Here is a 141320-nt window from a genome sequence, read left to right on the forward strand (position 1 = left end):
ATATTAATGTTGAAGTGAAGTTGGCTCTTATTTTTGACTCATCAGTTGTAAGTATGATCCAGAAAGTGCCATATTTGATGATATATCAGATGATCTCCACCCCACAAAAAAAAAAAGGCTCAAAAGTTAGCAATTTAAAGTCGCCATATCTGGCTCAAATAGTCAACCTGTTTTACACTCAGACCAGTCAGATCCAGTGTCTCACACCTACCCTACCATGTTGTTCTAGGAATAGTAATCACATTGTCAAAATTTTGTAGCTACAACACAATGCATGATTAATTCAAAGCAATGTCAATGAATAAGCAGTACATTTGATAGAATAAACCCTTTTCTCTGTTAGAGAGACACAAGCACACCGAATGTTAAAGGCTTAATGCACTATAAACTACTTTTGCCTTGAATATGCAGTGCTGAAAATGGGGTGCATCTAATATGCCATGAAATACAGTAAATAAAATTTAACTGTCTGTCTGTCTTCAGCAAAGAATGGTCAAAAGTAAATTTTGAAATATTTAGACCTATTTGTTTTCATTTGGCCTTGACTTGTATCTAGTTCCTTTACCGAATGACTTCTAGAGATGTTTACAGTCTATTTGTTTGGCAATGTACTAAAATTTGTTTTGAGCTGTTGATTGACCCTAAGTAATTTCTTCATGATGCTGACCACATGGCCTTGGGTTCAGTCCTGCAGTGCAGCACTTGGGTCAAGTGTCTTCTACTATAGCCCCAGGCCAACCAAAGTCTTGTGAGTGGATTTGATAGATGGAAACTGTGTGAAAGTATGTTATATACATATATATGTGAATGAGTATGATGTTTGTGTGTACCCTTGTCTTGATATGGTTGTAAATGAGCATCACTGTCATTTCCAGTCTTCCGTGAAAAACATGTCTGACCAGTGGTAAGTATTACTTGGCTTGGAAGCAGGTGAAGGTTGGTGACGTGAGGAGCAACCATCTGTAAAAATATCTGCCTCAGTGTATATTCCACTCAACCCTTGCAAGCATGGAAAAGTAGATGTTAAATAACGATGGCAATAAGAGCTACTACTGACCATGTTGATAGGATGTTGACACATAGGAATGAACTAGCTGATGTACTTTATTTTAGGCCAAGACACTCTTCAAAATGGCTCATATGTAAATGAGGAGATAGCAGCGGTGGTAGCTCTGTATAAATGGTGAAGTGTCCACAGATTTACAGAACTGAGTTCAAATTTTGCTATATATGTGTTGCTGTGAGAATGATGGGATCTACCAGTCTGACTTACCCTAAAGCAGTGGTTCTCAACTGGTTTTTACCTAGTGACCCTTTGATTCCCATTTTATTTGGATGGACCTTCATAGCCATTCAGTGTTTAAAAAATTCTTTTTATAATTAAATATCATAAGAAATTGTATAAAAAAAAGTTTAAATATTTTTGTGTATTGTAAGAGTATAACCAATTTATTACACACATATTTTAAGAATTGGAATCTTCTGTAGATTCCCAAGGGTTGTATGGACCCGAGTTGATAGCCACTGCTAAAGGCACTTCATGGAGATGAGGTGTTTCTTTCTTCAGTGCTACCTATCCTCCTTACTACAACTCTGTGGTCTATGACACTTATATTTATTTTATCTATTTTTCAGTACAAACCCCTTAACCTTACCAGACCTGATATGCTGCGCTATGCCCTAGGAACAACTAATATCCTTGATGCAGTAAGTGTGTCTATTTTGATGTTTCATTTGATACTCTTGTCCATACTGCAATTATGTTACCATGTCTTATGTTATTTTTGACTCCTATGTCAATCCTATTCAAGACCTATGATCTAAGTTATTCAGCCCATAATTACCTTGTGTGTTTAAAGCTATCTAGGACTACATTATCTATTGTGTTTTTGTCTTTTTAAAGTAAGATTGTAATTTGAAAGAGATTTGGCTGAAATTTTTATCCATGAAAATAATAAGGCATGTTGAGCCAATGAGAGAGCTTGTACATGGTCAGGTGACTATTTAGAGTCTCTCTTGTTTACTCAATATTATTATTTTCAAGATTAATGGATGAATAGTAGACTCAATAAATTACTGTATTCAGTTATGTCTTATGTTCTCTTTCAAATCATTTGTACTGACATTGAGTCTTTTTTCCATCCTTCCAGTGTTCAATAAACTAAATCCCAGTTATTTATTAAACTCAATGTAACTAACTATAACCTCTCTATGGCTTTGCACATATATTATGCCTATATTACAGTTCTTTATTTTAATGAGCTCTAGTTTTACTTGTATTATTTTCGTTTTTCTTCTTTGTATGCTTCTAACTTTATTTATATTTGTATTAAATGAGTTGTTTAAGTTTCTGACGTTATTAATAATTATGAAAAATGTTAAGTTTGTGAGACAAGTTATTTTAGTAATTTGAAATTTACTAAGCTATTAAACTCATCATGTTTTGTTTTCTTTTTAACTTTTTATCCTTTGTAGTATACTTACTATGTACTGAAGCTCTTCATTCTCTATGGAGCACAAGCCATCGAGGACTTTTCTCTGCTGTTCTCAACTCTAGGCTGTCTTTTCTGTTTCTTCTCCCTAGTCTTGTTGGTCCTACACAAACCCATTTTAACTCTGGGAAGAAATGGTGCATATTAGATTAGTCTGACTTCTGTCCTTTGACCTGTCCAGCATGGGAGGCCTTACCAAGAGCTTACACTCCAGTATAACTTTCGGGATCATTGAGGCACACAAGCCACCACACTGCAACAAGGATATGAACTTGTGGTGGTCTTTGTAGTGTATTTTAATTGATCTAATCTCTGATTACCTTCAGTTGCACCTCCACTGCATGCACATACACACATGTATGATTGTATAACATGTGATCTATTATTTAAGTATCTAATGACAAACAAGTGTAGAGTGGTCAGAGACTATTTGAACCAGATGTTGTATATCAGAGGGTTTTCTCCTCAACTTTTCCAATAGAAATATTACTTACTAGTCAAGAGAGGTTTGTTTTTGAAGCTTTCCTTTCTCCACTTACAGACAAAAGCTCCACTGATGGAACTTTCATCTCTGAAAAATACACATAGAAATTAGTGGAAAGGCTAAAAATAGGGAGAAGAAAAGATTGGTTTAGGAGAGGTGATGAGGACATGTTCAGGTGTTGTGTTCCCTATGATCTAAGCTGTGGATTTCTATCTTTGATAGGGGCATGCATATTTGTTGTTTGTTTGTATATTTGTTATAATGTTTGTTTCTTTCTTACAGTATTACAAAGAAGTGTCTGTACGGTTGTCTTTGGTGTACATGGAACTGTGGAACAGTGAGAACCAGATTGAGGTTAGTTCTAATGTCAGGGAAACTTTGACGAACCTTCTGGAATTCAAAAGGAATAACATGCCACAGGCTCTCAACAACACCCTGGTACATCTCGTCACGTAAGTGTGCTCGGCTACCTCATCCTCCTCCCTTCCCCTCTCTGTATCTAGTTATCTACCTATCTCCATCCCCCTCTCTCTCTCTCTCCATTCCTTTTCTCTCTCTAATTATCCCACATTATGTAGTAGATTAGTTGTTTTGTAGCTGATTATGGAGCTCTGTTGGTATTAAAATGTCCCTGATAGTATCTATGTGTGTATAAAAAAGAAAAAAAGACAATCTCTTTAAAAATACAATTTTTTTATTCTTCTTGTTTTATGCAGGAGTCAGGAACTGGACCACAAGGTATCTGGGATGTCGATTCCAGATTCTCTCTGCACAGATAGAGCAGTTGGTGTTTCCAGGGTATGTATGACCTTTGTACTGCTTAGAGAAGGCTTTCATACTGTCTCAATTTTCTTCATTGTTTCTAACAGCTATCAGGAATGGAGGATTATTTTTTAAATAGTTATTTAACCAGAAGGAATCCTTGATGGCAGTGTTAAACAGTTGAGGTTTTAAATTTCAGCAATCATAATATACAGGTCTAAATAACTCAAATTCTTATTTCTATCAATGTCGTCATTAAAAACAATTATTATTATTATTATATTTACAAAGCAGAAAGGTGGTGAGCACATTGGACAAAATGCTTAGCAGCATTTCTCCTGGTTCTTTACATTCTGAGTTCAAATTCTGCCATGGTCATTTTGCCTTTCATCCATTCGGTGTCAATTGAATTCATGGTCTGATCAATAAGTATCTGGACTGTTGCTATAGTAACGAAGCTAAAGCACGCAGAGTGAAGCTGCTTGGCACAGATTGACTTTGAACTCTACTGTGCATGCGCACTAAGTTTTAACGTTCTAGCTCACTTCACTACAGCAGTGCTTAGAAGGAAGGTGTGTAGTGTGTGATTGTTGCATTGACCATGACAGAGAAAGTTGAGCAAGGAATCTGCATCTAATTCTGCCAAAAGCTTGGCAATACCTGTTCAAAGGCTTATGCAAAGTTTTCAAAAAAATTTTCAGCATTCTTGACACAGTCAAAGAAATCTTGTGCAACTGCAACCCAAGTGTCTTTTTGGTCAATTGAAAGCAGTTTTGGCACAAACTTGGCAGACATGTGTCTCATACCCAAATCTTCAATGATATTAGACTGAACTGAACCATAACTAATCTGCACATCTTTTGATAACTCATGGATTGTGATTCAATGATTTTCTCTCACAGCAGCACACACATCTACGATGTTTTTCTCAGCTCTGCTGGTTGCAGGTCTCCCAGAACATTTGTCATTATCGTTAATTTTTTGGCCATCTTAGAAACGTCTGAACCACTCATACACTTGTGTGCAGCTCATACATTCCTCTCCATACACTTTCTGCAACTTTGTGCAGTTCTCTGAACAGGTATCGCCATGACAACTTTCTCTCTCGTGGTCAAATGCAATGATCACATGCTGCACACCTTCCTTGCAAGCACTGCTGTAAGCAGTGGAAGTAAGCCAGAACGTTAAAACTTAGTGCACATGTACACTTCCATTCCAAGTTCAAATCCTGCTGAGTTCAAATTTCATCCTACCAGGTTCAATAAAATCAATCAAGTACTGGATATCAATTAAATAGTCTATTTTCTCTTCCAAAATATGTGGTCAAAATGTAAGATGGTAAATATTAGTTGATGTTTATGCAATGAAAGGGTCAGGGGCTACCAACAAAACTAATATATCAGCAAAGCAAATATGGTATGCTGGATGAAATAACATTGTTTATTTAGTTATTTTCAGTGATCAGATCCACTTAGTTCTAAGGGATTGTTGTTTAAACACATTGATTGAGCAAAACTAGGCTTGAAGATAATCCAACCATAACTATCTCACCTCATCTTTTTAGAGATGTCTTGGGCTACATTATCCAATTCCTTCCTTCCTATATGAGGAAGATTTCACCACAATTTCTAATAGGTCAAATGAACATATAAAGGCTCCTATGTCGGCTTAACCAAACTCTAAAGAAGTGTGGATTAATTCACTATTGCAAGCAGTGGAAGTGTTATGAAATTCATTTCTACTTTAGGCACAAGGCCTGAAATTTGGGTGGAGAGGACCAGTTGATTAGATTGACCCCAGTACGCAACTGGTACTTAATCTATCGACCCTGAAAGGCCAGAATGTAAAGCCAGACAAAATACAGCTAAGCATTTCACCCAGTGTGCTAACGTTTCTGCCAGCTTGCCATTTTGGAAGTGTTATGAAATTGACATGTGTTCTGTTCACTTGCAGTGCTGAATTCAAATCCTCCAGTGGGAAGAAGGTCATTAATTAGTTGAATAGATAAAACAATTTACCTTGTAATTTGGTAAACAATTTTGTTGGTAACCTAAATTAACTTGCTTTACATACTGAAAAATATAAAGAAATAACATGATATTTACTCATGTATGAGTCACACTATTTTATGCTTGATTTTAGCTGAAAAACTGGAGTGTGACTTATACATGGGGCAAAGCTAAAACTATGTATGAAAGGAAAACATTTTGTACCAAGATTTAACACTAAATTAAGGTTGTGACTTGTACTCAAGTAAATATAGTAAATTATGATTTCCTGGGTATGTTAAATGTTTTTAATTACATTACAGTTCAACTGGATTTTTTTTTATCTTTTGAAATATAAAAAAAATTGGTTTCTTTCAGAGTGACCGCCCATTCGAACCTCAGCAAGCTGCTTCTGTTCTGGCTCACATGATTGGACACAATTTAGGCATAAAACATGATGAAGACAGTAAGGCTTATTTTCTCCTCAATCCCATTTCTAATATTTTGATTATTTCTGTATGAAATACAACAAAACAAACTGATCTAACTCTAATCTTATCTGTGAGATTAACATGCTAAGACAGTGACTACTTAACATATCTATGGGCTCAAGCACTCTACTATTTCTACAGCCATTGATTGTAAAATTCATATTGTACTATTGTTTTTTTTTTTAAATCTAAGCATCTTTTCTTAAGAGTTACAATTCAGGAGCTCCATGGTTATGGAAGTTCAGAAATTGACTTCACAACTATGTGGTTCTGTGTTCAATCCCAGTTCATGCCATCTTAGTTGTGTAGTTCCTAATGCATGAGATGTAGTTGATAAATTGTGTGAAAGCTTACCAGGTGGACTTGAGGGTTGAGGGCTTAATGAATAAGGTGGCTGGCAGGTTGGCAGTTTGTGTCCTATCTGCACAATAGCATTGTCTCAGCTGCTGTAACACTTAAACTTACAAATAACTTAGTTCGTTTAGCATCAAATAAGTGCTGAGTTCAATTACCCTATAAAAAAAAACAAAAGAGCAATTGACAGCCCAAGGAAGACAATGGCAAACCATATTTGTTGGTGCCAGAAACACTTTATTGATATAGATGTTCCAAAGGACCACCAGAAGTCAGATTTGACTTCACTAAACCATCCATTTATTCTGAGATACAATTCGGTAAGCACCAGTAGTGTGAGAAGTAAACTACCTGAAAGTAAAACCTAACCCAGTTGATTTTGATTCCCAATAGAAACCAGTTCTCTTTACTTTACATCCATTAAAGCCTTTTCAGAAAGACATGAATATCACACAAACCCATGTTGCTTTTCTTTATTAACCTGTAGATTGATGTTTCAGTGTTTATTTTTATCAATTTTATCTAACACTTTACTAACACTTTAGGTTTTTTCTTGTTTTTTTCCCCCACTCTTTCTCTTTATTCGGGGTTTGAAACAGATAAATGGAGAGAACTGTACCATGAAGGTAGTTATGCCTTTAACATTCTGTGAGATAATTTTGTTGTCTTGTATTGATGTTGTTACTGTCACTCTTGTTGTTTAGCTCATGATCATTCATGATCCAACAGACCATATGATGAATGATGTTCCTGCAATAACCAACCTATGTTTTTTTTCTTTTTTGTGTGTGTATGTTTGTGTTTCCTACATAATATATCAAGAACTACAATATCCATTATGCCCCTCCATTTTTAAACAGTAAGATGGGAAATAAGGAAGGTTTGGGTTGCTGTTTCTAACAGTTGATCAGCCACATAGAGACTCTCTCTCTCATTAAATCATTGTTGATGACTGGATCCCAAGCTATGCATCAGAACTAGGTATCAGACTAGACATTACATTTCTTTTCATCTTTAAACAATTATCTAAGTCAAACTAAAGAATCATTACCATCAACATTATCAAGACAGTAGAGTGACAAGAATTAGTTGACTACAGATTAAAATACCTTGTGGTATTTAGATACACGCTTTTGTTTTGAATTCAAATTTCACCAAGATCAGCTCCAAGGCCTTTTGTGCTTCTGGAATTAATAAAGTAAATTCCAGCCATTCACTGAGGCTTATCTAATTAATTAGTACACTCCTTTAATTATTCGAAATAGTATACTTGGTGAACCCCTACTTCTACCCGGACTTCTTTACTAGTATACTACTTAATTGGTGTACGTCTTCAATTAAGCATACTCCTGGATTTTTTTTATAGCTGCATGCCCTTCCTGTCACCAACCTTCACCTGTTTCTAAGTCAGGCAATATTTCATGGAAGATGGTAAACAAACACTGCTTGCATGAGAGTGATACTTATGTACAACTTTAACATGATGTCGAGACAAAAAAGACAGTAGCATGCACATTGTTATATATATATATATATATATATACACACACACACATCATTATCATCATTTAACATCTATGTTCCATGCTAGCATGGGTTGGACGTGTGTGTCAGACAGGGTTCTTTCAGTTTCTATCTACCAAATCCATTGTGGTCTGTTTGAGGTTATAGTAGAAGACACTTGGCCAAAGTACCATGCAATGGGGCTGAACCCAAAACCATGTGTTTGGATAGTAAATTTCTTGCCGCATGGTCAAGCACTGAGTCCAATTTGACAAATAATTCTTTCCTCCAAATTTGAGGCCTTCCACCTCTGTTAGTAATCATAAATATATGGTATGACAGAAACTATAGATTAATTGGCTTAATATTGCATGTTACATCCTTTTATATTCAGTGTTCAAATTGAACAAGGGGTGATTTTTGCCTTTGATCCATCAGGGGGTCAATAGAATAAGTTGCAATGAAGTAGTGGGACAGATGAATTTGCCTACACCTATCTCGTTAAATAAGTGGACTTGTGACTAACTCTGAAATAATTTTAGAAAATAACCTTCATTACTGATGTGTTTTCATTGTTATTGATATGTTGAAATTGATACATAATGAAGGGTATTTGTTCCAACTCATTATATTTTGATTTCAAATCCACCCCTCCACGGTCGATATTACTTTTCATTCTCTTAGGATCTACAAAATATATATATTACTTGAGTAATATGTTTGGTTTAATTGATATGTCTCTGAACCCTACAATATTTTTTGGCTTTGTGCTAAACATACGTAACTTTACTCTTCTCTAAAAATTCATGACCTGATTCTTAACATCTGTTGTGTTGTGTGTCTGGAGCCTTCATGTCTAATGAAGAAGTAATTATTATTATCATTATTATAGGATGATAGTAACACAAACTGTGTTGGATGAAATTCCTTGCACTATTTAAAGACATCCCTTTATTTTATATTATGAGTTCAAATCCCATCAAAGTTGACTTTGCTTTTCATCCTTCTGAGTTCACATAAGTACAGGCCAGTTACAGTAACTGTCCCTCTTTTAAGATTTCTGACCTTTTGCCTAGTTTAGAAATCATTATTATGTATTATGAGCTATTATTTTCAGCTGGATTTTCAGTCAAAATTCATCATTAATAGAAGACTTAGTTACATATTTTTTGATACTTCTACATTTATGTTCGAAATGTAAACAAACCTCCTCATTTTGTAAGACTAAAGCCTCTAATTTAGAGAGATGAAATTTATAGAATTACTTTGGTGTAATGCTCTCTTGGCTGTCTAGGTTACAGTAGATGCATGGTTCAAGTCCTGCAGGTGGTTTTCTGGATGGGTCATTTTTTTTTTCCATCCAAGGTTTCTTTTTTAACCCTGCATATTTTTTATTTCCCAAAGCAATGGTAATCTCATTGCTTGGCTTAGTTTTCTTTCTTTCTCCTTATCTTTTCTCCCACACCTTATTTCTACCTCATTTCCTTTCTCTTATCCTCTTCTACTCTTTATCCCTTTCACTTCAATTTCACACTGTCTTTCCCTTCCTTATCATTTTGTCATTCAAATAAATTTGAAATATGCACTTAATAATGTTGATAATAGTAGTTTTCTTTTTATAGTTGTTGCTTTTGGTGTTGTTGTTTTATGATTTCCTTGTTGTTGTTGTCTGTACGTTTTATATGAACTATTTTATTGAATGATACAAAATGAAAGAACCTTTTTTTCAGGACTTGAGATGTACCAGATGCATTTGGTTAGTTAATTATGTGAGCAATGAGCAAATGAAATTCCTGAACTGACCCAATATGCTTGCTAAGAAGTAAAAGATCATTTGTTAGATCTCGGGAAGGGACATTATATCAAAAATCAAGACACACACACACTGGATCTATTCCACTCCTTTTACTATTATTACTCAATTCATTTACATTTAATTAGTTAATTAATCATTTGTTTGATTAATCCTTCAGCCAATCAATCAATCACCTAGATTTGCCAAACCTAAAGCAGACCTGTAGTAGACAGGGCAAGCCATTGACGAGGCTACCAATGGCAAGAAAAGGACTTTGACAAGCCTAGCTGAGTGAAGGGTTTTATATATATATATATATATATTTACTCACACCCCACTCAGCAGTGGGATGTACTCCACACCTTGAGAAACCCTAATGTAGAGGTTCCCCTATAGGCATGGTACATACATACTTGATATAAATGCTGAGTTTTTTTTAAAGATAAACTTTCCATCAAACTGTAATGTAGTTCACTTCTCTATTTATATGTATACTGCAATAAAACTAGATTATGTAGCATTTAATTAAAGGGCTTTATCATATCTCACATCCTTAATTCACTTGTATTATCTTCTTTTTCAACATTTTACTGATTTCACTTTCCCTTTTGTCTTTAGGTGGCTGTTCTTGTAAAGATCAGTTTGGATGTTTGATGTCCACAACAGTTCTGTACGTATCAATTACTTCACAGAATTCTTCCACAACTTAAACCTGTTACAACCTTTAATTTAAATGTATGACAAATGTTGGTGTTAATAAGGGGATAATTTTTCTGATATTTTATTTCTTTTCTAATAATGAATATTTTTTCAATATTGATTCCTACACTACACTTAAATTTGTTTGATCTCTGATCATCATTACATGTCTTATTCGTGGGTGAATGCATTGTACAAGATCAATTTTGAAGGAAGAACCTTTCTAACACAGCTGGTTATTGTGTGCATCAACTTTTCATCAGAAACATTATCAGCATCACTCCCACCAGTCTTGATTGGTCTGTGAAGGTTATGGGCAGAGCTACTTCCTCCAGACTGAACGAACCAATTTTTTAAAGAAAACAAACATCCAGGAATAAGTCACCTAGTGACAATCAGGGATCAAACTGATCAAAACATTCAGATTTGTTAGTGGAGTCTGAGCTTGGTCAGACAGCAGAAGAATAATCTTCTCCCCTGAAGATTACTTTTTATAGATATAGGACTAGCTTTAATTATCTTCTCCCTGCCTTTTTATGATTATTATAATCATTATCATCAAAACGTTGTGGATTTGCAGGATCATTAGTGCACTGGGCAAAATGATATTGTTATAGGAGAATCTTGAATACCCCCATGTGACTGAAGGTGTATTACCAATTACAATAAAGAGCTGAGTGAACTGTCAAAGGGACAGCTGACAGTGTTAGTTTGACTGTGTTGGTTTAACGGTCAGTAGTTCAACAGTAAATACTGAGTACCATACCTATGTTTGAGTAGTACGGAGTGCATTCTGTGTTAATATATTTCTGCAATAGGTTATTTTTAGATAACCACAACCAACTATTTATTTGTGTAATACCATTTTACACCAGACATATGTATACCCACATCATAACAGCTGTGTGATATTTCTAACGTCTCTCTTTATGGTGTGAGTTGAAACGTAGCCAAGGTCAACATTGCCTTTCATCCTACTGGAGCTGATGATATTAACATACTCCCTCCTTTTGAAATCTCTGACTTGTGCTTAAATTAGAAACCATTATTTCTGGCCCTTTATATTTTGAGTTCAAATCCCACCAAGGTCAACTTTACTTTTCATTGCTTCAGGGTTGATAAAAGAGAGCACTAATCAAGTACTGGCATTGATGCTATCAACCAACCTCTTCTCCCTGAAAGTGCTGGCCTTGTGCATAAATTAGAAAACATTATTATTAACACCACCATCAACAGCAATGTGAAGGCAAGTGGCATAGTGGTTAGGGTGTTTCACTAACGATTGTAAGAGTGTGATTTCAGTTCCTGGACTGGGTGGTTGGTGCATTGTTCTTGAGCAAAACCCTCCATTTCTTGTTGATCCAGCCACTCAACTGTAAACGAGTTAACTCCACAATGGACCAGCATCCTGTCCAAGGAGAATATTAAGATCTCAATCTCTTGTACATCATGGGAACAGGGTAACTGGCCTTATGAGTTCAAGGACTGGAAACAGCACTTGTGTACTTACATCATTGACAACAGCAGCCTAGCACAGATTGTATATATTTTAAAAGCTTCACAGTCCTGAATGCAAAAACCTAAAGTTGATAAAATTACTGTTAGTGATGATAAATGCATTGAATGAATGAAATGAAATACAATATTATATTATTCAGAACTCCTTCTTGAGATATCTTGTCATTTTACTTTCAGACGCTCAACTGCTCTTCACTCACGATTATTTTCTGACTGCAGTCGAAAAGATCTGGACACAGGGCTCAGCATGGGGATGGCATCTTGTATGATTCACCCACAAAAGGTATGACCATATACATACTCATTATATATATATATATACACATACATAAATATTTCATAAGCACAGTTTTTTTTTACTCACTGAAATAACATGAAAACGGGGTTTATTTTTGTTAGGTACAATGATTGCAGTTTATAGTTTATAAGTCTATGATCAAAAATGTTCCAGCTGTGACCACCCCATCTTTTATGAGCCCTAATATATTACAGAAAACATTGTGTTCTTTTTGCTGTTGTTGTAAGCTAGTAGGTTTGATTTAAGGAAGATTAGGTTACTATTTTTAGCAAAACAAACATTGATCCATTTTGTCTTAGAAGCACGATAGTTATAAGGATAAAGTAGTCATCATATAGCATAAAGATTTCTATAATATATTTTATAATATCATAGATGCAGACATGGCTGTGTGGTTTAGAAATTCACTTAGCAACTGCTTACTTTCAAGTTCAGTCACACTCTTTATATAACCCCAGGCCAACAGGTACCTTGTTGAGTGAATTTTGTAGATGGAAACTGTATGGAAGCTCTTTTATGTGTATGAGTGTATACATACATGAGTGCTAGTATTGACATTCTACAGCTTTGCCTCTCATCAGCTGAGCAAAACAGTGTTATGGTGTTAAACATTTGTTGTTCACATTACAAGTTACTGTGTTCCTACAAAGGCTTATGGAAAAGAAAAAAAAATCCATCTCTTCTGTGAAAAACTAATGAGGGTTCACAATAAGAAGAGTATCCAACCACAAAATCCTTCCTCAGACAATCCCTCACTCAAAACTCTGGCCAGCATTGGAAAAGGGGACATGAAATACACTAATAAACTATGTCCACTGGCTACTGAAATACTCATGAGAGACAGGTGGAAGTAAATAGAACACAGCAAGGTTTCTTTAAGAGATGAAGCTGATCAGAGCAATAGACTATCACCGACACGGACATCTGATATGCAACAGGTTTGCGGCTTAACTCCATTAAGCTGTTCTGTTCATTTTCTCTGACATTGTAATTGTATAATTTTAAGCTTTATAATTCCCTCGCAGTAGTTTTAAGGGAAGTAATTCTCCAAGGGAGTTTACTCTTGTTAAACTTTTTTTTTTGAGAAAGTGTGTCCATCTGTAGTTTGTTTGTTAGAAATAAATATGTCAAAATATAGAATAAATTTTGTACGTCCCGTTGGCGTATATCTAGATTGTATATAGAGTAAGGAGTGTCTTAACCATTATTCTGGGAGGCTAGGAGTGTCTGCAAAGGTCATGGTCCCTGTCCCTGTACTGGTTACTCATACATGCATCAAATAAACATCAGCTTAGCATTAATTTTTCTACTCACACACAATATTCGACTGTACACTACATATTCAAATATATTGCATTGTATCCAGTGTAAGTATGTAACTTGTATTTCATATTTATAACTAGCTAGTCAAATATATGTACATTATGATATCATATAAATTACTAAAATAGTAAATAATCAACTGTAGCTAATATCGCCATTGATATCTTAGTTTGATTGCTTATTTTATCTTTTCTGTTCTTTTTTTTTTTTTTTAGAGTATATTTGTGGAGACATGTGGAAATAACCGGATAGAACGAGGTGAAGAGTGTGACTGCGGTACTCCAGAGGTATGGTTAATGTTTTCCATTTATGTTTCTATATGCGTATTATAAGTTTGTAGAAACCAGGAAATGTGGGTATATTTTCTATTTGCAACTTATAATTTTTTTCCACTGTAGGCACAAGGTCCAAAATTTTTGGGGAGGGGGTCAGTCGATTAGAAACTGTGTGGAAGCTTGTATGTGTCTCTCTGTCTTTGAGTTTGTCCCTCACCACTACCACTTGACAGCTGGTGTTGGTTTGTTTGCAGCCCCATAACTTAGCAGTTCAGCAAAAGAATCTGATAGAATACATACCAGCCTTAGAAATGGATATTTGGGTCAATTTGTCTGACTAAACCTTTCAAGGCAGTTCTCCAGAATGGCTGCTATCCAAAGACTAAAATAAGTAGCCGGTCAACTTTGCTTTTCATCCCTCCAGGGTTGATAAAAGAAAGCACTATTCAAGTACCGGGGTTCATACTATCAATCAACCTCTCCCCCTTTCTGAAATTGCTGGCCTTGTACCTAAATCAGAAACATTATTATAAACGCCACCATCAACAGCAATGTGAAGGCAGTGTTTCACTAACGATTGTAAGGCTATTTACCATTCATGCTATTTTGATCAAGTAAGCTTTTGATTAAAGCCCTTCCAATAATGGTAATCCCATCTTTTGTATCTTATGGATTACATTGTTTTCATATGTCTTTACGTTCTGAGTTCAAATTCTACCGAGGTCGACTACCGGGGTCAATAAATTAAGTACCAGTTGCATACTGGGGTCAACCTAATCGACTGGCCCCTTCTCCAAAAATTTTGGGCCTTGTGCCTAGAGCAGAAAAGGATTACATTGTTTGATGTATCCCTTTTTTTATGGAAAATGAGTAGGAATGATGTGAGGGATAGACTGAATGAGTATAGAAGTTCACTCATTTGATGGCTCATTATACTTTGAGTACTTGAATGTATGCTGTCTTTGACATTTGTGTGTCTGTTGGCATACTACCACACTTTCATTTTATATTGGTACGGAGACTAAATATGCATATCACAATGTTATCCCTATGAAGTTATGATTATGGTGATGTTGGCATCAGGGATGTCTAGGAATATAAAAGGTAAGTGATAATATTTAACTCATGGCTGCTTCTACTGAACTAACCCAGCAATATTTTCTGATATTTCAGGAGTGTGCACTCACCGACCCATGCTGTGATCCATCAACCTGTTTGCTGCATACATGGGCATCATGCAACAGTGGAGAATGCTGCTCAAACTGCACTGTAAGTGTCTTCAAGTGATTCACAATGCAAAATAAGATATGAAGATGCAAAACTTCTTCAGCTGTTTCTTAGAATAAGAAGTTGTCCCTTTGACTGTTTCAATATTCACATCACCCCACTATTGTTCTGTCTTTTGTTCCTCTCTGCTCATTCACCTTCCATTGTGACAGAATCAGTAGAGCAAGTATTTTGTCCCTTTATGTTTTCAGTTCAAATCAGACTTAAGCCAGTTTTAATTTTTGATCTTTCAGAGATGATAAAATAATTACCAGTCAAATACTAGACTCATTTTATTTCATTCTATCCTCCCATAAATCCTGTGGTGTGGTGGCCATGTTAGAAATCATTATTATTATTATTATTGTCTTTGCACAGCTCCTAATGCTGGAGATGTACTACGGTGTCAGCTGTTCACTACCAGTGAACTAAGGTAATACACCTTATTTTTTGAGCACCATCCGGATCTTTCAAGCGGTTCCAAGCAGTGCTGTTTTCTGCAAGTGTCCCACCCTTATTGCAGCCCCTATTTGTTCCATTATTATTATTATTATTATTAATTTATTTATTAAAGCTATTACATGCTCTTTTAGTTAGCAAGGTTGTATGTTATCTTGAGGTTTGGTGACAATGTGTTTCTTCAAATCTCAAGAATCTTTTTTAGCTTTGCAATTTTTGCAGAATACAAGATAACACTTTTCTACAGGTTGACACTGCATGTTTCAATTCCAATATCCTTCAACCGCTTAAGTAACAGTTTGAGTGTTGTGCCAAGTGCACCAATTACCACTAGAACAATTGTTGTCTTAGTCTTCCACAATCTTTTCATCTCTGGTTAGGTCCTGATAATTCTCAATTTAGGCACAGGAATGGCTGTGTGGTAAGTAGCTTGCTTACAAACCACATGGTTCCGGGTTCAGTCCCACTGCATGGCACCTTGGGCAAGTGTCTGCTACTATAAGCCTTGTGAGTGGATTTGGTAGATGGAAACTGAAAGAAGCCTGTCGTATATGTTATGTATGTCTGTGTCCTCCCCCCTCCAACATCACTTGACAACCGATACTAGTGTGTCTATGTCCCCTGTAACTTAGCTGTTCTCTATAGCGAAATCCCATAAAATTCTGTAATAGTTCATCATCACAGCCTCAGTTCGTAACACTTTTCTATCACACACTCAGCTAAAATCCATCTGTACTCATTTATGACACAGTTATGCCTAAGTTTATACTCTCTTTGTGCTTCTTTAAGAGATGGTCAATACTTCATTGCATTTTCCACAGATTCTGTGTTTGCTCTCTGACTGAGTTTTAGCTATCTTTGCCTTTATGAAATTCATCTAATTGACTTGTTCCTGAGTAGCTTTAATTAATGATTCAGTTTCTCATTTCTGGTTTACATTTTTCTGTCTGTTTATCAGTCTAACAACCTCTTTCTATTTATCAATATCTAGTTATGTGTATGTACTTCAATGTTTTCTGTAAGTATGTCTCCATCCATGTATGTGTACATCTGTCTATCTTCTTATCTGTCTCTCTCTTTTTCAGGTGTTGCCAAGAAACTATGTATGTCGTGCTAGCGTCACAGAATGTGATGTTCCAGAATACTGTACTGGAGAGACAGGAGTTGTAAGTCCCTATCTACAGCAATCTAAAAACAATAGACTAAGTATTTATTTCTCTGCCAAATGTCTGAGTTCAAATTTTACTTAGGTCAAATTTACCTTTCATCATTCTGGTTTACTAATGAATCAGATGACTCTCAATGGTGAGAAGTGAATCTGAAACGTCGTAGTGGTATTTGTACTAGTATTGACCCTTTCAATGTCAGCTTACTTAAGCCCTTCATTCCCTGTGGAGTATAGGCCATCAGTGACATCACTGCAGGGTTTTTGATTTTAGCCTGTACTAAGACCTCCTTTTTTTGGTAACTTCATATGTTTCCTTGAAGGAAGACCTTACTCTTGTTGGTTTTCAGTTCTTATCAAAATATAACTTTGCTTTTTTTTCTTGGTAGGTGTGTTGTCTCTATGCAAACCCATTTTTACCTCTGGTCCTTATTACTTTGGCCTCTATCTTTTGATCTAACATGAGAGGCCTTACAAGGAGTTTTCACTCTGCTAGTATAACTCTCAAGGTAATTGAAGCACACACACTATCACACCACAACAAGCACTGGTAACTTGTGGTGGTTTTGATATCAACTTGGCTAGCATTGGCTCTCAAAAACATTTATATAAAAACCAAAGAGAAATCGTTCTTTTCATTGTTCCTCATCTTTATTTTCTCTTTATTCTGTAGTGTCCTGCTGACAACAGCATCCGAGATGGTGAACCATGTGCTAATAACACTGGCTACTGCTACAAAGGAAAATGTCCAACAAAGGACAAACAGTGTCAAGCTATATGGGGACAAAGTAAGTAATTTATCAACATTCATGTAGAACTTTATTTTCTACTATTTGTTTATCTTGATATGGTGTATTTACATTTGCAACTAAATCATATCCAACTGTGGAACGGTTTATATTGCTCAGGACCAGGAGATTAACCCTTTCGTTACTGTATTTATTTTGAGATGCTCTGTGTTTCTTTCGATTACTTTAAATATAACAAAGAATTTAGTAAAATAACTTAATTATCATTCAGCTAGTGTTAGGAACATAAATTGTGACTGAGGTTTGGTGGAAGATTTTAATTCAAAACTTATGAAAACAAGACATTTGTACTTAGAGCCAGAGCCGGTTTCAGCCGGGTTGGTAACGAAAGAGTTAAGTAGCCTATAGTATTCATACATGCTGAGATCAGCACCACTTCTTCCTGTGTTTTCCTATTTCACAGCTTTTTTCCATTTGGATTTCCTGGCACTTCTTTACCTGAATATCATCATCCATATGTATGTATGCATTCACATACACACACACACCCACAAACAAACTAACAGATTCATTCATTGAATTTCATTTAAGTAACATGAGGAAAGTGCTCAATACATGTTGATCTCACCTGAATATCACAGTGGCCTGTATTCAAGTCATGAGTTAAACACTGTTTCAATAACTATATATATATATATACACACATATATATAGTTCTTATCTATGACTCACTTCCTGCACTCGTAATGCTTCATCAGCTAAGGGGAGGTGAAGGCTTCAGTGAAGGACAAGAACTGGTCTCAGTGTAGGATTAAAGAACTGACAGAAAGGTGGCTTCAGACGGTGCTACACGATGGCCCCTACTTTGAATGCGAGGCTGCTTCTGTTGTAAATTGATGAATAAAGCAAATCAGTTAGCAAAATTTTGCAAAACATTTGTCTCAACACAATAATGATAATAATAATCCCTTCTACTAAAGGCACAAGGCCTGAAATTTGGTGGGAGAGGGCCAGTCGATTAGATCGACCCCAGTATGCAACTGGTACTTAATTTATGAACCCCAAAGGAATGAAAGGTAGAGTCAACTTCAGCAGCATTTGAACTCAGAATGTGAAGCCAAAAGAAATACTGCTAAGCATTTTGTCTGGCACAGTGACAATTCTGCCAGTTCATTGCCTTACAGCAATGATTAATATACAGACAAATTTGTAGTTCATTACAAAACATCCATCTACATAACCAAAATCCCAGGATTTATGAATATATATCTAGGTACTGCACACAACTTGCATAGAGCACTTTCCATACAATAAAAATGACAACACCAAAACAAACTACTGCACATACCCAAGGCCTACAGAACTGCACTTGGTAGTGCAGTGAAAGCACACAATAATAAAACTATTGGTTAATAATTATAATCTACTAGCTGGTCCCTTGCTGTCAAAAATGACAGCTAATTGTAATATTTTATATATAAATAAAGTACTAAACCAAGTTTTTAGTTTACTAATACCTTTATGTAAAAAATCTATTCGCGACTAACATCCCTTGACTGCTTGTTTCCTTCAAAAGAATTTTTAAGTTTTCCTTCCTTCTTGTATGATTTGAACCCACATAAAACTGGCCGTGACTAAATACAGGAGCTGACAAGTAAATACCAAATACACAGAATTGAAATGCCATTTGATTTTTCTTTTCAGCATTGAATGTTCACCATCCCATTTCCATTGCATACACACACACAAACATTCACATGACTCCCTTTTACATACATACACATATACTCACACAGATGTGAAATGCTATTTGATTTTTTTACACTGTAGAATTTCCATCATCCCACTACCAGTTTGCCATCACCCCTTCCTTCTTTATTCATATGTTGTGATGGAGAAAAGCACAAGAGTATTGATTATAGTAGATATTTTCTTAAAATAATAAAAATTCGTATTCTCATTAATCATTTGACATGTATTTAACCAAATTACAACAGATGAAGAAATTCCATTCTGTTAAATGTTTCAGATGCTACTGGGGGTGATTATCGATGTTTTGACCAGTTCAATCCAACCGGCAACTTTAATGGACACTGTGGCAGAGACAGTCTCACAGGACGTTTTGCTAAGTGTGAACCAGAGTGAGCATTCATTTTTTTTTTTTTTATCTATTTTCCAATTTTTTTCTTCCTTTTTTAAAGTTGATATTTGGTACACGTGTATGTGTGTGTTGCGAGGAGGGCAGGGTACTTTTTAGCCCCAGTAATGGCAAAGAATAATTCAGTTGATAAATTTCGACATGTTGTTAGTTTTCTTGTAGTCTTATACATATGTGTGACTAATGTTTGTGCACTCTTCTGCAGGAATGTCCAATGTGGTTTGCTGCATTGTGCCGGAGGTTATCAACGCCCTGTACATAAACCAAAGAAAGCTTTCGCCCAGACAACTGTCGTCTCAGATAACATGCAGTTTGAATGCAAGTAAGTAACATCAATGCATTAATATATAATTAATATATACATAACATCATCATCTACATTAGTTTTCTTATTTAACCTTTTGATCATGTGTATTCATATATCCAGTCAACTATCTCTTTTTACTTATTTAACTTTCTATTTTCCTGTTTATATGTATATATATATTGATTTATCTTTGCATATCTCCAACCATCCAGTGATGCAACGAGTTTATATTTCACTGCATATTTAAGAGTGTGTATATTGTATGTTTATGTATAAGTGTGTGAAGGCACGTGACTTAGTGGTTAGGATATTTGGTTGCAAGTTCACTTCCTGGTGGCATGTTGTGTCCTTGAGCAAGGCACTTTATTTCACGTTGCTCCAGTCCACTCATCTGGCAAAAATTAGTTGCACTTGTATTTCAAAGAGCCAACCTTGTCACACTGAATCTCTCTGAGAAGTATGTATAGGGATACGTGTCTGTGTGGAGTGCTCAGCCACTTGCACATTAATCTCGCAAGCAAGCTGTTCCATTGATTGGATCAACCGGAACTCTCATCGTCGCAAGCAACAGAGTGCCAGTATAAGTGTAGTCAAAAATTTCCTTTATCTATGCATGAGTGTATATGTCCTAGAAACTTTCCTTTGCCTGTGCTATGGATGCTGAGCACCTTTGATTATTTTTTCCTACTCTAAGCACAAGGCCCTAAATTTGGGGGGAAGGGGCCAGTTGATTAGATCAACCCCAGTACACAATTGGTACTTAATTCATTGATCCCAAAAGGATAAAAGGCAAAGTCGATTTTGGTAGAATTTGAACTCAGAATGTAAAGACAGACGAAATACCACTAAGCATTTCGCCTGGTGTGCTAATGTTTCTGCCGGCTCGCCGCCTTTGATTATTGATCCACAATAGTATTTAGTTTTGGTGTGCTGGAGTTTCTCTTTTACCATTACACAAAGTTAAAATCTCTTCATGAGTAAACTCTTACTGTCACCTTAATACTCAACTTTGCCTGACACCACCTCCTTTGAAGTGTTGGCACAATACCTGTAATATGCCCTGATAATTATGTTAAAGGTACACGTCCATGGAGTATTCAGCCACATAAACATTAATACAAGAGTAGGTGATTCAATTTGACTAAACAGACAAATGCACATTTTCAAATGATGGGGAACCATTCATCCATACTGAACTAATGAGGTAGACCTTTATATGGTCTCTTGACCTGCTAGAAATATCAGCCAAATATCCTTCAAATCATACTCTACAATCTTTAAAAAAGGAGACATTGGCTGATACTAAAAACACTGTCCACGGAAATAAAGATGAACGTTGATCATAGGTCTCCTGAACGGAGACTGATCTTGACAATGTGCATTCAATTTGTTCAGTCAACTGAATAACCTACTGCTGTATCAATGTGTAAGTGCTTGAGTACTCCACAGACTTGTATGCACTTAGCAGAATTAGCATGGTACAGTCTTCTTTACAGTTTCCACCTCCCTAATTTCACTCGACCCAACCAAGGCTTATAGAAATTGACATTTGCCAACTGAGATCTTACTCAAGATTTCATGATTGACCTTCTTAACCATTTGGCTATATTGTGTGTATGGTTCAGTGTGTGTGTGTACGTGTGTGAAATATCTACCCTAACTCATGTAGTTCCATCCTCTGTGTAGTGTATCCAATGCTAGAGACAATGTTCTCTTCTCTCATTCTTTCAATTTTTAATTTCATTAATAATTTTTTTTCTTTTGTTAATCTCTTAATTTTCTGTTTGCATGTATTTTTCTTTTTTGTTTTTATTGAAAATCTTTTATTTTAGGGGTGGGGTATTCTTTTCTTTATTTTCAAACTTTCTTTATTTTCCATCTTCAGGATTTCATATTTTCTCTATGACTCTGACACTGACTCAGATGGGTAAATAATTTTCTGTGGCATGCATATATATATATATATCCACAATTTTTTTAATTTTTTGTTTCCATTTTCTTTCATTTTCTAGTTGCTGCTGTTTCACTCTAGTTGTCTCCCTTGTACAGAAAGGGGGCCACCCAACCCTCAGTTCTTTTTTTCACTTATCTCCTTTCCCATGCAATGGATCGCCTAAACAACACCTAATCCTGAGCTGTTCATCACAGTGTGCGAGTGACTGTGTGTGTGTGTTTGCAAGAGATTGTAGCACTGCTCTGATTCCACCTGGCTGGCCACATTCTCTCTCTCAAGCCTATCTACAGCACCTGAAAACAGTCACAAATCAGATACCATCTGTCAATAGGTATAAAAGATCACTTGGCAGCAGACATTCCAAGATGATCTGAAGACAGTCAACATTACATGGAATGAATGTGCAAGAGCAGCAGCCAACCAGTAGAGGAAGCCTGCTGCCCAATACGCTCAACAGTGCAGGAGGATCATCGCCATCATCATTTATCGTCCGTTGTCCATGCTGGCATGGGTTGGATGGTTTGACCAGGGGTGGCAAGCTGGAAGGCTGCACCAGACTCCAGTATGATTTGGCATAGTTTTCTGCAGCTAGGTGCCCTTCCTAATACCAACCACTCTGAGAATGTAATGGGTGCTTTTACATGCCACCGGCTTGGTTGCTAAAAGCTAAAGTCTGTTTGAATGTGCAAGTATATTTTTTGGCATGAAAGAGTGTGTATGAGAATATAGAATGTGTGCTTTGTATTAGGATACATTAGTTTATGGAGAAGGTCACAATGCCTATAACCTTTCTAGAGTCTTCTATAGCAGGGAGAGAAATAGAACTGGGTGGAGTTAGTGTAGTCATCGTTGATCAAGTAAAGTGATTGAAACAGCATTTAGATAAGTTGAGAGAGTGATTTCAGTAGGTAGAAATTCTAAAAGGAAGAATTTGTTAACATAGTCATGCCATTGAGAACATTGACCAGTTGTGGACTAGCAAGTGAGAGATAAGTGGTTCACACCCTGTCAACATCTGTATGTTGAGACATAGAAGTCTCAAATGGGCCAATCCACTTAACTGAAAATAGGTACTATGTTGGAACAACTCATTGCAACAACACAGATAATTTGCTTCCTTGCAAGGCTTAAAAAGTTAGGGATTCCACCCATCCGAGTTTCTCCAGATACACTACGGAAAGATTATGTACCAAGTCATATTCAATGGATTAAGGGATTCTTTAATGCATTGACCTTGAATCCAGGGTATAAATCTTTGCTTTCACTATTAAACTTATCAATGATATTCTGTATTTTTTATTGATTAACACTTCCAGAAAGAGGAGAGGGTTGCAGCTTAACTCTCGGTTAGTCCTGACTTAAAAGATCTGCATTCAAAGTTGTTCCGGCCATGACCACTCTTGGGCATTGCATATTAGGATTACAGTATCTAATGTGCCCCCCGCCCTACTTCAAGATGAAACAGTGTAATTTGAAGAAAATTTGTTTGCTATTACAAGATGGTAGTAGTAGTTGTTACTAGACCATCTTCAGTTGTGATAGAGTAAGTTCTGCAATCTGAGCAAACTGGTGATGATACGAGTCAGAAACTACTAGTCATCCATATGAGAATTTGTAGATTGCTTCTCTAAGTTTAATTTCTGAGGTGAATGAAAGTGCTGATGTCTTGGGCTCTTACCCATTCATCTCATACTGAGGAAGGCAAGAATAAATGTTGTCATCTGAGTAGAGGTTCAATAAAATTCCACAACACAACTTTTTCTGTCTTCCCTTCTCTCATATGAAAGGCAAGGGCTTTCACTTCATTCCTCATCACAAATTCATTGAACTCTCTTATCCATTACTATTGAAAGGTAGTTCATAATTTTACACAGATTATACTCAAATAGTCCAATAAAGAACAAGTTTGTTTACTAACACAATACATTTCAAACCATTATCCACAAGGCTTCTCTGTAGCTTTCACTACAAAACTGAACACTATTTTTCACTCCACTTTCATCCATTCTTTTTACCTTCATGCTTTGCATTTCACAGATGACGACAGGTCCCACTTTTAGCTATTCACCTATCAAAGAAGAGTAAATTCTGTGCTGCTCTGTCTTGTCTGTTTTGATTTTCACTTCAGCAAGGAGAATTATCAATTTCACACCACTCTGCACTAAATTCACATCTCTCCTGCTACCCTCTGTCAGGCTCTACACGCATGCACACACACACTTATCAAAAGAAAGGATCAAAAGTCCTTCACAAACCAGAAGTTCAAGGGGCCAGTTTCTCCACATTCTATGGCATATATATTCCCCCACTGGACAGGATGCCAGTCCATTGCACAATTACTCAATTTTGCAAGCTGAGTGGACTGGAGCAATATGAAATAAGCTAGTCCCCACCCCACCCCAAGAACATGGTACATTGGCTGGTCCAAGCATCAAAACCACAATCTTACAGTCATAAGTACAATATTCTAACCACTGAGCCACATTTCTCCTCCTCACACATTTTACATATGTCTATTATATGTTGCTCAAATGTATGTCCTGTATGACTTGGCTGCCATTTTGTGTTCTACAAATTGATAGTAAAAACAAAACCAAATTGAGAAATGTTCGATTACTAAGAGGTGAGATTAAGATATAATATTCTGGGCAAAACATTTCATTTCCTTATAGTAACCACAAAATAGATCTCTTGCTTCGATTCATATTGTATTGCCTCTTGTTGTCACAAACCACCACTAGTTATTGTTGTTGTCTTGATGTTTACTCTTCATCAGTCACTTATGATCAATTGTATTTAAACTGTAACAGTCCCATCTTATAAACTTAGGGCTACATTATTGAATTTACTCTTCTTTTTTAAGATAGCAATAGGTTAAAATTTGAGGGTGATTTGGTTACTATTTCTAGCAGGTTGACTAATCTCATTTTCCGTGGATTGTGACATTTTTATTTCACTAAAAATGAAATGACACTATATAAATTTCTCTTTAAAAAAAAAAAAAAATTAAAAAAAAACAGAACATATTTGGGCTCACATGTGACATAAACATACACAGACAATACAGGCAATTAGGGTTTAATTTTCATCTGCAAATATGAAAATTGAGAAGTAAAATAATCTAACTATAGACAATTTCATGATACAGCTATGTAATTTTGAAACAGTTTTTAAAAAGTCACTGGCACATAGGTTTGCTCATTGGCTCAACCTGATTCTCCTTCAAGTTATCATATTGTATAGATTTATTTACAACTGTACACAAGCTGCTGGAATGAATGTTTAGACAAAATGATGGCCTTTTAAATACCAAAATTACTCAGAGCCAGAAACAGATCTGCAACAAGTATCAAGATGAAGTTATTTAGCCCATACACAGACTATAGTTTTCTTTAAATATGCTTGTATATGTATGTGCATATACAGGGTGTGTGTAAACATGCGCCATAGACACATAGTCAAGTGGTTAAGAAATTTGTTTCCCAGTCAAACAGTTCCAGGTTTGATCCAACACAAGGATATTTTGGTCAAGTTTCATTTATCATAACCTCTGATTGACCCATGACTGTCCTAAATTTCCTGTCTGTTATTGATTAGGGCCATATGGATTAGAATAGACTTGCAAAGCTCAAATTTCAACACTGCATTAGTTGTTGTGTTGAGCAAACAACTGGGACCATCATTTGCAAGATCCATTGATATGCAAATATCTGTGTGCTTCTTTAAAGCGAAATGTATGTTGTCTGTCAACAGATGTTACTGCTCGTTCTGTATGGAAGACTGGTTCACAATACAAAAGGAACGTAAAATTGCAGTAAATATAAACTGCATTCAACACTTTGAAAATATTGAAATTTATCAATAACTATCATTTAACTATCATCACAATTGAAAAAAACAGGTGGTAAAAATAGGGAAAATAGCTAGTCATACATTTGACATGGACACACATCTTTCTCGTTTCTGTTACATAATCATAAAAAGTAAAATGTTAATGTCTGAAAAATAAAAGATAAATTTTTTTTCTTTATACATGTGATTAGCATTTATTTGAATGTATTTTGTTCACTCTTAACTATTGAACCGACCAATAACTAAAAGAAATTGGTTTGCTTTGTATATATATATATATGTGTGTGTGATCATTGTTCTATAACAATGTTTCTGTATAACTGATATACATTTTCGTATAAACTATAATCCACTTAGTGTTGAACTGAGTTAGGCTTTCTATTTCATATCCAAAACCACAGATTATTTTCAAAATTTTGTAAAATAAGAAGTATTTTGCTTAATCAGTGAGAACAAGTCTGAATATCCTAACTGCAGCAGTCTAGAACAGGCCATAAGCAATCAAACAAGAAATATTATTAAAATAGTGACACCTAATTCTTTGGTGGTTTGGAATGGAGAGGAATGACAGTAGAGAAGCAAAAAGGAAATTGAAGAACTGGAAAGGACTAAAGACCATGTTTCAAATATACAATCAGAAAGTTATTCTCTCAAGTTTTTCCCAAATATTTAGTATTGTTATTGAAAGTTTGCTCTCATTTCTTCCTTTTATTTCAGGATAATGCATGGGCCTACTAGTTTGGACCTTCCAAATAGGGGTCTTGTTCAAGATGGTGCAAAATGTGGGGAAGGCCGCATCTGTCTGAATAAACTATGCACTTCTTTCTCAGAACTTAAGAGTGTCCCTTGCCCTGGGGAAGACATAGGTCAACCCTGTTCAGGAAATGGGGTAAGTCATGGAAATTCTATTTAATTCAATATGTATATATATGTGTGTGTGTGTGCGCATGCATGCACATATTTTAGAGTTGATTTAATCAACTATATCCCTTCCAAAAACATGTAGCAGGTTTTCTTGAGTTGAAAAACTAATGGGTAGTGCTATCTTAAGGGCTAGTTCAGAGGCCCAATACTCATCTGTGTATGCTGTGAATTGCTGTCAATAAATAAATTCTACACGTCCCAATGCATTTCTTCATAATAAACTTCTCATATTATAATCAATGGAATTTAGTTCATTAACTGATCCATAAGTTAAAGCTGATACTACAAAAGTATTGATGGTACAGGTATTGTTGCTGCTGATGAGGAAACTTTTTAATATTTTTATTATGACTCTATTAAGGTATTTTTTCTCATTCTTGATGGGACACCTTTCACATATACTGTTTTATTCTTATCTATGCCTAACTATTTGCAGAATGTAGAATTGTCCAGCTCCTATATTACCTCCACTTATTGGAATTCCAAATCATTTAGTCTGCATCATTTTTTTGTCAGACTCTTAAACTTCTTAAAGTGAAATGTCTTTGCCAAACTGCAAGAAAATATCAAGGTATCTATGACACCAAGGGCCATTTGTCATACACAAGTTTAGGTCATCCATAAAGAGAAGATGGTGGGTGAACCTGGTCCTCTTTGTTCCTTTAGTTTTTCAAATTGGCTTTTTCATGAGCCAACTTAAGGGTAACAAACATAGGGTTAAAGACCAGAAATATTGTTCCCTTGAAATATTTTGAATATTCTTGTGAGGTTGGATCTTACAGTCATGTTGTTCTTGATTGCTGAAAAAACTGTCTGCAACTGCTTTTATAAAGTTTACCATATCATCAGCATCAAATTGAAGCAGTTCCAATATTTTGCTAAGTCAGTTATGAGGGACCAGATGAAAAACTTCCTTGTTTTCAATCCAAGTCTATGACAATTTTCCTTTTTCTTCACATCATCCAGTACCCATATTGTTACATACTGTAAAGTGGGTGGCACTAGGAAGGACATCCAACCTTAAAAATTATGTCAAAGCAGGCACTGGAGCACAATGCAATCCTTGGGGCCCCTCAGATCTTGTCAAACTGTCCAGCCCATGCCAGTATGGAATATGGACATTAAATGACAGTGATGATGATGACTTATTTTTCTTTTATTTTGCTTCTTTTTTTTATTTTCATTCCAGGTATGCACCACATTCTCAACTTGTTTCTGTGATGCTGGTTGGGGAGGGGAACTATGTGATGAGGTGGTCAACAAAACCACTTTCTTGCAAATCAGTGCAACAACTGTGTCCCAAAATTCCTCTTTTCAATCAAATCTACCCACTACACCTGCTTCCGCTTTGTCTACAGTTACAGGACCACTCCAAGCTGTAATTAAAGGTAAGTAGCCATGTCTCTAGTATTAACATCTTGGTCCCAACTGATATTTATCTTGCAGGTCTATTGTGATCAAATAGATCTATTATCAAAAGTAATCCAGATATGACCATCATGTCTTTTTGGGAATATGTAAGACTTCATTATTTAATACATTTCTTTCAAGACAGTACTGTGTCATTTATGGGAGATGTGGTTGTTATTTCTAGTGACCACATGGAGACTTCTGATCTCAACAGTATGTTGTTTAGCTTCAAATTAACCCTGTTTAGGCAGACTTATGATTGAAGGTATTCCAACTGTAACCATCCTGCCTTTTTAGAAGTATGTAGACTAATATCTAATGTGTGCCATTTTTTTTAAGGTGGTAGGATGTTATTTAAAAGATATGTGACTGTTATTTCTAACAGCCCAAGCATCAACATGGAGGCTTCTTTGTTGGCCTGAAAGCAGTTTGTAAACTGTTGGCAGGTAAAATAGATTTGTAGTCATTGCTGGGGATTATTTATATTATGGCCATGATTGTGTTGTAAGCCAATCTAAATTAATTAGCAACGGTACTAATGATAATAATAAACATCTTTAAACAACCCTTATTCAGGGACCTTTCGAGTGGGACAGGCTACTTGACCTGAAGAAAATTCTAACTGGGTCCCCACCTGCAAGGTCATGTGCTGTTTATCTGTGCCTGGTGTGCCTTATCAGACAGGTAGTCATGATGGATGTACTAGGTTTCATATATTTTACCCCAGTGTTACACAATAATAATAATAATAATAGTAATAATGGTTTCGAATTTTGGCATACAGGCAGCAACTTTAAGGGAGGAGAGGTAATTCAATTACATTGCCCCCCCCCTCCCTCCAAGTGCTCAACAGGTACTTATTTCATTGACTTTGAAAGGAAGGAATTTGAGGTTAGCCTCAGTGGAATTTGAACTCAGAACGAAAAGATGGAGGAAAAGCAGCTAAGCATGTTGTTTGGTATGCTAATGATTCTACCAGCTCCTCCTCTTTGTCCTCTATGTGTGTGTATTTATGCACATACACACACACACTTGAATTCTTTTGGGCTGCTGTACATAAAGTTTCTATTGCATGGACGTTAGAATAAATTTACGCTAAACGCAATGGAGTGCTTGTCTGAATCCCTACTTTCATAGTTTTGAAAATTAATACATGATGCTAGATTTATTCATATTTATATATTTTTAACTTTCACTTTCTTTTTTTGTTTTTCTTTTTAGCCGAATCAGCGGAATTTAACACAGTTTGGCTGATTATAATCCTGATATCCGTGGTTGGAGGGCTTGTTTTTCTCATGGCCATCACTATGTTCTGTTATCGGTAATTATTGATCTGTTGATTCATTTCTCAATTGGCATCATCTTTCTCTGTTGTTTCCTTCAGCCATTTCATGTCATGTGACTAACTAGATTCTGATTTTCATTGTCATACACTTCTACACATCTACGCACATTTCCATGTGTAGCTACCCTCCCATACATGAACACCCCATCCTACCTCCTTCTTTGCTTTCTTCCTAAGTCTTTCCCATTGAAATTCGCTCCCACCTGACCCCTAAATCCTTTTTTTTTTTCTCCTTTTCTTTCTCACCACCTTTCCTCTTATTTTCCTTATTTGTGATAAAGGACTAGTATCTGAAATGTTAGAGATTTTTTTCCTTGTCTCTCCCCCCCCCCACCATCACTTGACAATCGACACTGGTGTGTGTTTACATCCTCATAGCTTAGCGGTTTGGCCAAAGAGAACGATAGACTCAGTACTATGCTTACAAAGAATAAGTCCTGGGGTCAATTTGTTTGGCTAAAGGTGGTGCTCCAGCATGGCCAGTCAAATGATTGAAACAAATAAAGAATAACAGTACCTTTATTAAAACCTGCCCCTCTCATCTTGTCTTTTTCTTGTTTTTGCTCTTTACCTCATATATAAATTTTTTGCTTGTTTAGACGAAGAAGTCCTCAAAAGTTGCCAACTACCGGTAAGATGGGGTTCCTGGCCAATCACAGTGGGAAAAAATCGAACCTTTCAGGACCAAGTGTTGGTCCGAAACAGTCAAGAATTATCAGTTTTGGGTCCCTGCCATCTTACAGGTAATTATATACAATTATTTGAAATATGTTTAATCTCCTGCAGATCCAACATTGGAATCTTATCAGCTGTTGTTATCTAATCCCAAATCATCTTTAATCCCACAAACCAATGATCAAATACATTCTTGTCATGGTCATCCCATCATTCTCAACTCAGGACCACATTATCTTATGTGTTCCATTCTAGTAAGATAGGGAGAGGTGGAATGACTGCAAAAAGAGGGTTTTTTTTCCATTAGTCTACCAGTTTTGAAATTGTCAGTCTCATATGTACACAACAAAATGTCTGTAGTAGGTTTAAACTGACAATCTAAGAACACACAGACCTGCCTAATGCTTTCTCTGCTCAGGATTGAACTGACATGAAATGGCAATCTATAAGCTGCCTAGTCTTGGTTTGAACTGACATTGAACTGTTGATCTATGATCTGGTACTCCTGACTTGAACTAATGTTCAGCTCCCACATAAAACTCTTGGATGGCTTTTGCTGATAGTCCACACTGTTGCAAGCATTCTAACGATAACCTTCTTCCTTCGTCTTATTAGTCTCAAAGACCTTGTGAATGTTCATAAACACTCTACATCATTCTCTAAGCCATAAAACATAATTTAATAAGTACAGGCATGGTTATGTGGTTAAGAAGATTGGTTGGCAACTACATACTTTTGAGTTCAATTTCACTGTACTGCACTTTGGGAAAGTGTCTTCAATTACAACTTCAGGCCATCTAAAGCCTTGTGAGTAGATTTGTGAGACAGAAAAGCAAACAAGCTTGTCATACACACACACATACACGTTTATGTATGTTTGCATCTCCTTATCTTAATATAACGTGCTAATTGTAAATAAACGCCACCACCATATATGAGGTGTCATTCATTTGCTATCTCTCGTGTACATTTGTGCTGTACTTGTTGAAAATAAAGGACTAAGTGAAATCTAACTTGGAAACAGGGGAGTGTTGAAGACAGGAAGCTGTAGAAAATCTGCCTCAACAAATTCCATCTGACCCAAGCAAGCATGGAAAAGCAAATGTTAAAATGAAGATGATGAGATCTCTCTATTTATATATAACAACAGTCAGTATTTGTAAAGCTGCCATTATTAGTCACCTGTAAGACTAATGAATACGGTGAATAATGAATAAATAATGACCCTTGAGATATTTCTTCACAGAACTTACTTCAGTATCTACTGTACTGTTGACCTTTTCATTATTTATTAATTATTTATTTTTTGACTTTTCACATTTGACTAACAAGCTGTTAGAAATATGAAGAATTAATAAAGTAACAGTATTTTTTTTTATAAAGAATTTGTTAGGGTGTCTGTGTTGAGAGACTATGAAATATGAACTGCTGGAACACTAAAAGAGGAATTTTTAAAACAGAAAAAGAATTAAGGCAAGACATCATTGCCATAGTTGTGGTGGTGGTGATGTTGTTGTTTAGTTATAGATCAGTGCTGATCCAGTTGAACTATAATACAAAAGGTATTACCAGCTGTGTATGACCATGTCATCTTTTTCATTAATGTTGTATCTAGGACTACACTAACCAATGTGTCCTTCATTTTTTTCAAGGAAATAGAATGATATTTGAGGGAGATTTGGGTGCTATTTTTAGCAGGCCAGGTAGAAAATATGGAATAATGCATTTATAACTAACTGTTCTTTATCTTATCACCATCTGGAATAATTTTTTTCACCTTGTACCAACAAGGAAGCCTCTGTGTTGTTGTTTGACCTGCTAGAAATAGCAGCCAAATCAACCCCAAATTGCATCCAACCATCTTAAGGATATATTTGATAATGTAGTTCCTGTAATACAAAAAGACAAACTGGTCGTGGCTGAAATGCTTTTGATGGTAGGGACTATTGTATCAGATGTCCCCTGGAGCTAAACAACAACTCTCTCCACCTTTCACAACCTCATATCTGCTTGTTTCATTATGGTTTTGGAGTTATTTCTTAACTTTGTTGCTCACTCTTCATTATTGCTCACAATGATAATTCATGTCTGTTATTTCTATTTTCTATCAGGGCTGAGAAACTCTTTGGTAAGAAAAAGAAGAAACGCACATCCAGTGAAGAGGAAAGTGACATCGGTGAGTTGCCCCCGCCACCGATCATTATCATGTCTCCTGAGAGTGCTAAGCCACCTGAGAGGGGCATTCTAAAGCACTCCCGTCGCCTAGACAGCCGGCACCCACCTACAGACTACAGCACCTACGTCCGTACAACTGGTTACACTTGCGGAGAAGATGACGCCGATGATGTGGAAGGGCGGGAGGTGCAGGAGATCTTGGGTGAAGACGAGGAATCCCAAGTTGCTGCCCAGCATCATCACCACCACCACCACCACCACAACAGCAAAGAGGCGGTTGGTTCCGACCCTTCCAGTCGCCTGCTTGACCTTGCCAGCTTCCGTTTGAACCTTCCCCCACCGCCAAGCGAGCCGCCTGATAACAGTCCCCTCTCACCATTCTCACACTGGCAGGTCCATGACCCTTACCGCTACAAGACCAGTAGCCTAAACAGCCGTGGTTCACCTCGTTCAAAGATCATACGCATAAAAAATATTGATGAACTGATGCGTGAAATTGACCGCCAAACCATTGATTTGTCCCCGTCTCCTGAGACTCCTCACCTACCGCTCATCTCGCCGGTCAACTCCATCATCAGTAGCGAGAATAGTTCTGGTAGCCATTGCCAAAACCATGACATGTCCTGTTTGTTGAACAATCTGAAACTAAAGGACATGTCAAAGGGTTTCACAGAGCAGTCCATCCAGGTAAATATCCACATAAACCACACATTTTTGCTTTATTTCTTTAGGACATTATTGTAGTTGATGTTTAGCCTAATCAATAAATCTTCCAGGCATAACCACCACCTCTTTTTAGGGCTATCTAGGATTATGTTCATTGTCTAATGGGTGTTCCTCTTAATTTTTTTTTTATGATGACAAGTCGAGTGATCAGAAAGAAGCTCTCTTCACTGAGGTGATTGTCTATGATATGCTTCTAGTCTCTCGCTATACATATATTTATATATCATGTCTCTGTAATATATAGGGATACTGTAATGATGTCTGTTGATATTATTAAAGTGTGACACGAGAACTTAGTGGTGTAACAATGTACATTGCAGTGTATATTTCTTACATCCTTCTATGTTCTAAGTTCAAATTCCATCAAGGTGAACTTTTGTCACATGCACACACCCCACCCCCACTGCCATCCAGTTGTATTCTGGTTTCATTCAATCAACATCACTCCCTTTACAATGTTTTTGTGTTAATGTAAGAGAAAACATTATTGATACAAATTGGTAGTGGAAATTATTATTATCTGTTTTTTGTCTATGTACATAGCTATTGATAACCATAAAGGCAGATAGATATCAGCCTGTCCATCAATCAATCAATTTGATATGTCTACTTACCAGAATATTTCTCTGATTTGAATGTGTATAGTTGTGTATATATACGAACACACATACACAAAGTATCTACCTCCTCACCATCATCATCATTTAACCTCAGTTTTCCATGCTGACATGGGTTGGATGGTTTGACTTAGGTCTGGAAAGCCAGCGGCTGCACCAGGTTCCAATCTGATCTGGCAATGTTTCTACAGCTGGATGCCCTTCCTAACACCAAACCACTCCAAGAGTGTAGTAGGTACTTTTTATGTGCCACCAGCACAGGAGCCAGTCAGGTGGATCTGGCATCGATCATATTTGGATAGGAGTCAGTTAGGGGGTTAGTATATACACTACTCTTATTACTTTCGTCCCAATTTCTGTCTCCTTACATATTTCTACATTAACTTTTTTTTTCCCATCTTTGTTTCAGGTGGACAGTGAGTGTGACTGTTCCCTATTGAAGGACAGTGTTTCCAATGAATCGGAACTCTGCGACATCCTACCAATGAGCCCCACCAAAATAAACAGCATTCTGCATTACACACACTCAGTGCCGGTCGCTGATGGTGACTTTTCATCGACCTGTGGCACCGTCAACTCCCGCGGCTTTGATAAAAGCTCCGGCTACGAGAGCGAGCGTGATGGGGAGCGTTCTAGTATTGAGGACGGCCCACGATCACGGTCGAGATCCCACTCTCGTTCTCAGTCCGGATCACCTCCTTGCTATAGTTCTGTCATACGAACAGGTCCAAATCAGATACGGCTGGTTCCAGCCAATCAGAACCAGAAACCTATGGATGACACAAGCATTGGAGGTATCAGCAGCTGTGGCGGAGCAGGTGAAGAGCAACTGCAGAAAATCCTTGATGGGTTGCCACGAATTGAAGCCAGCACTTATGAACGCAGCCCCATCTGCACAGGATGTAGCATACCTGGCAGCTTGTCACCGGTAGGGAGCGGATCCATACCAAGCCCACGGCCTTTAGGCAAGAAGTGTGAGGACAGCTGCGGCCCCTGCATCGATCGCAGTTTGGAAGAGATCTCACAGAACTTCAACAGTGAAAGCCCTAAACTGACACCACCAAACAGCAAAGTAAAACCAAAGCTGAACACATCCCTCAGCTTCCGAAATCGTCGACCAGTTAGCCTGGGCGTAATGCAACGGACATTGCAGGCAACGGCAAACTACCAGCAAGCTATGGAGCGCAGTAGGGAAGCTATGGTTGCTGCTGACTCAGGTAGTGCACGCCCGTATCCCTCTATGGAGGAAAAAGCTTAAACAATAATATTTACACTTGGTAATAATAATATATAAGAGTTACTTATAGGCACAAGAAATAAAATTACCAATAATATTGAACAGAGATATAAAAACCAGGGCACACACACACATAGCTTAGAAAAATTGAATCAATCAACAGTTAAACATACACTGAACGCACATATACACATACCTTAACTGGAAAATCTCAACAACAAATGACAAGCCTAGTCTACTTGAATCTATTGCTGGGGGTTGGCCAACTAACATCTATTAGCAAAGTATCTCAAGTGAGCTTTTTTTTTTTTTTGCTTTTTTTCATCACTTGGATAAATAATTAATTCAATAAACCAAATAAAAATAATGATAAGAGCTTAAAAATACCGACAAAATACTAAAGTAAAAGATTATGATAAAGAAGCCAAGCCAAAGAGTATCTTTGTGATGTAAAATCTCTTTGTCATGCCACCATCAAATGATTCGGCAATGAACCACAAATTGAAATCAAAAAAAAAAAAAAAAATTTATTTTATATTTTGTAAAATTCCTTTTTTTTAAAAAAAATTTTTTTTCATATTTTGTATATTATATATATATTTTTTAATTTTGTTTCATTTTAATTTCGTGTTTTCTTGTTTTATTTGCATTTAAAAAGAATTCTTGTATTCTTTAATATCTGTTGTCATGTAACTGTTTCTCTTTCTCTCTATCCCCCTCTCATACACAATGCATAGTACATACATACACACACACACATATATATAAACATGTACACACAGCTCATGTACATACATATATAAACAATTATTCACATGTAGTTATGTGTGTGAGGTGGATGACTTTGAAATCTTGATTACCATTTAAATTTAATCACTTGTCATCCATCAGGATATTGAGAACTGTCAGTAATTCAGTGCCCAGTTTTATCCTGACATATATCAATATATAAGAAGTAGTTGTTGAAGTTATAACAGTACAGACAGCAACACACTGAGCAAGAGAGAAACTCTTTTTTACACAATTTTAAATCCTGATCCTTGATTTTGGCCCTAGTCTTAAATCTGTCCCATATTGCTACACTGTATGAATATCCAGAAATAAGTGTATAATTTAGAAAAAGAGAAAGCGGGGATGTTAGCATATATCTCTATTTCCATCAAAGAGAATTTGGAATCTGACTGAAAGCTATATGTATATATGTAAACGCACCCTGGCGTCACACAAATGGCCCCCATGCCGGTGGCACATAAAAGCACCCATTACACTCTCGGAGTGGTTGGTGTTAGGAAGGGCATCCAGCCATAGAAACCATACCAAATTAGGCTGGGGTCTGGTGCAGCCTTCCAGCTTGCCAGCTTGGTCAAACTGTCCAACCCATGCCAGCATGGATAACGGACATTAAATGATGATGAGGATGGTACCCTTCTCTTTGTTCTTCAGTTTTTCTCTACTTTTGTTTCCCTTCCCAAACCTTAATAGAAAGCTGAAACTTTCCCTCTCCAAATATTTCAAGATCACAAATGAAAAATTGTGTCAGCATATTATATATGTAACATATAGTAGTAAATTAAAGTAGGTTTCATTGTGAGGTGGGGGGCTTAAATAAAGAACTCAATACCAAATTACAACATAGGAGATTTTAATATATTTATTACAAATAAATATGTTGGATATTGACTCAAGTTTCATCTTTTGTTTCAATTAATCACGATGTACATACACACATACATTATATATATATATAAATACAGAGTAAAAATTATTACAGAATATAATTTTTACCAGTGGTCCTCACGTGTAATAGAAGTCAGAAGACATAAATATTCCTCTATAATAGAGTATAAAAAATTATACGCAGAGAGGAGACCACCATGTGGACTCTTAACATGATGAAAAGGGCAGTCAAAACCCAAACCACGAAAATGAAGATCCTTCTTTAAGGCACATTGCTTGTAAGCAAGCAGGATAGCTAAATGAATAAAAGTCTCAGTTAACCCTATACCTATGAGTTTCACCATTAATGATCAAATAAATCAATTAATTGACTCTCTCTCTCACTATATATATATAATATTATATTAGGTTATTTTATATATATATAAATCATACTAACTAGCATACAACTTGATTAGTTTTACTAGCAGAGAAGTGACAGTAACTTTTGGCCTGTTGACCTTCATCGAGTATAGATTTGTGTGTGCATAGGAGTTAATCCCAACAGAATTACCTCCATTCATGCCAAAAGAACTTTTAATATAACCGATTCCAAAGACTTACTCATGTTACTCTAGGAATAACTGAAACCAGTAAACGGATATATACATCTGATTATTTCATATACGTTGTCCTATCAGGCATTATTTTACATTTTCAGTGGTTGGTCATGAATAATCAGATGTATTTCCAATTTACATTTCTTCAAGCACCATTATGATCCTTAAAAACCTATTCATTTTTAGATAGCAAACTCTCAGCATCAAATGGTCACATCAGCTGAATATCCACACATAACCACATTCTCTCCTTTACCTTTCTTTCTTACACACACACACACAAAGATACACTCACATGAATGCAGTAATAATATAATATAATGAAATTATTGTATAGTGCTCAGGTGCACCATAACTTGTCAGAAAGTGCTTATAGAGTATATGCAGTAATGTACAAATGTCTGGAAAGCGAACACTGTATGAGTCAGATACATGCTTGTGTGTGTATGGAGGGGAGAAAATCAGGTGTAGTGTTGGTGAATCTCAGAAAGCATGGAAGTTTTGAAGGATGCAGTGCTCCGACAACTACTCAATATTCCTATCCACATGCAAGTAATTAATAATTAGCTAGTTAATCTCCATACTAAAACTTAAATTTTAACAGAAGGGTTTAAAGGGACAGGAAATGAAGTTACACATAGTATTTTTCTTAAGGCTGTGGGGACGAAGTTAACACTTTCTTAGCCTATCTCTTAATAATTTCACTTTATACATTCAATTTGCTAATGAAATGCAATCGCAAAGTTTCTCCGTTGCTCACTGCTGTAACCTTCAACATCATTATCCTTAGGTCTACCCAACCATCAGGTACAATTATCCTTACTAAGAAAGCACAGAAATGTTAACATATAACCCACTTTGTACAACTGTTGAGCTGACCATTACCTTTGTTTAAGCAAACAGGATGTTCTCTGTATATTGATTTCTCTCTCACACACACGCACACACAGTAAGTATTCATATATATGTGTGTATATCTAGTAATGCCTTTGTCAGCTGAGTATTTGAGTATTTACACTAGGAAAGTTCCAAGTGTAAGGCTGAGTATATATATATATATGTGTGTGTTTATGTATGTATATATATATATATACACACACACAAACTCATGCATATATTCTTATATGCAAATATGTATACATGTACATATGTAATGCCTATAAAGTGTGTGTACTCATTTGCTTATAATTTTTATGTCTACGAGCATATACCTGTGTGATCCTATGCATATAGACACCAGACACATAATCAAACATCTTGATTACAACAATATCTGGACATGTTCAGAAGATTTGCCCTGGCAACAGTTGTACCATTCTCCACTCTCCTATCATCTATTTAAATTTTATTTCTTTCCCTTTTTTTTTCTTTGTTTTCTAATGTTTCATTTTTTTCAACTCAAATCCTTTTTTTTTTTTTGGCATGTTGATTTCTTTTTTTTCACCCTCCTGTGTGGGTGGAGAATAATTCTTGCTGTTTTGTATATGTCCTGCCTGATAAGTCACCAAACAATACTGCTGAAGTGCCTAATTCTTACCTCAAATTATCTATTGGCCACTTCACTTGGATATTATTGTTGTTGTTGTTGTTGTTGTAAGGGCAGTGGATTGGCAGAATTATTAGAGTATTGGACAAAATGCCTTGTGGTATTTCTAAAGCTCTTTACATTCTCATTTCAAATCCCATCAAGGTCAACTTTTGCCTTCCAGCCTTTCTGGACCAGTAAAAATCAACTCGCCCTACCCCTCAAAATTGCTGGTCGTTCCCTAATTGGAGACATTAATTATTATGACATTTCATTTTTATGTTTATTTTTTTCGTTTGTATTTCCCATTATGTTTAAAAAAAGAAACTTTTGTTGCTTCTTTTTTTTTTTTTACTTTTCCTACCAAAGACACAAGACAAAACCTACCCCAATACTTTTCTTTCATATATTGTAATCTCATCATCATCATTTTCATTACCTCCACCACCATTTATGTCTCCCATTACACCTCCCACTTATACAGTTCCTTTATTACAGTTTGTTTCCTTTGTATGTGTGATTTCCTCTAGAATTATATTACTATACATGAGTATATTTCCATGCCTATTCTTTGACACACACACACACACACTGGGTGGATCTCTGTTTGAAGATGAGGATTCAGTTGTTTGGCAAACAGAATTACCTCCTCCTGAATTAATGTGTTGGTGGCTGAGTATTCCACAGACACCATCGTAACCTTAATGTAATTCTCAGGTAGAGTCAGCATGCTAGTGTGTGACAAGGCCCTACCTTTCAAATTACGGTTACAGTCCAGTTGACAGATTCTTCAGTTTCCTGCTGCCCATTTCTATTCACACAGGGTATGGCTCAACCCAAGACTACATACACACACACGTCTATGGTAAAAGGCATACATATGCCTAGATACTATATGCATACACCTATTCTTAAACATATACCACAGCCAACATCTATCCCTACTTCTATAGATAGAAAACCTCAACTATCTTCTTCATATTTATCTGTACACACAAACACACACAGTTGACTGTAAGTCTTGTCAGAAATAAAACAAAAATATTCAAATGTATAGTAGGGGAAAATATTTATGAAATTAGGGTTATCTGCACTGTTTGAACAGCAATAGAGATCAATCGTTAGGATTTGAAAAGGTGATGTCAGCTCTCATCTACAAAAGGCAGTGACATTTGCTGTAGTTAAATAGTTCTTCTTCACTAAGAAACAAAGTCATGGACTGGTAGACAACTAGTAGTACTATAATTTGTGTGTGTGTGTAATATAACCATTTCACCCATTTACATAGTTGCCCCACTTCCAATATATATATATATATATATATATATATATAATATAAATTAATTTTATTTTTCAAATATTTAAAAACTCTTTTGGCTTTTTTATAAACCTATGTTTATTAAGGTATAATTTTTAACTCCTTGAGATGTTGATGGAAATATTTAATATGAATAGACCAATATCTGTAGCAATATTGTTATTACCCAACAAAGGAGATTCTACGAGGTCATTTGACAGGCTAAAAACAGCAGCCAAGAACCAACTTTAAAAAAAAAAAGGTTATGTAGTGATGAGTACACTATCAATAAAAGTAAGACATGATGATCATAAGTTATAAAGGCCTTTGATATTATGTCTGGTTAATCACAGCCAACTTGGAATTAAACAACAATAATATTGTTACTATTGATGCATTCATATTTTAAGAAATCATAGAATGGTGAAAATCATTCAAATTTTCACATTCTACATAATTACATGTGTCTGTTAGTAGATGGGTGATGATCCTACTGCCATTAGTAATATATCAACTAGAATGAACAGATTCACTTTAACTCAAAGTATCTCAGCTATTTGAAAAGCGAACTATACTTTGTGTTCAAATGAAAGATGTCCACCGGATGTATCTTTTCTTGCTGATCCCATAAAAATATATTAAAGAGAAACAAAATTATGCAGCCTTCAATAATTGCCATTTGTAAATATCTGTCTTATTTGCAATTACAAAGGTGTTTCAATGAAAACTTGTCAATACAAAGCAAACAGAAAATCCAGTCTATAATTGTTTTTTAGTCAACCTTCCCTCCTAATTCATTTCATTCCTAATTGCTCTTATATATTTTATTATTATAATTCTCTTTTTTTAAAATATATTCTAAATAGGCTGATTTCATAATACTCAATGTAAAGAAAGTGCTTTTCAGTTTAGAATTTCTAGCAAAGATGAATAGGCAACAATTATTGATCAATAAGAAATGAAATATGAAAAAGTAAGCTAAATTTACTATTAGAATAAAATTTAATTTTTCTGCATTGCCTGTAAAAATAAGTGGACTAGAATGAAAAATGTGATTAAGGGATAACAATACTCTTAAGTAATTAATAAACCTGGAAAAATACAGGGCAAGAAGTAAGCCTAAAATAAAAGAAAAGGGCTTGAAATATGGCAGCTAAAATAAAATCCGAATGGGTTGCCAGTTAAATAAAATATTCAAATAAACCAAGCCATACTACTCATTGAGATCTTTTAAAAGGGTATAATTAAGGTATAGTTTACTTTCCACATATCTGAGATATTCAGTCATCTTTTTTCTATTTAATATCTTTTAATGAGGTCTTCATCAGAAGATTCTACTCATCAAGATCTTTTAAAAGAATATAATTAAAATATAGTTTTTCTTTTAAGTAACTGAGAAATTATGAGTCAAAGTAAATATTAGGTGTTACTCTCCCATTTTTGATTCTACATTTTTTATCATAACTTTTTTTCTACAGAACCAAATTCCGATTGTTTTATATCAAAATGTAGCTTACCACTGGCCCATCATAGTGCAAAAGAAAAAACAAATTAAGATTACACTAAAACTGAATGGTTGGCTGCATGTGAATAAAAGTTGACCCTAAGAATATCATTCACACTGCCGTGTGGGAATAATAAGGCCATTATGAATCATCTGAACAAATACCAGTTTGGCCTAATTAATAAATGAGCAATTACAATTTTATGGAAGTGGATAAGCAGAAATGTTAAAATACCTCATTAAATATAAATGCCTTACAGTATTTAAGTTATATATTGCATTCAAACCTTGCTATGTTTGACTTTGCCTTTCACCCTTTTACTGGGTGATTAGTCAACTGTATCCTTCTCCTTCACAGTTTTCAGGTCATGAACCTTTATAAGAAATCCTTATGGTTAGATATATCATACACATCCCAGGAAAATATACATACATACACACACTTTTTGTGCAATAAGTTTTTATGTGGGTTGGCTAGGTGGCAGAATGTAAAAATGGTTGAGATATACCAAGTTTAAGAATAAGCACACATCAACAGCTTCAGGTACATGCCCCATTTTTGCATCCTCTCTACCTATCTCTTAATCCATGCAAGAGATAATGGGATTAAAGAATGGAGAATGCTAAGAGCCAGATAGTTCAAATAATAACAATTTAATGCATTATTTAATTTTTCTCTTCCCCTCTCCCTCACAAAATTAGTTGGGAATTTTATGGTGGTGGATGAAGGGTATAATTAATTTTTTATATTTAATTAACATCTTATTTTTATTTATATTCTTGCCATCCTTTTAAAACTTTAATGATTGTGATGTCTGTTTCAGTTTGTGTGAAAATGTTTTCTTTTCTCTTTTCTACCTTTCAACCCTAATAAAATGTCTCTCAAATACTCTGCTATTTTTATGCTAAGCTAAATTATTCACATTTGATGCTTTTCTTGTTCAAGTTCAGATATAAGCATACATGCACAATCATTGCATAGTTACTTCACACACACACACACATCCCATACTTCAATTTTTTTTTTTTTTTTACCAAAAAAGACAGATTTCTAGGATCTATGTCTGTTAATTTCCTATTCTACTACTTCCTTGACCTCAGGCAATTTTTCATTCTATTCTTACCCACTTTCTACTGTTTCATGTTTCCCTCTCATGTGAGCCGAGAAGACCCCCCCCCCCCAACTATTCCCATCTAGATACCTGGCAGTATTCAAATCTCACCAAAGATAACTTAATCTTTCATTTGATAAAATAAAGTACCATTCAAGTACGAGGCCGATATAAATCAACTATATGATCCACTAAAATTCATGATTATATATACTTATGTTTAGAAATCAATATTTAGTCATGTCCCTCTAAGTTCACATTCTATTAGGGTCCACTTGACCTTTCAAACTTTCACAGCCAATAGATTGGATTACTTGCACCAATTCAGTCAATTATCCTCCTCCCTGCCACCACTAATTTGTGGTTTTGTGCCAACCATTAAAAAATCCTTATTTACAAATTCATCTTCAATAGTAAACCTAAATAATAAGTTGTATCTAAGTGGTGATCAATTAATTACTATTAGCTTTGAGGGACATGAAACAGTTTTTAATGGCAAAGCTCAAAGGAGATAAAACTATAAATAAGAATGTAAATATTAGGTTAAAAATATATCCGTTCAATGGAAAAGATGAAAATTTCTCAAAAGGACATCTGTCATGTTTATGAGACGACGTGGGTCCAAGTCCTGATGGAAAAAGTTTTAAATATTTTTCTATCCAAGGTTTTGAGGGTTTTTTTTTTTTTTAACCTAATATGCTACACACTATTATTTATAGCTTTATCTGCTTCAAGTTCCACCATTAAAAGCAATTTATTACTATCAACTTCATTTTATTTGATGAGTTGACTGTTTTTTTTTAATAAACAATAGCAATTTTTTTCTCTAACTAAATCTGGAAAAAAAAAAGCATCTTTTCGATGCTTCTTTCTCTTTCTCATTCAGAATTATAAATGATTAACATAAAAAGGTGAGTTGAACTAAAGTTTGACTCAAAACCATTATATGACAAATACGTAAATTATCCACGTTATTCTGCAACCATTAATAAAACAAACATTTTAATGCATCTTGTAAGTCATTTAGTTCCCCCTTTACCCCTGCCAAAAACAGATTCTAAGGACGTGCAAAACCTCAGCTTAAAAAAAAAAAAAAGAGTTATTCCCCTTTAAAATATTTATTTATCAAAGTTATTTCTCTTTACCCCCCCCCCCAATCCTACCAATCACCACGTTTTATTTATTTTCCTTGACCCCCCCCCCCACTTTTTTTAATGAAAAGGTATAATCGGATATATAAATAACTTTATTAGTTTTCATTTAATCAACCCTCAGCAAGAGTTTGTTGAATGAAATGTCTCCAGAGCTGACTGCTTACTGTTTTGTTTTTTTTTACTTTGAAAGGGCCCTAAGTACCAGTGATATACTGTAGTCAATTGCACCCTCTCCAACAAATATTGATTTTATGCCTTATCGAAGGAAATCAGTAATCATCAGAAAACTCTACGTGAATATATGCAAATAGAAATCTTGTACGTGTGTGTGTGTGTGTGTATAGAATTTTACAACTTAATACATGTAGTTGATTTTCGTTTGTTATTCACAGCAACGAAATAAGAAAATCTACATGTATTATGTATTGATTTTGTCTTTCTCATCTATAAATTCAGTAACACAACTAATGGTGTCCCTAAAATAAACAACTAAATATCAAAAAAGAAAATTTATTTCCCTATGCACTGTAGCAGCGTGGGCATAATCTGTGCCTGTGCAGGTTTTATAAATTTCCCTGAAATTGTGGTAAACTCTTATGTTGCTTTAATTCTTCTCTTCAATGAGATTATGTAAAAGAAAAAACAAACAAGATTTCACTTCTCCTGGACATCAGGTATATCTTTTGGTAAGTGAAGTTACCAGCTGTAGTATTTAATGCAACAAGAGTTAAACTTATCTTGAAGCTATTGTCATACTTCAGATTAATGTGACAAATCTTTGTAGGCATATGTGTGGTTGTGCAATATTACAAACATAGATATGCAAGTAAATATACATACGTATATACGCACACACACACTCAACTATTTCTTATTGTATGTATGACACATGCTCACTCACTTTTGTAAGTGTAAATTCAGACATACATACACTTTTAAACACATTTATTGTATGCATAAACACACAAATTGACACTCACCCATCATTCTTATATATATATATATATATATATATATACATGCATATATATATATAATTAAATAGATGCACACACAAACATATCTATGTAACTATTTCAAACCTGAATCATGCTTAAGGCTTCTGTCGGGAAATGTTTTTTTTATTACTAATTTAAATTCATTTCTCCCCATTGAGGTAACCAGAATGTTTTTCCTTGCAACAACTGTTTCAACCTATAAAAAAAAAAAAAGGTCTTGCGACTTTTACTAAATGTTATTTATATTTTATACTTATTTTTTCATTAATTGTGAAGCCTTCTTGCATGCAGTTATATTTTTTTAAACCCATTCATTCATGCTATTATGATTATTACTTTGTATATATTTGACTAAATGTGTGTGTGTGCGCAATGAAATCTCTACTCTTTTGTCTCAATGAACCCATCATATATATACATATATATAGGAAAAATAGAAGTTGCAAATGCTCTGAGAATAGTTAAAATATTTTTATTATTAATATATTTAAAGATTTAACCAGTTTCAGTTTACACTGATTTTCAAAAACTTGAAATAGAAAGACATGGTTTATATTGCAGCTGTCTTGCTTCTGAATAGTGTTTGAAGCTTGCCCCTATTTTTATAGGGAGTCCATGGCTCAAATTACTATATTTTGATTAGGATTTTGATTGGTTGAGGATAGTCTGGTCTTAGAAATGTTTGTAATGGAGGAACCTACAAAAATTTCTAAGACCAACCACATGACTATCATCTACCAATTAAATCCTATCCAAAACATACTAATTTGAACCATGAACTCCCTATAAAAATAGGGGCAAGCTTCAGACACTATTCAGAAGCAAGACAGCTGCAATATAAGCCATGTCTTTCTATTTCAAGTTTTTGAAAATCAGTGTAAACTGAAACTAGTTAAATCTTTAAATATATTAATAATAAAAATATTTTAACTATTCTCAGAGCATTTGCAACTTTTATTTTTCCTATATTTCTACCCATGTGGACTATATATATATATATATATATATATATAGCTGTACAAATGTCTTGTTTTGGTCTCTACTGCTGGTTGTAATTGTATTGCTGTTGATCACATCATCATCATGGAAACCTGACTACATCTCTGAGCTTTCCATTTCCAAGATAGTCTCTTTATACATCTATTCATTCACAGTTGTTCTGGCTTTAGTTTTAGATTTAAGACATTAGGAATCGCTGAAGATGTTGATGGCAAGTTTGCATGGTGCAGTTCCATCCTTCATCTTGTTTGACTCTCCACAGGAATTATTGTTCAATTCAGTACCAAAAACCTAACAAAATACAATTTTAGTGTACTTACTGAAGTGAGTTGTTCCGACACTATGGTTCCTATTTACAGCTAAATGGACTTAGGTGGGGTGCTGAGAGCTGTTTTACCTACATGCACAACACTAGTGACCAGTGTCTAACATCAAATACAAGGTTACTGTGTTTAAGACCCCATGACTAACCCTGCTCCTTCTTAAGACAGAAAGATCATATTTGATCTGTATGACTTTTGTGGTGAATTAAGGAATTTGTTTCCTCATGAAAATATTATGGTAGATAAATATAGCACCATTGCAGTCTCTAGCTTTCTTCCCATTGCCTCAGTAGCTTAATCACTTAGGTTACTGATGTTGTTTTGCCAGTGCAGCACTAGTCAACATTTCATTGCTGCAACAAGCAGAAGACTTGCAGCCCCTGCTCTGTAAGATATTAATGTCATCTCTCTCTCTTTCGTCTCTGTATATATTTATATATAGAAGGAGAGAGTATGTTCTATCATCAGTTGAGTGGGTAAAGTAGCATTGAGCTGTGTGCTTGACTTCTCCTTGGCCTGTTGTTTTCACAGGTTATAGCCTTTGGTCCCATCAAGAAATTAAAGCACAGTTGAGAGAACTCCTGCACACATGTCCACACAATATTCATGGTACCAAGGCACATTTATTTCATATCCCTGCCACACTTCTGCTTCTACAATTAAATGCCTGAGAGCAGAAATTAAGATTTAAAACGTTAAAAACAAAAAGTGTTTGCATCCTGCTTTGAGTTAGAAAGTTAGGTTAGAAAATATAAATTGAAACAGTGACATATTGTAGTGAGATGAAATAAAGACAACTATTTCTTAGGCAGCAACTGAAGCTGAAAGATTAGTCCTCACCCATGTAGAAGTTATGTTATTCTTTTGTTTTTTAATCACTGTTTCAGTCCAGATCAAGTAGACTTGTGATTAAAGGTGATCTACCAATCTAGAAGTACAATATCTTTTTAAGATGGTAGGGTGTAATCTGAGGGACATTTGGCTGAAGACAAGAAAGTTGACAAGAAATGCAAAAGATTTTGTATGAGATTTCAAGTCCAGTAAAAGAAGAGGACAATTGTACTTGTTCTCAAAAAGTTGTGCTAAGAACTTGTCTCAGACATGTTTTATTTCCTTTTTTGGAGGTAAAAGACCGAGGCAGTGTTTAGAAGCAAACCAAACTTTTCTCATTCAATACTGTGTCCAATTAACACAACAACACTACATAGAAATTTTCTTTTCTGTAGCATTTGTGCCTGCTTATTTTGCAAGGGTTTGGCGCAAATCTGAAGCTATATAAATGACCAAGTTTATTTATATGAAGAAAGCCATTCTTTTTCCTCTTCAATGATCAACCATGACATACTTCTCCTTTCCTCTAAATGTGTGTGTGTATATGTATATATACATACGTATTCACACCAACCCAATGACTCTGTTAAATGTTGTCTCTAAGTGTTGTGAGAATCTTATCCAACTGATTTCTGTTTATCAGCCTATGAGAATTATGTAATTCATTCTTATCTCATTGATTTGTTTTTTTGTTTTTCTTAATCTTACAACTTAATTCATCAGATTTTAATTTTATCATCACTTCATTTAAAACAAGTAAAGAAAAAAAAGTTTTTAAAATTATTGGAAAAAAAAAAACTGGAGCTTTCTTCAATTGTTTGTCTTATTGTTCAGGATTTTTTTTTTAAAATTGTATTTGAAATATGAACTTAAAACCCTGAAATTGTCTGTAACTCTCTTTTCCCCAATCTTACAAACAATTTAATATTGTTTAACCTGAAGGGAGCTCTCAGTTTAATAACCCTTATATTGTATTAATATATTTTTTCTTTAAATTTTTTTTATAATTTATATATATTTAGGGATGTGTGTGTATGTATGTATGTTGGTGCCACCATACTTTTCAACAGTTCATAATTAAAACAACAGAACAAAGATGTGTTCGTTAGTGTAACCTAAATGTCCAGCTAATCTCCTAGATGTAGGATGGCCAATTAAATGACTGGAATTTATTGAATAAACATTAAAATTATGCCAACAAAAATGTGTTTTTGTTAATTATTTTACTCTTTTACTTGTTTCAGTCATTTGACTGCAGCCATACTGGAGCACCACCTTTAGTCAAGCAAATCAACCCCAGGACTTATTCTTTGCAAGCCTAGTACTTTTCTATTGGTCTCTTTTGCCAAACCGCTAAGTTACAGGGACATAAACACACCAGCATCGATCGGTTGTCAAGCAATGTTGGGGGGACAAACACACGCACACATATATATACATATATACGATGGGCTTCTTTTAAGTTTCTGTCTAGCAAATCCACTCACAAGGCTTTGGTTGGCCCAAGGCTATAGTAGAAGACACATGGCCCAAGGTGCTACGCAGTGGGACTGAACCCAGAACCATGTGGTTGGTAAGCAAGCTGCTTACCACACAGCCACTCCTGCGCCTAAAACTTTTTTTTGCCATTTCCCCCTCATGTTCATTACTTCCAATGTACATTATTAATGTAATCCTTGTTCTTACCCTATGTTGTGAGCTCAAATCCTTCAAGGGCTGTGTCTGCATTTCATACCACTTAAGGGTCAGTATGTACAAGTTAAATATTTCTGTTAAAATACATTGCCCTTGTTTCAACTGATTTTGAAAATACTGAAGAATTGAGTAAAATAACTGTCATTATTAAGCTGGTGTTTGGAACATAAATTAACATATATTGGGTCATCCCATAAATAATAGGTTTTTTTCAGTTCCATGAACTGAAAGTCAGAGGGGGATAGGATAAACTACCTGCATCAACTTGCTATAAAAGCAGGTAGCAATTTTACCTTGTATTTATTCTTAGTTTTGAAGAGTGCAGTTCAATTTTTAACAATTATTTTTTCAAAGCTATAATGGAAGTGAGAAAGGAACATATTTTAATTTATGATTTCAGTAAAGGCAACAATGCAACGAAACGTGAGGAATATTAATGCAGTATATGGGGATTGGACAATAAACGTAAACCAGTGTCAATGATGGTTCCAGAAATTCCAAGCTGGAAACTACAGCCTAAAAGACGAGTCTCATTTTGGAAGATCTGTAGAGCTTGACAAGTTTAACTGTGCACAGAGTGAATGTGTGCTCTTCTTCACTGTCATGTCTCATGAATGAACTACTTTTGGACCAAACAGTGACTGGTGATGAGAATGAGTTCTCTATAAAAACGTCAAGTACCAAAGACAGTAGGTAGAGAAAGGAGAAACACTGGCATTCCAAGCTAAAGATCTTCATCTACGTAAGATGTCGTTATCTGTTTGGTGGAATATGAATAGTTTAGTCCACTTTGAACTTTTAAATGCAAACCAAACGAGATCTACTGCAAGCAGCTTAAGTGGCTTAAGTCAGCTCTAGAAGAAAAACAACCATCTTTGGTTTCAAGACAAAAGGTGTTCTTCCATCAGGATAATGCTTGGCCACATATAGCGAAGATGACATTCCAAAGGCTGGAGCAGTTTGAATAGAATACGATGCCCCACCCATCATATTCGCTGGACATTGCCCCAACTGATTATCATTTATTCTACAGTCTTCAAAATCATTTGGATGGAAAAACGTGCGAATTTTGTAGATGAGATTAGAACAGTACTGAAAGAGCATTTTTTGTCATGGACAAGTGAATATTGGAAGAGGGGCCTTGCAAGTCTACCAGTGAGATGAAAGAGCATTGTAAAAAATAAAAGAATATATTTCAGATTTAAAAAAACGTTGAAAAATAAAACAAGTATAAAAAAACTGGAATGACCCAATAATGTTGATTGAAGGTTTCAAATCAGACCTACTTAAAACAGGAACAGTCATGAATGACCATGGCATTGCACCTAAAAAGTTACAGAAGACCAGCAGTCAGCCATGTATACCAGCCTCCCCTCTCCATGCCACTGATGTTATCCAAGGGAAAGGCAAAGGACCAGTAACATTGCATCTTATTTCTACAGAGTGAGCTGGAGCAACATGAAGTAAAGTGTCTTGCTCAACACATAGCCCAGTCCAGGAAGTGAACTCTCTACATCATGATTGTGAGCCTGATGCCCTAACCACTGAGCCATGTGCTGTCACTGAACCAGGGTTAGGCTAGTATCAAATTGGCTGAGAACTTCTACATAGTTTTTCGCTCACTAATGAAGCCTCAGTGTTGTCCCTATCCTTAATAGAAAAAAGCAGTTAAATCCCCTCAAATCAATCCATCATAAGGAAAAGTACATCAGATACTGTAGATCTAGATATACACTATGTCTACATAAATGACAAGATGGTTCTGGTTGGACTATCACTGATCATAGGTTTACTGGATTAGCAGGGTTGATGACAACTTACTGTAAACAGTAAAACCCCTAAAACACTTTATCATCTTTGAAATGGAGACCACACACATTTTAAATCTTAAATTATGGCACAGCCTATCTCTACAAGAACACAAGGATCTCGTGACACCAGAACATTAAGTGAATGACGCTTCAGTTATTCCCTTGCCTTTTTACCATAGATCTACACAAGCAGAGTTGAATGGCGCTACTTGACATTTAAACACAACTTTTCTTCTCAATAAAATAGAGTCTCTAGTAAAAGTAAGTCCGTAATCAAATGGTTACTAATTTCTGAGAGCCTTTTAATATTATTTAAATAGCAGAATCATTAGCATGTTGGTCAAAATGCTTAGAGGCATTTCGTCCATCTTTACATTCTGAATTCAAATTCATTGAGAAAGATTTTACTCTTCATCCTTTCAGAGTCAATAAAATAAGTACCAGTCATGCGCTGGGGTTGATATAATTAACTTAAAGGTTCCTTCAAAATTTGAAATAATTAAAATAAATATCTACCTGTCTGTTAATTCTCTCCATTCTTCTAGGTTGAACCGATTATTGATAATATACACACCACATAACCTCAAAGGAAAAATTAAGAGAGGCATCGAAGGGGCTATACACACTCTGTGCACACACAAGGATAAAATAAAATTTAATTTAATAATCTCATACGAATTTGTATTTCAACAAAATGACATCAAGAATTATTTCCACTCCTTATCATTTATGCATATGTATCAAAGAAAAAAAAATCATTTTGATTCACCCGTCCATCAGTTTTGAAGATAATAAAACCAAAATTTAATGAGTTTTGAGCTACTCACCCAATGAGTATTTCTTCTAAATTTGGTGAAAATCTGTTGAGCCGTTTTCCAAACAAGCAGACAAAGAAAAGCCCTTGCTTTGCTTACGTGCACAGGGTTAATAAATCAATCTCATCAAGGATTACATTGAATCCAATTTTTTTTTCAAGATTGTTGAGTAAAATTTAAGGAAATTTGGCTACCATTTCTAGCAGGTCAAGTAACAATGTAGAAGTTTTCTCATTAGCTCAAGTCAAATTATTTTCTTCATTGGGTAGGAGATCAAATCTTGAGAAGTCTCCTAATTAACTGTACTAATCTTAATTACTGCTGGTAAATTTATTGGCTCTTGAATCTTGGTTGTACTCCCCACTACATAGCAATGAATAGATTTTTTTACCTCAAATTTATTGTAAGAAGGAATATAGTTAACTGAATTAGCTCAAATATAGATCTGGTACTTTATTTATCGTAGAGGCAAGAAAGTCAAAGCTAATGCAAAGCAAAATTTTTTGATTCAAAACTAAATATGTCTGCAGTACGTCTAAAATTGTTCCATTAAATATGCACGTAGTTAATCTAGCACAGTACCACTTCAGCTAGTTCACCACCTTCTGCACTTAGCAAATTAATACCATTTCCATTTTTCTATTAACCCTTTTGTTACCAACCCGGCTGAAACTGGCTCTGGCTCTGAGTACAAATGTCTTGTTTTCATAAGTTTTGATTTAAAGTCTTCCACCAAACCTTAGTCACAATTTATGTTCCTAACACTAGCTTAATGATAACTAAGTTATTTTACTAAATTCTTTGTTATATTTAAAGTAATTGAAAGAAACACAGAGCATCTCAAAATTAATGCAGTAACAAAAGGGTTAATCTCCAACCATCATCAGAAACCGTATCAGATTGGATTCAAACTCAGAACTTTTATTCCTAAACTAAGAATAGTTAACACAAATATCAAACTCAGGCATTGATGCTTGTAAAATGATGACAAATGGAGATGAAGCCAGTTAAGACAAAATGCCAGCAAGGAAGGCAGATGTTAAACGATGATGATGTAAATTGTGAGGGAATTTTTTCATCTCTGAGCTTGATGTTAATAAAGAAACCAAAGAAATTATAATCATATTAACAATAAACTCATCTCAGATATTTAGATATTTAATAAGCTGTTAAACAATTAGGCAAACAGAAAATAGAAAATTGTTGAAGCATTAGCAGTATTATGTGTCTGTTTATAATAGTTCTTTAGTATGGCCACGCTCATACTAGAGCACTGCTGTCTAAACACATGCATATGTGTGTGTGTGTGTGTATATATATATATATATATATAAATCATGAAGGGGAACAATAACTTATAAGTTTCTCTGTCCACCTGTTTTTTAAGTGTGTGTGTGTGAGCATGCATACATGTGTTGCGAAATAAAACAAATTAATTTTAATGCTAAAATATTCATTAGATAAACAACCAACTGTTTTTTTTTTCTTGTTTTTTTTTAATTTAGTGAATAAATTTTAATTAACATTGTAATATGAGGAAGAAAAGAAGACCGACCTCAGATCAAGCCACTTTGGCCATGTGCATGATCAAATCAACCACGCGGTGTGAGTAGCCAGTTTCATTATCATACCAGGAGATCAGCTTGACAAAGTTGTCGTTTAGGCTGATGCCAGCCGCAGCATCAAAGATGCTGCTGTGAGTGTCACCCAGCAAATCTGTTGAGACCACAGGATCTTCTGTGTAGTCAAGAATTCCTTTCAGTTTCCCTTGTGATGCCTTCTTCATGACTTTTTTGATTTGGTCGTAGCTGGCCTGAGAAAAGAAAACAAAAACAAAACTGCTAGTAGGAGTATAAAAAAATATACAAAAGGTTACTTGGGAATAGAAGCAGGGGATGTATTTAAATGTCTACACCAAAAGTATATTAGAGCAATGACCAAGGAAATGCTTATAGGAAAGACACAACGAAGACACGCGTTGTTCCATGCCAGCATGGAAAGCGGACATTAAACGATGATGATGATGATGATAACACCCTACATTAAATGATGTGGTCCTCAGTACAATGCTGTACTCAGTAAAAGACTGGTTGATTTACGGTTTAATCATGTCTGCCCTAGTGTGGCCAACCTGAGGCTAAACAAGACAAACAACTAATGAGAAGAAAAAATTCATATTACAAACCAAATTCTCCAGGTGAGAACATATTTCAAATTTGCTCGATCAAATTCAGAGGTGAATTATTAACATAATGTTTCCTCTTCTTTCAATTAGGTTTGGGCCTTTGGCTCATTGTTAACATGTGTCTTTGTTGTGTCTTTTCTATAAGTATTTCTGTGGTCATTGCTCTGATACACTTTTGGCAGAGATATTTAGCTGCTAACCCATGCCATTGGCAGAGATATTTGGTTGCTAACCCATGGAAAATGGACGCTAAATGAGGATGATGATGAGCAATCTCATATAGTTTTTGCACAGGTAAATGCCTGTTGAATGAAAGTAAAAAAAAGAAAAAAAAAAGAATCCTTGTTTATCACAGGGTTTGGTTCTAAATAAAAACAGTGATAAATGAACCACCTCCAATGAAATTAATGGGAGATCCACTGATAACAAAGCCTCCACCATCAGTTATTTTCCTCATCATCTCTACTATTCCCCGGAGAAAATACACTCATCTACATCATTTGTTAGGATCCAGGGGCACTTTGTATATTATTCTGTTCACCGGTCCCATATTGATGGATACAGTCCATATAAAAAATATGCAGTCTTGCAGCTTAGCAATATAAACACAAGTGATAATCAGTGCATTTCTGGGTAGCTGAGCATTTTGAGTAGTAGCTGGGGAATGCTTTTGTGATCCAAGCAGACTCTTTCACAGATCAATTCATGATAAGCATACCATAGTCCATCACTGAGCATGCTCGGTTATCCCAGATCAGTATTAAATGAGGCTACATGTATTATAGTATTATTCAATATACTGTTTGCTCTGTTGCCTGTTTCTATGTGATGGTAGAGGAACACTGAGAATTACTTTCTCTATTAGCTGTTGTTGTTTTAGCAATTAAAAACAGACCTGTTGTTTTTGTTTTTTGCTTTGTTGCCAGTGTAGAAATGAGGTTACAGCCTGTTAATTAGTTATTTACAATTATAGCTGTACCACCATCAAGCACGACAAATATTTCAGTTCAACTTCTTAAGATTCAGTTTGCAATTCCTTAAGTGTTTTGTTTGGCAAACGTTATGCAACGCTGCAAACCTTCTGTTGTTATTTAACCCCAAGTTCAAACTTATAATCAAGAGTATTCTGGTATCAAACACTACATATATAAGCTGATAGTGTGTTATATGAGGGCGATCTGGATATTATTTAAAGCAGTTCAAATGATTGTGTAGCAGCAGCTCTCTCAAAGGCTTCTAGGAATAAAACAATAAGAGATAAAAAATCTCAGGCCTTAAACTGATCATATCACACCCAAATATTCTACATGCTTTATGTTCAAACTAGCCAGATCCAGCCTCTCACACCTACCCTGAAATGCCATTCTAAAAGTAAATACATCATCAACATCTTGATGCTATAAAATAATACAAGCTTAATTCAAAACAATGTAAATAAAAAAAAAGTAATTGACTCCATAATCTAAATGCCAAAGGGTTTTAAGTGACCTTGAAAACAAAAAAGTACTGATTCACCTAATATTTCTTTTTCCAATTCCCATGGCAACCAAACTTACAGACACCCAATAAACTTTTCAAGATTTTACTTCTTTAATATCTGCACCATTTAGTCTGCTGCAGAAGTGGTTGGAAGTTTTGCAAAGTTGATGTTTAATGCCCTTCTTCCTGTAAGACATTGCTGGGGGGAAATATTTGTGAGCTTTTTACACGACACCAGCACCAGTGCCTTTGTTTTTATGTGGCATTAGGAAAGGCATCCAGCTGTAGAAACCATGCCAAATCGGACTGCAACCTGGTACAACCCTCCTGCTTAGCAGTTCCAGTCAAATTGTTTAACCCATGCTAGCATAGAAAACAGATGCTAAGTGATGATGATGATGATGACGGGTGGGTGTGTGACCGAGACCTTTGGTGATATGCCATTCTTGAGAAGACCCGTCAAGCCAAGTGAAATCAGTTGTGGCTATAACTGGCACCTGTGCTGGTGGCATGTAAAAAGCACCTTTCAAGTGTTAGGCCTCATAGAGGTAACGTGGCCAATGCTACTGTCATGTAAAAAGCACCTTCCAAGTGCTGGGCCTCACAGAGACAATGACAAATGACCGAGACTTTTGACCACAGGCTGTGCTTAAGAAGACTCATCAAGCCAAGTGTAATTGTAGTCATGGCAGATACTCGTGTCATGCAACAGGCACCCATGCCGCTGGCACGTAAAAGCACCGATTACACTCTCAAAGTGGTAGAGATTAGGAAGGGCATCCAGCCATAGAAATCATGCCAAATCAGACTGGAGTCTGGTGCCGCCCCCTCAGCTTGCCAGCCCTTGTCAAACTGTCCAACCGATGCCAGCACGGTCAACGGATGTCAAATGATGATGATATACATGCACACACACACACACACACACATATATATCATCATCATCATCATTGTTTAACGTCTGCTTTCCATGCTAGCATGGGTTGGACGGTTTAACTGAGGTCTGGGAAGCCCGAAGGCTCTACCAGGCCAGTCAGATCTGGCGGTGTTTCTACAGCTGGATGCCCTTCCTAACGCCAACCACTCCGTGAGTGTAGTGGGTGCTTTTTATGTGCCACCGACACAGGTGCCAGACTAGGCAGGCGAAACGGCCACGCTCGGATGGTGTTTTTTATGTGCCACCGGCATGGAGGCCAGGCAGGGCTGGCACAGCCATGATCGGATGGTGTTCGTTACGTGCCACCAGCACGGAGGCCAGTCGATGCGGTGCTGGCTACGGCCACGTTCGGATGGTTCTCTTATGTGCCACCGGCACTGGTACCACAAACTACAAATTCCATTGATGTGGATCGATTTCGATTTTATATATATATATATATATATATATATATATATACACAAAATTCACTTACAAGGCATTATATGTCTGTGTGTGTGTGTGAGCGTGTTTTTCCCCTCCCTACACTGCTTGACAACTGGTGTCGGTTTGCTTACATTCCCATAACTTGCTGTTCAGCAAAACAGAATAAATACCAGACTTGAAAATAAAACGTACTGGAGCTGATTTGTTTGACTGACCCTTCAAAGCAGTGCCCCAGCATGGCTGCAATCTAATGACTGAAACAAGTAAATGATGTTATCATTTGTTAATTAATTTGACACAAATGGTTTGAATGACTGGTTGTTATTGGTCAGTCTACCAATGGCTTACTGGCTCAGACCCCAATTTGTTATGAGCCAAGGCACCCTTCTTGCTTCAATTCTTCACAAACAAGATTTATTTATGTTTTACACTACGTCATGCCTTTTTAATGCATACATCTACATAGGTTCAGGAGTGGCTGTGTGGTAAGAAGCTTGCTTCCCAACCACATGGTTCAGGTTTCACTCCCATTGCATGACACCTTGGTCAAGTGTCTTCTACTATGGCCTCAGGCTGACCAAAGCCTTGTGAGTGGATTTGGTAGATAGAAACTGAAAGAAGCCCATCTGTCCAACCCATGCTAGCATGGAAGGCGGACGTTAAACGATGATGATGATGATGATATATATATATATATATATATCTGTATGTATGTATATATATATGTGTGGGTGTTTGTCCCTCCGCCATCGCTTGACAAGTGATGTTGTTTTGTTTACTTCCTCGTAACCTAGTGGCTCAGCAAAAGAGACCAATAGAATATGTACTAGGCTTACAAGGAATATGTCCTGGGGTCAATTTGTTCGACTAAAGGCAGTACTCCAGCATAGCTGCAGTCAAATGACTGAAACATAAGAATAAAGAATGGACACATGCATGCAACTAGATTCTTTTGCAATCTGAGAGGCAGAATTAGTAAAGTGTCCAGTTTAAAGGCACCATGTGACCCTTGGGTGTCTTTCACCAAGTATTTCTTGCAATCATTAACATCAGGTCCCTAGAAAGAGGATAAGTGAATATAGTGATAGAAAGTGGTTGGTGTTAGGAAGGGCATCCAGCCATAGAAGCCATGCTGAAACTGGTACAGGAGTTAGACGAAGCCCTACCACTCATCAGATCCTGTCAAACCATCCAACCCAAACCAGCAAGGGGAATGAATGAGTGAATGGCTGGCTGGATGATGATATGGTTTGATGATGATGGTAGTGATGATGATGGTGGTGGTGGTGATGATGATGAGGAAGGGGGACGATGATGATGAGGAGGAGGACTCCCATTACAGTAGCTGTTGTGCTAGCGTTTCTTTTTCCTTTTCTCTCTGCCAAAATTGGAGCCTCTCAAAAGAATCAGGACCATCACTCTTCCTCCTCTCACCAAAAGAAAACCATTTTTTTCTCCCAAAACTCCAACCACACCCATTTGCAAAAACTACCGTCTCCACACATTAATGACAACCAACAAGAAATATAGAATTAAAAGTCTGGATACTAACGCCTTTCTTGAGACGACAGGTAACATCAACAACAGAAACATCAGGTGTGGGGATACGAAATGCCATACCAGTCAATTTTCTGTAAAAGGAGGAAAAAATTATAAGTAAAATAGTGTTTTCTTACACTGACACAGGCCACAAATTTGTAAGAGACAGAGAAATAATTGCTAGGATGAATGAAACACAAATTCAACCTTGGTCAGGATTTGAACTAGAATATAAAGATAGCAAACTTAATAATCACAATCATACATTCAGTTGCCACTTCAGCATCCTCCAGAACCACATGGGATTAAATTTCAAGAACTGGTTCAGTCTCCTCTTCTTCCTTCCCAGCTTATGACTGGTATTTATTTGATCAAGGTCAGTATGAAGGATACTATGCACTAGTATAAAGGGCACTATGGCAGTAGTACCAAGGGTACTATGCAATGGAACAAAAAATGCTTAATTCCAATTTGAATTGATAAAACTTTCAGGTGCGGGGATGGCTGTGTAGTTAAGAAGTTTGGTTTGCAACCATATACTTTTAGGCTCAATCCCACTGCAAGGCACTTTAGGCAGGTGTCTTGTACAGTAGCCTCAGACCAACCTATGCCATGTGAGTGAATTTGGTAAACACAGAAAACTGTGTGGAAGCCTGTTCTATGTATGTGTCTTTGTGCTTGTACCTACCACTGCTTCACAGCCAGTGTTGGTTTGTTTACAACCCCATAACTTAGTGATTCAGCAAAGCAAACAAAATAGAATAAGTACCAGACTTGACAAAAAATAAGTCCTGGGGTCAATTTGTCCAACTAAACCCTTCCGGGCATTGCTCCAGCATGGCAGTAGTCTAATAACTGAAACGACTAAAAGATAAAAAGTATTTAACCTTTAGAAGACAACTGGGTCAATATATTTGCCCAATATTATCGTATGAGGAGGTGGCAAGCTGGCAGAAACGTTAGCATGCTAGGTGAAATGCTTAGCAGTATTTCATCTTGTCTTTACATTCGGAGTTCAAATTCTGCCAAGGTCAACTTTGCCTTTCATCCTTTTGGGATGGATAAATTAAATACCAGTGGTGTACTGGAATCGATCTAATCGACAGAGAACCTCCCAAAAAATTTCGGGCCTTGTGCCTAGAGTTGACAAAAATATTAATGTACTGGTAAAAAATATATAATTTTACAACTCTCCATATCTGCTGAGATTTTGATACATATTTCTACAGAATTTTAAATAGCATACGTAATTTTTTTTCCTAACAAGCAAAAAATTATAAACAGAGTTCTGCCTTCATTACAAGGAAAAGAAACTATCAGTAAGCTTTGTCCCTAAAAGGTTGTTTAAAATTATTATCATTTTCTAATTTGAGATTGATTGTCAGTTACAAATATTTTCTTCCATAAATTCTAATTTGAGGTTTATTGTATACAAGTTAGTCTTAGCAATGTGACATTACACTTCTACTCACTTAAAAATACGAGATGAAATAAAAAGAAAACCGAAATTTGTAGCATTTATTAAAGCCATGAGAATCAGAAAACAATGCAACGAAGTGAAATGAGAAAATGTTGGTTTCTTTACCCATTTAAGTCCGGGATGACTTTGCCAACAGCTTTTGCAGCTCCAGTGGAACTTGGAATAATGTTCTGGGCAGCCGCACGTCCACCTCTCCAGTCCTGTCAAAGAATTTTTTTTAACACGTTACTCAGTGCCTAATTCTATTGTGTTGAGTCAAAAGTTTTGCAATATTTTGGTAACTTATTTTCTTTATTCATCAATCTACAACAAAAGCACTCATAGTAGAGGTCATTGTGATGCACCATCTGAAGCCACTTTTCTGCCAGTTCTTTCATTCCATGCTGATACAAGTTCTTATCCCTTGAGGCAAAGAACAACTTCACTGAAGCTTCCACCTTTTTTTTTTCCTTGATTGATGTAGCATCACAAGTACAGGAAGTGAGCCAAGGATTGGAACAAGTAATAATCTGAGGGAGGTATTCTCCTGCAAGCTTAATGTGCATAAGTAGTTGTTAAACAAGGGCCAGCTCCCAGAACCTGTCACCAAACATGGGGTTTTCAAACACAATTATGAGGGGATAATTCACTATGAGTTTGTTCCAGACAGTCAAACCATCAATACCAACCTGCACTCTGGACAGCTGGAGCAGATGTATGCCATTGTATGGCAAAAATACCTTGCATTGGCCAAGAGAAAGCAAGAACTTCTGCAACAAGACAACACACGACCTCACACCACTTGAACGATCTGGAATAAACTCCAGGAACCTGGGAGAAACGAATTGATGCCACACCCAGCAATATATCAGACCAATTCTAGTGGGAGCGGAGCAAGTCGATTACACTGACCCCGGGGTACTTGACTGATACTTTATTTTATCGACTCCAAAAGGACAACAGACAAAGTTGACCTTGGCAGGATCTGAACGCAGAACGTAAAGAGCCAGAAGAAATGCCACTAAGCATTTTGTCTAATGCTCTAATGATTCTGCTAGCTTTCCACCTTAAACATGCTATATGAATTGATTAAACATACAAACAGTATGTCTGTATGTGCAACCACATGAATACACTTTACTCCAGTTCTAATTTATGAAGCTACACACACACACTTTAAATACAGATGTAGTCGATTCGAAACCAAATTGCTAGGTAGCCAAATAGACATCACGACCAAGCCACAGTAGTTTCACATGATCAGCCAATTAAGCGACCAATCAGCATCAAGCCATCACATGATTTGACTTTGTAGAACTTTCTCATTGAGCTCTAGATAAAGGTGGGTTTTGGCAGTAATCCCAGAATGCTGAGACATTTGCTTGACATCTCTATTTTCATTCACCAAGAACCTACAGTAGACAGAAAACCAAGATTTTGTCATCATGAATATAGCATGATTATTTTCTAGTTGTGATGAGCTGGCCACCAACTGCTATATCAGTTAATCTGTCATAAATCCCAGCAGTATGTCTCTCCAGGTGTGTAACTGTAACTGTTAGTATTTGTAAAAGAACAACACAGAAAACATGCAGTAAATAAATCTTCTGTTAAATGTTCATGAGTGTTGTTAAACACTTCTACATGCAGCCTTAAAAATAAATTTTCATTCACCAGCAGCAAACAATCACCTGTGACACATTCAAGTACCATGTTAATTGTCCTTTATATATCTACAATAAACCTATGATTTTAACTACTATGCACTTCCATTTATAGGCTATTTCATATTAATTAGCTTCACTCATTAGTGATAATACTTTTGATGAAATGTAGAGAAATTGTGTTTCTGATTTTGAAAATAATCAGGAATTTGGTTGTTTTTTGTTTTGGATTATTAACCTCATCACCAGAGATTTACATCTGCTCTACACTTCAAACAATTTGACAATAAAAAAAGACAGACACATTGGATACGATAGTATGAGATAAATTGTCTGGAAAGATGTGATGGTCATGGTTAGAGTGTCTTTGACCATAGCTCTACAGAATCAGGCTTGATATAGTTTGACATGAACAATATATGAAAGAGTATATATATATATATATAAACATTGCTTTGAAACAAAGATACGAATAGGAGAGAATGAAAGTACCTTTGATGAAGGTCCATCCACAACTTTCTGTGTCGCAGTGTATGAGTGGACTGTGGTCATCAGAGCTTCTTCAATGCCAAACTCGTCATGGATCACTTTGGCCAGTGGTGCCAAGCAGTTGGTGGTGCAGGAAGCATTGCTAGAGAAAAGAAAAAAATATGGAAACTTCATGTGAGTAGAGGAGTCTAAAATGGCTGAGTGGAGAAGTTGTTGGACAGCCAACTCTTAATTTAGGTATTCAAATCCATTAGTGAAGGCAAGTGGCCTAGTGGTTGGCATATCGCACTCATGATTGCAAGATTAATGGTTTCAATTCCCAGACTGGGCAGTGTGCTGTGCTTTCAAACAAAACACTTCATTTCAGATTGCTCCTGTCCACTCAACAGTAAATGTGTAACCCTGCAATGGACTGGCATTTCATCCAGGGGAAATGTTGCAATCTCAGTGTGATCTCACCGTGGAAACCAGGAAACTGGCCCTATGAGCCCTAGGACTCAAGACAATAATGTCCAAGGGTTGACAATGGTGATGATTCCACTACAAGGATTTAATTGTGTCTCAGTAGCAATACTGCCTTCTACATACCTCACTTCATCTCAACAGTGAGGAAGAGGTGCCAGCTCATCTTGGAAAGTTATCGCAACAGACTGGTATCCTATCCAAGGGGAGACTGACAATTAATCCACTTCATACCAATTAAACTAGAACTAAGTTTTGTCTTTCATTTTATTTGCTTCATAAGGTCAGCTGTAATATTCTAGCATGTTGTTGTTGCTAACAACCTTTGCTGTTAGCATTTCCATAGCTTGGAATCACAAGTGACAGTCACATATAGATCCACTGCTGCAGATACACAGATTTACAATATACTCTTATGGCCTTTACTTGTTTCAGTCATTAGACTGCAACCATGATGGAGCACCACCTTGAAGAATTTTTAATCAAATGAATCGACTCCTGTACTTTTTTTCTTTTTTAAACCTGGTACTTAATCTATCAGTTTCTTTTGAAAAACTGCTAAGTTATGGGGATTTAAACACACCAACACCAGTTGCCAAGTGGTGGTGAGGGGGACAAACAGAAAGAGACACAAACACATGCACACACACACACAAGGTCAGATAGGGTGTGAAATTAGGGTATTTTAAGAGAAGCACTTGACCCAAATACTGGGCTATCAACACTGTTGGGTTCCAGGTCAAAGCCAGATTCCTCAAGCGTAGAAAATCCAAGTTTCCTGATGACTATACTGTAAAATGGCTTTGGTGAGGAGTAAATACTCCAATAAATGGAGAAAACAAAGAGAATTCTTTAACACATCTTTCATGATTTGTTACAATTGTTTCTGTACCAACTCTATTTTCAACACCAGTTTATGCAAAAGTTCTAAATGAACATTCACATGTCTGCGGTTTTAGGCATTAGAGACACTTCAGACTTGCAGCGAAGGTGTGTTGTCACATTCTCTTTGTCTTCTTTTCATTGGTGTGTATATATATAAATACACAAACATATACACACATATATATATATATATATATATATATACACAAACATATATATACATACATATATATAAATACACAAACATATATATACATACATACATATATATATAAATACACATATATATACATACATATATATAAATACACAAACATATATATATATATTATATATATATATATAAATACACAGACATACATATATATATATAAATACACAAACATATATATACATACATATATATAAATACACATATATAAATACATATATATAATACACATATATAAATACACACATATATATAAATACACAAACATATATATATATATATATATATATATATATTATATATATATATATACACGCACACACATATATACATATGTATACATAGGGCTGGCCTTAAGCTGATTGGACTAATTGGTCCCAATCAGGCATCACCCCACGCTCAAGAGGGTCACATTTTAGACAGCGACATTTCATAATGGTGGTCTTCCTGAAGTATTTTAAAAAACCCCACATATTCATCCAAAAAAAGAAAAAAAACATACTTTCTAAACTTTAGCCACAAAAAGGTACCAAAAGATAAACCCATTCATCCAAAACTGCTTGGGTCAGCCACTGAATTTGAAGTGTGTTTGTATGTGAATGCTTGGGAGTGTTTATGGGGATGTTTGAGTAAAATATTTGTGTGTCTGTGAGAATATGTATGTGGGTGAATATATGTAAGTTTGTGTGTGTCAGTTGCTATAAATATGTTCAATTTTGGGAAAACTTTTTTATTTCAATAAAGTGTATTTTATATATATACACACACATATGCGCAATAGTGTCTGTGTAGTAAGCAGCTTGCTTACCAACCACATGGTTCCAGGTTCAGTCTTACTACGTGGCACCTTGGGTAAGTGTCTTCTACTATAGCCTCAGGCTGACTAAACCTTTGTGAGTGGATTTGGTAGCCGGAAACTGAGATAGTAGAAGACACTTATCGAAGGTGCCACTCAGTGGGACTGAACCCAGAACCATGTGGTTTGTAAGGAAGCTACTTACCACACGTTAGTATATTTTTAATTTTTGAGAAAATTTATTATTTCAATAAAGTATGTGTGTGTGCGTGTGTATTAAAGAAAGCAAACAATAAAAAAATGATAAAAGCAAAAGGCTAAATGGATGTGTATGTGTAAAAGAATCTGGCACCCATCTGGTTTGGCATAGATTTTGTGGCTGGATGCCCTTCCTAATGCCACCACTTTACAGCATAGACTGAGTGCTTTTACGTGGCACCACATGGAAGCGTTGTTTCAATGGCTGGATGCCATTCCTAAAGCCACCACTTTACAATGTGGACTGGATGCTTTTACGTGATGCCAATACGGTGCCATATATATGTATGTATGTATATATGATATATACGTATGGAAGTATATATATATATATATGTGGCTGTGTGGTAAGAAGCTTGCTTCCCGACCACATGGTTCCGGGTTCAGTCCCACTGCATGACACTTTAAGCAAGTGTCTTCTGCTATAGCCTCAGGTTGACCAAAAGCCTTGTGAGTGGATTTGGTAGCCGGAAACTGAAAGAAGCCAGTCATACATGTATACATATATGTATATGTTTGTGTGTCAGTGTTCGTCCCCCGACCATTGCTTGACAACCGATGTTGGTGTATGTCTCCATAACTTAGCAGTTTGGCAAAAGGGACCATTAGAATAAGTACTAGGCTTACAAAGAATAAGTCCTGGGGTTGATCTGTTCAACTAAAGGCAGTGCGCCAGTATGGCTAGTCAAATAACTAAAACAAGTAAAAGAATATATACATACACATATATATCATGTACACAAACATACATACATATATACACACACACACAACAGGCTTCTTCCAGTTTCTGTCTACCAAATACACTCTCGAGGCATTGGTTGGCCTGGGGCTACATAGTAGGTTCCATGCAGTGGGACTGAACCTAGATCCATATGGTTGGGAAGCAAGCTTTTTACCAGACAGCCATGCCTGCCCCTATTGATGTCACATATGAGAGGGGATTTTAGAACCTATGGCCAGCTTGTCTTTTGTCTTTTTATATATTTATATTTTAATCTTTCTTTCACATTCAAACCAGTCAATGAACAGTCTGTAGAGGGTCAATTATATTATTAGAAATAGCAGTCAAATATTTCTTAACATTATTAGTTTTAAAGTAGAACTCAGTAGAAGATGACAGATTAAGTTGTTGCCAAGAATAAATCTTTCAGGCTGCCATGCCTCTAATGGCTGATAATCTCTCTGTATAACCCATTCTGCCAGGAGTGTTGTGACTAGAGTCTCCCACAGATATTCTCTCCCTTCATACATCATCATTCATCTTTTACTTGAAGTTTGAAAAACGTAATATATATATATATATATATATATATATATATAAAAGAAGCAAAGGAGGAAACCTGTACAATGATTATATGATTATTCAAGGTAGAGATGGGCTGTGCAGGCGCTCAGAACCAGCCTGTCTTCCCAGCTTCAGCTTTTGCTTAATGAATGGAAACTATAACATACAGACATCAGGGCAAGCACAACAATTCAGCAATACCTTCATCTTGAAATCTGCCTTCTCTCATAGCTGTTGCATTAGCTGAGCTAGTTTACTCACAGCTAGATGTTTGATAGATGTTAAAAGCAAGGTTGCAGCTGGGTGAAGTGAAACTGCATACATTATGTCTGAATAAACTCAAGATATAACTTACCTCACAATATTGAGATCTTTTGTGTACTTATCGTGATTCACTCCCATTACAAACATTGGGGCATCAGCCGAAGGAGCAGAAATAATTATCTTTTTGGCTCCACCTTTCAAATGACCCTAAAAACAATAGAAATAAAAATGAGAAACAAAAATGTCAGTATTTCAGTTGCTAATTCAGAGCAAAACAATAACTTTCTTCAATTATTGATGTACTCGCCCACACTTGTACTCTTTTTTCAATAAGAGCTGTACTCTGCCTCCTTCATTACTGTATTGCTTGTCTTTCAACCAAGGCTGTACTTTTCTCTCATCGACTAGGGCTGCACCCCACCTCTAAAGCTGTATTCCTCCTTTAAATACTATAATGATCCAAAGAGGGTAACCTCTGCCAACCCTTGAAATGCTCAATGTTGCAGCCAGATCAACCTCAGTAATTACACACCTATCTTTAACACAAGGATCACATGGTTTAAGTCTTAAAATCTGGCTTCAAGCAATCAATAGGCTTGGACACAACTAGAAAAGCTTATTGTGTTTTGGCAGTTGGTTAGACCCAGAACAGGTTAAACAGATCTGACTCAACAACAGGAATAACAACAACAACATTTAACTGATGAACTTTCTCCTATCAATACACCAATACACTCCTCCTCCTCCCTCTATAGACTGGCAAACCTGTCTTCAGCTACTTCATCATCATCTTTTTCTATTTATTAAGGATGTCAGAATCATTGGGGCATCAGACAAAATGCCTAGTGCCATTTCTTCCAGTTCTTTATGTTGTCAGTTCAAATTCCATCAAGGTTGAATTTGTTTTTCATCCTTTCAGGTCAAGACTAAGTACCAGTTGAGCCCTGGTTCTCAATGTAACTAACTCCTTCCCACTAAAATTGTTGACCTTGTGCCAAATTTTGAAATAATAATAATAATTATTATTATTATTATTATTATTATTTTATTAACTCAGCTGAAACTTTCTGGTTCTGTAGTACATTTGTCCTGTTTTCAAAAATTCTGAATTAAAATCTTCCACCAAACCTTAGTCACAATTTATGTTCCTAACACGAGCTGAATGATAGCTAATTTATTTTACTAAATTCTTTGTTATATTTAAAATTAATTGAAAGAAACACAGAGCTTCTCAACAAAAATACGATAACGAAAGGGTTAAAATATATAATAGAGGAACAATTGTTAACCCTTTTGATACCAACCGAGCTGAAACTGCTTCTGGTTCCGTAGAACAAATGTCTTGTCTTCAAAAGTTCTGAATTAAAATCCTCCACCAAACCTTAGTCACAATTTATGTTCTTAACACTAGCTTCATGATAACTAAGTTATTGTACTAATTTCTTTGTTACATTGAAACACAGAGCATCTCAACAGAAATACCGTAACAAAAGGGTTAAAGTTGTGAATTGGCAGACTTGTTAGCACATGAAATGAAATGCTTGGTGGCATTTCTTTTGCCTCTTTATGCTCTGAGTTTAAACTGCACCAAAGTCACCTTTTCCTTCGTCTTTTTGGGCCAATAAAATCAAGTACAATTCAAGTACTGGGATCATTGTAACTGACTTGTCCCCTCACCTCATAATTGCTGGCCTTAAGCCAATTATTGCTATTATTATTATTATTATTATTAGATGGCTTGGTAGAACTGTTAAAGCAATGGACAAAATGTCTTGTATTTTTCCAGCTCTTTACAATCTCAGTTCAAATCCTGTTGAAGTTAACATTACTCTTCATCCCTCCAAAGTCAATGAAATAAAGTAACAATCAAATACTGGGGCTCAATGTAATCAACTAGACTCCTCCATCATCATCGTTTAACGTCCGCTTTCCATGCTAGCATGGGTTGGATGGTTGAACTGGGGTCTGGAAGCCAGAAGGCTGCACCAAGCCCAGTCTGATCTGGCAATGTTTCTACGGCTGGATGCCCTTCCTAACGCCAACCACTCTGAGTGTAGTGGGTGCTTTTTACGTGCCAGACGAGGCTGGCAAACGGCCACGATCGGATGGTGCTTTTTATGTGCCACCGGCACGGGGACCAGGCGAGGTTGGCAACGGCCACGATCAGATGGTGCTTTTTACGTGCCACCAGCACGTTCGGATGGTTCTCTTACGTACCACCAGCACTGGTATCACAGCTGCAATTTCCATTGATGTTGATCGATTTCGATTTTGATTTTGATTTTCACTTGCCTCAACAGGTCTTCACAAGTAGAGTTTTGTGTCCCAAGAAGGAAAGGTATGCATAAGTATACTGGCTACATCTCATGTAGAGGCCACAGGTTATGGTCTCACTTGTCCTGCCAGGTCTTCTCACGCACAGCATACTTCCAAAGGTCTCAGTCTCTAGTCATTTCCTCGGTGAGACCTAAAGTTCGAAGGTCGTGCTTCACCACCTCGTCCCAGGTTTTCCTGGGTCTGCCTCTTCCATAGGTTCCCTCAACTGCTAGGGTGTGGCACTTTTTCACACAACTATCTTCATCCATTCTCGCCACATGACCATACCAGCGCAAACGTCTCTCTTGCACACCACAACTGATGCTTCTTAGGTCCAGCTTTTCTCTCAAGGTACTTACACTCTGTCATTCAAAATTACAGGCTTTGTGCCTAAATTAGAAACAATTACTACTACTACTACTACTTCGTAAAAAGCATTAATTTCCATTGGCTGAAACAGTTGAAATCTCTCACTTGCAACATCTTCATATTCTTGCAGGAATATCCAATTGCTTGATCTTCAGCTTCACCTAGGGAAGGCCTAGTGGGAAGTTTACTTGCTCAGAATGTGGGTGAAAGGAAATTCAAAGACCCAAACTTCAGAGATACAGCAGTGTGCTAATAACAATAACAGATTTGAAATAATCTAGGCTATTGTTGTTGTTATTAACAAGTAATTAACTTCAAATATTAATTAATTTAAGGTTGCATTGTAGCAGAACACAAGAATAATTAAGTGACTGGTGATACACAAAGTCAAATAGAAAGTCTGAAATACTCACTGCAGCTTTCTCAATAGTGGTGAAGACTCCAGTACTTTCAACAATATATTCAGCCCCAGCTGAGCCCCATGGAATGGAGGCAGGATCTTTCCTAAAAAATTTATTTTTAAATAAAAAAAAAAAAAAAAAAAATGTGGTGTTAACAAACGTGTATAAAAGAGACAAGAGGTAAATCAGTTGAATATAAATATAGCTGAAGCAATCACTGGAATGTCTATACCAGTCATAGGCAAACTGTGACCCACAGGACTTTCTAAATGGCACACCATCAAAAACTTTCCTTCAATGATTTTAGTGGTGCAGCCTGCCTGATGATGAGCTACGTCTCATGCAGCACACTTCTCAAAAATTGGTTGCCCATACCTGATCTATACAGTAGCTTGACCTGTTAGAAATAGCAGCAAAATTTCCCTCACATCATACCCTACCAGTTTGTCTGACATATATTGGAATATCTGTAGCAGAGCTACATATTACATAGTAATGTGTGAGTCGACCTGCACGGCAGACGAATATATTGATGAGGCATTTAGCCTCGCTTTGATACAGGAGCCTCATTCTGAGACACTAGTTGCATTTTGAGCTACACTGTAGAAACAACTCAGTTCCTGCCAAGCCTTGGTCAAAGACATGTCTTCTCTGCAGCTCCACGCGCAATCTCCCACATGTGACTCACATGTCTATTCACCTCGACACAAGATATATGGTTTGTAATGAAGATATTTTAACACACACACATTCTCAAAATGACTGTTCTCATTGCACACATGCATACATACTGTAATACAAATATTATATGTTACTTCTTTCAGTGCAAAAGCAAAAATCAAAACTTTCTTTGTATGTAAACACACATGTTTTTGCATTATACTACATGATTCTACCACAATAGGTGAACACAGAATAAACAATATATTTATACACAAAAATGTCTTATGGTGATTCATACTGTTTTTCCTTTTAATAACATGCACTTGAATAGCCAACAACAGCCGCTGTATATCATTACCCTAGATACATCGGAATAACAGTATCCTAGATACACCGTGTTAAGATAAAAATGGGATGATTACAGCTGGAACATAATCCAGCTCAATCTGGGTTGATCACAGACTAAACAAGATAAACCTTGTTTATTATGCTTATGCTAATGATCTGGTTTGATCATGGCAGTATCTTTAATGCACACAGCATTTTACTCAGTGTTTATATTAAGAAAGAAAAGTGATGTAAAGGCCAGTGATTACCACAGACTAAACCCTATCCTATACTTTTGCTTTCAAATTTTGGCACAAGGCCAGCAAGTTTGGGAGAGGGGGTTAGACGATTACACTGACTGCGATCCTCCCCAACTGGTACTTATTTTATCAACCCTGAAAGGATGTAAGGCAAAGGCAACCTAGGCAGAATTTGAACACAGAATGTAAAGACAAAACACCACTAAGCATTTTGCCCAGCATGCTAAGAATTCTGCCAGCTCACTTCATTACCTTACCCTATGTTACCCCCATAAAAAGAAGTAGGTCACAGAACATCATAGAAGATAACAAACACAGAACATTCTAAATGTCTCTACATAAAATGCTGTTGAATAATCCAATGTCACTTTTGCTCAAAAAAATCGTTGAGTACTAACAATTTCTAAGGGAACAGAAGGACCCACTTTTAGGCTGATTAACATATATTATGCTATTAGATTCAAATAAAAATATTTCTTCAATAAAGACTTTTTACATTCTAAAACAGCCATAACTCTGTTGGGGAGGGAGAGTTAACTGAACTGATTACAGTAAATGTGTCTAATACTTATTGTATTAACTCAGGACCTATACATTCTGACCCAGGTAGATTTTGAAATCTGAATGTAAAGTGACAAAACTTAATAGAGTAAAGCATTTTAGTCTGGTGTTCAACCCTTTCAGTAACACTGCTGAAACTTTTAGGGGAATGGTACAATTGTTTCATACTAACTTCCAGTATTTCACTGCCATTTCATGCCTATACATCTACAATCTCAGCATTGGCACTCATCTTTTCTTTCTGTCAAAAGCCAGTTGTTCAATTCTTAAAAGCCAGAATGTTGTGGTTTTAAATTTACTATTTTCTCCTGCATCTTTCCATCTCTCATGTTCCTAACATTCGCTTTTTTTATGACACTGTTCAGTTTTGATCGAAGTGTAGAGTATATTTAATTCCTGACATTGTACTTTCATTCTCACAAGCTCACTTTTATACACACTCATTCTCTGACATTATCTATGATACCAGCTACAGTTTATGGCCTTGATCACAAAGTGTAGTGATGATGGTGGTGTTGGTGGAGTGTCTAACCAATTCTGACAACACCTCTTTACGATTTAATTTTTTGCTATTTTATTATGGACAGTTCCTTCTCTTATGAAGTGGTGGGGAGATATCTTTTTTACTAGATTTTGTAACTGCTTTTGATAAAATTTGCTCAACTAAAAAGTTTTTCATGGGCAGGGCCCCAGTATGGCCACAGTGCAACAACTGAAACAAGTAAAAAGTAAAACGAAAACATATTCTTTTATTTTTTGTTTCAGTCATTTGACTGCAGCCATGCTGGGGCACCACCTTAAAGGGCTTTTTAGTCAAAGAAATCGCCCTCAAGACTTATTGTTTCTAAGCCTAGTACTTATTGTATTGATATCTTTGGTGAACTGCTAAGTTATGAGGACATAAACACACCAACATTGATTGTCAAGCGACGGTGGAGGTGGAAAGACAAACACACATAAATATATACATACATATACACAATGGGCTTCTTTCAGTTTCCGTCTACCAAATCCACTCACAAGGCTTTGGTCGACCTGAGGCTATAGTAGAAGACACTTGCCCAAAGTGCCATGCAGTGGGACTGAACCCGGAACCATGTAGTTGGGAAGCAAGCTTCTTATTACACAGCCGCACCCACGCCAATAAATATAATACAATAAATACATTTAGATTTATTTTATCTAAAGTTTTAGCATATATTACACTTGTTTCCTTTCAAATTCTCATGTTCAGATTGTATTGTTTTTGTCATAGTCAGAAGAGGAGGGACAGTCCCCATAACATTTTTCAAGGTGTTCACGACTGATGAGAAGAAGGGTGGCCCAATATTTACTGCCTGCAACACAGTATAATCTACAAAGGGTACCCATCAGCAAGATGGAGATATTTATTATTTTGTTTATTACAAAAATTAGATGGCTTATTGGTTATGGTGTGGCTCACAATCCAAGATCATGGCTTCGATTCCCAGACCAGGCAATGTGTTGTGTTCTTGAGCAAAAGACTTAATTTCACATTGTTTCAACCTAGTCAGTTATGAGTACCGGCAATTATTAGGGGAGTTAACACTGCAATGGACTGGCATCCCATTCAGGAAGAAAGAGTGTTATAATCTCAGTCACTTATAAGCCATGGAAGCCAGGTTAGTCTCTGGCCTTATGAGTCCCAGGCTTCATGGCAGACTCAAGTCTATGTACAGAGGTTGAAATCTATAAAACTAAAGACTATGAGCCATTGAGGGAGCCGTTACATGGTCATTCCACTTGCTAAGAACCGTAGCAAAGTCTCCACAGAATCATACATTATCATGTCTGAAGGGAAAGAAACATTGGAATAATGTAGTTTTGAAATAAAGATGGGATGTAGATGTGTAGAACATATTTGATTATATATACATCGACTCTATGAAGGTCAAGATATAGGGGTGGTTGGGGAGAAGTTAAACAACAGCAGTTATGAAGGTATTAGGTTACCATAAAATGAAGGTGTGTGGGGATGTATGTGTGTGTGGGTGTGTGTATGCGTGTGCATATGTGAAACAGGTAATGAAAGAAGACAGTGTACTCACTCGCTAGTCACAGTAATGAGGGTATTGTTGATCTTCAGTTTATCGCCTTCTTTGCTAACACAAGCAGGGAATTGTCCATGAGTGCTATCATATGTCAGCATGTAGACCTAGAACAGAGATAAGAGTCTCAACACTTAAATTGAAATGTACAGGATTTGATGAGAAAGCTTTGATAATAACGTAAAGTGTACTAGCCATCTCAATGTGGCTAGCCACTGGGGGTGGGTGTTACTGAAGTTTTTAACCCCAGGAGATCATCGTCTCCAGCTGGCTTTAGACACACTTTCTGTGCCCTGATATTCGCAAAGGGAGGTCATCCCCTCTCGAAAACCTAAGTGATACACACGGACTATAGTTTCGAGGTTTTTGCCTCTCGTCAACATACAGTAATCACCGGTTTTCGATTGGAGAGACCTGTTTGCGAATATTTATTTAATGTTTTTCCCAGCAACCACTGTCACTGATTTCGAAAAACTGTCTAAAAGCAATAATAAATCTCCGAACGAGATGTAAACAGTAACCGCTCGACAACGTAAAGTGTACTAGCTATCTCAATGTGGCTAGCCACTGGGGGTGGGTGTTACTGAAGCTTTTAGCCCCAGGAGATCATCGTCTCCAGCTGGCTCTCCAATCGAAAACCAGTGATTACTGTACGTTGACGAGAGGCAAAAACCTCGAAACTATAGTCCGTGCGTATCACTTAGGTTTTTGAGAGGGGATGACCTCCCTTTGCAAATATCAGAAGGGCACAGAAAGTGTGTCCAAAGCCAGCTGGAGACGATGATCTCCTGGGGCTAAAAGCTTCAGTAACCGCCGCCCCCGCCCCCAGTGGCTAGCCACATTGAGATGGCTAGTATACTTTACGTTGTCTAGCGGTTACTGTTTACATCTTGTTCGGAGATTTATTATTGCTTTGATAATAACATAACCAAAACATGCTAGGATTTGTCACACATTCTTTCCAAGACTCAAAGTAATACAGCTGTCTTACTAATGCAGTCTTCTTACTCAGTGTATAATTTTTATCCTACTTAACTTTTATGATGTACCCTGCTTTAAAAATTCTAAGACTAACTTAACTACTAAACATTTAACTGTCAGTTACACTCTGGACAATTTTCTTTACCACAATACATAAAAATACACACACACACACATACACATGCGTGTGCGTGCATGCGTAAGACAAGGTATAAATAATGGTCATTACATGGTCCTCTTTATTGCAGTAAATTTGACTTACAGCTGTTTCCAGTAGTCATTATAGGTCCGTTATTGATAGGCTTACTCAATTGGTCCATTGATCGGTTGAGAAAAACTGAACAGACTAAAAAAGTTAATGCTATTTTCATCAGAGTCATTTCTGGAGCACAACCACAGATTTACAATATGGAATGGTGAGGAACTATAACCTCAGACTCTGCCACAAGAATACACGGAGTTCTTTACTAATCTAAACAATATTGTTAGCCTGGCATAATAACAGAGAGCTTATAAAATATTTTGTCCAGATTAATAACCCCTCACTTTAGCTCTGTTATATATATATATATATATATATATATATATTAGTATGTGAGAGGAGATCAGAGAATTCCAGTGTTTACTTCAGGCAGCACTCCTGTGAATAACAGCTATCTGAATACAGTAATCTGTCACCATATTGTGGTTCACCCATCATGGTTTATTATTTAAGCTTCCGTCAGTTCTTCCATGGTGTTGTTTTACATGTATAAATTAAATATATACAGTAGTGAAACATGGGCTGTGACTGCAGAGGACATGTGTAGGCTTGAAAGGAATGAAGCTAGCATGATCCGCTGGATGTGTAATGTCAGTGTGCATACATGGCAGAGTGTAAGTGCCCTGAGAGAAATGCTGGACAGAAGAAGCATTGGATGTGGCATGCAAGAGAGACGTCTGCACTGGTATGATCATGTACTACGGATGGATGAGGAGAGATGTGTGAAGAAATGCCACTCCCAAACAGTTGAAGGAATCCAGGGTACAGGTAGACATGGGATGAGGTGGTCAAGCATGACCTTCGAACATTGGGTCTCACAGAGGCAATGAAGGAAGACCGAGACCTCTGGAGATATGCTGTGACTGCGAAGACCCGTCAAATAATGTGAGTTCATGGCTGTTTCCTGCACGTAAAAAGCACCCACCGATCATGGCCGTTACCAGCCTACCCTGGCACGTTAAAAGCACCCACTACACTCACGGAGTGGTTGGCATTAGGAAGGGCATCCAGCTGTAGAAACACTGCCAGATCAGACTGGAGCCTGGTGCAGCCTCCTGGCTTCCCAGACCCTGGTTGAACTGTCCAACCCATGATAGCATGGAAAATGGACGTTAAATGATGATGATGATGTTGAAATTATAAAAATAATTTTTTAAAAATACAGTATAGTACTGTTTCTACTTCATCGATTTTCACCCACAATAGTCGAGGGATTACTGTATAAGTGAACTCATCCAATTTGTTGCTACAATCTATTTATTCCTTTTTGGGCATGCCATCAGTGACAACAATGTTTCCAGTTGATCTGATCAAAGGAACAGATTACTTGTGAAATTAACATGCAAGTGGCTGAGCACTCCACAAACACATGTAACTTTAACATAGTTCCCAGGGAGATTCAGCATGACACAGAACATGACGCGGTTGCTCCTTTGAAATAGGAGTACAACTCATTTTTGCCAGCTGAGTGGACTGGAGCAATATGAAATAAAGTGTCTTGCTCAAGGACGAGAGTATCAAACTCAAGACCTTATAATCATGAGCCAAATACCCTAACTGCTAAGCCATGCACATTCATAAGATTATAGCTAAATGGCGGTGAATCAATTATTATATAATATGCTTTATAAAATTGATATGATGTGGCAGTATCATTGCTGTATTCCATTTCTTCATGCTTATTGTCAACAATCATTTTGTTTACAATCATTTTGAAACCACGTTTCAATGAAATGCAAACATGCCACTAACAATACTCATGCATATTTAATGTACAAATCTTTATCTTTCATCTTTTACTTGTTTCAGCCATAAGACTGTGGCCATGCTGGGGCACCAACTTGAGGAATTTCAGTTGAACGAATCAACCCCAATACTTATTTTCTTTATTAACCCCGTTATTCTATTGGCCTCTTTTATCAAACCACAAAGTTACAAGAACATAAAGACACCAATATCAGTTGTTAAGCAGTGGTGGGGCTCAAACAGACACAAAAGACACACACACGCACACATATACACATATAATGGGCTTCTTTCATTTTCCATCTACCAAATCCACTCACAAGGCTTTGGTTGGGAAGCAAGCTTCTTCCTACACTTCTACACTGGTTCCTATGTACATGTTCCTGTATACTGATTGACACCCCTGAGGTCATCTGAGCTTGTTTTTTTATTCTTTAGTATGTCCAAACTGCCCTTCCTCTTCACTAAGGTTGGTGCAGTTGCCAGTTTAGTCACCAACAGTCTGACACCATCACCAACACATCGTCATCATTTCCATTTATTGTCTGTTTTCTATGTTGGCACGAGTTGGACAATTCAACAGGAGCTGGCAAGCGAGAGGATTATACCCAAGTACAATGTTTGCTTTGGCACAGCAACAGATAAAATGAAAGTAAAAGAGTAATTGATAAAAACAAATAGGATGATGGATGGAGCAGTATATAAACATTAGTAGGTTAGAGACAACAAAATTACTCGGTGTTAGAATCACAGCTATGATTAGTTTACCTGTCACTTACCATATAGTCCAGCTCAATAAAAGGATCGTTGACAGCAACAACATTAATATCCTTCTTTAAAGAAGCACGTAGTACGATGCGGCCAATACGACCAAACCTGGAAAATAATGGAAACATGTAAAAATAACAACAATTTACCTTTTCCTATCATTAGCAGTATTCAAAGCTGTTCAATCCAATATTCAGACACTGTGTGCCCCAACTTGGACTATAATATACAAAGTGTCCATTTGAAAATGGATATGATTAGAGGGAGATTTAGCATCTATTTCTAGGAGGTCAACTGACCACATAGTAACTCTCTTAGTGGCACCATCTTGAGGAAATAAGGAGAAGCTTGAAGGGCATTTATCACATTTTACTTGATTCTCTACATACAACTGGTAACACAAAACCTTGAACCATTGATCCAATCTTAAAATTACGTTTAAAGTTGTTAGTTCACTTTTTAAAGTTTAAAAGTAGCCCATTTAGAAGCAGACTTTATCTACCCAAAGTACTGTGTACATTAAGAATGTGTAAACAATCACAGAAGTTGAGTAAACTTCATGATTGTTTATTCAAAACTCTGATGTGGCCTGGTATTTCCTTTCAAAGCTTACCTCTGTTAACTGTGCTTTGTATTTCATTTTTTTAAGGTCTGACAAACCTAAATTTTAATCAATGTGTATCTCCTGACTTCAGACAGACAACCAAAAATAATTCTCTATAGTCTACAAAGAGTAAGAATGAGGATATGCGGTATAGGAAGAGGGGAAAAAGTGAATGATGCTATTTTTAAAAATGAATCACTTGTAAGATAAATAAATAAAGGTGGTGAAAAGCAATAAAGCACTATTCTCCTCTCTGTAAGATGAAAATTGCAATGAAACACTCTAAAACTGGAAATAATATTCGTTGTGTTTCATATATAATTAATAATATATGTTGTCAATACAATAGAATATATTAAACACCTTTATATAACTCAATATCAGGTGAGTGAGTGTGTGTATGCACTGTGTTTCTTTTATCTTTTATTTGTTTTAGTCACTGGATTTTGGCCATGCTGGAGCACTTCCCTAAAGGGTTTTAGGTAAGCAAATTGATCTCAATACTAATGTTTTTTGTTTGTTTTAAGTGTGGTATTTATTTCACTGGTCTCATTTGCTGAACTGCAAATAAAAATTATCTACAGGAGGGTGCTTATTAGCACAAGTGTTCACAGTGTAAAAGTCTTTCCAAGAACTTACTCTCTAATATTTCTCTTCTTAAGAGAGCTATGCTAGTGGAGTGCAGGTTCCTCATAGGGCCTCTCATGTTGAACAGATAAAAGGATAGAGGCCAGACAAATGTGAACCACCTCTTCCCAGAAGTAAAAATGGGTTTGCATGGGGCTGACCTCCCCTACTTCAGGAAAAAGTTACAGAGGCAAAGGCCACCAATGACTTTTCTCCACTGTTCTCAGCTCTCTTTCTTACTTCTCTCCAGCTGGATCCCTGCTTTTATTGCTCTGCCTCAGTACTCTGCAGCTTTTCAGCTTTCCTTCACATGTTTTCCTGAGGGAGGACCTTCTTCTCCAAGGTTTTGTTTTTTTAAATTGTCATCAATGCTTCTCTAACTTTGTTTTTTCCTGAAGTAGGGGAGATTAGCCCTATGCAAACCCATTTTTACTTCTGGGAAGAGGTGGTTCATATCTGTCTGACCTCTATCTCCTTTCACCTCTTCAAAATGAGAAGCCCGATGAGGAACCTGCACTCCACTGGTATATCTCTCAAGGTCACTGGAGCATGCAAGCCACCACACTGCAACAAAGACTAGACCTTGTGGTGGTTGCTGTCAAATATAAACAGGATGATGTGCCTTGTTGAGGGGTAATGCAGAGGAATGTAGTGAAGTTTCACTACCACATATCTACAAGTCATTAGTATTTACGTACCAGCTTCCAGGAATGCATTGAATATGTAAAATTGGTATATCCAATAACTACACACCGCTGTATATACAGTGGCTATTTAAGCAATGTGTTCAAGGCTGATTAATGGGTTAGATGGGTGCTGATGTAGGTGGGGAAAAAAACCCAAAATATGGCATATACACCTATTACCCATTTTTTATCTTTGATACCATTGTTTGTTTACATCTGATGTCTCATATACACAATATAGTAACAAAAGTCAGTGCTGGCTATTGTTTTTATAGAATATCTGTGGAGATAACCTTATCAAGTAATGTAAAAGTGAACTGCTACCGAGTTGTAAAACGTTTAATATACTTTATAGTTTAATATGGTCGCATAACAAAATACCACATGCCTACAAGGTATTAGCAATATCAATTCAGGTACAGCTACTACTAACAACTCCTGTACAAACCCACTAGTCTCAAAGGCCATACAAAATAGGTTTTAACATTGCCCTTCCTTCTACAAGTCATAAAATGGTTCAAAAGTGATCTATAGTGAAGCACCTAAATATCATTGTGCTTTCATTTAAATCATTTTGTAACAGTAGAAAACTATATAAATAAGCAAATGAAGAATGCAAAACGGTAGCTTACCCATTGATTCCAACTTTGGGTGCCATTTTCTGTAAAAATTAATAAAAATCAAAATTAAAATAATACAAAATCAATAAGTAATTAGCCAATAAAATACAAAAAGGTAAACAAAGAGCGTTTGTAATTGGAAATTATTTGTTTTATTAGAGTGAAAGGCAGACTGCATGATGCCTGTGTGAGAACAGCCATGCTACAGCTGTGAGTGCTGAGGATATGCATAGGCATGTAAGAAATGAAGCTAGTATGCTTCACTGAATGTGTAATGTCAGTGTACATGCACGACAGAGTGTAAGCATACTGAGAGAAAAGTTGGGCATAAGAAGCATCGGATGGGGTGTGCAAGAGAGACGACTGCACTGGTATGGTCATGAGTTGCATATGGATGAAGACAGCTGTGAAGTGCCGCATTCTAACGGTGGAGGGAACCTGTGGAAGAGATAGACCTAGGAAGACAAAGCACGATCTTCAAATGTTGGGCCTCACAGAGGCAATGGCAAGCCACTGAGACCTTTGGCGATATACCATGCTTGTCTAGACATTTCATGCCAAGTGAGATCGTACTCATGGGCAATGCCTGTGTCAAGTAACTGGCCTGATAAAAGCACACTTCAATCATTGGGCGATATGCTGTGCTTGTGAAGACCTGTTGAGCCAAGGGAAATCATAGTCATGGCCGATGCCAGCACCATCTGACTGGCATCTGTGTCAGTGGCACATAAAATTCACCATTCGAGTGTTGGGTCTCGACAAGGTAGTGACAGATGACCAAGACCTTTGGCGATACACCATGCTTGTGTAGACCTGTCAAGCCAAGTGAAACCGTAGTCATGGCCAATGCCAGTGTCAGGTCAATGGCACCCATGCCAGTGGCACATAAAAAACACCCACTACACTCTTGGAGTGGTTAGCATTAGAAAGGGCATCCAGCCACAAAACCCTTGCCAAAATAGAACAGAACCTATTGCAGCTCCCCAGCTTTCAGTTCAACAGTCCAACCCATGTCACCATGAAAAGCAGATGTTAAATGATGATGATGATCAATAAGGCACTGTAAGGGCAATGAATTGGAACAATAAGTAAAGCACTCGGCAAAATGTTTGGTGGTATTTAGTTAAGTCCCTTTATCCTTTAACATTCAGATTACTCTGTTAAATGCAATGCTTATTCACATTGTTCTGAATTAATCATGGATTATCTTAGCATTTGAGATTTCTATGACAGTGTTTATTTTTAGAACAGCCTTGTAGGGTAAGTGTGAGAGGCTGGATCTGGCTAGCTTGAATATAAATTAGGTAGAATAGTTGGATCCAATATGACCGGTTTAAATGCTAAAGGGTTGATGGTTTTTGTTGACTTTGCCTTTCATCCTGAAATCAATAAAATAAGGACTAGTGTAGTAGTGGAAACTCTCCCTCTCCTTGAGGCAGTGAAATGGCAGTAGAGTGTGGGATAGAAGGTCAATAAAATACACCAATCTGAGATGGTGGATAGGTAGGATGCAAGAAAATTGGATTGAACAATTTGTGATATCTGTTCCTGCTCTTTGTGTTCTGAATTCAATTCCTGCCATGGCCTTAAAACCACACTATTGCAAGAATTCAGGCCAGGTCTCTTGATTTGAGGATAGCAACCCTCTCACAGTCTTGGAGGCCCTGCAAAATGTCATGGGCACTGCCTTCCTTCATGATTAAAAGATGAAAATAAGTTCAAATTTGTGGCCTATGTCTGTTAGAAATCATTATTAGTCATACCATCTTGTTACTTACTACAACTGAGTTCTGAGATCATGTATACCATATTCTTGATAACAATGTATATTAATTTACAAGAGTTAGATCACTGACAGTAAAATTTTCTATAGAATGCCTCCTTGAGGCAGTGAAATGGCAGTAGAGTGTGGGATAGAAGGTCAATAAAATACACCAATCTGAGATGGTGGATAAGTAGGATGCAAGAAAATTGGATTGAACAATTTGTGATATCTGTTCCTGCTCTTTGTGTTCTGAATTCAATTCCTGCCATGGCCTTAAAACCACACTATTGCAAGAATTCAGGCCAGGTCTCTTGACTTGAGGATAGCAACCCTCTCACAGTATTGGAGGCCCTGCAAAATGTCATGGGCACTGCCTTCCTTCATGATTAAAAAATGAAAATAAGTTCAAATTTGTGGCCTATGTCTGTTAGAAATCATTATTAGTCATACCATCTTGTTACTTACTACAACTGAGTTTTGAGATCATGTATACCATATTCTTGATAACAATGTATATTAATTTACAAGAGTTAGATCACTGACAGTAAAATTTTCTCTAGAATGTGACAAAAGAATGCAAGTGAGAGGTGCCAATCCCATCAACCAGCCATTAATGTTTAGATGTAGAGGAGCAAAGATGCAAACATTATTTCAGATATGAATTATTTTATTTTTGTTTGGAAGGGAATCCTAGCAATATGAAGGGCATCTGGCTGTAGAAACTATGCCAAAACAGACATTGGAGCTTGATGCTGTCCCTTGGTTCACCAGTTCCTATCAAACAGCTGAAACCATGCCAGCATATAAGAAAATCAGACATTAAAAGAGGATGACAACATGAAAGTTGAAAATATAATAATTTGATCAGGGTTATTGGAGCAGCAGGATATTACATACCAAGATTTGTTGCCTTTCTCTTAAAATATCCACAGAGGAAGGAAATTTCAACTGAACTTGTTGAGGTGAAGTCAGAATGACAACTTTACCACTTTCATTACCACAAAGTACATAAGGAAGACAGCCAGCATATGAAGAAAACAAAATCATTAAACCTATCTTTAGTAGGCTGTGACTCTGCAAATGTTTATTCATATCAGCACACCTTTATGGTCTATGTATGTCACACTTACAAACAAAAACAAACACAAAAGCAGAAACACACAGCTGTAAAATATGCATACACACACACAGAGAGATGTTTATTAAACAAACTCACTTGATTAGACAAACAAGCATCATACATAAACACACAGCCCATAGGTGCAGAGACATTCACAAACACACACAGGCAACAGCACACATGGATACAGACATATAGACATAGAAGTACATACTTCCAGAGAGACACCCACGAACAAGCACAGAAGCAGTGTATGAAGAGAAACACACACACACACATATTCACGCAGACTTTAAATATTTTATAAGCTTCACATTGATACTGACTAGGAAGGTTAACATTCTAAATACATCCACCTATCAATCGTCAAAAGTTCTACTTTATCAAGTTGATTATTAATACTCTGTTCTCACCACCAACCCTATCTGCACAAAGTTAGTCAAACTCAACAACTGATAACCTTATCCTTAATCTTAACATTTATAAATTTCATTAACCTTTCTTCAATATACCCAAGGTCAGAGTTTCAGCTCCACCACCACCACCACCACCACTACTACTACCACCATAAAAGATTCAATTTACTTAAATCTTTATGACTGCATTGTCATTCTAATTGGAGGTTTTTAGGTGGGGGTGGGGATTAACAAGGGTGAGAAAAACAAAACGTGAGCAAATAACACGCACACACACACTATGAAAAAGGACAAACCCACAACTGTTTTACAAGAGTGAGCTTCACATGGTCAGTGCACACAAATCTCTCTCTCTTTCAACAAGCTCCTTTACAGACATTAAATAAAATTAGGGTTCATATTTTTAACTTCAAAATTGCAGGTAGCATGTGCATTCAAATAAAATAAATGAAGTGATGAAATCCAGTCAAAGCTAATACATGCAACATCTCAGTCCTACCCAGTTTAACACCACCCTGAGTAGAGCAGTTCTCTCTGTTGCAAGCTTTCTCTTTCTTTGGACCATGTTTCTCCAGCTGAGATTTTCATGTACAGGTTCTGTAGAGCATCAGTCTCACAAGTCTCAGAGGGATGGTAAATGTCTCTGGCATCATCCCTCCTCCATTGACTAACTACATCGTTATTTAACATCCATTTTCCTTACTGGTATGGACTGGACAGTTTGAGAGAATTTGAAGAGCCACAGGGTTGCATCAAGCTCCATTGTCAGCTTTGGCATGGTTTCTACAGATGAATACCCTTCCTAATGTCAACTACTTTACAATATATACCAGGTGATTTTATACAGAGGTGAGAGGACATAAGTGACTAAGTGGTTAGATTGGGGGGACTCATGATTGCAAGATTGTGTTTTCAATTCTTGAACCAGGCAATGTGTTGTGTTCCTGAGCGAAACACTTCATTTCCCATTTCTCCAAACCATTCATCTGCTGAAGATGAGTAATCCTGTGAGAGATCAGTGTCTAGTCCATGAGGAGAATATATGGACACCAGAGAAACTAGGAACCGGCCCTATGAGTCTGTATGACTCAAAAAGGAGCTTTATCCTATCCTGCCTTATACAGGGGGTGGGAATAGTTCAAAAGAAATAAAGACTGTACTGATGGGTGGGGGCAGTGCAAACCCTCAAGGTAAAAGGTGAGCATAAGAAAGGATATGGATAGAAGGAAGGAGAGGTTGAGTAGTTTCGTAAGAGAGTGAGGGAAGAGTAACAGATGGTTAGAGATGGGGATGGTGAGTGATGAACAAGGGTGACAGTGCAGTTGATGAGAAACTGCCAATGTGAAGAAGGGGTAAAGTGAGAGAGAGAGAGAGAGAGAGAGAGAGAAGTGGCTCAAGTAGGGGGGGGTTAACTTATATCAAAAACGTTGGTATGTCAAGTGGAGGTCACTTTCTAGATCTATGTGCTCATTTAACAATTTTGATACCTTCAATCTTTTCAATGACCAGGGCTATCAACAACATCAATGAAATAAGGAGAGAAAATCAGATGTGAATAAAAGATTTTAACATGAAACCATATGAAGTCATAGCTTAGAACTGTGGAATAAGTATCCTCTATATGGCTGCTCAAGCACCTAGAAATAACAACTGAATTTATAAAATGATATACAAAATAATGGGAAGGTAACAACTAGAATAGATTTAATCATAATTAAATTTGCAGCCCCCCCCCCCTTTCACTCTAGATCTACAATGTTCAAAAAATCTGCTTAAACAGGTCAACCTGGTAATAAAGAACAACAAAAATAATGGACCTGAAACAAACAAAAGAGACAGAATGTACATAACTGTTCAGTTTCTGTTGTTCCTTTTTACCATTATCATTGCTGTCATTGCCTAATTCACTGTTTTGTTCTATGGTGATACAATTTAAACCCAGTCATATGATGTGATGTCAACACTCATTTTATATAGGATGGAGATTCAAAAGATTGGCATGGCTGAGTGGTAAGACATTTGCTTTCCAACCACATGGTTTAGAGGTCAGTCCCATGGTGTGGAACCTTAGGTAAGTGTCTTCTACTATAGACTTGAGCTGACCAAAGCCTACGGAGTGAGTTTGGTAGGCAGAAACTAAAAGAAGCCCATCACGTGTGTGTATGTTCTACTGTCCTGTTGTCTTGAATTGGTGTGACAGCTGTAAATAAGTGTCGCCATCATGCAAGTCATGAGGAAATATTATCTTACTTGGAAAAAAATGAGGGTTGGTAACAGGAAGAGCATCTAGTTGTAAAAAAAACACACTTAAACAAATTCCCAAGCAAGCATGGAAATGTGGACAGATGGCGATGATGAAGATACTTTTATGAGCTTGTATGACACTCTCTGTACTGAGAAAAATCACAGCTCCAGTATTACAGACATGTGGTAAGAATGTCACAGGAAACAATCACAAGATGGTTTCTTCAAGCCACACCAACTGACTGGAGATCTAGGAGTAGACCAAGAGCAAAATGGTTGGGTAATATCCAATATCTCAGTTGGTCCTGCTCAGGAATCCAGCAGAAAAGCATAATGACAGTTGCTTCTGATTGGAGGAGATACTTGAGGAGTCTACCTCCGTGATTCTCCCAGGGATAGTAAGCAGAGAAAATGGATGAATGGACGGACTGAAAAATGAACATTTAAGCAGAATTAACCATTAAGTTGTGTACAAAAATGATTCTGAAACAAATATTGATAAAAATTGTAGAAAAAGTTTGATATTTTCTCTTTTACTCTTTTACTTGTTTCAGTCATTTGACTGTGGCCATGCTGGAGCACCGCCTTTAGTCGAGCAAATCGACCCTGGGACTTATTCTTTGTAAGCCCAGTACTTATTCTATCGGTCTCTTTTGCCGAACCGCTAAGTGACGGGGACGTAAACACACCAGCATCGGTTGTCAAGCAATGCTAGGGGGACGAACACAAACACACACACACACATACATGTATATATATATATATATATATACATATATACGACAGGCTTCTTTCAGTTTCCGTCTACCAAATCCAATCACAAGGCATTGGTCGGCCCGGGGCTATAGCAGAAGACACTTGCCCAAGATGCCACGCAGTGGGATTGAACCCGGAACCATGTGGTTGGTTAGCAAGCTACTTACCACACAGCCACATTTAATTTCTGTTTAGCATATCATGAACACAGTCATTGACATCATTCTTATGATTATTAGTGAAAGATCAATGACTGATTGATACTGGAGTGATGAAAGGTAAAACAACTCAAGCAAGATTTTAATTTACCTTTAATTATTTATATATAGGCACAGGGATGGATGCGTTGATAAGAAGTTTGTTTTGCAACCACATAGTTTCAGGTTCAGTCCCACTGTGTGATGCCTTGGGCAAATGTCCTCTATTATAACCCCAGCCCAATCAATATCTTGGGAGTGTGTTTGGTAGAAGGGAAACTGTGGGGAATCCCATTATACATATATGTATGTGTGAATGCTTGTATGCCCCCACCACTTAACAACCTGAGTTGGTTTGTTTACATCTCTACAGCTAAGCACTTTGGTGAAAGTGGCCAAGAGAATAAGTACCAGACTAAATCCTCCAAGGTGGTGCTCCAGCATAGCCACTGTCCAGTGACTGAAACAAAATAAAAGATATATTTACTTATATGTTTTTTTTTAAATACATAATTGCTGTTGGTTATAACAACATAACTGTTGCAGCATACATACAACCAACTCCACACCACCAAATGACTATTGGACAGCAATAAATTATCTGCAATATGACCAAATACCCTTCACCTTTAATGACATTACAGTTAATGGAACTCAGTCAGTCAAAATTACATTGTTTCAGCTGCCTGGTCAATTTCCTTTTACTAACTTCTTAACCCACAAATTACTCAGCAGCAATGTCTTTGGCAGAGCCCATTCTGGTGCAAATACTTAACTGTGGTCTGAGGAAAACTCTACATGCCTTGATGTGCTCCTTCATATGGGCAGTAGATCCACAAGTTTTAGCTTCTTCCTGACTTTACTTAGAAGCCCTGCAAAGGATATCAACACTCCTCTTTCTCCTAATTAAACCATAAACTATATCATCACCATCATCATCATCAACTGGTAAGCTGGGGAGCTGCACTAGGTTCAAATCTGATTTGGCATGGTTTCTACAGCTGGACGCCCTTCCTAACACCAACCACCCCAAGAGCTTCGATGCCAGTTATGGGACATCAGCATCAGCCACGACTACGATCTCACTTGGCTTCACAGGTCTTCACAAGCACGGCATATTGCTGAAGATCTCGGTCACTTGTCTCTGCATCCATGAGGCCCAAAATTCGAAGGGTGCCTTTTATATGCCAGTTACTCGACACTGGCACTGACCATGACTACTATTTCACTTGACTGGACAGATCTTCTCATGCGCAGCATAGTGCCCAACATTCGAACAGTGCCTTTTATGTGCCATCGGCATGGGTGCCAGTTATGCAACACTAGCATCTGCTGCAACTACAATTTCTCTTGGCATGATGGATCTTCTCAAACACAGCATATGGCCAAGTGTCTTGGTCACTAGTTATTGCCTCTATGAGACCCAATATTCGACGATCATGCTTCAACACCTCACCCCATGTATTCCTGGGTCTACCTCTTCCACAGGTTCCCTCCACTGTTAGAGATTAGCAATTCTTCACATAGCTGTTCTCATGCATCACATGACCATAGTCATCTCTTTTGCACACCACTTCTGACACCTCTTAAGCACAACTTTTTTCTCAAGATGTTTCCATTCTGTTGTGTATGCACACTGACACTGCACATCCAGTGAAACATACTAACTTCATTTATTTCAAGCGTTCATATGTCCTCAGCAGCCACAGTACATATTTCACTGCCATGTAGCAAGGCTGTCCACACACAGGCATCATACAGTCTGCCTTTCACTCTGAGAGAGAGGCCTTTGTTACCAACAATAGTAGGAGCTCTCTGAACTTTGCCCAGTCTATTCTTATTCTAGCAGCTATGCTCTCAGAGCATCCACCTAGGTAACGGAATCTATCAGCTATTTCTAGTTTTCCTCCTTGGCATTTGATGGAGTCTCTTTTCTGTACATCTTTGGTGTTAATTGTACCTGTGAAACTTCCACACACAAAAACTATTTTCCCTGTTAACATTCCTCTTGTGTCCATAGCTTACATCGGGTATATCTCATGGAGTTTCTACCTATGCCTTTTCTACAGATCGAGCAGGGCCATCTACCTGAAAGGATTTGAGATTTGTTTGCTCTCCTACTTCAAAGACTGACTCTAAGGCCCTTTGATTCTAGACCTTGCTTCCACACCTGAAATTTCTTCTCAAGTTCTGTCAGCTGTAAAAACAAGGTCATCAGCACAGAGGAAGCACATCTTAAATTCCCCAGTTATCGCCTGGAGAACTATGATCAACAAGAGGGAGCTGAGAACTGATCCTTGGTGAACCCCCACTCGTATTCTGAATTCATATGTACATTTATTATTTATATATATATATATATATATATATACTAGCAGTATCGCCTGGCGTTGCTTGGGTTTGTTTCGACCCTTTAGAATTGGAATTTTTGAAAAGTAAAAATTTTGCATTATGTAGCTTGTTATTCTCTTTAAGTGAACATTTTTCTGGTTGAAATACACCGAAAAATGGCGACACAGCAGTAAAAAGAATCGTAAAAAATACGGATTTTCATAGAAAAACAGAACCTTATTGATGTAAATAAATTTTGGTATTAACATGGTCCGATTTGAATTATTTCTTCTACAGAAGGAAGAGCAAGCCTTCTTCTATCATACTCTAAATTTTGGTCAACTTGCACCACAGTGTCTCGAAGGAGATAGTGTTAGTTGAAGGCTACCAAACCTGCCATACACAGACAACTTCAGCTTTATATTATATATAGAGATATATACGCAGGAGTGGCTGTGTTGTAAGAAGCTAGCTTCCCAACCACATGGTTCCAGGTTCAATCCCACTGCATAGCACCTTGGGCAAATGTCTTCTACTATAGCCTCGGACTGACCAAAACCTTCGGAGTGGATTTGGCAGACGGAAACTGAAAGAAGCTTATTGTGTGTGTGTATGTGTGTGTGTGTATATATATATATATATAAATATATATATATATATATTACAAAATTAGAAAATGGAGAAACATACTTAAATCAATAAAACATCAACTATCAGATGATACCCAATCAATACTTTATTACACCATTACATATCAGTAAAGGCATTATACAAAATATACAGTAAATGTAAATAGACAAGGAAATATAAGTATAAAATATAAAATATAATATGTAATTAAATCATATCTGACAGCTGTTTCGGCAGCAAGGGCAGTCATACCTCATTTAACCTATAAGCCATAAAGGCAGGTATAAATGAGGCATTAACAAGGATGCCCCACGGCCTCTTCAGAGAATTTAATTTGTTATAATTGTGAAAAAATTATTTTTCCATATACATATAAATATAAAAATAAAAATATAAAAATGTAAAATATAAAAACTTATGCATAAACTTCATAATGCTACACATATATAATATAATACTCATTGGTACAATAATGCAAGGTAAACAAAACAAAATAAAACAAAATATATATCAGTGTATATATAATATTAATAAGTACAGTTATTATACATATTTGGCTAATAGTTTTAAAAAACTAACACATAGGGAGATGAAAAATAATAATTAAAAACTATGGTTCAGTTCATAAAATTATAAAGCTATAAAAGTCAATAAAAATTACTATTAATATTAATAATAATAATAATAATAATAATAATAATAATAATAATAGATACAGTTATGTTTGCACCAAGTCCATCCTTTCAAGATCGAAATAACTATGAGTTTAGAAATTCTGACCACTAGGTAATGATTATTATAGATTAATTCGATTGGCTAGTAGTTTGAAATTTAAATCACAAAAGAAATTTTACGGTTAGTTAGTCATATAAATTAATATATATTTTATAACTTAGCGTACTTGGAATCATAACAAATTTACGGTAAATCTAATAACCGGTATGTTTACTATTTTGTATAATGTTTACTATTTTGTATGTTTACTATTTTGTATAATGCCTTTACTGATATGTAATGGTGTAATAAAGTATTGATTGGGTATCATCTGATAGTTGATGTTTTATTGATTTAAGTATGTTTCTCCATTTTCTAATTTTGTAGTATTAATTTACGGTAATATTATTACCTTTGCCCATATAATACAATAGATGAACTGATTGTTTGGCAATTTTTAACATCTATGTATTAGCCTTGTTGGGTATCTAGCAGTATATTGGATATTTGTTATCCCATGGTGGGTTGAATTTTCAACCCCTATCTCATTTTATAACCTATATATATATATATATACATATATGTATGTATGTATGATTTTGTGTTTGCCCCCCCCCCCCATCACTGATGTTGGTGTGTTTATGTTAGCAAAAGACGCAGATAGAATAAGTACAAGGCTTACAAAGAAAAAGTCGTGGGGTTGAATTTTTCAACTAAAAGAAGTGCTCTAGCATGGCCACAGTCAAATGACTGAAACAAGTAAAAGAATAAGAGAAATATATATACATATAGATACACACACACACACACACACACAAACACACACATTCAGTGAGTGGGCTCTGAAGGTGATAGCGTTGTTAAGGTCGTTCAATCTTGTCAATCAATCAAATCAACTTAAATGGAAGTGTAAACACACCTGTAATGCATGTCAGAAATAGCTGTAAGTTTACAATAGAGAAATGAAAAAAATCTGTAAAACTCATTAATGCCTTTAACCCGTGCTAGCGCGGAAAACGGACGTTAAACGATGATGATGATGATATATATATATATATATATATATATATATATATATATATATATAAAGAGAGAGAGAGAGGGGGTAGAATAGATACATGTATACAGGCAGAGATGCAACTGAATGGTTAAGAAGTTTGTCTCCCAACCACATGGTTTCAGGTTCATTCCCGCAGCATGGCACCTTGGACAAGTGTTTTCTGTTATAGGCCCAAACTGACCAAAGTCCTGTGACTGGATCTGGTTGACACAAACTTAAAGAAGCCCATATGAGTGTGTATTCATGTGTACATATGTGGGTGGGTGCATGTGCATGTATGTGAGTATGTGTGTGTGTGTGTGCATGTGAATGTGTAGGTTTGAATGAGTGTGTGTTTTCATGTTTTACCATTGTGTGAGGGTTGAAAATGAGTGTCACTGTCATGCAAGCATTATCATTCATTTCCAATATTCTGGTCTAAGAAATTATTACCTTCCTTGGAAAAAGTTGTGCTTGTGAGCAGCAGGAAAGGCATTCAGCTACAGAAAATCTGTTTCAATACCTGACGCATACAACCATGGATGTTATGACAATGATGAGTAGAGTATTTATAGATAATATAAATGTGTGCGTGTGTGTATGCGTGCGTGCATATGGGCAAGTATTTATATGTATGAATATACTAAAAACAAAAACATCCCATCTTGTAAACAAAGGAAGCAAGTAAATACAGCTGAAAAATTGCCTGAAATTTAATTCCTTTAAGCACATCTTTTGAAACTCCAAGACATTTCAGTAGTTGCCAACCTCTTCAGTGCAATGTAACAACAGCTGTGATTGGCTCATTTATGATATACATAAATGCATCCATACAATGGTGGACCAAAGAAGAGATTAAAAAGACACTCAAGATGACCTTGAAAAAGTGTAACTTGATGTTTACTTGGGAACATCTTGCCAAAGATCACTCACTGTGGCCTAGTATTTGTATATTCTAGAGTACAGCAGTCAGAATCAGAAATTATCAGAGAAACTAAAGAGAGGAGGGCTGAACAGGAAGCAAAGGTCCCAATGGTTTCTAATTCTGCCATTATGTGCTGCTAATGTAACCATGGATTTTATGCCAATATTGGCCTAATAATCCACCCCAGGGCTCACAAAGTAAAGTTGACAATTGGTTATAGATATGAAGGGCAGACATCATATATATTCATAAATGGTATGTGGTAAGCTGTAAGGATATATGGTAAATGCTACAAGTTTTAAGGACATTATTTAGATGTTATAAGAACCAATTTGAGGCAAAAGAAAAAAACAGGTCCACTGATGGGAAGCAAACCAAATAGCTATTACATTCAGTCAGTGGGTATGTTAGCTTTTTTTTTTTTTTTATCTAATTTGAGACAGAAAAGCCTCAAATTTTCACTGCTTTATAATTGCTAGTATGACTTTACAATAACAATCTTAGCAGTTAATACAGTCTTTAAAGATATGTTTTAACCAGGCAAGTTATAAAAATAAGTCACTGACTGATGTATATATTTTTGTTACTTGGTTCCAGATTAACCCTGACTGAGCAGATCAAATGCCTTCCAGCCATCTCCATTAGAAGCTTATTTTTCAGGCATAGTACATCTATCCAATGTGTCATTCCATTTTAAGGGAGTAGGGTGTGTTTTAAAGGGAATTTTTCCATTATATCCAGCAAAATAAATAGCCATGTATTGGATGAAGCACTGATATAAGTTGTATGAGATTATGATATAAATAGCAAATGTGTAACAGTTTTCTCTACTAGAAAGTGGAAGAAAGATATAATCTTGAGTGAAACATAAAACAGTAATTTAAACTGAGCTGAGAAAGTGGAGAAAGATATCTTACTTGGCAGTGGACAGTTTCACAAGTCTACAGCTGATAGCAATAGTGAAGGGAGCACAATCTTTGTAATTATATATATATATACAATGTATGTATGTATGTATTATATTTAATAGGTTAGAGTGTTAATTAGTGTGTGTGTGTGTGTGTATGATGAAATGGAGACAATGAAAAGAGAAAAGAAAATAAAAAAGACAAAAGAAATGAGAGGTAGGTGTATGGGTCAGAAAGAAAGTGTGTGACAATGATAACAAGAGAGGGAGAGATAAAAGCAACAGTGAAAGAAAAGCATGACATACTAATATAGACAGAGAAAGAAAGATAGACAGATATGTGTGTATACATGTATGTATGTGTAGGTGGGTGTATGACAACCAGAGAAAGAGCATGCATGTTTTTGGTAAATCAACCCCAATTAAAGTTAGATAATAAAGAGGATGAAGATCTAGATAAACAACCACACAATTAACAATAAAAATATGTCACCATAATAATAATAATAGTTTCTTACTTCACACATAACCTACCTACCCATTCTTTTGTATGCACACAGACACAAATACACACAAAACCACTACTAGACTACTTTTACATCATTTAATACTTTTCCAACACACCATTTGAAGTTTTATACTGACTTGATAATACTTTTATTCACCCACCTACTCCGACACATAGCTTTAGTCTTTAATAACCTCTCCCACTCCCCACTAATACTCTTCTTCTCACCCCACAACTCTGGTGCATGTCAATAAAAACCAACAAAAGAAAGACAATTCTTGAAAAGAATTCCATGCAGGCAATTAGTCCATTCTAAGCCACAATGGAGAGAAAGAGAGAGGGGAGAGAGAAAAGGAAGCTTAGGAATGGAGAGCAAATGTTTGAAACAGAATGAAGAAAGAAAAGACAAGAAAAAAGGAATTAACAAGAAGAGTAAGGAAAGACAGAAAGGTGAGCAAAAGAAAGTAAGAAAGTAGCAGGTAGAGAGAGAGAGAGAGAGAGAGAGAGAGAGAGAGAAAGAGAGAGAGAGAGAAGGAGAGAGAGCAGGAGAGAGAGTACAATAGATAGATTTCAAGCACCAGCTTTTATTACCATCAGCACTGGTGAAAGGGAGAGGGGCTGAAATACCCAGCCTTGGTAGAGAACCAACCCAAGATTACAGCTGAAGGTACCATCATACCTAGTTCAAGTAATAATAGGTACCATCACAAACCTGCAGTACTCTATATCTTGCAACATCATCTGCTCCACCACTTATAAATTTGTCAACCATCAACAGATCTCCAAAACACCACCATATGACTGGCAAACATAGCCACCACCTACAGTACATTCCACTACAAATCTGAAACTTTCATCCTACAATTCCACTATCACCTTACTACCAAAAACTTGACCACTATCTATAGTATCTTCTATTCTTTGTCATCCCTGATCACTTGCAGTACCCTTCATACAACATTACCATCACATCACAAGCCTGACCACCACCTACAATATCTTTCATCCAGCACTGGATTAACCATTAAGCAAAATAAGCATGTACTTGAGATGGCACCACAGAAATGCTAAATGGCTCACGGCACAAAAGTAATCACTTTAAACTTCCTAAAATAATATTCAGGATGCCTTGTCTCTACCAACTAGAAAAACAGATGCATTACATATAATTAATTTTGAGGATGTGATCAAAGACTTTGTAATTTTAAAAAAAGCAGGAGAAAATGTTTGAAATGTAAATAAAGTGGAAGTATATAAAACTAAACATTATTTTCCATCTTACTATTAGTTTTGTTTCATTTTGAAAAATAAAAATTCATTTTATGGTTTGTTAGTGCTCATATTTTTAATTACATATATATGAGGCAATCAAGATCTTTTAAGAGCTCAGGGTCTCTATGTGTCTTAATCTTGCTTGCTTTCATCCTACACCATCACAAACACCGACAACAACTTCATCTGTCAAAAACATGAGCAAGTAGGAGAAAAATTCAATGGGATACATAGATGCTAACCATTCCAGCTGTTCATGTTTTACTGCAGACTTCTTTAAAACAGTGGTTAGTGTGTGGGAGATGATCTATTGGTAATAATGGTGGTAGATGATGTGATAATGTGGAGGATAATGGGGTGGTTGTTAATGTGCTAACGTTGGAGATTATACTATTGATTGGCATCTTAGTGGTTGAAGTTGTGGTGTTGGCTATATTTAACCAATCATAAGATCCCTCAGAACAACACTCCCACACACACACCTATTTGCTCTGGGTCCAGGGAGAGGGGTGGGGAATATAAGAGAGATCAATGAAGTTAATAATTATTATACATGTGCACAGACACGGTGTAGATGTACATGTAATTACAGAGTATTATTGGCATGTTATATTTGTCAAAACAAATATCTATTACAGCTTATCTCTTACTCAATGACAATGATGAGCATTACAAGTTGAGTAGGCAGAGAGAGGAGAAGGAAGAGGAGGCAATGCCAAGGAAGTAACACATGGAGGAAAGGAGAAACAGAATTAGGAAATGGAGAAGAAAGAACAGCATCTACAACAAAAAGATAGCAGAGAGAGGAAGAAAAAAAATAGTTAACAAAAAATTCAATTACATTTTATTTATTTCAAATATCTTTTCCCACAGTGGTTGACTTTTTGTGATCTCCTTGCCCTTCACTATCAAAGGCCCTTGATAAGAACCCCATTAAAGCTTATTTGGTCTTTATCTACAGACAAGTTATGAAACTGATAGAGAGCAAACTTAACCATTCAAAACACCCTGAAGCAAACTACAGCAGCTGAAGGAGTTGGAAATGAAGTTGTTGACAAGATTGCTAAAAGTGGTTCTGGCTATTTCTCAAGAAATAAAGAGAGAGACATTTTAGTGTAAACATATTAAAACTACATTTTAGCAAAACAATGAGGGAGCCTTTATGCAGACAGTTGCAAGAAATAGCAGTTACAACTCCCTCAAACCACACACTGTTATCTTAGATAAGCAAAGACAAGTTTCATAGATATATTGGTTCAAATTTTGGCACAAGGCTAGCAATTTCATGGGATGGAGTAAGTTGATTACTCCAACCCTAGTGCTCAACTGTTACATATTTCATCAACCCTGAAAGGATGAAGGCCAAAGTCAACCTCAGCAGTATTTGAACTCAGAACATAAAGACAGACAAAATGCCACTAAGCATTTTATCTCGCATGCTAATGATTCTGCCAGCTCACTGCCTTAATTTCATAGATTTATAAAAGATGGGATGGTCATTGCTTGAATATCTCTGATCACAGATCTTCTTCATTGGAGCAAACTTGGGGCTAAAATACAAGCCATTACCATGAATTGGTTTATCAGTCAAACAATTAGTGGATGTATGTATGAATATATGTATGCCTGTAGCTAGCTAGACAGACAGACAGATATGTGGTAGATCATGGGCACAACACCACTGATGTCTATGACCAAGACACATTATTCACACCCAGAGTACAACTCACTGCAAATAGCTACCATGATACCTTGAGACAAAATAGTAGCAAGACCTCCCTAAAATCACATCCAAATATCTTAATGAAATGAAATTACACATAGAATTATGTAATCCTAGATGCACTATAGCTGGTAAAAAAAAAAAAAAAGATCATAATGGCTGGATCATCATGGCTAGATTTAGAGGGTACTTCACTGATCAAGAATGAACTGAGACTAAACAAGAACTGGTTGTATCAACATACAACAGAACTATGAGCAAGGAAAAACAACTATCACTGTTATTATACTATGATTTTGAACTGACAATAATAATAACAAAGATGAATAAGGGTATATTAATAACAAAAACTGTTGATTTATCAAAATTACTTCTGCTTCCAGAATGAATGTGTGTACTAAACAACCAGAAAACAAAAAAAAAAGCTTTTTTTCTTAAGGGTAATTTTTATATTTATTTTCACTTTAGCATTAAAACCAGCTAAATATTCTACCTGTTTTATGGTCTACTGTGTTAGCAGTGTGCTTTACATCACTTGTTAAGGTTTTATGGTCTAACCTACCAGATCTACCCTACAATTTCATAATTACATTATCAAAATCTTGAAGCTATGAGATAATGCATGGTTAATTCAAGACAATGTGAATAAATAAGCATCACATTTGACAAGAGTAATCTGAATGCTAAAGGGTTCAATAAATACAAAAATCTGTGAAAATTTAGAATCTCATAGTCAAAAAGTGCTGCAACATATTCTCTTTGCATATCTAACATCAGCATAAATTCATTGAGATTCCTGCAATGCTGTCAAACAAATGTATAAATAGAGAAAACTCGATGCACTTTTTCTATCACTTTCTTCTGTGTCATCACCATCATCTACCTCGTTTGATAAAGGAGGCAAGTCAGAAAAAATTGCTGTATAAATTCTCCATTCCTGACTTGGCTTCTCCTATCGATAAGAGCCATTTATGTTTTGACACATTTAATGAAAGAGATGCTGGGCACCAATTGATGATGGCCACATCTATGTAAAATTTTTGAAACATCAATTTATGTTGTCTGCTATTTAAGGGTTAATAGATATCAAAATGGACAGGTATATATATATATATGATCAAAGAGACTCCAAAGAGACTGGTGTTGGTTTGAGTTGGCAAGGCATTTAGTAAAATCCGTAAATAAGAAAATTGCAGCAAAGCTGCATTATAGTGGTGCCAGATGTGGCGCACAGACAATCATATAACTTATTTGACATTGCATTTTTATTCCCTTCCCTTTTATTCTGACAAGTGCATTGCATTTGTATTCTTCTCTTCCATTTCATGTTCAGTGTACATATGCACATTGCATGTTCGTACTTCTTTTTCTGGTTCCTACTCAAAACTTTACAGATGACAACCATCTCACAAACCTGCATTCATGAGGAGAGCTTTGTACTCCAATGGTTGTGAAAAAAAAGTACAGTGAACTCGCCATGCTGAGTGGAAAACCCTGTGTTTTCAAGTCTTTCTTCACAGAAAAGTTGACAGGAGAGAAATTAATGAGAGAAAGCAGAGTTTTATATAACTGTGTGCAACCAGTCAACTTTTCTTTAAAGAATGGATTTTCCATTTCCCACAGCAAGTTCACTATACACTTTTTATCAATCTTACTATATGCAGAACTTATATATTCATTAAGGTAAATATTTAGACAAAATGAGAAATGGGTAATAAAGAAAAATTTAGAGGTAAAATTTAAGAGATAACACACATTCACACTTAACATATACTGACATTTTTAGAGCAAGAAATAAACCACACAGACAGATTTCCTTTGTTGTTCCAAGAATCTTATGGGAGATAAATACTTAAAAAAAAAATACCCTCATATGAGGGAGCAAAGAAGAGAATTATGAAATACTAGTCCCATTTCAGTGGTTCTTGGAGATCCAACAATGCTTGTGGTTTCTGGGACCAAATACTTTTACTGTTGACATGAATAAATCTCAACTGTAATTTACTGTAGAGAATCCAGGTATCATACACACACATGCACACACACTCACTCACACACAAGGACATATAACAAAAGCCATTTGTACATTAGTGTATATTTACTTAGCAATCAACAAATGTTGACCTCCAAGCAAGTTGTGGCATCTCTTCTCTCCTTATCACAGTAAGTTTATCCATTAAGCTTTTATGTATGTACATAAATGTATGTTTCTATATATGTTTGTGTTTGTGTGTGTGTATGCATGTATGTATATATATATATATATATATATATTATATATATATATATATATATATAGATATGCTAATATGTATCCATGTGTGCATGTAGGTTGTCTAAATAGAAACATGAATATATTTACAACACACTCACATATAGATAACTACTTACATGCACACACACATGTATTATAAATTTACAAATACATATGCATATACACACGCACCACAACACACTCACACAAGTCCAAATAATTGAATGGATAAGTTATAACACACAAGCATATACATGGATAGCTTGTGGAAGAACCAAGACAACTGTACACTTACCAAGTATTAACACTCTAAGACCCAATGACTATGTTCTTGTAATTTTTTAAAATTACACTTTTAAATTAATTTAGTCATTCAGCCATCAGTTTGATTAAGTCTCTTTATATCAAAGACCAATTTCATTTTTGTTTGATGGTCCTATCAATGTAAGAATGTTACACACACATAGTCTTGTTCTAAACAAACCTGGGGATAAAGTGATTTTAACAATCTTCATCCCGGTACTGGGTTTCGGAATTTGAAATGTGAACAAAGATTGCCAATTATTCACTGACACAGTTCTTAATTATTAACTGCTACCATAACAATCAATCAGGTGATGAAAGTGAGATATCAAATTGTTAGATCAGATGATGAAAGTTACAGAGGGGGCCATAACCCAATAAATTAGGGAGAGAATTAGTGTTGATGAGATGCAGTTCAGATTTGTGCCAGGCAGGAGCATGACTCCTGCTATATTCCTGGTTAGGCAACTGCAGGAGAAATGTCAAGCAAAAAAAAAAAAATCCTTTGTCAACATGGAGAAAGCCTTTGACAGAGTTCCCTACTCCTTTATCTGGTGGTCAATGTTGAAGCTAGGGATAGATGAGTGGTTGGGGGGAGCTGTACAAAGTATGTATATGGATGCTATTAGTAAGGTGAAGGTTAGCAATGAGTATAGTGATGAATTCAGGGCACAAGTAGGGGTTCACCAAGGATCAGTCCTCAGCCCTCTTTTGTTCATCATAGTCCTCCAAGAAATAACAGGAATTTAAGACAGGCTGCCTCTATGCTGATGACCTTGATCTTATAACTGAATCACTGCCAGAACTTAAGAAATTTCAGACATGGAAGCAAGGTCTAGAATCAAAGGGCCTTAGAGTCAATCTAGCATAAACCAAAATCTTTATAAGTAGGCGAACAGACAAATCACAAATCTGTTCAGGTAGATGGCCCTGCTCGATTGGTAGAAAAGGTGTAGGTAGAAACTTCATAAGATGTACCCAGTGTAAGATATGGACACATAAAAGGCGCAACACTATCAGAGAAGGGTTAAGAGGGAAAATAGTTTCCATGTGTGGAAGGTACACAGATACCATTAACACTAAAAATGTATAGAAATAAACTTCATCACATGCCGGGGCGGAAAACTAGAAGTAGTTGATAGCTTCTGTTACCTAGGTGACCAAATCAGTAGCAGAGGTGGATGCTAGAATAAGAATAGGCTGGGTAAAGTTCAGATAGCTCCTACCTCTACTGGTAACAACGAGACTCTCTCTCAGAGTGAAAGGCAGACTGTATGATGCCTATGTGTGAACAACCATACTACACGGCAGAGGAACATTCCCCACACTTTCCATTGCGTTGTTACCTTTATTGAACTCATAAAGAAAAATATGCCAAATATGCTCCTTTGTCACTTCCATTATAGCTTTGAAAAAATAACTTAAAATCAAACTGCACTCTCCAAAACTTGCACTAAGAATAAGCACAAGGTAAAATTACTACCTGCTTTTATAACAAGTTCATGCAGGTAGTTTATCCCGTCCTCCTCTGACTTTTAGTTCATGCAACTGAAAAAACTGAATTATTTATGGGATGACCCAATATATATATTTTTTATTTGTTTCAGACATTTGACTGCGGCCATGCTGGAGCACTGCCTTTAGTCAAGCAAAGTGACCCCAGGACTTATTCTTTGTAAGCATAGTATTATTCTATCTATTTTATTGAACCACTAAGTTAGTGGACGTAAACACACCAGCATTGGTTATCAAGCAATGTTGTGGGGACAAACACAGACACACAAACATACACACACACACATATAAATATATATACATATATACGACGGGCTTCTTTCAGTTTTCGTCTACCAAATCCACTCATAAGGCTTTGGTCAGCCCAAGGCTATAGAAGAAGACACTTACCCAAGGTGCCACACAGTGGAACAGAACGGAACCATGTTGGTTGGTAAGCAAGCTACTTTCCACACACCCACTCCTGCATCTATATATAGTTTTAAATTAAACTTCAGAGAAACAGTACTGAAATGGTCAGTTTTATTATCTTTAAATGCTAGATTTTATTCTTTACTCTATTTAAGACTTTCTTCCTTATAATCTGATCATGACGATAGAATTACAAATTATAGTCAACCTGACCGCCCCACGCACCAGCTATTATGGAAGGAATTCCCTGATGTATATTCTGTAGCAGGAACATTTCCACTGTATGATGACATCAGGTAGCCAGTAACTGTAGACAAGCTTTGCATAGCATTCTACAAAGTTTTTTACCCAAATCTTGGTGTGCATGTGTGTGTGTATAGGTATGTATGTGTATGTATGTATGCAGTAATTCCTTGTCATATCACAGTTCACCTATCACGGTTTATTATTTAAGCTTACATTGATTCCTCCATGGTGCTGTTTTGCATTTATAATAAAATAAGTATATACAAATTATAAAAATAATTTTAAAAATAAATAGTACATTACTGCTCCTACTTCGCAGATTTTCACCTATCGCACAAGGGTTTTGGAACGTAACACCTGCGATAGTCAAGGGATTACTGTATACTGATTACATATCTTTCCTATCAAGTTATAAAAGGCTATGACCCTTCCCTGGAAATCTTTGGAGAAAAGCTGTTATTCGCTGACTTCTCTAGAGTAAAGATTATTTGCCAACATAACATGGCAGTTCTGGTTTAGGATGAATGTTGCTGTAATTTAGCCCCAAGAGACATCATCTCCAGCTAGCTATATGACACAATCTGTGTCCTTATCACAGCAGGATCCTATTGACTTCTCTGTCCTGTGATATCCAGAAATGTCAGTGGATAACAACTTTTCTCCCAAGATTTCCTGGAGAGGGGTTGTAACCCTGGAGTATTGAAATACCAGTTGAAACTATCAATCAGTATTACTCTATAATTTGCACTGTTTTGGCTTAGTGGTTAGGGTGTTGCACTTATGATCGCTAGATTGTGGGGTCAATTCTCTGAGTGGGTGGCACATTGTGTTCTTGAGCAAAACACTTTATTTGACATTGCCCTGCCGTCACTTCAACATCTGACATAGGGCACACATGAGCACCTATACATACGTCAATTTGATTGCAGGAGTGAACTTTTGTAAACACTAACATCTATTCACTATAAACTAAACATGTGTTATTCAGCAAGAAGCTGTGGACCCTTGTCTGCCATCTAATGACAGAAAAGTTCATAGTATATATGTATGATGACATTGATAAATATATGTATATAGGTATTTCTGTATATATAAACATAAGCATATATATAAAGACTCTTCTATTTTTCCTGAGTATTAAACTAATACACCAGTTTGTTGTTCTTACATCAGTCTTCGTCTTTTGTTTTCTTTATATTTGAATTGTGTGTGTGAGCATGTGTGTGTTTGTACATATATATATATATATATATATACACAACACATACAAATGTTTCTATATATATATATATATATATATATATATATATATATATATATATATATATATAAACGTGTGCATGTGTGTACATGCATTATTTACACACACTACTAGAAATGTTATCTCTTAAAGATATATCTATTAAAATTCTATTCCAAAAACCTAAAGCTAATATATTTTTAATTCAATTTATCAAGTTAATAAATATTATATAAACAAGTTTATAGCCAAATATTTGGCACCAGTTATTTGCATTTCTGCTTATGTTTGTTTACCAAATTCCTTACGTAGGCACACGTAGAATGCCCTGTTTAAAACAAACAGATAAATATATTCTAACACAGATTTGAAAAGTACATGTCCTCCCAAGTTTAAACTGCTTTCTCACGAAGTCAAAAATGACATGCAGTCAGTTAAAAAAAAGTACAACCAGACATGGTACACTTCAATATTGCCCCAATGTTAAGAAGTTCACTTCAAAATCATGAGGTTATTGGTTTGGTCACACTACCTGGTACCCCTTTGTCAAAGGCAGTGTGAAGAGGAGGTCAGATGTTATGCCCACCTCCCCAGCCCTATTTGCAACAGCAAAAGACTGGGAACTGAAAGTTAGCCTGGCAAAGTAGCTGAAGTTCTCAGAAACTGTCATGTCAACATTACTAAGACCAGGCATGGTACTGAATCAAAGGCATCTAAGCAGGTGATTCCGTTAGAACTTTCCTGAGAGGACTGCATTTAGAAGACTATAATGAGAGAGAAAAAAGTAATATGCTGAGTGAACCTGTGAAGGTATGCTAAAGCAATGGGTAGCGAGTATGATCCTACTCAGGCAGGATGCAGAGAATTTATAGCCAATCCTGCTGCACAGCTTACAACATGCTGGGCATCACAGAGACCAGTAGGCAGAAGGCCATCGAACTGGCTATGGAGGCAACAGAGATTGCTTCAAAGTGGCTGTAAATAAGAAGTGAGAACTGGTAGAGGCAATGCTAGCAAGGGTAATGCTAATTAGACACAAGCTGGGACTTGATTAACCCTGAGTGGGTCAACTGGGTGAGCGTGTCTGATTAATGAAAGACATGGAGCACCTAGTGACCTCAGGAAATGTCACAGAATTATGTAGGGAAAAACTCTGGTAAATGTTTTCTATCATAGCCTGAGTTTGTAGCGGCTGTCATTGGCTGTTCAAATGCGTGTTATTAAATAGATAAACAGTTAGTATGAATCACCATAAGACTTTTTTGTGTATAAATATATTGTTTATTCTGTGTTCACCTATTGTAGTGGAAGTATGTAGTATGATACAAAAACATGTGTGTTTGCATACAAATAAAGTTCTAATTTTTACTTTTGCACAGAAAGAAGTAACATATAATATTTGTATTACAGTATGTATGCATGTGTGCAATGAGAACAGTCATTTTGAGAATGTGTGTGTGACAAAATATCTTTGTTACAAACCATATGTCTTGTGTCGAGGTGATAGACATGCAAGTCGCACGTGGGAGATTGCACATGGAGCTGCAGAGAAGACATGTCTTTGGCCAAGGCCTGGCAGGAACTGAGGACGTTTTCACCATGTAGCTCAGAACGAGGCTACTGTATCAAAGCAAAGCTAGTGTATCAAAGCAAGGCTAGTGTATCAAAGCAAGGTTAGATGCCTCATCGATATATTTGTCTGCTGTGCAGGTCAACTCACATATTACTATGTAATGTGTAGCTCTGCTACAACTTCATTCAAAACTTGTGAGTAAAATTGAGAAGATAGAAACTGTCGAAGCCTATCTGGACTATACTGAAATTCAAATTAAAGGGCTGGCTAATCTTGTTAACTAGTATCATGCTGAGTTTCCTTGAGGATCACTAAGCTATTTGCTTTATACTTCCATCACACACATTACACTATACCAGGAGTGGCTGTGTGGTTAGTAGCTTGTTTACCAACCACATGGTTCCAGGTTCAGTCCCACTGCGTGGCACCTTGGACAAATGTCTTCTACTATAGCCTCGGGCCGACCAAAGCCTTGTGAGTGGATTTGGTAGACAGAAACTGAAAGAAGCCCATCGTATATATGTATTTATATATATATGTGTGTGTGTGTGTGTGTGAGTTTGTATGTCTATGTTTGTCCCCCCAACATCGCTTGACAGCCGATGCTGGTGTGTTTATGTCCCCGTCACTTAGCGGTTCGGCAAAGAGACCAATAGAATAAGTACTGGGCTTACAAAGAATAAGTCCTGGGGTCGAGTTGCTCGATTAAAGGCGGTGCTCCAGCATGGCAGCAGTCAAATGACTGAAACAAGTAAAAGAGAGAGTAAAGAGAGAGTATGTAGCTTAATTTATCACTGATTTATTCATCACTGACCTTGGATAACATAGTATGCTCAATTGTGAACCACATTACACTTACCATGGCTTAATCTGTGGTAACACCAGTTTGGTGATCAACTGAAGATTCTGCTTGTACTGCAAAAGTATGCCCAACTAACCATATATAATGCTCAGCTGCCCAGAATGTACTGACTATTGCTTATGTTTGCATGGCCATGCTGTGAGGTTGTCTATCTTTTTATATGGATTGATGTATTTGTACCTGTTCTGAGAATGCAATGAACTGTGTATATGCATGTTTATGTTGTTTGTGTATATATGTTTATACGAAAATATACATTCTGTTCATGTATGTATTTTTATATGTAACTATTTTGGCTTGCTTTTCATTTACCAAACTGCATCATGTCATTGTAGTTAACTCATTCTCAACTCACTGGCGAAAATTATTATTTGTCTACCATATCTGTCAAAGAAGTTGAATAAAGCCATATTTCCAATACGGCAATTCTGTTCTCCTTACAGACGCTCGTCAGTCTGAAACTGTCTGTTTTGTACTCTAGTACTGAAATTTCAGTACCCATCAACATGGGACCAATGAACAGAAAAAATACAAAGGCCCCTGATCCTCACAAATGACATAGACAAATGTATTCTGAACAGAAAAAGTTTGAGGTGACCAAGAAAATACAAGATGGTGGAAGCTTCACTGCTGTGGACTGTGTGCTTGGTGGCAATGAATCTTTCATTCCATTTACAAAGTCTACAAAGATGATTCACTTATCACAGTGTTATTTTGGAACCAAACTCTCATGATAGACAAGGATAGATGTAGTGATATACATACAGCAGTGTTGTTTAGCATATTTTACTGGTTATTCAAACCTAACCTTCTTCTACATTGTCACACTGATCCTCTACGAAGATTATGTTAAGGCTATAAATGTCTGTAGAATACTCAGTCACTGATGCTTATTATTCATATCCACTTACATTATAATTCATTGACTAGATTGTTTAGAGATAATCAAACAACTAGGATATTTGCATCAAAAGTGATGGCGGTGTAGGTGCAGCTATGTCATAAGAAGTTTGCTTCCCAACCACATGGTTCTGCGTTCAGTCCTACTGCATGGCATCTTAGGCTAGTGTCTTCTACTATAGCTCTGGACCAACAAAAGTGAGTAGACTTAACAGAAGCCTATCACGTGTGTGTGTGTTGCTGTCTCCTGGCTTTGACATCATGTGATAGTTGTAAATGAGAGCCACTGTCATGAAATCCTCTGTAGCCATGGGGAAATATTAGTTTGCTTGGAAACAGGCAACCAGCTGTAGATGATCATGATCTTATTCACTTGAACACATTTGTTCAACAGAATAATCCTATCTATTGATTTTTGGCAATGATGATCAACCCTGGTTTTATTTATGTTTAAATCAGCCCCTAAGGACAAAGTAAATACATCTGAAAAATTTCATTTAGAAACTTGTTAAACAATGTTTGTATTTTCAATATGTTTCAATGTGGCAAGATGTTCATCAAAACACACACGTGTGTGTGTGTGTGTGTGTATATATATATATATATTATATATATATATATATATATATATATATATATATATATATAGAGAGAGAGAGAGAGAGAGGAGAGAGAGAGAGAGAGAGCAAATAAAAAACAGAAGATGGAGTGTATGAGAATTTATTGTTAATCATGATAATTGTTTCGACACATCTAGCATCGATTTCTTTTGGGTGGGACACTCAACAACTGGGTATCTCTGCTAGTATGTTATATTTGTTTCCCTTGATTATACGCCATTGAAAAACATGGTCATTAACAAAACTATTAGCAAATAAATTAAAAGCCTTTGAACTTCTGAGAACATCAATGACACAATAGAAAACCAAGGATTAAATACCTAGACTATCAACAACAAAATTAGACTCTATGAAAGAGTTAAAAAGTAGTTTACAAAACATTAAAGTACAAATAATAATAGTGATGTTAAGTAAATATTATTAATATGGAGTCAAGTAAGTAGAAGAGACTATCTAGATTAAAATTAGCCTATAGTAGTGAGCATCAGGAATAAAATTAGCCTATAGGAAGCCCAACTTCACATATAGGATATAATGTGATCTTCCAAGACATTTTTTTGTAGGTGGGGGGGGGCGATATGCCAACAAATACAGTAATTGGAAATATATATTTATAGAGTCTATTATTAGAAGATAAGATGAAGGAGAAAAGTGGAAGGGGAAAATCTAAGAATTATATGGAATGATAATATGAAGAATTGGACTAACTTAAAATGCAGTGAATGCATAAAAACAGTATAAGACCAAGATAGCAGTACACAGAGTTCAACCACATGAAAGTAGACAACACTGTATGAGGATGATGATGATGCTAGCTGTTATACTTTCCTTTTGATAGTACATTGCTAAATTATCCGGTTACAGACTGAACAAGCTGTTCACATCATTCATTTCTCTCTTTGGACAAGCTACACATTTTACAGTTTAATTCCCTGCATGTAAAGAACCAAGCAATTTCACATTAACAATATAGAGCTCTCTACTCAGCTAGTCTAAAAAATCTGAGGCATGTTTAAAACTGAAAGAATTACCAAAACAGTAACACATGTTCCGCCAGATTTTCGCAAGAAAAAAGAAGTATTTTCTTTTTGTCAGCAGCACATTTGGCACTGAAAGAGGAACTGTAACACAATTTACTGTGAACAAACACTAACACATGGTTATGAAGGTTAGTCAGCTGTTATAGATTACCTGCATACATTTTCCCAAAATGTAATTAAGAAGCCTGTTTCCCAACCATGTGGTATTGGGTTCTGCTCCACTGCACAACACATTAGGCAAGTGTTTTCAAATTTACCCCTGAGTCAACCAACACTTTGTGGGTGGATTTGGTAAACAGAAACTGAAAAAAGCTTATCACACACATATAGATATATATATATATATATATATATCATCATCATCATGTCCCAGAAACCCCTGTGGCAATGAGTCAAGTGTGTTGAACACACTATCATCATAAAAGACAGAAGCTTTTCTCCTTTGACTTACATTACAATGATTGGCATATTTCACGTCTTAACCTGCCCAGAAGTATTAAGAACAAATATGCAAATATTCATTCATCATCATTACCATCATCATCTAATTTCCTCTTTCCATGCTGGTATGGAGTGAACGATTTTACAAGTGTTGGCAAGTAAGAAGCTTGTGCCAAGCTCTACTGTCTGCTTTGGCATGGTTTCTATGGCTAGATATCCTTCCTAATTCCAACTAGGGTGCTGGGTGCTTTTTATGTGACACCAGCAACAATGAGGTCACCAAATAATTTAGAAGACCCAACAACGGGAGTGGGGCTGGGGTATCGAGGAAGGTGGCTTTGTGCCAAATGACATGTTAGAGTATGAGTAAAGGGACAGAAACAGATGTTATGCATTAAGGAAGATACATGGTTATCTCAGTAGGAGAGAAGATGGTGAACATGTAATGGAGGTACACTCAAGTTACAAGGTGTATATAAGTGGGACCAAGGATTGGATAAGGTGGATAAGTTTGCAAGATTTCAAAAGGAGAGTGGAAGGTGCATGAGAGGGGTCATTAGTAAGATATGTTGGGGAGGAGGGATCCCCACAAGATTCAATGTGCGTGTGTGTATCCTTGTCTAGACATGACAGAATGTTTGTAAATGAACAGCAGACATATATAAGCAAGATTGTTCATTTCCAAGAAAAACAAGTCTGGCTTGAAAACAGGTGAGAATTGGTGACAGGAACAGTAGCCAGTTGTAGGAAATCTGCCTCGACAAATTCCATCTGATCCATGCAAGCATGAAAATGTAATGATGATAGCTTGTCTTATACTTCATAGTTAGTTGTTCCTTTCTAATGAATTGAAATGTTTTGATGTTTCTCAAATTATCTTTCAAAAGCATAAATAAATATCCCCAAGAACATTTTTTATTTTTGCCTGAATTATGTTTTCAAGATTGTCAGCCTTTAAGGGTTCTGATCTTTTTGGGTTGCAGTGTTTAGTATTAAGGCCTCTGGGACTGTGCCTTACAGGATTACTGATCCAAATGAGCCTGTATTAGACTTGTGTTCTATCTAGGATGGCGATAATACTGGTTTCAAATGTTGGTACAAGGCCAGCAAGTTCAGAAGCAGGGATAAGTCAATTACATCAAAACCAGTGGTCAACTGGTACTTATCTTATTGACCCCAAAAGGGACGAACGGCCAGGTCAACTTTGGTGGAATTTGAACTCAATGTAAAGATGGATGAAATGCTGCTGAGCATTTTGCCTGGCATGTTAATGATTCTCCTAGCTTGCCACCTTATAGGATGGAGATAATATTAGTGGTGATAATAATTCTTTCTAATTTTGGCAGAGGGCCAGAAATTTTAAGTGGAGGAGACAAGTTGATTACACTGAGGCCCAGAACTTGACTTTATTCACCCCCACCGATAGGATGAAAGGCAAAGTTAACCCTTGTGCGATTTGAACCCAGAAGGTAAGGAGTTGGAAGAAATGTCGCTAGGCATCTTGTCTGGCATGCTAATGATTCTGCCAGCTTGTTAGTAATAGTAGCAGCAGCAACATGGGGTGAGGTGTTGTAACAGCATGTTGTGGCATCTACCATTTGTTGGTGATTCCTTACTACTTCTGGTGGATGACTCCTTTGCCCCACTCAAGTGACAACCCTCCAACCCACCAAGGGTTTGTTGTTGGTCAGAGTGCAAATCCTATCTTAACCTCTTTTAGTCACCTTTTATGACACAGAGGGTCTATTTTTCAACAGGCCAGTCCCCACACAGCACCTGGAGTGGTGGTAACAATATTAGTGATGGTAGTGTTGGTACTAGTGAGCTGGTGCTGATTAAAATATATCCTTTAAAATTTTACTGATAAATAGAATAGAAACTGAAAGCTCATGAAGAATCACCATCACCCCTACCCCACCCCACCCCTTTATTTTTGAAACAAGTTTTTGATATCACTGCTTAATATTAGGATGGGACAGCAAATAAATTCCCTCAACTTCTGAGACGAAGTGTAGAGTGCATATATTAAGCTTTTATCTCTATCCTCTGCATCCCAAATCACCTACACCCATCAGGACCAGTGACTTTGTGGCTTCTCTTTATTTCTATCCCTAATTGTAGCAGTCTCACTTCATTTCCTTTTGTTCACTTTACTATTTGTTGTTTCATGCCTGCAGGTGAGGAAAGGTGTGTCTCACATTCAAAAGAGCAGAAAGTAAAACAGTAGTGATTAAAGCTGTTTCATTTGTACGGAGATTATATTGGATAATAAAAAAAAGGTATGGCTGTATGGTTAAGAAGCTTGCTTTGCAACCATCTGGTTTCAAATTCAATCCCACTGTACAAAACCTTGGGCAAGTGTCTTCTACTGCAGCCTTGTGAGTAAATTTGATAACATAAACCAAGTGGAAGCTCATCATATGTGTGTGTGTTCTTTGTTCCCATCACTGCTTGATATGTGGCATTGGTTTGTTTATGTTCCCATAACTTAGCTGTTCAGCAAAAGAAACCGATAAGTACTAACTTTAAAAAAATAAGTACTGGGGGATGGGGTCGATTTATTCAACTAAACCTTTAAGGCAGTGCCCCAGCATGGTCATCGACTGATGGCTGAAACAAGCAAAAGAGAAAAGAAATGGTATGTGATTAACTTATGCCTGCATGGAAAAACCATGTAAAACAATGCTGATGTCACTGACAATTGCACCAACACACATCGGCACCCATCACCAGACAGTAAAAATAAATTAAATGAACTAAAAAGCAGCAGTATGAAAGAAAACCTTTTTTAGATATTGATTATGTTTCTAAGGAAGTAAAAAGAAAAACACACAGACAGACAGACAGTCAATTACTCAAATTTCCTTCATTGTTGATTCAGCATGTTTTTTTTTAATATAAATTTCTTTTCATGAGGGGGAGGTTTTTTTTTTTTTTTAATATAAAATTTCTTGTGGTGGGCAGAAATCTATTTTTAATTTATGAATACACATCATTCCTTTTATTTGTTTAACATCTATTTTTCCAAGCTAGCACGGTTTAGATAAATGAAGATATTACTAAATCATTGCCACTCCTGTCACAAACTCTTAATAGCTATTTTTCAGGTAAGGAATATTTCATTCTGTCTGATGAATACAAGGCCAGCAGATGACCCATAGAATACATGACAGCAAAATCACTTACTCAAATGGTTTTCCAAGAAGCACTATCAACAAACATATATATATACACACACACACATATATTTATTATTACAAGTCACTTCCATCACAGTCCTTTAATTTTACTTACAAATACCTAGGGGATTGCCAAAGGGGATTCGAGGCACCCTCTAGGGGTCGGTGAGCAATTAAAGTGGACTGATGATAACCAAGGGTTCGAATGGGGGTCAGCGTGTGAAAGACCAGCTCACCCAGATGAACTGCTTGAAATACTTAGTCAGTGCCATGAAACATGGGAAAACATAATAAATTTTCACTGCAGCGAGAAGTCTGCTGTTGCTAACATTCAAGGCCTGATATCATAATCTGTATCGTAATCAAAGATTGAGAGGTGTGACAGAGGATGTGAACTGTCAAGTTTATAGAAATTGCCTGAACCTGGAGAAACGAGGTGATTTGAGAGTGAAATTGACCAATATTCAGCTTGATAGCAATGCCTTGATTCAGGATCACCATGCTCATACCTCACATTGATGTTGCCAATTTCAATAAAAGATATTCCAGCAATATGATGCATTTTTCACATTTTCTAACCGTGAAAACAATTTCATAAAAATTGAAAGTTTAATACTGTGTACTCATACATGTAATTTTAAAAGTAAAATGAGTCATCTTCCATAGAATTTCTTAATTTGTTGTACATGTATATTTTAGCTAACATTTTAATTGCCAGCATCGGTACCTGGTACGCATTTAAGATATGGTGCGGCAGGGTAAGGTATTAAGGTATTTTAAATGGGGAGGGTAGTCGAGGCAGAAGGGAAAGTGGCTAAAGGGGGTCGATGTAGGAGGAGAAGTGGCTAATGGGGAGGTCAATGTGGAAAAAGAAGTTGCTACTGGGGGTCAATTGTTGAAAATGTTTGGCAACCCCTGGCCTAGATGAAAGGTATATACCAAAATTTCAGAAACATCTTTTTGTTTCTAGAAAAAAATCTACATACAAATAAGGCAAATGGATGGCAAAATCAGTAGAGCATCAACAGAATAATGTGTTTATGTTCTTTACTTTCTTTATGAGTTGGAATCCTGCCAAAGTTGTCTTCAACTTTCATCTTCCCATGATCAATAAAATAAATACTTGAATTTTGTAATCTACTATACTTGTAGAAGTGATACCCCAATCTGTAGCCTGGTACATTAGTCTGGCTATAAATTGAAGTACTACATTCTTAAATCAGTAAACAGAATAATAGAACAATTTTTTTTTCTATATATATAAAAGTCTAAGCTTCTATATTTATTTCTTGATTCTGTTATGTTGCTGAAATGTCATACACACATATATGCATACATACAAGTGATATGAAACAAATCTGGTGATAAAGTAAAACTGTCAAATTTTTTTCCACTATCATATTTTAGAAGCGGTTATTTGATTGAAAATAGACAATGGCTTACAGTCACAATTGTAATTATTAAGATAGATTTTGATATTAAGATACACAGAGAGATAGCCACACTTTGACTGCTACTTCCTCTCTTTCTCTCTAAAACTTTAAATTCTAAAATCAACTTTGGTCTATCTTTATTTCCCGATATAAACTAAAATCACTGTCTGTCCATCACTTTCACACACCTCCATGTTTATTCCATACTAAAAATAAGCCCTGCTATTTTCTGCAGGTACTACACTAGTAATAAAATATACTTCTAAACACAAAATAATGGCACAAGTAAGCTAAACCTGTTGATGTTGTTGTTTAAGCAGATTAACCTAGACTAGACAAGCCTATGTTGAAAAGTATCCCACTCATGGCCACTGCAATATATTAAACCTCTGCATGTCCTGTATATCACATACAATACACAGGACATGTTTCCTTGGTGTCCAGCCATCATGTATATTTATATGGGAGTCTATTGTAATCCAAGTAGGATAGTTGTGCAATTTCTGGCTGAACAACCTGTACAGAGAGATTTGTTTACAGTGGCCATATGCTGGTGCTGCCTCCTTCCATCAAATCAACATTGCCTGTTTAGGTGCACAGTGTACCACATGTCAGGTGTCAAAGGGATTAAAGAGCAACACAAGATGAAGAATTTAGCTCAAGAACACAATGCACCACCCGGTCCAGGAACTGAAACCACAATCATGAGATCGTGAGTGCAACACTAACCACTAGGCCATGCACACTCCCATGCATCATATACAGGGTGTGTTGAATATATTGTCGTCTAAATTACGCAAAAATGAAAACAACACTGACATCTCATTTTAACAGATATATTTACCAAAATTACATTAAAATATTTTGAAATATCAAAGAGTAAATTTATTTAATAAAATCGCCATTGGCTTCATCCACGGGCCCCCAGACAACTTTGAAATCTACAACTCTTCTGGATGGTCTCCTTGCTTAAATTGGCAAATACTGCCATAATCCTTGCCTTCAGTTCATCTTTGGTATTACAGAGAGTTTTGTTGAGCCCTCGCTCAACTGCACCTCACACATAATAATCAAGGGGGTTGCAATCTGGGGAGTTAGGTGGCCAGATGTTAGGGATGATATGGTTACAGAAATAGACTCACAGCCATAACTGGGTTCTCATGCTTGTGTGGCATGGTGCAAAGTCCTGTTGCCAGACATAGGGTCTTCCAGCAACCACCTTCTTGGCCCAGGTTGCACTACCTCCTCCAGGCACTTGATGTAGGCCTCCATGTTGAGTCTGAGAGGCCATGTGGGAAGGTGAATGGAGATATAACATGGTCATCACTCCAAGCACCAAGATGTTGATTGGATGTTTGATTTTTATCACTCTCGGTATATGTCCTCAGACTGACACCCAACCACTCTGAAATGTTCATATTGGAGCTTCTGGTGCTAATGCCAAGAAGTACAGCATGTTGTTTCCAAATTTCTGGTCGAGTGAATTGTGTCATTGTGCTGGTTTTCTCACAGACGGTGCCCAACTGACCCGGCAATACTGTGTAGTCGACAAAATGAAAAACAAAAACTGCGCATGCACAAAATTAAAAATATAAAATGACGACAATTTACTCATCTCACCCTGAATATGATGCACATTGCCAATATTTTTTCAATCACCAGAGTAACTATGGTCTTAGGACATCCTTATATTACTCAGAATGTATGAAACAATGACTAACTAAAAGTCTGAAAACAAATTTGAGTGCTCAGGACAAACATAATGGAAATACTCTGGACAGGCAAAAGGTTAAGAAATTCTAAGATTGGATCTTTTCTGTTATTGCTACAGTTTTCTAGCTTTTTAAAATGTTGTTTCAATTATTTTCAAATTTTATATATTGATGTAGTTCTGTTGGATAATTATGACAAAGTAATAAAAAGTTAGTAGGTTTTGAAGTTTGCAAATTTTGGGTAATTCTAGCCAATTGAAAAACCCAGACACTGGTGCCTGTTTCCATGGTAATAAGCAAAGCTGTTGCTTGCTTAAAACTACCACCACATGTATTTTCTTTGATGAGTGTTTAGAGATGTATGGTCATCATTCTATTAATAGTTTTCTCTGTTCTAAGTGTTAATGGGGATGCAAGGTTAGAAATAACGAAGGAGTCATTCTTAAACTTCACAAATAATTTAATTATAGATAACAGATACGAGTTCATCAAGAATATGTTTCGAGTGAAGCTGCATAGAAATGTGAAAAGTTACAATATTTTACCTAATCGCGTTCTGCATGAAAGAAAAGCAATGGAAAGTGTACAAAGAAAATTAGTACCGCAAATATATAAATTATCTTAAATTAGGGGTAGCGAGCACATAAAAAAAGGAGCCGTGACACATACCAAACAATTTTTAACCCATTTCACATACTATTTCATTAGTTATAATATACGTAATTGTATTCTACATTCATTAATTTCATGTTTCAGTAATAAGCTCATTATGTATGTTAGTGAGGCAAGAGAAATCTGTACATGTATAGCATAAAGGGCTTGAGGTGCACAGTCGCTGCTGGAGGCCATCTTCTTAGCTTAGGCCGCATATAGATAAATATAGTTGCTCTCCATAACAAGGATGTGAACTGGTCGGATTCGACGTAGCAAAGAGAGAAAGAACGAATCTCTCTGTCGAACATTCTAGAATGTTTATCAAGAGAGGTCACGAGTATCGAATGCCCTAGCTTCCGGAGAACCGTAAATAGAACAATGACAGAATCTGTTTCAATTTACGTCATGCCTACAAGTGCTTATTTTCTGAACTTTCGTTTTTGAATTGCCGTTACAAAAATTATTGCTTACAGAACTAAACTATTACCACACTATAACATAGTTCTTTTTTCTTTTCGGAATTTTTTACAAAAAAATATTAAGGATTTTCCTTTTAAAATTTTTTACATGCTTATTCAATCGTTTTAGCCCTAATCTTAACTGCATCCTAACCCTAATCTCCAACATTAATCCTAAACCCTAACGTATTGATTGCTTATTTTGTAATTTTTCGCAAAAGAAATTCCTTTGTAAATTATTTACGAGCCTGTTCGACCGTTTCACATGACTTTATTCATTAAAACCTATTAAAATTTCAAAACTTCTTACGACTTCCGTCGTTGTAATATGTCTTTCTTTCATTTTGTTTAAAAATAATTCATCGTCGTATTGTTTTAGCTTTCATTCAGTGATAGACAGCTATCACGCTTTCAAATACTGTTTTCTGATTGTGTAAAAATTATCAAACTTTTTTCTGAAATAAGTGAAATAACCCTTTCTACTATAGGCACAAGGTCTGAAATTTTGGGGGAGGGTAAGGCGATTACATCGACCCCAGTGCTCACCTGGTACTGATTTTATCGGTCCCGAGAGGATGAAAGGCGATGTCAATCTCAGAGCGAGAAGGCGGACGAAATACCGCTTAGTATTTCGCTCGGCGTGCGAAACAAATTAGCAATATAATCAGATTCAGCATGAAAAATTGCATCAATTTACCAATTTGTAAAATTTACACCTAATTTTTAAAATTTCAAAATCACCAACAGAAAAGACTCCCTAGGATTACGTTACGCAATATTTATGACGTTAAGATATTGTGTCAGGTTGATTGATTATGTAGAGACTCCCTCGATGGCTTATCTATTTTCTTTTTCAAATACGACGCCGATCTACGCAAATTTATGAATTACTATCTAAATTAGCCAGGGGATTTAGGTTTTAAACGCCAGGATAACATTTCGGTAAAACACTTTTTTTTGTCTGGAAAACGGGGATTGGGGTGGGGTGAAACGCTCGGAGATGTCACCACCACCAACATTTTACAGAAATAAGTTTTTGAGAATGTGGATATTCTCGAAAAGGGTTTGCGGCACATTAGGAGATCAGGGGACATGATTCCACGCAAATAATCCGATTCTTTTTTTTCTCTCTCTCTCTCTCTTAGAGAAACGCGTGCGGGTACACCAAAAATGAACCAAAATAAGTAAGGCTGTGCGTACACACACACACACATATATATATATAATATAGATACTTGAAGAAATCAAAGAAAATAACTAAAATTATTCCTTATTAGAATAATTATAATAAACGAACGAGCAAAGGATTGTAGACATGGTTACTCGAGCAACTAGAAATAACACCTATATCTCCCTTGCCTTAAAACAGAAACGGGAGCACCTATGATATGTGTATGTAGTCCAAAATACATAAAAGAGGTGGTCACGACTGGAACATCTTTGATATTAAGCATGCAATTTGAGGGCTCACCAAACACTGATATAATAATACTAATAATAGTAATTTTCAATTAATCATTATTCTTATTCAAATTCTACACAAACAGTACCAACCATGATAAATCATTGATTGTTGCCAAAGATTTTACGTCGTACAAATTCCGTTCTTTTTTAAGACATTAAAGACATCCGCCATTATTGTATCTATGTTCTATTCCTCCAATTTTATTTGTAATATTATATACTAGTTGGTTCTAAGAGAGGAAGAGAAAACGGCTGCATTAAATTGCTCTTCTTAAAATTGTGTGTGGTTAAAATAGACTTAATTTTAAGATTATACATATTTTCTGACAGTCACTAAATAAAACAAAATTATATTGTGGATTGTGGAGAAGTCGTCGTAGCCATTTTCAATAGGATATATACCGATATTTTTACTTAATCTTGTAGTATATATAAGATAGATAGACATTAAATATGCACATATACATTGTATACATATACTATAAAGTGTCATACACATACTATAAAGTGAAGTTTCGTCATAATGAGACTGCGAACAATAATTATTACAAAATAAAGCAAGAGGTGAAGATAATGGGATGTATTTGAGTTTTAAATAACCGTGATGTCTATTCGGTACTTGTCTTTTCTTTGATGTAATTGTTATCAAACCAGTATAACCCCGAAACTGGCGAAGGTAAAGAATACGTACACCACCCGTTTTCGGCGTTTAGGTTTAGAGTCACGCCGAAAACGGGTGGTATGCGTATTCTTTACCTCCGCCCCCGAAACCTACCCTCAATTATTATTTTTTTTCTTAAGTTAACCCTTTGTCTGTCCCGTGTCTCACATATGATGAACAGGACATATTTCCCTGGCATCCATTCATCATGTATGACACACATTCTCAATTTGTGTCAACCACCGGAATAACTTGGGACTTAAGAGCTAACTAAATGTCTGTAAACAAATATGGACATTTGTTATGAAAAATGTTCTGATGAATTGTTTAAAATAATTAAGACAGATTGCAAAAGTATTATTTCTTTTAAAATCTGAAATGGCTAAAGGACATCTTGGAATTAGACAGAAATGTGGTTCGTTTAAACTTTGTCTTTTATGTCCATGACCAATATATTTGAAGTGGCTGAGACAATTGAATGCCAAACAAAATCCATATCAGTGTATAGTTTTTGCTCCTCTCCAATCTGAGTTCAAGACCTGCCGTTGTTGTTTAACCCCCTAGCCACCCTTCATCAAGCAATGATCTAGTGTTCCAGTCATAAACATACCGGTATTTATATATTTAAGGAGTATCCATCGTATTTTTAAAGAGAATAGGATGTGATTAGAGGGAGATTTGAGCATCCAGCTTCAACAGGTCAAACGACAATGTACAGATCCTCCTTCATCGAGTCGTTTTCGAATTGGCTTCATTGCCCTACGGAGACGATATAAGTTGAACGTCAATGTTTTCTTTAAAATCTCCTGCTGCCTTAAAGTAAGATATATATATATACATACACATGTATAGGCGAAAGTAAAGAATACGTACAACCGGGGGTGAGGGTAAGGGTTTTTGTTACGCCGAAAATGAGTGGTGCACGTATTCTTTACCCTCCGCCCGTGTGTGTGTGAATATATATATTTATATATATATACACGCACGAGTATGTATATATATATATATATGCATGTGTATGTATTTATACATGTATATTCACTACATATATGTATATACATACGTGTGTATAATAAATATATATATATATATATATATATATACATATATACTTGTTAAGGACCTATATTATTTCGAGGATATAAATACCTCTTAAAGGTATGTCAGCATCCAGGTTCCCTGGTTTTATCCAGGGTTTTCTTGAAATATATATAATGTGCATTATTTCGTAATGTTGATCAAATTTCACAATAAATATTTGTGAGTGTATATAAAATAAACTTATAACCAAGAAACCAACTATCAGAAGGTTAAAAAAAATAAAATCTTACCGATTTCCGATCGTGAGAGGAGAGAGATGTACAACATACTAGACAAAAGTTTTTCTCTTCCATTGTTATCAAATGAAACCATATTGTCTTCTTCTTTCAGTCTAGAAGAGACCGAGATTATTTTTTCTTTTTTTTTTTTTCATTTGCGGAAACATGGCACTAAAAGTATGAAACTGTTGTTGTTTTCTATTTATTTAGATGAAACATTCCAGAAAATTAAAAAATATGATTAAATCTAGATATAAAAATTTCGGTCATCATCTAAGAAACTGTAGGAACAAGAATATGTAACAGTGACAGCAAACGTTTGTTCATTTTTGTTTTAAATTTTTCTTTTTGTATTTTCTATTTATCTATCATTTATGATAAAGATGAGGAATATTAAAACAAAAAATAATAATGTAACTAAAAAATAGATTTTAAACAATTTCAATGGAGCGTACTCGGGAAGTACGTACGTATTTACATGGGTGCGTGCATGCATATATGTGTGTGTCTGTATATACATATATATATATATATATATATAGTTAGGGATAGGGGTGGGGAAGGGTATCTTTTTTTCTTCACAAATGTAAATAAACCCAATCTGTTTCTTAAAGGAGGGACATATTCATACAGCACGGAATGTTGTTTACTTAAATGGAGGTCAGCGATTGGTTAAAATTGCCGAAATGCTCGAAATTAAAGACGAAATATGTTACAACATATAGAATTTTCTCAATAAAGCCAAGAAAAAAAATGATGTTTTATAAACACATTCTACCAGTATACGAAGTTTTAAAGTGTTTAGTTAACTAGAAATTGTGTTGAAAAGTGCCGTTCAAAAGGAAAAGATCCTATGTATGTATGTATGTATCTGTGTGTACATGTGTGTAGAGAGAAAGACAGAAATGTGTATCCTTGTTGAGGACAGACGGGTATCAGATTTGCTTTGCCCGACACAGAACTTGTAGGACTCCTTTAAAGAGTTTGCAAGCTAAGATAAAGGCGTCGTCGTAAACCCTGCTTCGCAAGTGTAGAGCACCGAGGGCTTAAAATATCTATCGCCAGCAGAAAGGTTTCATCTACAATTTCTTTGACTTTCTTCAGTTGTTTGGACTCCAAACCAAGCTTCTGCAGACATACCGCACCGATGGAGATTTATTTTCTCACTTGTGAAAAACTCTCTCTGAAAGTAATGCTATTCTGAAATAATTCGTTAATATAAGAAAAGATTAACCCTATGAAACGTTTCGAGTGCTCTCTCTTTTCGTTTCTTCATCAATACATCTATCTATTTAAACCGTTTTGCTCTGTATAACAAGATCAGTCAGACTCGAGTCGCCATGTTCCCTTATTTTCATGGATGGGTTCTGCAGTATCCGAGAGGCGTAGCCAGGTTCTTAAATTAGGGGTAGCGAGCACATAAAAATAGGAGCCGTGACACATACCAAACAATTTTTAACCCATTTCACTTACTATTTCATTTGTTATAATATACGTAATTGTATTCTACATTCATTAATTTCATGTTTCAGTAATAACCTCATTATGTATGAAATTTGTAACTACTTTTATAGGTGTGACGTGAAAACGATGAAAATCCAGCTTCGTCAAGTGTCGAGAGTAGTGACGGCTCGTAGATTAAATTAGTGGGGCTGCAGCTTCAGAAAATTTTTAGCCGTTGTTTTACTATTGTGTAAAAGGAAACAAACATAAAAAGAAAATTTATACATAAACTTGATTGGTTCGTGTTTTAGCCACTGCCGGGTAGAGTGTTTAATTTGTTCACTGAACTTCGCCGCGAATTCCCCCTTGTTTTTCAAAATATCTCAAAATAGTGAGGTAGGGGAGAATCTGCTTTATTTTTCAAATCATGGCAGCAACACTGTAGCTGGATGCAGGATAATAATCTAATTCTACATTTTATCACATTCAAGAATCTAAACACGTTTTTAAGCACAACACACGCGGAGTCAAAAAGAAACATTACTTTTCACCAGCACAACAGGGTCGGCACAGCGTGAACGACAGTGCTCTCTCTCTCTCTCTTTCTCCCTAGCTAGAACTGTGAAGCGCACAGTTCTATACAAGGTTTTCTTTTTCATCAACTGGAGGATGGCTACTGACATTAAGCTTAAAGATTATATAATGTACAAGTATAAAGAAAGGATTAAAGAAAAAAGGACTCATTATGTTTAATGTCATTGATAAAATCGAGTGGAAATGGGGATGCTGCAGTTCCGCAGGGCCAATACACGAGCTGCCACTGGTCGAGAGGTTTTGTCGTCAGGGTTTGTTTTGGTAATTCAGATGACAGCGACCACCAACACATCATAAAAGATTGCGCAGACAGTTAAAAAACACGGGTAGTTGGTCAAACAAAGCAATGACTCCAAAAAGTCCTTCGATTAACAAGAAATTCAAATTTTATCGCACAAGTGAACTAAAAACGTTTTTTTAAATTTTTTTATGTTTAAAAGGCTCCAAAGTTGAAAAATGTACTCCTTTTCTCATCTATTAGCTATGTCATTCGACGAGAGGAAATTAGCAGTGCCTATTTCAACCGTTGTCTATATCTTGAGGAAAGGGATATTGCGAATGGTCTTTCACTATAATTCTCAGTAGAACTGGTTCTGAGGAGCAAGAGACAGACAGACAGACAAACAGAGATAGGCAAGCAGGTAGACAGGCAGAAAATATAACTCAAATATTTGACGGGAGGATAAAAAACAAAAGTTAACTCTAGCGGAAATTGAACACGGAATGAAAACTACCAGAACAGTTACCACAAGGCTTAAATTCGACATTCTAACGAGCCTGCCAAACAACCACTCATGCATGCATGCATGTATGTATGTATGTATGTATGTATGTATGTATGTAGTATGTATGTATTATGTGTGTGTGTGTGTGTGCGCGCGTGCGTGCGTAATATGTATGTATGTATGTATGATGTGCAGATTTCTATGTTTTGCTTTATGTATGTATTCTCATGCACATAGTTGAATATCTAGACATGCGCATATATACTTAAATACTACATTTCTGGAAAGTCTTACAGATTTTTACAGTTCCAATGATGGATTGGATCTCTAGTCTTCGAATTAGCTTTCTCCTTTCTGGTTTTGAGAAGCCTAATTTCTCCAGATTGGTTTTAGGCAGTGTGTTACATTTCCCAGGGCCCCCATAACATGTATGTATGTATGTATGTATGTATGTATGTATGTATGTATGTATGTATGTATGTATGTATGTATGTATGTATGTGTGGGTGTGTAGGGAGGTAAATAGGCAGATAATTAGGTAGGTAGGTAGGTAGGTAGGCAGGCAGGCAGTTAAGAAGGTAAGTGCGTGTAAATATGAGAGACATTCTAGCTTTCGACTTTTTATCCATCGAAGAATTTTTTGTTTGTTGTTTTTTTTTCCTACTAAATATTCCACAAGTTCTAGGCGACGAGCTGGCCGAATCGTTAGCATGCAGAGCAAAATATTTAGCAGCATTTCGTCTTTACGTTCTGAGTTCAAATTCCGCCGAGATTGACTTTGCTTTTCATCCTTTCGGAGTCGATAAAATGAGTACCAGCTGAGCACTGGGGTTGATGTAATCGACTTTAATCCCCTCTCCAAAATTGCTGGCCTTGTGCAAGCATTTGAAACCAATACTCTACACGCTCTTATTTACAGCTTTATCCACTTCGAGTCACACTGCTGAAAACAACTTATTTCATATCTCTCAAAGTTTGTAAATTCTTCTGACTTAAACTATATACATAAAAACATACCCTTCACACATATATATCTATGTGCATGTATACATACATGCATTATGTATATATCATATACATGTGTGTGTGTGAAGAGAGAGGCGAGAGAAAGATTAACAGAAAGAGAGGTTTTCACTCTATTTTCCGCAATTTCGTTCCACTTGGTTTCCCTCACCCTACCCTTCTTGATATAAGGCAATCTTTTTTCTCTTAAGGAATTACTGTTATTTTATAATCCTCGCTCAATGAAACTACAGGCAATAAGTGAAATGAAATTTAAACTTCAGAATATTTTCTGTGCTAAATCCACAGGGATTTTTTTTTTTCTTGTATTAAATAAACATTTTCTGTTGAAACACTGCACAGAATTGTTATAGTTATTTTGGCATACCTACACAATTCCCTCCCTCTCCGACTTTGTTTCCTCACAACTTTCAGAAAAATGGATAATTTTTAATGAAATGTTCTACAAATACGCTTCAGATAGTGTAGATTCCGATTACATCGGAATTTGTTATGGAAAAATTTTTTCTGGGGCTTTTTGCCCTCATAACTTTCAGAAAATGGATATTTTTAATGAAATTTTCTACCAATACCTTTCCGATGAAGTAGATAATGATTACATTGGAATTTAATATGGAAAACAAAAATGATGAGCACCCACACACACATACTGTTACACATCATAATATTTTTCGAAATTTCTAGATTCATTTTGCAGATATACATGTGATGTGCGTCAGTATATATGTGTGCGGGTGCATCAATTTTTGCCCCAAAACTCACTATCTTCCATTTGGTTTTCTGCGAATGCTCGTCTATAGTCATGAACGTTGGATAATGACCAAAAGAGCACGATCTCGAATACAAACAGCCAAAATGGGATTCCTCTGAAAGGTCTCTGGGGTAACATTGCTCGATGGAGTGCGTAGCTTGGAGATGAGAGAGTTTCTCCAGGTTGAGCCGCTACTTCTCCGCATTGAAAAGTTACAGTCCTAGTATCATGGACATGTGATTAGAATGTCACAGGAAAGAACCGTAAGATTCTTCAGGATGAGCCAACTGGTAGGAGACCTAGGAGTAGACCAAGAATGAGATGGTTAAATAATATCCATAGTCTCAGTTGATATCACTTGGGAATTCAGCAGGAAAGTGTAATGATGGTTGCTTTTGATAGACTCTTTGGAGGAGGTATCTGAGGGCTCTACCCCCAACGCCCTCCCAAGAATAATGAGTAGAGGAGATGGATGGATGGATGGATACAACCGTACTAAATTAATTAATTAGTAGAGTTTACTTTAAATTCACTCATAAAATTCCATTATTGTTGAGTAGGGAAATAAAACATCTTGAAGGAAACTTTTGCCTGCCATGAGTTACGTTCCCTTGATATCACGTTTTCAACTAATGAGAACGTTATTAATTCAACTATCATTTTGTGTCAAAACATAATGAGATTGTGAGTTGGAATTAATTCTTTAGATTCTGTAAAGGAGTTTGTGTGGTGAGCATACCTGGATTTGAATGTGTTCACTGTGAACCTTATTTAGGAAATCGTACTCATTATACGACATAAAGTATATTGCGTATTTAAACTCAACTCTTTTCCCCTCCACTCCACTTTCACACCATTGCAATCATCATTCGAAAATTGTCTTCTTACCGTATTCGGTCTGGTTTAAAATACATTAGACGGAGTGTGACTCTTCTTTAGTTTATGTCTATCGTTTTCAATACCTGGTATCTACTGTTTTATTAAGGCATTGTTCATAGTTGCAGTCGTTTTAGCTTTGTGGATCTTGCTTGCTTAAAGTTGTTTCTTTTTTTTATATTTTTATCTTTTATTTTGTACTTGTTTCAATCATTAGACTGTGGCCATGATGGAGCACTACCTTGAAGAAATTTTAGTCGAACGAATCGACCTCGATACCTATTTTTTAAAGTCTGGTACTTCTTCCATCGATCTCTTTTGCTGAACCCGTGCTGGTGTGTTTACATCCCCGTAAACACCAACACCAGTTATCAAGCGGTGGGAGGCAAACACAAACGCACGCACACACACACACAACACACACACACACACACACACACACACACACACACACACACACACACACACACAAACACGTGCGCATGCAGGTCCGCACATATACGACGGGCGTCTTTCAGTTTCCGTCTACCAAATCCACTCACAAGGATTTGGTCAGTCCGAGGTTATAGTGGGACCGAACCTAGAACCATGTGGTTGGGGAGCAAACTTTTACCACACAACCACTCTCGCACCTTATGAAAATGCTTATCCATATAGGGTTTCCTATCCACGTTTTCAATAGCTGATGTCTCTGTTTAGCAGTGGCGCAATTGAATCCTATTGCGTTAAACTCTCTGGAGTACTCAGCCACTTGCTCGTTAATTTCCTTTCGCCTGCAGCCTCCTAACTGTAAACACACGGTTTTTCTTGCGCTCTTTGAATCTCTCCTCGTCTAGGTCAAAAAAGGCCCTCTTTGTTTGTTTTCTTGTTTGTTTTTATTTTTTGTATTGTATTTTTTTGTAATTGTATTTTTATTTTGTATTTTATTTTGTATTTTATTTTGTAATTTTATTTGTATCGTTTTTACGTCCTGTTTGTGTCACATTTTTTTCTTTCCTTGTTTTTAACCCCTCTCCGAAGTAATTTTATTTAATTCTTTCGCAGGAAGGGCTAGTTCGACGAGTCGTGTTCTGTCCTCACCTTCGAAACACACTGGAGTTGAACTAGGGACAGCTGATGAAGGGGATTTTTCCTTGTGTAGTTTGTCTTGTACTCTGTTTTTTCGTTGTTAAAAAAAAAGGTCCGTTCCATGCTTGTTTTTACGTTTTCATTTCTCGTTGAGTTCTACGTCTAATTGTGGTGTCCTGTACTCACGTATATATATTTATATATGCATGTATATATACATGTAGATGTAGGTACGTACATATATGTATGTATGTATACATATATTTTATTTATTACACTATTGTATGACTGAGCGCCCTCGCGTCGATTCGATTCGATTCATTTCGTTTCGTTTCTTCTTCTCCAAGTACAGTTTATATATATATATATATATATATATATATATATATAACCTTCGACAGAGTAACAGTCATATATACAACTTGAACAGACACACATATCAATACATAAGCATATGTTTACATATACATACACATATACGCACACGCTGACACGCCTACACACTTACATACGTAAATGTTCACATACATGTATACATACATACATATATACATACATGATGGCTGCCCCCTCATTATCGAGTATGGCCATTGCACGAAGCTTATCTGTTATTGGTGCTGTGATCGAATGTGACTTTTTAGCCCAGCAAAAGATCTACAATGTCTTGTACAGAATTGGCAACTAAAATCTTTACCGTTAATAGCCTGCTATAGTTGTAACTGGGCTTCATGTACCTTTGCATGTCATTTAAGTCCTCCTGCAGAACTACACTCTCTTCCACATGTCCGACAGATATGATTAGTATGGTGTGTTACACCACCACCAGTGGCCAGGTTGTCACTCATCAGTCTCGCTTTATGACTACGAAGATGACTCTTGAGTCCAGCTTTACTGAGGCAGGGTCTTGCACAGACACTGAATGTCAGTATCATAGGAAGACCCTTCCCATCTGGAAGTGTAACAGCGATGCCCTTCCTGACAACCCTCCTTACTTTTTCATGTGCAACTCGAGATTTCTCAAAAGTAGCTGTCCCCTCGTGCACAATCCTTCTCCATCTGCTACGATCAATAGCTATGCCTTCCCATGTGTCAGGAGAGATGCAAGCATCTCTTAAGGAAGCCTTCAACAAGTCCTTATACCTCTTTTTTGGTTTATGTGGAGGTCGTTCTCCTTTTGCTAACTCTCCATAAAAGAGTTATTTTGGCATCCTTGAATCCTTCATCCTGACCATACATACATACCTACATACATAAATGCGTACGAATGTACACATTTGCATACGTACATGCATACATACACACATACATACATATATAACATACATAAACACATATATATATCATAAACTTCGTAACCTCGGTGTGAAGTAAATTTTTTCCTGGGTCTTTTTTTGAGTACATTCAACGTTATCTCACTGCCAAATATTTGGCTGTTATTTCTAGCAAGCGCTGCAACAACGTAACAGCTATTTGCGATAAAGGATCCGACATGCCTGTTACGTGGTAGCAGGGCATGCAAGAAATAGCAGCCAAATCTTTCCTTTTCTTGGGGAAAGGAACCGCTTGCGTGTGATTTCGATGTCACATTCATTGAAAGTATGCGAAATAACCTGGAAGAGAAAAGTCTCACGAAACAAAACTCCGTTGCTGGAAAACTGAGTTCCCCGATGATCCAATGGGTCACGGGTAGTCTAGTATTGTTTATAAATAAGGCGGCGAGCTGGCAAAAACGTTAGCACGCCGGGCGAAATGCGTAGCCGTATTTCGTCTGCCGTTACGTTCTGAGTTCAAATTCCTCTGAGGTCAACTTTGCCTTTCATCCTTTCGGGGTCGATAAATTAAATACCAGTTACGCACTGGAGCCGATCTAATCGACTTAATCCGTTTGTCTGTCCTTGTTTGTCCCCTCTGTGTTTAGCCCTTTGTGGGTAGTAAAGAAATAGGTATTTCGTCTGCCGTTACGTTCTGAGTTCAAATTCCGCCGAGGTCGACTTTGCCTTTCATCCTTTCGGGGTCGATTAAATAAGTACCAGTTACGCACTGGGGTCAATCTAATCGACTTAATCCGTTTGTCTGTCCTTGTTTGTCCTCTCTGTGTTTAGCCACTTGTGGGTAGTAAAGAAATAGGTATTTCATCTGTCTTTATGTTCTGAGATCAAATTCCGCCGAGGTCGACTTTGCCTTTATATTTCTGAGATTATCGTAGACATAGATAGCAAAGATAATGAATAAATCTGATGAATTCATCATGAGATGGAGACATGTTATGAAATACTTTTCTCTGCAACAGCCCTGAATCTCATTAGACAATACCATTTTTTTCCTTTATGTAGATACTGCAATCTCTTTAAGATGCCGCCTTTCTCTTGCTTCTAAGAATTTTGTATGTCTATACTGTGATATCTAATGTAATAAACGATTATTCCATATGTATAACTTATCTGGTTCAACTTAGAGTGTTACCGGACCATTTTACATTACTTTCCATCTTGGTATAATGTGGCAGCGAGGTCTAAACTTAGTATCCATCCCAGGTAGTTTGTTCTTGATATTTCATTTCTTACCGCACTTACCTTCTTATCTTAACTAGATCCATTTAGCTAAAGTACACTTTAGAATTACTTAGAGAATTTTATATCTTATACAGTTGAATCTCGGTTTACGAATTTAATTCATTTCTGAAGGCCGTTCACCACCCGAAATGTTCGTAAACCGAAACTATTTTTCCCATGGAAAGTTTAAGAGAAGGCAAAGCGAATTCGATCATTGAGCATTCGCATTGAGCGAAAGCTAGAGAGCAACTGATGTTCTCTCGCTTATACTCTCAGTTTGTCGCCAACCGTTGTTGCCAGTTTGCGTATTCGTTACTCGAGACACCGTTCGTCACTCGAGACCTTTTATGTTAAAAAAATTTGTTGTTAATATATTTGTTCGTGATGAGAGGCGTTCGTAAACCGAGGTTCCTCTGTATTTCATTGTTTCAAACCACTCTCTCTGTTGCATTTTTATTCTCTATTTTTTATCCAGTCATTTTTTGTTGTTACCTACACATATATACACCTTCATATGATGTTGGTTTATTTACATCCCTGTAACATGGCAGTTCAGCAAAAGGAGAGCCATAAAATAAGCAAGGGGCTTAAAAATAAGTACAGGGGTCGATTTGTTCAACAAAACTCTCCAAGGAGGTGCTCCAGCATAGCCACAGTAAAAGGTAAAAGATGTTTCTAAGCACCATAATGCTTAGACTTTAAGGCGGCGAGCTGGCAGAAGCGTTAGCACGCCGGGCGAAATGCTTAGCAGTATTTCGTCTACCGCTACGATCTGAGTTCAAATTCCGCCGAGGTCGACTTTGTCTTTTATCCTTTCGGAGTCAATAAATTAAGTACCAGTTACGCGCTGGAGTCGATGTAATCGACTTAATCCGTTTGTCTGTCCTTGTTTGTCCTCTCTATGTTTAGCCTCTTGTAGGTAGTAAAGAAATAGGTATTTCGTCTGTCTTTACGTTCTGAGTTCAAATTCCGCCGAGGTCGACTTTGCCTTTCATCCTTTCAGGGTTGATAAATTAAGTACCAGTTGCATACTGGTATCGATCTAATCGACTGGCACCCTCCCACCAAAATTTCAGGCCTTGTGCCTAGAATAGAAAAGAAATGCTGAGACCTTTGCTGACGTCACAAGAAAAACATTTTTTTATGCTTAATAATTTTTCACCACTTTTAACACACGTTTTATTCCATATATCTCATCATATCTTCATTCATTGTGACAACATAGCTAATGTGCTATATCCAGCTCGAATATCAAGATCTCTCTCTCCTCCTCCTCCTCCTCCATTTCATTAAATCGTTCTCTTGTAGTTGTACAGAACAGTAGGTTTTATTTCAGCCCCGTATCAAGATATCTTTATCTATGTACTTAGTGGGTTATTTTTAATTTGGCTTTAGATAACAAGCAATTAATTTAACTTTATCTAGAAGTGCTTACTTTTACTCTCTATGTACTATTTTTACTGCAGCTATCTAACTTTAATGTACAAAAGCTTTATTTAACATTTTTTACACTTTACTCCTTTGTTCATGCCATTACCTTAGCGAATCTACCTTCTACGAGAGCGAGAGCCAAGAAACGGGCTTCTACGTGGTCGTGCGATCAAGCTAGAAATAGTAGCCAAATTTCCCTCATGTTACTCCTATCGTCTTCAGAGTTTATGTTCCAGTGTAATTCTAGGTGTATAAGTAGGCGGAATGCTCATGACTGGAAGGCCTTTATTTCATAAATCTGCTCGTTCAGACAGACCGACAGACAAACAGACAGATAGACAGACAGACAGACAGACAGATTAATAGACAGACAGACAGACAGATAGACGGACGGGCAGACAGGCAGACAGACAGACAGCCAGAGAGAAAGAGATGGATAGATGGATGGACAGATAGATAGATAGATAGATAGATAGATAGATAGATAGATAGATAGACAGACAGACACACAGACAGTCAGATAGATAGATAGATAGATAGATAGATAGATAGATAGATAGATAGATAGATAGATAGATAGATAGATAGATAGATAGACAGAGACAGACAGATAGATAGACGGACGGACAGACAGGCAGACAGACAGAGAGAAAGAGATGGATAGATAGAAAGACAGACGGACAGACAGACAGTCAGACAGATAGATAGATAGATAGATAGATAGATAGATAGATAGATAGATAGATAGATAGATAGATAGATCACAGCTGTCAGCTGAATCAGTAATGTAAAAATGACAACTGTTTTTTTAAATATAAGAAAAAAGTGACAAGCACTGCCATATGTTCCATTCTTGAACCATCTTGATCTAACATGATCTTTTCTATTATAATTCTGTTATTTTTTTTTGTTTATTTTATTTTATTTTATTTATTTATCTATTTGACGTTAAACCTATGAAGGTTTGGCGTCAATCCTTCAGTATTGGTACACAATGTCATTCACCCATACAACCTTCCTTCATGACACAGATAGACAGGCTAAGCTGAAAAAGAGGGTAAGTGACATCATCTCCTCATACCGACACTCTGGAAACCAATACCAAAGGATCATCAGTTTTAGCTTCATCAGCTATATGATTTTTGTTGTGCACACGTACACGCATATACTTATATGTATATATATATATGTGTAAACGTACATATATGCATTGTCTCTCTCTCTCTCTTTCTCTCTCAGTCTAAATCTCTGCCTTCGGCTAGGCAGCACCTGCTAAACAACAGCAACAAAAATAAATGTATTAATGCTGTGCTGAAAAGTGATGTGAGCAATATTGTACGAGTTAGCAGTGAACTCCTCAAAAAACACTCACTTCCTGATGGTCTCCTATACAGCCACAAAACAGCTGGGCTCTCTTACCTCAGAGAAGACCTGGATGGAAAGCACTCAACATACAAAAAAATACCATGTATGAGTATGTTGCCCGGAAGCTTGAAGAAGACAGTAAAATTGACATGAAGTACAGCCTCTCTTAGACACAAGACCTCTACATCACATCACACTTTGAAGGCTATGCATTTGCAATCCAGGAACAGGAGATTGCTACAAAGTACTTGGTGAACAAGAGAGACACTGGCACTCTTTTAATCCCAAGGTACAACAGCATGTGTAGGCTGTCATGTTTCTGTGGCAGATATTACGCATGTGATTAGCAGCTGTCCTAAAATGTCGTCACGGTACTACCTCCTAATGCAGCATGATGTTGTTGCTAAAACAATTTACAATGCCATCTGCAAAAAATATTGTCCTGAAATAAACTTTAGAAAATGCCTCTGTTATGGAACACATTCATAAACACCAACTCAAGAAATACTGGTGGAATATTCTCATCAAAATTTCTATCAAATATAAGCATAACAGGCCGAATATCGTTTGGGACAGAGGAGTAAAGGTATCTGCCATCATGGAGGTTAGCTGCCCTGCAGATATAAAATTATCTCTTTGTAAATCAAAGAAAAAGAGGATATCTATGGACAACTGCTTCGAAACCTCTAGCTTCTATATCCAGACTATGATTTCACATTCATACGAATCATAATTGGAGCACTAGGTTTTGTTCGTAAATGCTTGAACAAGAATCTGAATAAACTGGGATTTTCAGAAAGAGAAATTGACCGGCTAATTTATACATTACAAGTGCAATCTGTGAGTGGAACAATAAAATATGCAAGACTTTTCTCAAGTTCCTAATGTGAATTTATCTGTGTTAACTACATCCCAAAGATGGAGCCTTGTATCTTTGCTGGAAACTAGCATTCTCCTCGGTGGAAGATTTATAATTAAAAAATAGAAGAGACTGCATATATACATTCCCTCTCTCTCTCTCTCTCTTTCTCTCAATTTAAATCTCTGCCTTAGCCTAACCTGATGCAATTTCAAACTACCAAGGGTGCCTCTACATGGTCGCTCAACTTACAAGAAATAGCAGCCAATTCCACCTCAAATGATAGCTATCATCTTAAAAAGAAGGGAAAAGACACATTAGATAACATAATCCTTAATACAAAATACCTGGGGGAAAAATTAGAGGATCTCGATCAGAATGCATCAAATCATGTCTTCTCATTCTTAGTTGAGGTGGGCATGAAATAACAACAAAGAAAACGCTAATGTATTTTCTTTGAAGAATTTCTTTCTCATTCTCTCTTCCTTTCATCTCTCTTCGGTTAAGACTGCAATCATGATACAAAAAGAGTATAATGAAAATATACATGAAAAAATTGTGACCCAGGAGCTGCATGTGGCTCTGGAGTCTTTTATGGCTCCAAGATAAAGCTGGTTTCAGAGTTAATTTTCCTAAAACAATTTCCAAATTCCAAACAATCAAAGAGTTAAAAGCTTTCAGCATGCAGATATTAATCAATCTACTCTAGTGAATAAAACTATGCAACGATTTGTGTTTTTTTTATGCATAAATATAATTTTGGAAAAATTCATTTTGCGATTCTTGAATGTAAAAGATATCATGTAGCTCTCTTTATAAACTGCTAGGCTGCCCCTAGTGTGTGTGTGTGTGTGTGTGTGTGTGTGTGTGTGTGCGTGCGTGTGCGTGTGTGTATGAGTGTGTAGTTGAGTGTATGTACATATAAACACACACACACGCACGCATGCACACACACATACTCATATATTTATGATGTTGCTGTTACTGCCGGATGCATTGTTGGTGCTGCTGTTGCTGTTGCTGCTGGACACCACCTCAGCCTCATAGACCACAGTCTCAGCGTTGCATCAAACCCGACTAGGCACTCATTACTAACCCTGCGTGAATATCCTGCCTCTGTGTGGGGTTTTAGAGGTGTTCACTAATATTCTTTTAACACTGGCACACAGCTGAAAGAGATCCTAAATTGTTTCTATTGAATAGTCGTCCATTTCTAAGTGATTGTATGAAGTGTTTATCCACTGCAGTTCTTAAACCCACTGCCACCAAAGTTTTGTTGTAATAGAATGCTGCAGCATCAAAAACCTCTTTACTCAAGGCAAGTTTGAAATCCTCTTGCTGATGTCCTTCACTGGATGAGTGCCAGGATACTGTGTTAATGCATGACAGCCTTTCATTTGGTTTGGGCATATATGAACAGGTACCTAGGCCTAGGGTAACATCTAAAAATTTAACAATGGTAACGTAGGTCTCAATTGTAATGTTAAGGTCATGGGGGCTAAGAGTACAAATTAGTTCCTTCTTAAGTCTACCTCCAGTATACTCCTTGGCAGCTCTAGAGATGACCAAAGTGTCATCTCTGTATAGACCAAAAGGGACTGACATGAGCTTCTTCGTTAAGGTATCTAGTATATAAAATCCTATGAGGTCACAGACATCCGCGCTGTCGAATGCTTCCATCGCCACATTGAATGATCACACTGGGCAAGATTGTTTGGCCCAGATGGAACATACAACAGTGTTTTCCTAGTGTGCATAATTACCTGATGAGTTACCTATACTGCTTAGAACTTTATGGGAGTGAAACCAACGATTGATTCAAATATTTTCAGCTAAGAGTTTACATAAGCGCAGGAGTGGCTGTGTGGTAAGTAGCTTGCTAACCAACCACATGGTTCCGGGTTCAGTCCCACTGCGTGGCATCTTGGGCAAGTGTCTTCTGCTATAGCACCGGGCTGACCAATGCCTTGTGAGTGGATTTGGTAGACAGATGCTCTGGAGCATTGACCTCCGAAAATCTGCAGAAAACAACTTCCGTCACTTTCCGGGGGGAAAAACTAGAAGTAGTTGATAGCTTCCGCTATCTAGGTGACCAAGTCAGTAGTGGGGGTGGGTGCGCTGAAAGTGTAACTGCTAGAATAAGAATAGCCTGGGCAAAGTTTAGGGAGCTCTTACCTCTGCTGGTGACTAAAGGCCTCTCGCTCAGAGTAAAAGGCAGACTGTATGATGCATGTGTACGAACAGCTATGCTACATGGCAGTGAAACATGGGCCGTGACTGCTGAGGACATGCGTAAGCTCGTGAGGAACGAAGCCAGTATGCTCCGATGGATGTGTAATGTCAGTGTACTTACTCGACAGAGCGTTAGTACCTTGAAAGAAATGTTGTACCTAAGAAGCATCAGTTGTGGTGTGCAAGAGAGACGATTGCGCTGGTATGGTCATGTGGCGAGAATGGATGAAGATAGGTGTGTGAGAAAGTGCCAATCCCTAGCAGTTGAGGGAACCCGTGGAAGAGGTAGACCCAGGAAAACCTGGGACGAGGTGGTGAAGCACGACCTTCGGACGTTAGGTCTCACCATGGAAATGACTAGAGACCGAAACCTATGGAAGTATGCTGTGCGTGAGAAGACCCGGCAAGACTAGTGAAGCCATAATCCGTGGCCCCTACCTGGGACGTAGTCAGTCCACCTGTGCATACCTTCCTTCTTGTGACACTTGTGAAGACTTGTTGAGGCAAGTGAGAATCGAATCAAATCAAATCAAATCAAATCGAACCAAATCAAAATAGATGAACATCAATGGAATTTGTATCCTTGTGGTACCAGTGCCGGTGGCACATAAGAAAAACATCCGAACGTGACCGTAGCCAGTACCGCAACGACTGGCCTCCGTGCTGAGGGCACGTAACAAACACCATCCGAGCGTGGCCGTCCGCCAGCCTCGTCTGGCACCTGTGTCGGTGACACATAAGAAAACACCATCCGAGCGTGGCCGTCAGCCAGCCTCGTCTGGCACCTGTGTCGGTGGCACATAAAAAACACCATCCGAGCGTGGCCGTCTGCCAGCCTCATCTGGCACCTGTGTCGGTGGCACATAAAATCACCCACTACACTCTCGGAGTGGTTGGCGTTAGGAAGGGCATCCAGCTGTAGAAACACTGCCAGATCTGACTGGCCTGGTGCAGCCTTCGGGCTTGCCAGACCCCAGTTGAACCGTCCAACCCATGCTAGCATGGAAAGCGGACGTTAAACGATGATGATGATGATGATGAAACTAAAAGAAGCCTGTCGTATATACGTATATATATATGTGTATGTTTGTGTGTCTGTGTTTGTCCCCCTAGCATTGCTGGTGCGTTTACGTCCCCGTCACTTAGCGGTTCGGCAAAAAGAGACCGATAGAATAAGTACTGGGCTTACAAAGAATAAGTCCCGGGGTCGATTTGCTCGACTAAAGGCGGTGCTCCAGCATGGCCGCAGTCAAATGACTGAAACAAGTAAAAGAAAAAAAAAATAGCGTGTGATTCTATGGAGAGTCAATACAAAAAGAAAGGAAAATAAAACAAACACATATTGATCAGCAACAAGCTGAAAGGATGATCATGGTTTTGAGCGGCTCCTAATAATAATCTTTTAGTTAAATTAATGACTTAATCACAAAAGACTTGACGAGGCAGTGAGGAACATCTGGTTAATGAGGTCAACGGAACAAACTGGCTACGCAAGCAAACACACACACACACACACACACACACACACACACACACACACACACACACACACACACACACACACACACACACACACACACACACACACACACACCATATGTATATCAAAGTTGAATTGTCTCACAAATGAGCGAGGTGTGCTCAACAGATATTATAGTGCAGGAGTTAACCAACTTCTTATATAATTGACCTTTTCATGGAATTGTTGATAACTCATCGACCTCCATCATACAAATTTCTGAAATAAAATTAAAAAGTACAATTAATAAACAATTTTCTTGATTTAAAAATTAATAATTTCTTCAATCATTTATGTTAGCATTATTGGTCACGCATACATAGTATATGTGATATGTTTAAACACCCATCTGCTGCTAGATAGCTTTCCCTGGATACTGTATATGTGTGACAGATGTTTACAATACTAGAACTGTTTTAATTCATATTTTTATGTGTGTTGTTACCACTTTTTAATGAGAAATATTTTAAAGAAATTTAATGAAAATATATAACATAATTAATAAAAACAAAACAATGCTAATAAAGTTGGGGCATTTAATGTGAAATATGTATCTAGAAGCAATAAGTTATTGCATCAATATTTGGTTCGAGATTAGTAAGATTTAACCTTAAAACACTTCGCTCTTCCAGGATCAGCTAGCTAACAATTCAATTCCTTTAGAGCTCAAAATTTCAGGTGTTTATCAAACCCTTGGATAGCTGCATAAACCCTTGCCTCCAGGTGTCAATAGTGGTCACTTTTGCAACCCCTGTAGTAGAGTATATTGTTTATTGAAAGTGAAAGTTTATTTTTTGACTTGAGTTTCATATCACTGCGAACTCCAAGTGAGAACTGTTATTTGTTTTGGTGATATATTTATATTCGATGGCGTGGGTGAGGTCTCACACTTGTATTTGTTAATTAGTTTGCATTTTCTGTTTGCTTATTGACTTTTATTGGTAAATTTCTATATTAACACCCGCACAATTTCCACTAAGAAAATTTAAAATCTCGGGTTTTTTGCATGAAATCAAGTACCATGACCTCCTAATATGCTGCAAATCCTTTATCCTGGAATTTTTTTTTTGCTGAATGAATTCCTGTGACCTCCTAATATGCTACAATGGGGTAGGGGTGAGGTGGAAGCCTTGGAAATTTCACCCCCACACCCATTGATCTTTTCCGAGGCTTCCACCTCACCCCCACCCCATTTTTTGGACCCCAAAAAGGGTTTTGTAGCAATATTAGGAGTTCACTGGAATTCATTCAACGAAAAAAAAAATTTCCAATGATTCTGAGATGGAGGGGGGGGGCGCTCGCTCCCCACCTTTTTTTCCGAACCAAAGTAAGGGATTTACAGCATATTAGGAGATCAGGGTACTTGATTCCGCGCAAAAAATCTGCTTTTATTTTTTCTGAGAGAAAATCGTGCAGGTGTTAATGTAGAAATTTACCCTCTTATTTTCCTGCTTCTGCTCAAATACATGTGCAAATATACTTGGTCTAGTGGTTAGGATGTTGCGTTCATGATCACCAGATTGGGGTTTCAATTCTAGGACCAAGCTGTGCATTATGTTCTTGAGCAAAATGCCTCATTTCACATTGCTCTAGTCCACTCAGCTGTAAATGAGTAACCCTGAGACAAATTAGTGCCCCATTCATGAGGAACAATGTGACCTCAGTCACTTATATGCCATGGAGACTGGGTACCCGGCTCTATGAGTCCTAGGACTCAATACAGTGCTTAGTTTCTATTTACATATACACAAACAAAGGACGGGCTTCTGCACAGTTTCCGTCAATCAAATTTCACACACAAGACATTGGTCAAATAACAAAGCAGATGGTTGCAGCTGAAAAAGACTCTAATTCTGCAATGGTTGATACTTATTTATAATGAAGATTTTCATTATAATGCTTTTCAAGAGAAAAACATCTAGTTTTAAATCTCTGAGAATATATAGTAACAGTACTTAACAATAAAGTCTATTTGCCAGCACAACATGGCAGTCCTACACAGGATCACAGGATGATATCATTACTTTTTAGCCCTAGGAAAACATCTTTTCCAGCTGGTTACATGGTCTGTGTCTATATACCATGAGTAAGGGAGTTTATTGCTCCATTTCTAGTCAGGTATCACTAAGGCTATATGGACACAGACCATGTGTTGACAACCAGCTGAAAATGATGTTTTCCTGGGGACAGAAAGTAGTAACATTGTCCTGTGTAGGACTGTCACATTGTGCTGGCAAATAGACCTTACTTTTCAAGTAAGATGTTTGTTAATTGAGTAGTACCCTAAGCTGTTTACTAACTCAAGAACTTATATAACATCATTCCAAATAAATATATCTCTACAATTGCTAAAATAGTAATATACTTTGGTGGCAAGCTGGCAAAATCATTAGCACACTGGCCCAGGTGCTTAGTGGCATTTCTTCTGGGTTTATGTTCTGAGTTCAAATGACGCTAAGGTCGATTTAACCTTTCATCCTTTCAGAGGTCAATAAAACAAAGTATCAGTCAAGTACTGGGATCAATATAATTGACTTGCCACCTTCCATGAAAATTGCTGGCCTTGGGTGAAAACTAGAAAAAAATATCAATACAGTTTTTCCACCATGGGTAATATTAGGAAATATTGGGTTGATGCATAATTATTACAGCTTTTTTCAACTAATTTTACTCAACAAAAACACTAACAACATGTAACAAAAACATCTTTAATTGATTATTCTGGAGCATATTCACCTTCTACTTCGATTACTGCTTCCCATTTGCTTGGCAGACGGTCAGACCATCATTTAAAGCTGTTTTTGTCAAACATTGTTATTGTTTTTGTTGAATAAAATTTGTTGATAAAAAGCCGCAATAATTATGCATCAACCCAATGCAATAATTAAAACTTAACTTGTATCAAATTATCCAGGGAGGCAAAAATATACTTCCAAAGTTACCTGTCATACACCCTAATGTTAAATAAATTTGATGATACCAATCTCCTAAACTCAAGGCCTTATGTCTATATTTTATTTTTAAATCAATAAAGGATGGTAGATATAAATTATTTATGAGAACTAACACACTACACAGTTCAATGAACTGAGGAGTAGCAATCGATGACTGCTAGTTTTGAAGGATAGAGATAATAGGTATAGGCTTCAGGGTATGCGGTCTAGGTCTTTAGAGTGTTGTACTCAAACCTCGATCATAAGACCACTGTTTCAATTCCTGGACCACGCAGTGCACTGTATTCTTGAGTCAAACAATTTAATGTTATTCTGTAATTATTTCAGCATCTGACATGCAGTACATCGTGTAACTGTACAAAGGATATCAATTTGATGGAGGGAGGGAGCTAATGTACACTACTAGCAAATCTGTGCAAGTTGTTCAACAACAAAAAATTGCAGAACTCACTTCTTTTATCTGACAGGAGACTCCACAAATACAGGCTTAGCACACGTCTCAGTTTGACCAGGATGCTTCAATCTGGAGGGTCTGTCCCATTTGGTTAGCAAATTTTTGTTGTCTGCTCTGAAATATCTCCCAATGCCTCTGCTATGAATCAAAAACTTAACTTCTTAGACACAGTGGGAGGAGGAGCTTATAGTATTATAGCAAGAGAATTTGACATACAAATAAAAGACAGAGCAAAGAGACACAAGGGATAAAATATTTGTGTAGTATTTGATAAACTTGATTGTGTTGCTGGACTTGTTGACTAGACTAAACAGTCAGACAGTTGGCTGCTTGGGTAGCTAAAGTGGTATTTAAATTTGGGTATCAGTAAACAGAGAATTATAAATTAACTGGGATGGTTATGTCTTGAGTAACTTCAAAGAAGTAGAAATATTCAAAGAGAGTGAGAGAAAGAAAGAAAGAAAGAAAGAAAGAAGGAAAGAAAGAAAGACAGAAAGAAAGAGGACAATACTGTCAGTCTCATTCTCATCTCTCTTTCTTTATCTTTCTCTCTTTCTCTTTCCGGGTATCTTATCAGGTTTCCTCATCAGACTATTTCAAACACATTCTCAGAATTTTAAAATTTACTTTGAAAATAATTTAAATACATCTTAAAAACATTAGTGGAATGCAGTGATGACTCTACTGGATGCGCATTATTTTATCATGTATTTCAGTTATTTTTTTATTAACTGTTAAAACAAAACTCATTATTATTATTATTATTATTATTATTATTATTATTATTATTAAGTGAGAGAGCAGTGTGTGCCATCAAAGTGACACTGGGGTAAAATATACGAAGCCCAGTATACCCATCATGACTACCCGTCTGATAAGGGTGCACCAGGCACATGCATCACAACCATATCTGCATGACATGGTAACCTCATACCAAGATAAACAGCACATAACTTTGCAGGTGGGACCCAGTTAGAATTTTCTGCAGGTCGAGTAGCCTATCCTCCTCAAAAGGTCCCTGAATAAGGGTTGTTTAAGAATGTTCAATGAAACACCCATGTTTCCAAAGGTGAATTATCCAAACCCCAAGGAATTCCTCTCAACACATGGCTATGATGCTCCCCCGCTACTCCTGCTTGTGATCAGAGGTGCACATAACCTCAGCAACTAAGGGAGATGCTCAACTGGTTGAGGTCAAACAACTGACAAGCAAATTTGTAGTAGTGAGCAGAATATTTGCTGTAGTCCATCTTTTATACTAAGGCAAAACAATGTACATGATAGCATTATTATTATTATTATTATTATTATTATTATTATTATTATTATTATTATCATTATCATTATCATTATTATTATTATTATCATTATCATTATTATTATTATTATTATTATTATTATTATTATTATTCACGCTGGACAAAATGTTTAATGGTATTTTGCCTGTTGCTATGTTCTGAGTTCAAATTCCGCCGAGGTTGACTTTGCCTTTCATCCTTTCGGAGGTCGATAAATTAAATACCATTGAAACACTGCGATTGATGTAAAGGACTAGTCCCCTACCCCAAGATTTCAGGCCTTGTGCCTTTAGTAGAAAGTCCCGCCACCTTCCTTTAGCTGGGAAGGGTAGGCTGTTTTTCTTTGCCTGATAGCCTTAGCAAAAGAGATTGTGTGATGGACCAGGCTGAAAGAATTGAAAGCCAAGCCCTCATCAACTTTTTCAAGTTTCACTTAAAAAGGAAATTGAGGGAAGAAAGGGAAATTCTGCCTCTCAGCAATTTTGTTAAAATAGGTGGGTGAATGTTGCCTGAATAGCCTGCCCAAATGAATGGGTCTACTCTAAGCATGCACCTGTAGACAAAGTGGAGAGGGTGCTTACTCCAGTGGTTAGGATTGTTGTGGATTTGTAGGGTTTCCTCGCGCAGTCCTAGGAGCTCTCCCTCTTTTGGAGAATATTGTTGTTGTAATCAATTATTTTTCGTTGTTTACATGACCTTCATGTAACTCCATATTCTATTTGTCCTGTGGTGTCCACAATGTTTTTTAATGTAAACCCTTTGTGGTTAGTAAAGAAATAATACTAATAATACTAATAATAATAATAATAATAGTAATAATAATAATGATAATAATGATGATGATGATGATGATGATGATGGTAATAATAATAATAATTGTCATCATCATTATTATTGTTATCATTATTTTCATTACGATGCATGTGTACGAACTGCCATGCTTCATGGCAGTGAAACATGGGCCGTGACTGCAGAGGACATGAGTAGGCTCAAAAGAAATGAAGCTAGCATGATCCGCTGGATGTGTAATGTCAGTGTGCATACACGACAGAGTGTAAGCGCCCCGAGAGAAATGCTGGACATAAGAAGCATAGGATGTGGCATGCAAGAGAGACATTTATGCTGGTATGGTCATGTACTACAGATGGATGAGGAGAGATGTATGAAGAAGTGCAACTCGCAAACATTTGAAGGAATCTGGAGTAGAGGTAGACCCAGGAAGACATGGGATGAGGTGGTCAAGCATGACCTTTGAACGTTGGGCCTCACAGATCTCTGGAGATATGCTGTGACTGCGAAGACCCAGCAAATAAAGTGAGTTCACAGCTGTATCCTACACTAGTTTCGCATAACCAGCCCCAGCCCATTCAAAAATACCTTGGATCAATGGGCGACCTGCTGTGCTTGAGGAGACCTATTGAGTCAAGTACATCAACATCAAAACGAAAATCAAATGGAAATTGTAGTTGTGATACCCATGCCGGTGGCATGTAAAAAGCACCATTTGAACATGGCCGATGCCAGCACCGCCTTGACTGGCTTCTGGCCGGTGGCATGTAAAAAGCACCAACTGATTATGACCATTGCCAGCCTCCTCTGGCCCCTGTGCTGGTGGCATGTAAAAAGCACCCACTATACTCACAGAGTGGTTGGCATTAGGAAGGGCATCCAGCTGTAGAAACACTGTCAGATCAGACTGGAGCCTGGTGCAGCCTCTTGGTTTCCCAGACCCGTCGAACCGTCCAACCCATGCTAGCTTGGAAAACGGATGTTAAACAATGATGATGATGATAATGGTGACTCAACAGATTAGACCGTTGGAAAAGAAAAAATCCTAACATCGAGTTACAACAAGTAATCTTAGATGCCAAGAACCCCCTAAGAATCCTAGGTGTCCCTGATAACACTGTTTTCTGCAGCTGTACTAAACTGAGTTATATGCCTATTTCCTCTATCTATCTGTTCAGATCTTTAGGGATACTGAACAGATGGATAACTACTGGGATTCATTTTACCCGCACTTTCTATAGTCTCTGTAATTCAATAGCTAGGTCCTGGTATTTTGCTATTTTTTCTATACTTCTCATATTAATGTTTTCATCATTTGGGACTGTAAAGTCAATTATTTGGCACTTTCTATTCTCTTTATATACTGCTACCAAATCAGGCCTTCTTGCTTCTATTACTCTGTCAGTCTGAATGTTAAAGTCCCACAACATCTTATATTTCTTATTTTCTAATACTTTACTAGGTTCATGTTCATACCATTTATCAGTATGTTCAAATCCTAGCTTTCTACATAGCTCCCCATGGATTACTCTCCCTAGATTGTTGTGTCTTTTCTTGTATTCTTTCTGTGCCAGCAGGCAACATTCACTTACTATATGAGTAACGCTTTCCT

At 36.7% G+C, this 141320-nt stretch overlaps 2 protein-coding genes across 6 annotated transcripts in view; one reads left to right on the plus strand and one right to left on the minus strand.

Moving 5' to 3' along the window:
- Positions 1–35398, plus strand: part of LOC115216534 (disintegrin and metalloproteinase domain-containing protein unc-71-like) — a 377864-nt gene extending 342466 nt beyond the window's left edge. Inside the window, exons 9-28 of one of the 2 annotated variants that reach the window (XM_029785987.2) lie at positions 1–47; positions 1636–1707; positions 3259–3428; positions 3693–3774; positions 6105–6192; positions 7171–7197; positions 10488–10539; positions 12264–12369; positions 13923–13994; positions 15156–15251; positions 16793–16873; positions 17546–17660; positions 19651–19762; positions 19985–20101; positions 26610–26781; positions 28006–28204; positions 29448–29547; positions 30171–30314; positions 32358–33108; positions 34174–35398. The exon at positions 1–47 is cut by the window's left edge and continues 13 nt beyond it. In XM_029785987.2, the coding sequence (XP_029641847.1) occupies positions 1–47; positions 1636–1707; positions 3259–3428; positions 3693–3774; positions 6105–6192; positions 7171–7197; positions 10488–10539; positions 12264–12369; positions 13923–13994; positions 15156–15251; positions 16793–16873; positions 17546–17660; positions 19651–19762; positions 19985–20101; positions 26610–26781; positions 28006–28204; positions 29448–29547; positions 30171–30314; positions 32358–33108; positions 34174–35022 (3452 nt within the window). In that variant the 3' untranslated portion in view covers positions 35023–35398. The remainder of the gene's footprint in view (positions 48–1635; positions 1708–3258; positions 3429–3692; positions 3775–6104; positions 6193–7170; positions 7198–10487; positions 10540–12263; positions 12370–13922; positions 13995–15155; positions 15252–16792; positions 16874–17545; positions 17661–19650; positions 19763–19984; positions 20102–26609; positions 26782–28005; positions 28205–29447; positions 29548–30170; positions 30315–32357; positions 33109–34173) is intronic. The other variant, XM_036506564.1, reaches the window with a different exon arrangement.
- A 17088-nt stretch (positions 35399–52486) lies between these two features.
- LOC115216358 (glyceraldehyde-3-phosphate dehydrogenase) lies at positions 52487–117896 on the minus strand. Of its 4 annotated transcripts, none has more exons than XM_036506566.1 (10): positions 117788–117896; positions 78956–78984; positions 76418–76514; positions 72650–72756; positions 68782–68872; positions 65775–65890; positions 61523–61661; positions 59493–59587; positions 57921–57999; positions 52487–53154 (listed from the first exon to the last, which is right to left on the minus strand). In XM_036506566.1, the coding sequence occupies exons 1-10, from the start codon at positions 117848–117850 to the stop codon at positions 52903–52905; spliced, it is 1068 nt and encodes a 355-aa protein (XP_036362459.1). In that variant the 5' UTR covers positions 117851–117896; the 3' UTR covers positions 52487–52902. The 4 variants fall into 4 exon arrangements, with proteins under 4 accessions (XP_036362459.1, XP_036362458.1, XP_036362460.1 ...); XM_036506565.1 differs by lacking the exon at positions 117788–117896 and adding an exon at positions 81606–81815; XM_036506567.1 differs by lacking the exon at positions 117788–117896 and adding an exon at positions 81695–81718.
- Between the last annotated feature and the right edge of the window lie 23424 nt (positions 117897–141320).

The sequence above is a fragment of the Octopus sinensis genome, linkage group LG10, assembly GCF_006345805.1.
Source record: "Octopus sinensis linkage group LG10, ASM634580v1, whole genome shotgun sequence".
In the NCBI taxonomy this organism is placed as follows: Eukaryota; Metazoa; Mollusca; class Cephalopoda; order Octopoda; family Octopodidae; genus Octopus; species Octopus sinensis.

Coding starts and splice junctions, on each gene's coding strand:
- LOC115216358 (XM_036506565.1), bottom strand. CDS start 81,800: ATGAATAAACATTTGCAGAGTCACAGCCTACTAAAGATAGGTTTAATG. Junction 78,985..81,605: donor GAGAAAGGCAACAAATCTTG/GTATGTAATATC, acceptor TAATTTTTACAG/AAAATGGCACCCAAAGTTGG. Junction 68,873..72,649: donor CTCATTACTGTGACTAGCGA/GTGAGTACACTG, acceptor TAAATTTTTTAG/GAAAGATCCTGCCTCCATTC.